Source organism: Zosterops lateralis (genome assembly GCF_965231275.1).
Source record: "Zosterops lateralis genome assembly, chromosome: 9".
NCBI lineage: Eukaryota > Metazoa > Chordata > Aves > Passeriformes > Zosteropidae > Zosterops > Zosterops lateralis.
In genome coordinates this window covers 22071228-22215406 of record NC_139769.1, presented here as the reverse complement: position 1 = coordinate 22215406, position 144179 = coordinate 22071228, and the positions used below count along the sequence as shown (strand labels likewise).

At 39.9% G+C, this 144179-nt stretch overlaps 2 protein-coding genes across 2 annotated transcripts; one reads left to right on the top strand and one right to left on the bottom strand.

Moving 5' to 3' along the window:
* Positions 1-35026: 35026 nt before the first annotated feature.
* Positions 35027-45729, bottom strand: ATP6V1G3 (ATPase H+ transporting V1 subunit G3). The gene is made up of 3 exons (XM_083867603.1): positions 45551-45729; positions 38773-38873; positions 35027-35599 (listed from the first exon to the last, which is right to left on the bottom strand). The coding sequence occupies exons 1-3, from the start codon at positions 45630-45632 to the stop codon at positions 35426-35428; spliced, it is 357 nt and encodes a 118-aa protein (XP_083723729.1). The 5' UTR covers positions 45633-45729; the 3' UTR covers positions 35027-35425.
* Positions 45730-70616: 24887 nt separating this feature from the next.
* Positions 70617-131519, top strand: PTPRC (protein tyrosine phosphatase receptor type C). Its single transcript, XM_083867066.1, has 31 exons — positions 70617-70714; positions 70800-70917; positions 105909-105935; positions 106385-106522; positions 107310-107408; positions 108768-108800; positions 109024-109419; positions 109806-109937; positions 110722-110871; positions 111501-111635; positions 112796-112954; positions 115056-115252; positions 116980-117040; positions 117708-117816; positions 118966-118997; positions 120159-120274; positions 120786-120876; positions 120973-121049; positions 121278-121314; positions 121739-121836; positions 122709-122834; positions 124285-124442; positions 124905-125040; positions 125617-125766; positions 126182-126272; positions 126599-126732; positions 127580-127714; positions 128041-128163; positions 128592-128770; positions 129444-129579; positions 130264-131519. The coding sequence occupies exons 2-31, from the start codon at positions 70851-70853 to the stop codon at positions 130534-130536; spliced, it is 3795 nt and encodes a 1264-aa protein (XP_083723192.1). The 5' UTR covers positions 70617-70714; positions 70800-70850; the 3' UTR covers positions 130537-131519.
* Positions 131520-144179: the final 12660 nt, after the last annotated feature.

The following is a 144179-nucleotide window of genomic DNA, read 5'->3' as shown; positions in this document are numbered from 1 at the left end:
GGTAATTCAGACTCCCTTGGAGGGGGGCAGGAAATGCAGAAGCAGCCAGTCTACAGGGCACCAATTTAAGTCATCCCAAGTCAACCATATCAATGCTCACTTTGGTGTCCACTGGCTTAGGTATATGCTTACTTCCAAGTGATTTGCTGAATCAGGACTGTCAGCAGTGTCCTGTCTCATAAGGTACCATACCAAAGCAGGAAGTCAGGCAATTTTGAGGGGTTTTCTTTATAGCAAACATTGCATTTTATAGTGTTTTTCATTGAAAAATCTCAGCAAGCTAAGCTACAGTGATTAATTAAATTTTACAGCTACCCTGTGCACTAAGTAAACAGTGCATTATTATTTTTTGCTTTAATAAAGAGCAAATGCGGGATGCGGAAAGGAAAGGATTTAGAAGTGTATCCAATCAGCTGGGGTGGCTCCTTCTCTCATTTGTATTCTCCCCTCTGACGCCTGGTAGGATCAGTATTGCTTTTTTTGGTAACTAGATTCAGATGGACAGTTTCATCCTCAGCATGCTGGAGATCAGAGGTAAACTCCTGGACCATAACCAGGGCAGATATATAAATCTAACCCAAAGGACAGCAAAGTCCCCTTGTAAATTTAGTTAGTCTTTTTTTAGTTCTTTTCTCCCTAAAATGAGCAGATTTTGGAGCTCGTTGTAATCAGCATGACTATTTAGCCCCAAGGATACAAGTCTGAGTAGCAGATGTTTGGGGGAGCCTTTGTGCCTTGCTGGATGTGGGCTGTACCTCAATATAACCTCTCCTTGCTAGCTCTCAAAAGAGCGGGGATTACCCTTCCTGCCTGCCTGTGATCAAGGCATGGAAGGTGTGGGAGAGACAACCACATCAAGTGTGTTGGAGGAAGGGCAGACATGGGGATTCCTTTGGCTCAGCAGCTTCTATGTGTCAACGTCCTTGAACAGAATATGCTCTTCCCATCTCAGAGAGAATACAGGGGATTTAGAAAAATATCACCAAAACTAAACAGAGAGAAAAATATCCCTCTTTCAACAAAAGAAGGATATTGAATGTTTCAGAAATACAAATAATGTTTTTTCTGTAACTCTGTGTAAATGAGACAAGCATACAACAGAAAACTCTTCTATCTGAGGGAACAGTTCCTGTACATTGTGCTATTTTGAATGAATCATGAGGGGAAACACCAAATGAGCATCATGATTCTGGAATGAGTGGGTATCTAGTGGTGGAACTTGGCAAGAGTCTGAGTGCAATAATGGAAGCAAGCTTCACTAAGGTTTTTTAAGTAGAAAGGCACACAGGTCACTTACAGAAAAAGGGAGGTTAGCTTCTCACCTGACCAGACATGTGACTGTTTCTGTACATAGATAATATCCTGTACCTTGCAACAGACTCTGTAAAGTCCTTGCCTCCACAAGGAAAGAGTTATGGCTTTGGTTTAGTCACTGCAAGTGACAACTTCATCTAGGGTGGCCAGTCTAGAGCAGCTTCTTTACTTTCTATTTCCTAGCCAGCATCCCTGCCTGCAGACCTTGTATGAGATGATGAAAATATCAGAAAGGCAAAGTTCTGCCTCAACATGTGCTCTCAGCTGTGATGACTTCTGGGTTGACTTTAGCCTTCAAGGAAGCAGATGCATAGGTGGGTGTAACCAACTCTCATCCAGTGACTCTCTCTGCTGCCTGGGAGCAAAGTGTCACTGCTCATGCTGTTGGTGGGACACTCATCTTTGCACCAGGTATTTGCCTCTGTCAGCCAAGGGAAACCTCTCCTGGCAGAGCTGCCTGAAGTGTGTTGAGCTGGAAACTGTTCTTGGGATTATTTACATTCAGCTCATTGAACAAGGGCACCTGTCAGTGGAGGTGGTTTGTGTGCATCTCTATCGTGTGTTCATAGCCAGGCCAGCCTGGCCTCTACAGGACTGCTCCTTTCTCCACTGTGCCTATACAGGGTGTTTCTGCCCTGTTTGTTGGACTTTGATGTACTTCCATAAAGCCCCATGCCAGAGAAGCACATGGAAAGATGCAAAGGGATTTCATAAAGCTAGAGAAAGGTAAGTCCTTTATCACAGCTGAATGCAGCTTTATCTGTGTGTGGAAAAGTTTTTGTTCTGAATCTTGGTAACTTGTGGTTGCAGGTTAGCTGGGCAAATGAAAATCTATCATTATAGCACTGGTTCAGATACAGAGCCCAGAGCTGCAGCTTTATTTCAAGCAGGCTGGGGACAGAGGGAAGGAGAATGGCTGTGAATGAGAGGCTGGGAGGCGTGACTGCAGGGTTATGAGAGAGGTAACAAGGAGTAAAGATCTGGAGTCAGATCCCAATTTCCATGGAATGCAGGTGTGCACAGGGGCCTGCTTCTGATTGCTTTTTTCCACAATAGAAGCAAGGGATTGATGGGATCGTGGATACAGGGACAAGCATCCCCCAGATGGCAAAGGACCAAATGATATTGAATGTGGGCGGATTTGGCAGCACCATAGTGGAATTACAGGTCTCATTTCTCAGAGCTCTCTAGGTGAAGTGCTGGAGCTCAGAGTGACTGTGGAAAAGCAGAGTATGAAATGTGGCAGAGAGAAAGCTGGAAAATGCAAAGCTCAGCCATCGGGTTTGATGAGCAAGACTGTTTTTTTGGGAGGGCAGGGAATTTTTCAAGTAGGAAATTGCCACTGAGGTAATTCTGGCCATGCTTTAACATCTTGCTTGACTGAAATATTTACTTAACCAAAATGTTATTTTCCATTTTATTTGGTTATGGTCTTATTCATTCACTGTCTTAATACAGTGTTCAAGGCTGAGTTTTACTGAGATGTGGCCCCAAGATGACTGGCTCTTAGGTCCAAATGAAGTGAGTGAGTCCTTTGCATTTTCAGTGGGAAATTTGAGAGACTTAATTATTTAAACCTGGAAAACATCAGAGAAATGCATATTAAATATTGTTTATGAAGTGAAAGATGGTTCTCAAAGTGCTCTGTCCTATTCACCTTCTGCGCTAATACTGCTTTGGGGATGTGACTGCCCAGAAATCTCTGGTTACAGGCACTGCAGGGCTGAACCTGGAGAGATGTGTTTGCCATCACAAGGCTGTGTGACCTCTGTGATTATTTGGATCCAGGTTTCCTGAGCAGCTTTAGGAATGCCACGCCAAATCCTTTTTCTTGTTCTGAATTGGCTTTGGCTGCTCAGAGCCTGGTACGTGGTACCATCTGCCTGGCTTATTGAATGTGTGAGGGTGTATAGCTGCTCTGGGAAAAAGGGACATATGGAAAATGATATTTGGTGAATCCCATGAAAGAAAAGTCACGGAAAACCACCTAATTACCAAGGCTTAATAGCCAGTGAATCGACAGTAAGGAGCTTGGTCCTGAGGTCCTGTGGCATAAATGCTTGATTACGTTAACGCCCCACTGCTACTGGGATACTTTTGTGTTTACAGGCCTTTCTCCCTTATTGCTAGAGGCCTTCAAATCCCAGATAGTCAAAATCTCTATTCAGTGCTGCCTGCTGGGCATTTAACAAGGGTCCTTGTAACGGGACTCAGTACAAGTACAAACATGAATGAAGAGTGCAGGGGCCACCACAGCACCACAGGCTGCAAGGTAGCCAAATGGAGGCAGCCGCAGAAAAGCAGGATAAAGTAGACAATGACCCTCGGCGCCTCAAGGCATTGCTTCAAAAGGTGTCAACACCAATTAAATTGTAAAGGCTCTGTCAGCTTCTGAAAAGTTATCTAGGCAGGGACAGAAAGTACAGAATCAAAGGGGCTGCGATGAGGTTTTGTGTGTCTGGCAGCAGAGCGGGCATACACATGCTCCTGGCAGTGTGGGATCCGGCTGGGAGCCTCCCAAAGGCAGAGCCATGCTTGGGGTAGAAAAGAGGCAAGACAGCCAGTGTGGGGTCTCCTGTGCCACTGGTTTTTATCAACAGCGGGGGGAGTGTTTAATAACATGGACCAAGGTTGGTTAAAGAAAAAGCTGAACATTTCTCCCCTGTCTTAGCCAGGGGTTAATACATTTGAAAACTGGATGCAGTGTCTTCCCTGATAAATTTGCTTTCTCTCTGCTCTGAGCATTTTTAATTTGCTTGTAATAAATAGCAGCTCTCAAATTTATTTTATTCATTGCTGTATACATTTGCTCATTAGAAAAGGAAGTGGTGTTTTAGCAGCTAATTTCTCTTTGTGGTTAGATATGTATAACTCCTAAATTCTCATGCTGCCTTTCTCCTTTACTCATGGGACTGTGACAGTCTCATCCTGTTCTTTAAATTAAATGGTTGGAGGTGCAGGGTGGAGGTACATAGGCATTGCTCTGTGCCTTATTGATGAGGCTGTTGTGATGCACACAGATGTGTACTGTGGTCTTTTCAGTGTGACAGCCAAGCTGTGGAGTCTAAAGCACAATGAAAGGGGGTAAAGACTCAGTTTGGTGCTCATATATGGTAAAGGGGGAAGAAATGCATGCCTTCTGTCTGTAGTGCCTAAATTTCTATGCAAGAAGGTGAAATGCTTCATTTATAAACTGGTTTAAATTGTTTGTACTAAAACAAAGCTTCTAACTATAATATTTATTCTTGTCTGTTGCTCAAAACAAAACTGCAAAAAGCTGTTTATGCTTTCTTTAAAACCCAATTTAAAATGTGAATTAAACCAAAGAACTCAAATTGTTGTTTTTAGTCTTACAGTTTGATCACGAAGCATTGTTACTGCAATTTAAATGGCTGGGTGATGTTGATATTAACTCATCTTTAGGTTTACAGTAGGTTTACACAGCAAATCAAATAGATGGTTCATATTTTTTTGTACACTGACTCCTAAATACGTTATTTTGCCAAATCCCTCTTGGTATTGTAACAAATTGTTTAATGAAAAAATCGATTTGGGAAGAGGAATCTGAGTTGAAAGGTTTGGGAATACTGTTTAAATGAAAAGATACAGAACTAAGGGCTCATTCCTTCATTATTTTAAAGATTCTTCCAGAAAAGTATGAGATTTGATGACAGTAATATAAAAGCAACAAATCAAATTTGCTGGAATACATTCATCTATCTACAGAATTATTTTTTTTTCTCTGACCAGAAGTCTGGATGCTGTTTGTTTTTCAGTATCTGATTATTGTCTTTGGAATTAATAACTTTTAAATGTCTCAAAAGGGCACTTTCTGATGAAATAGAAAGATGCATCAGAAATACTCTGAGTATCTTTTTCAATTTAGCAAAAAAAATCTTTTGAAACTGGAGCAGAAGTACTTTGGGGGTGGGTGGCTAGCCTGGTTGTTTGTGGCAATGTTAGGCAAATGGTGGAGGAAGGATGCCGAGGATCCCCTCTCTGGTCTTGCCAAGACCAGACACTTCCTAGTGTGTGAGAGGAGAGCAGGTGTGTTTTGTACCAGCTGTGAGGACAATTTCTCAAGTGTTTTGGGCTGTCAGCCATGCCCCGTGGCTGTCCCAGCTGTGCCAGTGGTGAGCAGCAGCCAACTGGCCCAGCTGAGCAGCGGGGAGGGCTTTGGCACAAATACCCAGCTGATCTCCAAAACCCATCTGAAACTGAGCAGCCCCGATGAGGGGAAGAGCCTGTCCCTGATCCTGCTCTTATGGAAGAAGCTGCCCTTGGCAGCAAATTTTTCTCTGTGTGTAAGGATTTCCAGGCTTTGCACAGGAGTTAGGAAAAGCTTTTGGGACTGGCACCACAGTGCACCTGAGGCAGCACCCAGTGCTGTAAGCACTGAAAATACACAGTGAGCAGAAGTTGTGAGTACAGCTGTGTGCAGGCTGCAAGGAGGCTGGGAGGGAAACAGGAGCATGCTTGGACAGGTGCTGATTAGTATTTCTCCACAAATGATGATGAGAGCGTGGCTGTGCTTTGTGTGGGGAATGAAGAGAGGGATGTGCCAGAGCTGCCATCTCTGCAGCCGTCACAGGTGCTGCTGGCGAGTTCCTCCCTGCAGGTGTAACTCATACTGACGGGGGCTCATCGCCCCAGTTACAGCTCAATACCAATTTCATCCTGCCCATTTGTCAGCTGTTTCTAGGTAGCTGCCAGGTGGGAGTGGAGAAGTGGGATTATCCCTCCCTGCCTTAAAACTGTGTATTGCAAATTACTGTCCTTCTGTGCAAATGGGGAGAGTCCATCCCAGCACTGCTGTGCTGCTGGCTCAAAGGAACCCTGACTGGGAGCTGGGCTGTGCTCCTGTCAGCCTCTGTGTCCAGGAGACAGCATGGATTCTGTGCCTCACCTCCAAACTCCCTGTAAGCAACTTGTAGCAGGCTTCTCCAGTTTACAGGAGAAAAGCATTAGTGTGCAGAAGGCCACTGGTTATGGCGGGAGAGTAAAAATTAGTAAGGTTTTGCTGAGGTTTGGGGCAGAGTTCCTTACTCTAACGCTGGTTTGCTTTGTACTGATTAATTTTTCATGTGGAACAAAAGAGCTGAGAAGGAAGATATCATTTCCATATAGTGTTTTGCTCTATAAAGCAAAGGCATTGGAGAATGGTGAGAGCATCTATTTTGTTGGTAAATAACAACATGATCAGCATTGCAATTTTTGCCCTTCTGTGCACATCGAAAGAAATTGTGCAAAGAGATAATGATTTTACTGCAAAGGCAAAATAATGCTGCTTCTTTAAGGAACTGTCACGTTGCGGGCATTCCCGTGATTTAGCAAAATTCCTCCGTCTGTCCTGGGCAGCGGGAGGAGAAGCAGGACCGCGCTGTCCCCCGGGCGGCGGGCGGGGAGGGAGCCCTGAGCGTCCGAGGGCTGCTCCGGGTGCCCTGCCTTTGTGCAGCCGCACGGCACAGAGCAGGTTTTACATGGCTGAATGCATTGTAAACTCTGTCACTTCAGGGTATCGCCCATTTAAACAACATCCTCATCATTTTTCTTAGGAAATGATCTGAGACAAAATATTGAATTATTTAGAGTACCGCTGGGAGAGGGAATTGATTCCTTGCTGTATCAGAGAGAAATAGCTGCTCTTTTGAGGCTTGATCCAAAGCCTGGAGAAGTCAATGAGAATCTTTCCATTGATTTCAATAGGCTTTAGATCATGCTCTTTTTCACTCATCAGCTATTTCTCTTTAGTTTGAACAAAACAATGCAGCCTTTCATTGCAAGATACTTAGTTTGCTATACCTAAAAAGGAAATACATTTTGTCTTATACTGCTGAATGTAAAAATCACTTATGGCCTGAAATAGGTAAGTAGCAAACAGCTTTTTAACACTGCTGAAATTTAAATTTATCCCCTATGCATCTGGAATTTTTCTAACATGTGTACAGCTACCTGAATATGTACATTTTAAACTCAGTATGTGGTCTTGTGATAATGTTTTCTTTCTTTGCAATTAATTCCTCTTGTCTGGAATCAGAAGATGCATCCTACTTTTTTTCTTTCTAGGCTTTCAGATGTGTTTCAAACTCTTTGCTGCCAAAGGAAAAACTGGAGTAGGCTTTCATTAGTTTCCACTTTCTACCCTGTTCCTGGGAAAGTCAAAATGCAGCATCTCTGTTGGACAGCACTGAAATTTTCCATTTTGACACCAAGTCTGAAAGGAGTAGCCAAACTAGGCAGGAATTCTGCAGCTGCCAGCAGCTTTTCCAGCAGCCTCTTTAAAAAAAGAGATGCAAAAGTTATTTTCTTGAATGTCTGGGTTATACCTTCTCTTTTCTTGTGTCATGCCTATTTAACCAAAATTTAGCCACATGCAAACACCACCATTGCTATGTGTGCTTTAACAAGGGAGCTTAAGAGCAGATCCATAGTCCAGTCTCAGTTTGCCACCTACATAAAATGACTCAAAAATGACCTAACACGAAGTATAACAGGAAAATAAAATAAATAGCAGGGAGTGCCACACTCAACTTCTGACCTCTTAGGTCGTGCTGGAGTAAGGAGCAGAGTGGATTCCTTGTTGACCACGGGCAGGGTGCCTGCGTCTGAGTGCAGGAGCAGAACACACCTGGGGGCTCTCCTGAGGTTGATGGAAATACAGCGTTAGGGTGCAATTAAGAGAAGGTGACAGCCCTGCTTTGTGGCTCAGCCTGCAGGGATGGCCGAGGGCTGCTGGCAGGGTCCAGCCTGGGCACCCCCAGGGCAAGCCTGAACCCGGGGAGGGGCCAGAGCCCCACCCAGCCCGGGCTCCGCAGCGAGAAGCACAGCTTATGTTGTGTGTTACAATTACCTTCTAGTCTTCAGCAGAGCAATCTTTTCACTTTAATAATTTAATGTTTTCAGTATAATTGCTCTCTCATCCAGAGGGACTCCTAAACAGCAGATTTTTAGTACGCTCAACAGTGTTATTCAGAAAATGGGTTGTATCAAATTGTAAACATTTCAAAGCATAAAGAAATCATGAAAGCAAGATGGGGTTATCACAGCAGGGACAGAGACAGTGTGTTAAAACACCACCTGTGAAGACTCCTGCTTTGGGGAGCTATCTCCACAGTCAAAGGCTGGTGAAGAATTACAGACCCTTTAAAGAAAAAAAGTTGAAAAAATTGTTGATATTGCCCTCTGATGCTTACCTACGTGTAGATTAATGGGAAGACTGGACTGGGTTGAGGTTATTTTCGTTTCTAAGAAGTGTGAAGCGAAAGTTGAAAGAAGAGAAACAGTGTGGTTTCAGAAAAATGCCAGCCAGTTTTCATAGCCAGAGGGTTTCTGTCAAGGAAGAGGAGAAATAATAGCTTATATAAATTTTATAAATATTTACTAGTACCAAAGCATTAATCAGAATCAATCACAGAATTGGTAACAGGAGCACATTAAAGTCTTGGTGAAGGTAATTGGATTGCTTGCATTGATTTTTTTTTTCTTTTTTTTTTTTTTTCTTTTTTTTTTTTTTTTTTGGGAGCGATGAGAGCGATGGAGATATTGACAAAGATTTTGGAAAAGAAACCAAGATATTCCAGCTGGCAGTCCTTCCAGCTTGGCAAGGCATGGAGGCTGTAATATTGAGAGATGTTGCTGAGAAAATTTGAGAGCCATTTTGGGGGGAATTTCTCAGCTTCCTTTGTCAGTGAACTTCATCCCTCAGCTGAGAGCTAGCAGAGAGCTTGTTTTGTATTTCAGAATTTCTGGTGCTGCAGAGAACGGATTATAGCCTGTTAGCATGATATAAGCATGTTGATAGCTTTACCAACATGAAGGGAAAGAAATTAATCCTCTTTGGATAGGGTAATTAATCTTTGAAGCCTAAACTTGCCAGGGTGATTATTTAGGCAAGTGAAGCAAGAAGGATAAGTTGTTAAATAGCACAGTAATATTATAGAAAGTTTCATTTTCAATGATTTTAATAAACTCTGAACTAATCACATTTGTTTAAAAAAAATCTTCAGCATTTCAGACAATGGTTATTTCTGTTGCTTCTTTAAATCTGGAACTTACTGACAGGAATCTGTGATTTTCGTAGTTGCTTAAATCTACTTTCTCTTTAAGTAGGTGATGGTTTAGCAAATTAAAAAAAGTTTCTTTCCAAGAGCAAGGACAGGAGCAGCTGTGGCAAGAGAAGAGTGATGGGCTTATTTTCCTACCCCGTTCCTGCATAAACTGTCCCTTTCCCCTTGCTGCTTCCCTTGCACTGCAGTATAGATTAAGGAAAGCAGAACAGCTTTCAAAGCAAGCTGATAAACTTAGTCTCCAAAGCAGGCTGCCTTTATTCTGAGACTTATTTTCTACTAATTAATTGTCTTTCATTAAGAATTTTCAGTCTATGCTGGTGACTAAAGTTCACAGTATTTGAATGAACCCTTCCACGCGGATACACAAGCAGACTGAATTTAGGGCAAAATAGCTGTATCATAAAACTGGATTTTTTATTTCTTTGAAATATGAGAGTAAGAAGAAGATTGCAAGACCTAAAAATCTGGAGACCTGTGCCTGTGTGTGTGGATAACCAGTAAGGAGTCAAACTGAATTTGCTGGGAGGCACCAGGGTTGGCTGGGGCTGAGCCAGCCTGGTGCTACGGCTGTGCTGAGATCTCTCTGGGTAAGAGCTCGCAGGCTGGGAAGTGCTCGAGTTCCTTCACAGCGCAAAGCCAGACCTCTGGTTTGTTTGCTTGTAAATTTCTCCTTCCAATACAAAGAGTTCAGAGCATTCAGTGGAGCTAAAAAATCTGTCAGTGACTGATATTTTTGTAAATAAAGAAAGAAATGAAAGATAAGATTAGACTCAGAGATGTCTCATCATTCTTTTTTTCTTTCTTTCTTGGACTGTATTATAAACTTCAGTAAAACCACGATTAACCCTGGATGTTTGCATATATTGACAGCTATAGATAGATACTTTGTTACCCATTTGTAAGCTTCAAACATTAAATAAATGAGCTGAAAATGGGGTATTTATTTTACTACTCCCTATTATACATTTATATTTGGTAAATTGGAAAGCTATTTGGGCTTTTTTACTTGTTCTTTTAGGGAAGTGTTCCTCCTAGGACTTGTAGAAATTAACTTTTTGGTTAACTTTCAATTTTAAATTGAAGTAGTACTAGGAAATCTGACAGAAATTTTGATATGGATGTAATTACCTTTAGTTCTTTCCTCCCTGTATAAGGTCAAATCTTACTCTCATTTAGACTGAAGATGTAAATACCTCCTTATGAAAACAAATCATATTGATTTTGGAGTTTGGGGGTTTTTGGATTTTTTGCATATAGGAAAGAAATTACATGGGGAAGGTTTAAAAATCTCATGTTGAATAGATGCCTCACAATTAACAGCTGTGATTTTGCCTATGAATAATGGCTAGAATTCTTCATTGTGATTCTTGGTTATTAGAATATTTTTTGCTCAATCATCTGTTTCCTGTTATTGTCCTACAATTAATGAGTTTTCTGAGTTGACATTACTTGGTCTTGGGAAATATTTAATAATTACAATTTTTCATATATCCGTTCTCCTATCTTTGGCATGTTCAGCTTAAAAGTGTTCCTTATTATTTGTTGATGAATAATATTCAGATTTGGTTGGGTCAACACTGCTGACTTAGATCCACTGCTGTTTTCAAAAATATGACTATGAATTTTTTGCTGCTGGAGTCCATTTCTGGAGGGAGACCTAGATCATTAGCTGATGGGAAATGGCATAGTTACATTGAAAACAATTTTCACTAATTGATTATCTGGCTGATTCAATTTCCAGTCCTGGCTCCCACTTGGACCAGATGCAATATTATCTCTCAATATAAATCATGGTTAAATTTTACTGAAATGATATCCCTATGAAATTTCTATTTGTGCAACAGACTTAGTCTTTATCTATAAATCTTGTTAAAATCTAAAATAAATTGGGGCAATCCCATCCCACATTCAGGCAAGTGTCCTATTTTTGGTCTCCATGCCAACTCTCTGGAGAAGTGTCTACTATTTGTACCATCATTATGAGTACATTCTCTTGTTACAGATAATAAACCTGCTCTCCTTTCTATCGCCCTAGTCTATTCATTTAAAAATTGTTTCATTTTTACTACACTAATGTTATTCTCACCAGCTTGGCAACCCTGGGATAATAGCATAAATCAGTGAATTATTATTTTTGTTTAAGGCATTTCTAATTTTTAATTAAAAAGAAAAGTCAGACTCTTGCTGATCACCTACAGGATTGTGACTCTCCATGGTTACCTGTCACTCAAAGAGATCTAGCTCTGAGGAATGCTAATTAGCAGTGTTAAAGCACTGGTAATTGAACTGTGGAGACAGCCTGCAGAAGGAGGCTGTTTGCATTCAGCACTGCTTTGCCATTTAAATGGACAAGTACAGTCATGAAGGTACGGTGGATAAAAGCGAAAAAAGCACTCAGGCTGTATTTTTTCATTTTGACTTCAAAGTTGTTTACCAAAGTGTTTCCTAGAAACGAGTGCCCGCACCAAAAAAAGTGTCAGGCGTAGCAACTTCGCTGACAACCTACGCCTAAAAAGTGCACAATGCCCTTCATCTGCAGCTTCCCTTCGTGCCTGGAGCAGCTGCTTGGGGCACTGGAGCTCAAGGTGCTGCCTGGGATGACCCACACTGCTCCCTACTCAGTGCTGGGGTTCCAGGCCAGAGGTTAAAAATTAAGGAAGCACCAAATTGAAAACAAGCCATGGAAAAGCCCTGAAGGAAATTAGTGTTTCCATTGTGGTTGATGACTTTTCCAGATATTTATCTGACTCCCAGTGGTGTCCTGGAGTAAGGCACCTTCCGTCACAATCTTTACAGGGTTTTCGAAGGCTTGCTGAGGTGAGGCAGAATGTCTCCTGGCAGAGTAGAAGTGAAACTCAAGGGCAGGCTGATTGTCTGGTACCTTCAGATGGGCTTGATTTTCCTCTGAAGGTAAATACTCAGCATCTCCTGAATATCTAATACTTGTCTTAAAAGCACCCCCAAAGTGAGGGAGCCACGTTATGCTGATCTTTGTCATCTCTTTGCTTGTGCAATGTCTGTTTCTTTTCCTGTTGTACAGCTTAGTATCTCAAACTTCATGCCTTCAAAGACTTGTATGTTTTTTTCGTATGAACAACCTCATTCAAAAGTATGAAGCTGTACAGTGCAACACTTACATGAGTCATACATTTAAATGCTTTGGGAATACTGATTTTAAAATGTGTCATTCTGGTAATAGAATCATAGAATATCCTGAATTGGAAGGGATCTACATGGATCATCAAAGTCCAGCTCCTGGCCCTGCAGAAAGCAACCCCAATCACATCATATGTCTGAAAATGTGGTCCATATGGATGAAATCGATTTTTTCCTGTTTGTCAGGTAAGGATGTGCACATTTTAGTACCTGCAAAGTCATTAACTGGTAATTTGATTGTGTGAAGTAATTATTTGCAGCATATGATAGTTATATTTTATTCATCTATGAATATTTGAGAGAGATCCTAAATTAAGTATTTCAGGATACTTTTGAGTAAAAAAGCAAAGATATGATAATGCAGAAAACTTCCAGGTGTTACCACCACTGATTTAATTTGAAATCACTTTCCTCTTGAGTGGAAGATCTCATCTCTTCTCAATTGATGAAACTGACTTCAAATCTCAGTGAGTCCAGGATCTCATGGAGACATTTCAGTGTGTGAAACTGTTCAATGGTTAGCATATAAATGCTACTTTTATGTATCCCCACCTTTGCTTTTATTTATCAAAAACTGTTCCTGTGTGAGGTGTTCCTAGTGTTTTTTTTCATTTTAGCTGCTGTGTGGATAACAGTATGGATGCACATTTTCCATGTTACGAGGGAACAAAAAGCTTGGTATTTTCATGTTCATGTGCTGGCACATTTGCCTTTTTTTTTTTTTTTTTTTCTCACAGGCATTTCACAGGACACATAATCTCTTTTAGCTGCTAACCGTGCCAGCTGGGTGGAGAAGGACACACATACCTTTTCACATGGTTTACACTTCGCTATTCAAAAATACTAGGGGAAAAATTCACATCCCAAGGTGTTCTCAGGAGTATAATGGCACATCACTGGCTTTTAATCTGAATCGTCTCAGGCTGTTGCCTTGGGAGCACAGTCTTTTTTCACTTATTTGCAGTTGGGGCTGAAGGGGGTACTGTCTACCTCATTTATGTCACGCTCTTATCTGCTTCGAAGTTTCTCATGACACTCTGCGTCTGAAACACCCCTTCCATGGCAGGATCCCTGTGAAACGTGGGCAGAGTGCAGTGTGTGTTCAATACAGGGCATTGGACAGGGTCTAGACCCAAAGTGAAGGGCCGAGATCTTGACTGGTCATTTTGCAGCACGGCACGGTTCCCCAGTGGTGACGCCAGGAATTCCTCAGGGGGCTGTGGAGCTTTGCGGCTTCTCACGGTGACTGGGCACCTGCTGGAGCCTCTGGCACCTGTGCCCACATTCCTGTGTGCTGGCAGGCACCTGAAAATCAGAAGGAAGATTGCCCCTAGCTCCCACCTGTTAGTTAAGCAGGCAAAGAAAAGCAGTTGCAGAAAAGAATGCTCAGACTTAGCTACCCCAAAGAAAGGCTGAAGTAATTTTGATGGTCCAGGCATCCAACCCTCAAATACATGATATTGTCTATCCACTAGTTTTGAAAGCCTCCTAGTTAGGGCACAGGTTGGTGCCTATGAAGACCATATAGGGAGTCATGGCTGACAAAGGAATGTGAGATGCTGTATCAGGGTCTCCAGAGGCACACAGGATTCTGTGAGCTAGTGCTGCTGTGTGCAGCCCATCATGGTCTGGAACAGTGGCATGGCACAGCTCTTGGGTTGTGATGAGCTGTGGTTTTTGAGACTAGACCAACACGGACCTATCAGCAAGTAGACTTTAAGGTCATTTCAATCAGATTGTGACCTCCTGCATGTCCCAGTCATCTAGCAGGGCAAGCTAATGTAGAAAGACCTATTCTTGGAGATCTGTGATGGCACATGCAGCATTGCAGGTCACCACATGCATCTCTGCAGCACTGCAGGTAAAATGCTATGTTGAAACAAAGAACTTCTTCCTCTGTGGTTTGAAGGCAACAGTATTGTATCAAACGTGGTTTTGCTCTTCCTGGTCTGTCTCCAGAGAATTACACTGGTTAGATTCCCATGAATGAATTCCCACAACTTGAGTTTTAGGCTCAGATAGTTTCTACATTTGCAAACCATTTGCAACTGTCAGCATCAGCAGAGCACTGTCACATTGAGCAGAGGACCCATATTTCTGTGGGGAATGTGGTAAGGTGGGATGCTGGAGCAATAGATATCATGTTTATTTTAATCAGTGTTAAGAAGAAAAAAGATTTGAAATAGGAAAATTAGACAGTGACTAATAAATTGGCATTTTGCCTCTACTGACTTGCCAGAAAAATACTGGTGCTGTTAACAAACCCAAAGGCAAAAAGAACAGGTGACTTACCTGCTGTCACTCAGCATGTGAAAACCTGAGATGAGACATTCATTGTCTTAAACCCATGCCCAGTCCATTAGCTCAAGCTTCCTGACACCTAGGCTGTTAACAGACACAGATAATAGGAACAAGAAAAAAATCTGATGATTCATTATTTGTATCTGCCTAATCTTTTCCAGGGCAGAAAAGCCTTTTGCTCCTTAGAACTTGTCTGCAAAGGGATATTTGCTGTTATGATTCTGTCAGTGTAATAATTATATTGCATTCAAAGCAATTTAGTCTGAACTGCAGATAAGTACTTCAGCACTAAGAGTTGCATCAGTGTGACTGTAGCAGGTTAGTGCCCTGTTACAGGCAGGATAATTGCCTCAGTAAATCTTTCCTATGTTGACAGACCCTTAGACAAGCAGAGTAATACCCATTTCCCATAAGTGGCCACATCTCAGTGCACCAGCTTGCCCCAGTGCCAATGACACTGACAGCTGGATTTTTGAGCAGTGGCGCAAAAATGGCTGGATTTCACACCCATGGCATGCTGTATGGTTGGGTGCCTTGTTTAGTGAATTGGGCCAAACAAATGCACACAATGTGCTCCACAGGACAAGCCAGTACAAAGACTCAGCTGTTTTTGCACCAACAGTGATTCTCCAGTACTTTTTACACCTGATGAAAGGTTGTGGTGTGTCCATTTAATCTGAATGCACAGAGGATGCTGGAGGCTGGATCCTTTGCTCCTCTAAATAGGCATTGCTCCATTCTCTTTGGTGCCTTTGTATTATGCTGTCACCTGGTAACATTTGGTTTACTTCTCTAGCAAAAATCTATAAAAGTCTTCTGCTTTTGCAAGTGAACACTAAGTAACTGTACCAATCCAAAAATAGCTTAATATGAACACTAAGAAACTTTTCTCTGCTAATTGCAAACAAACCTGAGTTTAGTTACATGTATATTTGTATTCTCTTACCAGTGGAGTTTTTGGAAACAGTGGCATTTGAGATGAGCTGGACTGAATGTCTGTGCAGGCACCCTCAGCTGCACGTGCTGCCCAGGTGCCTGCGTCACATCCTGCCAGGCTCCAGAGAGCTGTGTGCCTCAGTGCCGGAGTGGTTATTGCCCCATGTGCCAGCCTGATGGAATTCATTATCCTCTTCAACTGGAGTCTGCTCCAGCAGGGAGAAGGAAGCCGCAATATTTAGAGCTGCTGTGTCCCTCAAACTATTGCTTTTTGGGGTGTTCATGTGATGGAATAAGTGTTCCCTGGTGGATGATTGCTGGAGGCTGATGGGCAGCTGGAGTTTATGGTGATGTGCTGAGGGATGCAGCTGCAGCCAAAATGCTGCTCACCATCGACTGCTATGCTGTGCTGGAGGAGGGAGACCAGCCCCAGGCCCCTGGGCTTCTGTCTCCTAGGAGCTCCCCTACAGCCTTGTTCTCTACCAAAACCAGCTGGTAGAAATGTGTGACTTCAGCAGATGCTGGCCCATGCAAAGCCACTCAGTGCTAGAATATTTGCATTTTGTTGTTCTGTGCTGTTAGAGCAGATCTCGCCCCATCACCTTTATAAGTAAAAAAATTAGCCATTTGATTTGAATATCACATTTCCTCTTCTGATTGTTAAACCATTCCTAAAATAGACTTGGAAACCAATTTGCAGTTTTGTCCCTGGGGCTCTTACACTGGTTGTGGGACAAAGGGCTTTATGTCAAAGAGATATCTATCTCCAGTACCAGGCTCAAAAAAAAAAAAAAAAAAAAAAAAAAAAAAAAAGATAATAAAACACTTTAAGGAATGCATTTCACAGTTTAGCCTTGGTGTGAATTGTTTCTTACACTGTGAACCTTTTGGACCGTAGGTCTGAGAATTTTCCTTCAAGTCTGTCCTGGTTTACAACCAATAAAGAGCTCAGAGCAGACATAGCAAAGCTTCTGCTCTGAACTCCAGAGAACGTGGAAATGGAACTCTAATGAGTCCGTCTGTCCTGTGACAGCTTTCCCAGCAAAACAACAAACTGGCCATGCTCTGGTTAAGGACTGGAAACCCTGAGGGGATACTAATATGGCATGTACTCACTTCCTGATTAACTATACCTGCTGAAAAAGCTTTTTTGTTCTTGGATCTTATGAATTGCTCCAGTCTGAAGGATTACATTACAGAGCAGTTCATCAGTATGGCATTTCCTGGAACATACTTAAAGAAATATGGTGCAAGTGCATATATTGGCATAAAGTCTTCAACCTTCCTGTAAATGAAATATTACCAAATCCAGAAAACAACCCCCATAAAGAAAAAAGCCCCAAACCATTAAGGGTCTCTGAGGTGTCTAAAACTAGGTGTGGACTAGGTCATAAAGTGTATTTTGTTGTATGATACTCTCAGCTTGCTTCTGAAATCAGTTCAAATTGCTGTTATACAGCTATATGTTTCTAGGTTAATGCTGACATTAGCTCAGTGTTCATTTGAGGAGTTAGATGCTTCTTTGCAATGAAATGCAGAATTTTGGCAGGTTGTCCCCAGCTCTGTGGTTGCACAGCTTGAAGGTGTCCATGCCTCTCAGGTTGAACTCGCTAGACTCTGGTACTAATCTGAGGGAGAGCTCATATGGTTTTGTGAGTATATTTCAACCCTCTGGCTGTTCCACAGCCTGGGTACCTTTGGGGGATTGTTGTATAATTAGCAGGTAGATATGAAGCCTTCTGAGGCTGGTGGGATTTGCTTCCACCACCTTCTGTGGATGTCTCTGCTGCCAGATGACTTTCCTCCTGTGCCTTGTGCAGCCCTGCAAGAGGAGGTGCAGTAAAGCAAGGGCAGCTGCAGAGGTGAAGGGAGCGCGGGCTGAGAAGGGCCCTGGAGGGACCGTGTGTTTTGGAGCACAGAATGCAGACAGAGAATTTAAAAAAACCCACATATTCAGACTTTAGTTATAAATCAAAATATGTAAGTAAACTCTTGAGAAAAGGTCCAGCAAGCAAAAAGCTGTTCACAAAGAAATATCCTTGATAATTTTAAACCGAGGAAACTGAAGAGAGTTGTGGTTTTGGTGTGGTTGCTTATCACCAGAGATAGTGGCTAAATTGCAATACAGTCTGAGTGATTCTGCTTTGTTTTCTTCATGTGAAATATTAATGAAAATTCATGCATACTATGTTTACATTTGTCAGATAAAATTCTCCCAGAATTACTTAGCTCCACTTCTAAGGGTTGAGCAGCAGTGCTTACAGTGAAAATACTGCTCCAGGCTCAAGACCAGTCATTGCGGCTCTCTAATATTATAGAAGCTGTCTAAACAACAAGCAGCTGCAGGTACAGGAAAGCTGGCAATATCAGCAGTTCAGAAAGCCATGGAGTGGTGCTAAAGGCACGTCCCTCTCTGCTGAGGTGTGGTGGTGGCAGTAGGAGGGTGCCAGTCTCACGACTCCCCCATGGGAAGCAGCAGCTGTGCAGAGGGACACGTGCTCCAGGGGGCTCAAAGATGTGTTTCAGTCACTAGCCTAAACACAGCCTTTCTGGCTAAACAAAATCCCCAGTGATATCCTACTAGTGACACAAATGATATTAATTTTCCAAAGCCATGCCAAAGAGTTTCGTTTTCTCCTTTTAAGCAGCTAGTTTTAGAAGGACTTTATCCAACTTGAAGCTGGGAGCAAATTGCATAGAAACCTGTTTTGGTGAGAAGAAAAGCATAAGAGAAACAGTCTCATATTGATAATGAATGAAGTAAATGTGAATGAATAAAATAAATTATTTAATATTGCTGCCGGTCATTTTCCCCTTGCAATTGAATTGTGTAACATCAGCTCCCTGTTGTTTGTTTGAGCAGAGCAGCAGTTGCAGCTGGTGTGTTTTGGGCCGACTCCCAAGCAAGTGGTGGTTTCTGTTTGGTAACTTTCTCTTCTGTTTTAAGCAGGCACAGGATGCTGTATTAGTGAAGATGTTGAGCATGGCCTACAGACTCTTTGGCACCAATTGAAGATAAATTTTTGTACTGGTTGGGTTTAGAGGCCTCATGTTTCAACTAAGAGCCCACAATCCTTGATATCATGCAAACTACATGTCTTCCTTCTATGTGGGCACAGCCCTGTAACCATGGAAAACATCAGAGGAACCTCCTTGCAAGCTCAGAAGTTTGGCAATGGGACATTGGCAACAGGACTATGCCAGTTGTCTGTGGCCTTTCCTGCCCTGATGTCTTGAAAGTAAGTAAATAATGAGGAACAAGAGGATGAATTCATACCTGAATGGATTCACACCTGAAGCTCTTTGACAAACGGGGCACAGACAGACTGCCTACAAACACAGTTAGTTTTCCGGTATTAAGTAATTACTATTGTCACTTCCATTTTACAGGCAAGAGATGGAAAAGGTATGTGAAAATTCAAGATTCCCATTGCAGTGTTTCAGCAGATCACAAGATCCCTGAGTTTTGTACCAACCTGAGGGAGGATCTGAAGAGGCATACAGAGCTGTAAAGCGAGCAGAGCCCATCATCCCCGTGTATTACTGAATCTAAAGGAGCAAGGAACTTCACAAACCTGCAGCCAGCCTGCACCATTGCTCCAGAGAAGTAAATGTTTTTTTATTCAATATAAGGAAGTAGTAAGTTGCTGTAATTGGATCTTGAACTTATTTACCAAGACTTTGAAATGTTGCTGTTCACTCTTGCACAGTCATTGTGCCATTCCCAGCACAAATCTGGTAAAGGCAGTATCAAGGGCTAAGTTTTCCATCTAACTTAGACCAGGGCTTTGTCTTCATGTCTTAGGCAAAGGTGTCTTCTCTCTGCTCTGGGAGAGGATATGGTAGCTATTAGGCAGCTACAGAGAGAGCAGACCTCTAGTTTTCCTTTTTTCCCCCACAGTTCTTTCCCTGTCTGTGGAAAACTTAGCTTTTCCCTGGCACTAGGCCTGGAACTGTGGTTGTGTCTCTCAGGTGACAATCCATAATCTCTCATTACTGTCTTCCCAGCCAAAATATCTTTCATGGCTCCATGTAAGCACAGAAGCATCTGGAAAAAAAGATACTCGTGCAGAGTGCTCTGCCATGATGGTTTGGGGAAAGGGCAGGTGTGGGTTCAGGGTGCCTCCTGTCCTTTGGAAGAATGGAGTTATTACCAAGTTAGAAGTGTGTAAGTGGCCTACACAATCTCCTTTGATTTATAGGAAGCAATTATTTCCTTTCTTTTCACCATTTGGAAGTGAACTGCACTAGTACAACAGGAGGGCAGGCAGGAGTGTAGTGGGTTTAGTGCTGGCCACATGCCAGCACACCCACTAGAATTATTTACTCATTTTCTGCTGTGAGATAAGGATTAGGAGGGGAGCAAAGCAGGCTCAAACTTTAAAGAGTATAAAGAAAACTTTATTAACAGAATTAAAAGAAAAAATAACAAGAAATCAGAATAAACCTTCAGAACACTTCTCCCCCCTCCCCCGCCTCCTCTTTTCTTTCCCACTGACAACATAGATAAAACCTGGGACTTTCAGTCAGTTTACCACCTCTAGAATAGTCTTTCTTCAGTTCTTTAGGGAGAGGAGTCTCTCTTGCCATGCCATGGAGACTTCTCCACAAGGAACAGTTCTCTTGTGGCTTCAATGTCACAGCAAATCAGCTGCCCAGGAAAGGAAAATCTGTTTGCAGTGTGAAAGTCCCTCTCGTGCCCTGCAGCTTTCCCACAGCTGTTTTCATGGGCCATGTCAACTTATGGGGTACTATTTTAAGGATGAGCTGTTCTAGCATAAAACCAAAAGTTCTCATCATCGACCTGTGGGAAACAGGTTTTCTTCTATTCTTGGGGTGAAGTTTCTCATCTCTCATTTCTCTCTGTTCAAATTTCTCATTGGGTCACAATTTCTTCAACATTTGCTCACTTCAGCACTGGTGCCTCTGTTCATGGCTGTGGTTAGAATGCTACATCCCCCCAATGTATTCCATGAGTTACAGGGAAAAAAACAAAGTCTGATACATCAGTGGTATCTTCATCATAGCCTTACAAGAGAATTTCAGCCCAAACCTAAGGCATCTCCTCCATCTCCTCCCATCTAGAATTTGACTCCTCCTTCATTGACCTCAGTGTCCCATGCTGTTTTCTTTAGGTGTCTTCACCCTTTCCTTTTGCCTGATTCAGGAAAGAATTGGTGTTTGTAGGTTCATTTGCTCTCAAGCTTGATCAATTGAAACAGTTTTTATAGAGTTCTGCAATGCTGAAAGGTTGACATGCAGGCTCTCCACTGGGGAAATCACTCTCCAGGCCTCTGCTGGTCCCATGGCCCGGCCGGCACTGTGCCAGTCGTGCTGGCTGCTGTTCCACCCGCGCCTTCTCTTCATGAGGGGAGCCTAAAAGAGAAAGAAAAGCTGCTGCTGCTTTTGTCCTTCTGACTGCAGCATGGCTGGCTAAAAAGTGGCTAAGCAAAGAAAGTTCATTGTGAGCCATGCCAGGGTAGCCACGGCCACGCGGTGCCGCCCCAGCCGCACTGGTTTTGTCCAAGCAGTCACAAAAGGGCCACCTCCAGTGCTGGCCACTGGGCCACTCCCGGCACAGGTTCCGGCCACACGGTTGCTCCCAGTATTGGGATGGCCCCTGGCCATGCTGCCATTAAAAAAAGGAACCTGTGGGCCCCCCTGGGAAGGGGCCCAGAAGGCTTCCCGGGAAGGGGCCAGGCTGCGTGGGTGGCACGGGCCGGCCCGGCCAGCGCCCAGTTACCTGTTCAAAGGCTGGAAACATGAGAGCTTTTCTGGGGCTTTGTTCATGTCTAAATGTTTTCCACTGAGGTGTTTTCAGCTCATATAAGTGGTTTAACAGGCTGTCAATATTCAAACTAGCTGGCTGATTGGCTTTTTCAGGTCCAAAGGAAGCTGACAAGGTCCTTACAGGGAACCGCTTCCGCAGCTCATGGACTCCCTCCCCAACTAAAAAATAAACTATGTTAAACCACGACAAGAAGTTATGCTTTTTACAGAAAGAAAGAGTTAAAAAGAGTTGGATTCAAAGCAATTCTACTGTTGTTTTCCAGTCCAGTTTTCAGACTGGAAACTGGCTGAAAAGTGAGTGTGCAGCTGGACACAAAGTTGTATGGCCCATGATTTTTAGAAGAGTCACAAGTGATTTTGCAGGTTTTCCATCAGAGTGTTGGCACAGACGGCAAGACTTCCACAGGGATTTGCTCCAGGTCTTCCCCTGTGCCTCTTGCAGGTGTCATGGGGAAGCCTGGAATATCTGAGCCTCAGGGATGATTTAATTCCTTGCTTCTGCCCTGTCATTTAATCTCCATTGTTCTGCCTTTTCCCTGTGAATATGGCTTCTGACAGTATGTTCACTGCCTTCTCCGTCAAGATCACTTGTGCCTTGCTCTAGGGACAAATGACATAAAGCCCTTCTTGCTCAACAAGCGAGGCCCCTTGTGCTGCCATTACAGAGCCCTGACTGAATGCAAAACCCAAGCTGGTATTGCTCATACTTAATCAATTGTGTCACTGCCGAGGTATTGGTAATTCCTGAGTTGTGCCTGCTAGGCAGGCTGGGAAAGTAGTAAGGAATGGCCAGGAAGAAAAATCACTTTGCAACAACCAGACGTGCAGAGTCTGAAGTGGCAAAAATTTACAGCATCTGCTCCTTGGGCCTGAGACAAGATGACTCCATGCAATGCAAGGTAAGCTCATCTTTTTTACGGTGTGCTGCTTTCCTCTCTAAATTTTAAACATCAGAGTTTTCACTTCTGTGCCACAGTTGAAACTGTTGATTGAATGCTCTCTTCTGTTGGGAAAATTTCTGGGTCTTGCATGGTAGGGCTATTGCTTCTCAGAGCAATACTTTTGTTAATACACATTTTAATTATTGCTCATTGAGAACAGGATAAATGGAGCTTGAAGTCCATAGCATTAAAGTTATCCACAGACAACCTAACTGTGCCTGTTACTGTGCTTAGATGATGTCAGCAGCATACCATTTACCTAACCTATAAATGTCACTGATGTGATTTGTGCTGCTGAAGATGATTTGGGGAGAAATTCTAACATGCAGCAAAAGAAGGAAACCTTTAAGGAACAGATGGACAGGGAGAATTTTCACACTCACTGTTCATATGTAAGAGCATGGAGAAGCCCATATTGAAGGCAGCAGATTTTTGCTGGGGGTGAGCACATCTTGCACATCCTTTGGTGCCTGAGCCAGGGAACCACCTTCCTATGACACACTGTGCCCACAGCAAAGCCCTGTGGGAGCCCCCTGGGCATGAAGAGGTGCCAGCTCCAGGCCTGCCAGGAGAGTTATCCTGCCAGCAGGGGTTGGGATGAGCATGATTGGGCCAGGGGAAGGGCAGACACCCAGACACCCCAAATTGCTCCTTTGAGCAGAGCTTGCTTCCTGCCTCTGCTGGAGCTGTGGGCTCATGCTGTGCTCCTCTCAGGGATGTAGGGCGCTGGTGTGGGACATGGGGAGGCTGCCTCTACCAGCCTTTGAATTCCAAATAGAAATGTTGCTGTTTGAGTGGAAGAAAAAGGTCTTGCAAACTCTTGTGCACTTCCTGCTCCCAGCCTGTGGTTTGCTGGGTGGGCTCTGGACCCCTGTGACTCTGTACCTGTGCTGCAGCCACTTGACCTCTGCATCTGCAGCTCTGCCTGCAGCTTCTCTTCTCAGCTCCCTGCTGTGTTGCTCCTGGGTCCCTCTTCCAGCCCAGGGGAGGCCTTCTCCTCCAGAGGTGCTGTTCAGAGCAAGGGGAGGTCAGAGGGAAAGTTGAGATTTTATTTATTTGTTTGTTTAAATCGTTTCAGATTTGGGTTGTGGTTGTTTTGTTTTGTTTTGTTTTTTTTTTTTTTTTTTTTTTTTTTTTTTTTTTTTTTGGTGTGTGTGTGTTTTTTTTTTTTTTTTTTTTTTTTTTTTTAGTCTGACAGTCAGCCATGAGACAATGTAGGTCAGTGACAGGGCAAGGCTGGGGACATTGTAGGTGTAGCTGCTCTTTGTGCACCAGGGTGTCACATAGCCCGTTCCACAGCCTGTTTTATTTTTGGAAGAGTGGCGTGAGGGGAAAGTTACACCCTCTGAATTTAATTCCTGATTTATGTATGTCAAGTTTGGTGTATGTTTTTTTTCCTTTTTTTCTTTTTCCCTTTTTGGGGGAATAGATTTATACTTCTTTCGGGTCTCCATCCTGTTTGATGAGTTCATGGTGCCATCTGCTGATTAGAGGTGGAATTCGCACTGAATCCTGATTGGGGATAGCATTCTGCAATGCATTTCAAAATAGAACTAAATTGTGACTAAATAACATTTTTAAACATGGAAATCACATAATACGTGGTTTTTTTTTTTTTTTTCCTCACTAGAAAAGCTCAGCACCTCTAAATTGCCTTGACTACTTTGGCATATATTCCTGTCTCTGCAGGAGCTGGAATAAGACCAGTACCTCCAAAATGTCATTCCAAAAGTACCGTGGAGGCTGAAGGATTTCTCCTTGCCTCTGTGCTCAGAGCATTTGTATACTTCTGCCCCTGATCTCCCCTTCAGATTGAAAAATAGCTTTAAAAAACATTTTGAGCTTTTTGGAAAAAAGGAAGATTATAGGGCTTTTCCTTTTTTTAAAAAAATAGCAGTACCAAAAACCAGCAGATCAAAACGTATGCTTTGGTTTTTTGTGTGTGAAGCAGACTAATTCTTTCCCATTTAATCTGGAATCAACAATATTACACAATATGATCATGTGGACAAATCTGCAACTTAAAAATTCCCAAAAAACAAACCACCAGTGGGTGGGGAAAATTGATCTCAGCTGTCTTTATATACATAATTTCTAAATTTCAGATTTCCAAAAGCTCCAAACATCTTGACTGGGAAACAAATAAATAATTTGCTGGTTCTGCTGCTGGTACATGAACAGGGATGAGCTTTGCTCCTGTAGATCTCTCCTCCAGCTGTCTCATGCTATTATTGTATTTTCTGAGCTGACTGCTCCTTCTCTCCCAAACTATCTATTTCTCCTGAAGCAGCCTGCTCTTCAGGAGTTTATTTCCCATCCCCAGGCAGATGTGCAGCATCACCAGCCTAAGAAACCTGGCAGTCAACCTGGAAAACAGGGTATAGAGCTAGAGTTAGAGATCCAGGACACCTCCATCCCCAGGTGGCTGTTGTCTTTTGACAGGCTGTCTAAGAAGAGCAAGCAATAGAAAATGTGTGGGAATCAAGGGGAAACATCTTTAAAAAATATAAGTACTTCACTGAATGCAGAAGAGCTGAGAGCCTTAATTGAGATACTTTTGGCCTTGCTTCTGAAATATCTGGTTATTTTTCCTTTAGAAGAAAACACAAAATGTATTCAAAATGGCAAACATTTTCCACATATGCTTTTAAAGCACAGGTCCTTTTCTGTCCTTTTTCTGTAGGCACAGTGATTGCCCATAATAGCTTGCTGGTGTTCCTAAGGTTAATAGATAAAATAGATAAGAGATAATAGTGTTCCATGTAGTGGTGCTTTAGGGAATACTGTGAATATTGACGTAATTGGGGAAGTCTGTAATGGGGAATAGGGGGTCACTGAAGAGAAGTCAAGGTAGGATTAGAAAAGCTGAGCTGCAGATCTCGGAAATACTTGATAAAGGTCAGAACTAGAGGCCACTGGATCACTTTCTCTTGAAAAATAGAGTCAAATAAAAAAAGGAAAGGGTAGAACTAGAGCAGCAGCCATTATTTCTGACATCTAATTATTGTATACATATTGTTATTTTAATAGGATTAGCCAGCAGTAATGGTAAAGCAGTAAAGTCCCTTCCCTTTATATACCTGAGAGATTAGTCTGCCTACCTGCAGTGCAGTAGCACACTTAGAGATGGGCATAAAAGATGATGGATTGGTTAAAAAATAACTTTGATGGTTTCCTCCTCTCTTTGTACAATTAGGTTCAACTTTGAACAAGCTGTTAATGGCAGGTGGTGGTGAGCCAGCTACAAGTTAAGAGCTGGCTTGAATTATGCTATAAATGGACAGCCAGTATTTACATGAAGAATGTTTGGAATTTGGAGGGTCATTATTTTTAATCCAGGTCAGACCTGTTAAATTAAAGTCTTTCAGTTAAAACAATGCAAATGGGATTTTTTTATAATGTACCTTTTTAATCCCACCCCAGGGATAAACACAAGGAATATTTTTTGCTTTCTACTGAGTATAAGAGGGACAAGTTAGAATTACCTAAGGCTTCTCAGTTTAAAATGTTCCTCAGTCATTCTGTTGTACCAAACCCTACACAGACTCTGCTGTTTAACAGTAATAATTTGTGTTTGTTATCTCCTGGGTACCACAGTCATGGACCAGGACTGCAGTATAGGTGAGACTTGAAACTGAGGTTGGAAGGGTGGATGGTTCCTGTCTTCAGGAGTTTGTAGCACAATGTGGCAACAGATGAATAGGGAAGTCAGAAAACAGAGAAATTGAGATGCTCTTGGGTAGTAGCCTCATAAACCAATTTGTTTAAGGGTTGCCATGCTCTTTTGATAGCATTACTAGGACTGTAGAGCAGGAAAATGAAGCAATGTGATGTGAATCTATGATGAATTCCTGTTAGAGAAGGAGAAAGCATGAAGCTAATTATTTGAAAAAGTAATCAGAAGATAATGGAAGCTGGGTGCATAAGTTAAGTGGAAATTAAGGAGGTTATGGTGGGAATAAATTAGGGTAAACAATAGACATAAAGAAAAGCAGGTTGCCTTTTGTGTGAGAGAAAATATTGGCCTGATGACAGTGAGAAGCCAGGAAAGTTTTGTGGGGTCTTATGCAGGGCCTACCTTGGTGAGGAAGATGTGCTTAATTTGAGCAGAGATCCTGTGAAAGGCAGATGAAATCCATATATAGAATTATGGAGAGATGACTTCAAGTTTTTCAGTCATGTCAGCAGTGTGATTTTTGTAAATAAGCCTTCTCTGCCTCATTGGTATTAGAAAAAATGCACAAAAATTACAGGGTACCCCAATGGTTGGTGGCAGCCCCTGCTGTGCATAGGAGCTGGATATTGCACATCTAGCAATTTCCTTAGGGCAATAGCCTGAGGCTGTAAGTCAAGACCTGTACCTCCTATAAACCCATGCTGCTGGAGTGTGCTTCCTCTCGTTTATAGGTTCATGTCAAGACTGCTCTTTCAATTCCCAGCTCTTCCATAGACACGCTGAAGTCTGAACACCAGGAGTAGCCTGTAAGGTCAGCAAATGCCTGTGTATGTAGCACTGATGTTCTTTTCTCCACAAACATTTGTAAGCACTGCAGTGCCAGTTTCTGGGCTGACTCCTGCCCTCGGCTGCTGTTGGTGCTCTGCATGCTCCAGTCTCACCTGAGCAGCTGAGGGGAAGCAGGCACTGAAACTCAACCTCAGACACACTCGTTAGGTTACACACACCTTCACACTGATCTTCACCTCATGTGGACCTGGATTTACAAGGCAAAGGAATAGTTAAAAGAATTGGAACCAGTTGCAGAGGGGTGAGAAAACAAAGAGGCTCATTAAACTTTATGTCTGCAAGTCAACTGTAAACTGCATAGTGCCATTTTTGTTAATGCTTTGAATTTTCATTGCATGCTGTCTTAACGAGTACACATTTAATCTTACCTTTTCCACATGGTAATAGAGAATGAATCTCAAGTTTAATTTAAAAGCTGCACAAGATTTTGAGGAATGCTGGCATCCATGTTACAAGTTAGGATACAAGTTAGCTCTCCATTTCAAGGAGAGGAAAGATATTTTCACTCTGAACTACATTACGGACTTGATTTTACTATCCACAAAGTAATTAATAACATATTAGTATATATGACGACATTCAGTGTTTGCTGACAAGTCCACATGCTTCTGTGTAGAACATATTTTCTTCTGAATATGACATCTTTCTTAACCACCAAAGAGTATAAATATTGGTCTTAGTGCTTGAACGAGTCGCATCTCAAACAAGTGAATCATTTCTAAACACCATGCTTTACTGTGGAATTACTGAATTTCTGTGCAAATCAAAGCTGTGACAAATTTTCATGTTTCACTGAACATGGCTGTATCCATTTGTTCTGTTCAGGCAGACTTGGTCCAGAGGGTATTGCAGTGTTTCAGAATCAGTTCTCTTTATTAAAGCTGTTCTCATTGAAAAATGATAGAGCAGCAGAAATTTAAGCTTGAGCTGATTGAAAAACTTAATGGAAAATTCTCTCAGAAAGTACCAATTTTCCTGAGAGGCACTCCCACTTTGAAATTCTCTTTAGTTCTGCAGTGTACCCTGCAGCCTGTGTCATTAACAGTGGGCTATTTTGGGCAGCAGAGTGCCTGCACACAGACCTGGCACAAACTCTGACCATGCACTCATCTTTCTTGTGCCTTGTTAGGCTGGCAACCCTCTCCATCACAAGGTGTTTTTCTTACTGAATCTGGTTTCAGATAGGAACAACAGCATCAGCAGAGGAGCAGACGTGCTGGGACACTGTGGAACAGCACAGAAAGTGCCAGAGACAGATGCAGAGCTCACAGATTTTGACAAAACTGTGTTGGTTGCTACCCTGTTGGTATCATCTGACTTCCAGTGATTCTCAGCAGCTGACAGTCAAGTCTTCTGTGGTTTTCTCACAATAGTTCTACATGAAAAAAAAAGTTTGGAAGAAATATTTCCAGGTCTAAAATCTTTTATGGTGAATATTGGCTCTTTTAGGCAGTGATTAAGTGGAAACTGGTGAATCACTCAGGCTTGAATTTGACACAGAAAAGTAGAAAAGCAGTTTTTATTTTTTCAAGGTAGGTAAATAATTATGTTCAGAAAGAGAAACTGAATGAATAATGAAAATTACTTCTTGTATATGAAGGATACATATGGGACATATATATTTGTTCATATATGTAAATGTATCAGTTGAAATTTTAGAAGTTAGTAGGAACTGAAAATGGGTTTACTTATGGGGGTGGATGAGGATTCTCCAGGCTCTTCACCTTAGAGTAAATTATTGTCTCAATGTCACTTTTGTAGGTGACTCCAAAGGATGTGGAAGACAAATGGTTTAAAAACAAGAGAAAAGTGCTGAATGCTAATTTGCTTACTCCAGAGCTGAATGGAAAAGGCATTAGGGAAAATATTCTGAATGGATTTGGCAGCCTGTGCCATAAACAGACCCATAGTGCATACAGACAGAGCAGTTAAGTGTTAACAGGAAACAAAACTTTGGTTTTATTCCTTGAAACTCATCTTAGTAGATATGTTGTTAAGAAGTGTTAATCTGTTATAAGACACAATTATTTTGTTTATTGAAGTCTACTGCTGCTAACAGCTGGGAAACCACGAGTAAGAGGTAAAACATCTCCTCCCGATGCTTGAGGAGCGTTTTTGGAAAGTCAAGGCTGTGTGTTCCTGGGCTGGTAGAACAGCAGTGTTGGTTGAGGTGCAGGGCAGCCACCCTTTGGAGAAGAGATGTGGATGAGAATTAATGGCAGGAGCAATTCTGAGCACCCACGTGCCATGGCAGTCTGTCCCTGCTGCTACAGCTCACTTCTGCACTTGGAGCTGCCTCCACTTTATTCCATTTAAAACACAGGTATGAATCATCCTGCTGCCAGCAATGGGATTGCTCATTTCCCGTGAGTAAGTCTGCATGGAAACGAGACTGACACTAAATGCTGGATTTATTTGCCACAGACACATACATAGTTAGATTACATTTATGTTATACATCTGTTTTTATCTCTCTGTCTCTTTTCTACAATAAATCAGTGCCACAGGATTGTTAAATATTTGCATGAAATATATAGAGAAGGTTATACAAATTAGGTTGTATTGACAGTGATGATCTGTTTTATATTAACATTTATTGCTCTTTGGTTTGTTACAGGTGAATTATAATTATAATACTGTGTTTCTTAAAGCAAGGTCTATTTAATAGCAAGTTTTGAGGTAATTTTTCTGGCATATTTTGTGGAAAGCCTGTTGGAACACAGCTCTACTCAAAAATCCTGTATTTCCAAAAGTGTTATGGAAATTTGGTAGCATATTGAAGTCTGATGACCCTGGAAATAAATCAGATCTGGGGCCAGAGGAACTTCCAGGAATCGCCCAGGGTCAGGTAGTTCAGTTGTGGTATACCTTTCATAAAACTGTGAGGACTCTCCGTAAGTTAATAAGCTTGCAAGTCATCAGATTTTCCACATGCAGTCATGTAGTGCAAATACAATAGAGTGTATTAATAATACTCCAATGTAACATTTTCCAAGTGTTTTGTAGTAACACTGGTTGGGTCATGTACTTCTAACAAGCCTTAATGTTCCTTGGGGAAGACTCTGAGTATGAAGTGCCTTATAGTACCATAAAATGTGGAATAATCAAATCTGTGAAGAACAGGCCACAGTAAAGCTGACAGGAATATATGATGCTTGTGTATTGTGGAACAGGCATTCCCTCCATTGCAATGAAGAGCTGGAGGAAATTATTTTGAAGAATATGCATTGTATACATGAAGCAGAACATAATTTTACGTAATGCTCAAGTTTCCTACTTAATCAACGCATGGCCATGAGGGGCTTCTGGAACAGAAAAGACCTGGAATTGCTGCTGTCCCCCCAAATATTTGCCTGGTATCCTTTCCTCCCCTTATGTTTATTTTCAATAGTACCTGGCTGTGCACTGAGTTGTTGGACAGTCAGGGCCATGTTCTTTGCCCCAGAATATGGAGAAGGTGATGATGAGATGCCACGTGGCATTATGGTACTGTGATGGGTACCATTGGATACCACTCATGGGTACCATTCCCATGAGTTAAGTCTTTTGGTGAGGACAGCCTAGAGTACGAGCCTGACTTGTAGCTGGCACTGAAGAAGAATTGTGTCTGGACAACATTTGATTAGTCTGCATGCTGTTGAGACAAAAAAAAAATCCATATTTGAAAGATGCATCCAGTTAAGAGAAGTTCCAGTTGAACATAATGTATCTCCATTTATGGACCACAGGGGCAAGGTTCATCCTTTCTTTTGTAAGAACTGTTACTGTATGTCTTTAATTGATGGCAGCATTACCTGCCTGTCGGTATTGCTAGCAGCTAGTGCTGCTGCAAATGATGGAAGGTATAGCTTTAACAGCCTAACAATGTCTTTATATTTCAACCCCAGACTCAGTCTGATGTCTGACCCTGCCCAATTTTGTACCCAAAGTTTGACACTGTCCCCTGCTGCAGGGATGCTCAATATGTCCTCACATATATACGCCTTTCCTGCTTTGTCTGCAGTGAAGGATGCTTCTGGGCAAGGCTGTGTGTGTTAGTGTGGATCTGCAGGTTCACATCCCCTGTGATTGTATGTCATGGCAGTCTGTTGTCACCTGCCTTGTGGTGGCTCCTGAGCTCTACAACAGCAGAGCATCCTGTCCCAATTTACAGGGAAACATTCTTCACAGCCCTGGAGCTACAAAATCTTTTAAGTCAGGGACTGAAATATTTTGTTCTGTTAAAACTTCATAGACACACACTTACACCGTACACATGATGATTTACAAGAACAACTTATGTTTTACAGATTGTATGAACTTCCAAGCATATTTTAATATGGAAAAATTTCAGTTAATATCATAATGCATGTAATGGATTAACATCTGGTTCTGATTTCCCAAACCTCGGTTTCCAAACTCTTCAGAAATTAATGGGAAAGTTACTAGACAGCTTCAACACAGAGCATAGTATTAATTCTTCACGTCTGTTTCATTTTACTTTACTTAGACTTGAAAGATATTCTGTCCTACTGGCATGAGTTTAGAGATCTTCCCTCATCACCCATGAATGGGAACCACATAACTACATCCTCATATATTATAACTCAAAGGAGAATTTTGAGGGAGAACAGCCAGAGAAATTCAGCCCAATCCATGTCATAAGTTGTATAAAACAGTTCTTGTACTTTCCACTGGTATGACCTTTTCCACTAGTTATCTGAAATACTTTTATCAGCGGATTTAGAATTTATTGATTAATACAGGTCTTCATTTCCAGACAGAAGAGCCCTGTTAACCTCTGTCTTGTAAGCCAGTGAAGAATTGGGCCAATCTAGGAAACTCAAGTTTGTTATTTCATCCTAATATGTCACACTGTGGGAGTTTTAAAGTTGATTTCAGTGGTAATTATGAAACAAAAGAGGAAGATTTGTAAGAGTGCTATCTATATGTGGCTTTATATTTCTTAAAATCTGTTTGTGTTGTGCCATGTGAGATGTTGTGCGGTGGTCATGGTGTCTCGGGAGTCTCGCCCCGCTTTGCCTGGCCAGCCCTGACCCTGGCCGCAGTGAGAGAGAGGTGCAGTCCAGGATCCAGGATACCTTCCCCATCCTGCGAGGTCTTTGCTGCCACCAGAGCAATGATGAGGAATGAAGGAAGGACTCTGATGGGTGAACCCCAGCTGGGGTTTATTGAGGTTAAGGAGGAACCACCTCCCCCCCAGAGAGTCTGCCCAACAGAGCGCAGATCGTCTCTGTGCAGCATCTTAAATGCAGGGGAGGAGCAAGGGAAGGGAACAGTGTGGGACCAACCAGGGGAATGAGAGGAGAGGCTCTGCACATAAAGGACAAACAGTAGAACAAATCAAGGAGGGAACAGCCAGGATCCTGCCCAATCACTTGATGACCTCACTGGAACTTTCTAGACCCAGGGTGAGGCTTCGAAGTGATGGACAGGACCTGGGGGTTATATAATGTATGATTGTCATATAACTGTAATTGGGGTAAAACCAAGAAGGGGCAAATACAGGGGTACAAAGAACAAACCATTATAACTTATACAAACAGCATGAAAGCATGGAACAAATACATACATGGAACTGACAAAACTAAAACCACACCACTACAATGTTGCCATTTTATTTGGCAGCTGCACTGGTGCATATTAGGTAATAAAGTGTCAGGGCACTGTGAGGACTGGGGGCTCCCGTGGGTCTGGGAATATCCCCAGGAGATGAAAGGGCATTTGTAATCATCCCTGGTAGGTGACTGCTAATTCAGAGTAACCATTTTAAACTTTTTTTCTTATGGATTAAAAAAAAAATTGAAATTTCCCATCCTTCTTTTTTTTTTCTTTTGGATGGAACAATTATTTGCCATCTTCATGAGTATGTAACTGTCACATACAAGATATTTTGTGCACTTACAAACTCAGCATGTGCTTTCTTGGCACCCCAATATTCCATTGCTGCAGCTGGTAATTTATGCTCTTCATTTAATATAATCTTACCAAATTATATGAAGCCTAATTTGGCCCTTACCTCTGTAAATCTAGAAGTGATAGTATGACCAATTTTTTATGTCCAGAAGTAGGACTGAATGTAAAAGAGAGTAAATGCTCAGAGTGCTAAAAGCTCTCAGATTTATATCTCGAGATCAAAGACCTAATCTTATCAAATTCATTCCTTTTTCATGAGCAGTAGCCACAGACTAGCCAAAGTTCAAGAACATAATCACGTTCAAAAAAGTTTCATAACCTAATACTCAGTGTGTACCTCAGGTATGCAGGTGCTAACAAGGATACAGGCAGGTCATGGCTGTGACTGCAGGGCAGAGGATATTTAAATAAGAGATGTGTGCATGGCCATTAGGACCAGAAGGGTACAGACAGCCTTAAAAGCTTTGCAAGAGAAGCAGTTGGTGAGAGAAGACAAATTTTTGAAGAATGAGGGAGAGAGGGACTGTCCTAAAAAGAAGCAGGGTAACAGGGAAGACAAACCTTTATTTGCTGCCTCCTGAGAAGCTGCTGCTCAATTTTGCTGCCCACCAGGCTGTGGCAATTCTGTTCTTACCATGGGGGGAAGGTGGGGGTGTTTTATCACATGCAGCTGGCAATGGAAGCCCCATTGCTTTAGTTCTGCAGCTGAACCTGCAACATTTCTGTACTTTTAGAAGTGATAGCTGGAGGCAAGGGTGCTGAGGTAGCCCAGAGGGAAAGCAGAGCAGTCCCGAGCACTGCAGTGAGACCCTGTGAGGTCTTAGTGTTTACCTTGGTGACTGTTTAGACTCACAGAAGATCTGTGCTTCACAGCTGAGCAGTGCACTGGGGCTGCAGCCATGGCCTGAGCTGGAAGCATGTGTCCCTGGGCTGTGAGGGCAGCCCTGACTGCCCCAAGCTGTGCAGGAAGGTGCCTGCACTGGGTCCTGCACATAGCCTGGGACTGGAGTGCCTTCATCCCCTCAGTAAATCAAAACCTATCACACATTGATTCAAAGCACTCCTAAATAAATGAGCCTTTCAGCTGGTGTCAATAGGATTTCTAGTTTCCTTCCCATTCCTCAGCATCCTTGGGTCCCCAGAGGATATAATCAAGCACAGGAGACTGTAACAATCAGGGTTTGGAGATTATGTAGTATCCAGGCACAGCCTTGAGGAGTCATGTTTGCTGACATTAGGTTGACTACAGCTTTATGGTCATTTTACACATGACAGCATGTCAACTGTGTAAACCTTGCTGGAACAGGAGATTGCCTGTGACTAGCTGCTGTGAAATTGAAATGATTTGTCTGTGTCTACATGGCCTGAAAATCATGGCTATTGTTGGCTAGTCAATGCAATTTCTCAAGCTTCTTTTCTAATCTGTTGTAATTTTGTAGTGGAGACAAGGCATTTAAGGAGCTCACAGTGCAGGTGTGTGTCAGATCCCCACATCTCAGTGCCTGCTATCAGCCTCCCATCTGCCTGAATGGGCTTCACCTTGAGAGCACAGATCATATTGTATTTTCCTAACTTCGGTAGAATTTATTCCAAAAGAAATCTGTGCTATTGCAGGGGGAAGTATTACCCAAGGTCCCTTAGGGTAAGAGAAATGAGCTGTGGCTGATAGCTGATGCAATTTCTGGTGAACAACCTGTGGATTCAGGTACCATTTAGCATAACTGGTGTAGAGTTTGAGTCCTTGGGTGCCTGTGCTTTCAGGGTAACTGTATAGAAAATAATAGATGTGCTAGTCTTCCCCTTGCACCATAGCAAGTTTATAAGCAATGTTTTATGCCTATTCTCATTTTTTAGACTTAACAAAGCTATATAAAGTTTGTGGTGTAGCTAAATATTAGGAAAATACTTTAATTATGGTTTTTAAGCATATTTTTGTACAAGTTAACTGTATTTTGTTTTAAACTAGCATAGAAAAATTTAAAATGCTTTGACTGATTCTTTTTGACCAATATCAGTTGTTCTTGTATGGTCCATAACCTGACCACTCCATGTGTCACAAGGAAAACAAAAATGTTCCATTTTAGTTTTTTGTGATATTCTATTTCATGTGATTTGAAGTACAGTAAAGATTGGGATAAACAGACTATGCAACATAACATCCAAGTACAGAACATTTTATAAGACAAAAGGAACAAAGACTCCCACTGAAAACCTGCTGGTGTCAAATAATCATTTATTCTGCTGTTGTTGACTTGCCCCTGTCTAAATGACAGGGGCTTAGCTACAAGAAACAATATTCCAACAAATGCTTGTGAAACCCTGTATAATTCATGTCACATCAAAAGCCTGTATGGAGTTGTGTGCTTTTGGCTTCAGTGCTCTTTTTTTCTCACACATACAGAAACAATACATGAGGAAGTATTTATGCTTATCAAGAAAGAAGGCTACTTTTTACAAACACAGCACATCAATGAATCTTAAACTGCAGGTCTGAAGTTTGGGTGAATTTCAGGGCTGATGTCACATATTTTGCTCAAGAGCTTTTTCATCATGCTCTCCATGTTCCTGTGGTAGCTGCTCGTAAGGTTTCGGACAGCTTCTGTTGTTTGCTCTTCTATTTTGGCAGAGAGGTTACCTTGGGAGCCCATTACCTGAAAAGCAGAAGACTTCTGAGCAAAATGAGAGGTTATATATGACCATATTTATTGTACTTCATCATGTAGCACAAGCATAACACAAACACATGACAGTGCTTCTGAACAGTGAGGGTTTGATCTGGGTTCAACTGTGTGCATAAAAGCAGGATTAAAGGCAACTCTCATATGCTCATTAGCAATGGGAATCTCCCCATGTAGTGAAAATTTCCCAGCTCGCTATGGGAAAAAACATTGTGTATGTTTTGTCTTTTATATGGCTCATTTTAATTTGTTTTCTATTTTAATGACTAGTCAGCTAAGTTCTATCACCGTGTGCCTTCGTTTGGCCTCACTGAGAATGCCTGTGAATGCAGCTAAGGACCAAACATGGAAAAGCCTTCCTGAAAATGCATAATTACAGTTTCAGAGTACTTAAAATGTCTTCAGCAGTTAGTGATGTATAACCCTCAACAGGCCTCAGACAAGGTCTTTTAATGTTACATTTTCTTATCTGGCGAAATACCAGACATCTTTTGGCACAGTTAATATCAGGACATTCGCTTAGAATTTAATTGACTCTAGACTCACTGAACATTTTAGCAAGGTTATGTTATAAACAGATGCACATGTTCCAAATCTGTGACTTTGCTCCCTCCTCCCCCACTTCCCCAACATCCCTTGAATTCTTCCCTTATGGAAAAGTCCTTCAGATACCAGCAGAAAAATTGGTTTCCAGTTAAAGAATTCCATGTGGAGAGAAGAAGACATTTCTGCATATTCTGCATGCTGGCAGAATAAGAAAGGAATAAGTAACATATTGTTCTTGTTCCTGCCATGGTTCTCTGGGGTGGACTAGCAGGTGGAGCTAACCTGTCATATATTAGTGGGGTGCCTAGAGCATGACCAGAAAGGGAGGGGTCATTAACTCTATTTTCTGTGTGTGGTTTTAGCCCAAGTTAGTCCTTAAAAGAAGGAAAAGCATCTTTTGCATAAGCCATCTTCTCTGTTCCATTTATCAGTACCTGGCAACGTAGTAAGACATTTGTCCATAATCCAGATGTAAATAATAATAAGTATTGGGAAAAGATTAGAGTTTTCTATAATAACTATTTTTAGCTGACATTTTATTTTAACTTTTAGACAAGTTGCAGGAGTTGTGTGTGGAAAAGGTTGTACTGTTTAGACCAGATTTATGGAACTGAATTTTTCCACCGGGGAAAGTAACTTTCTAGAGATCCCAGATGGTTGCATGTTATCCAGCTACTAAATACTTTTGAAAAGCCTCAAGAAAAGTATTATAATTTAAAGAAGAGCCTCTGCAGACCTGCTTTCTCAACTAATGCTAATATTGTAATTTGAGATAGTAAATTCTTACTTATCTATGTGTTTTTCTCTCTTTTTTTTTTCTGCTACTGAATTTGAGGACCTTTTTCTTGCAGAATGCAGGCAATACTCTGCTTAGTTTATGATTTCTGCTGACCTTCAAGGTCTGTCCCTTATTTTTCCCATACAGGTTTTATGCTAGTGTCATTTCAAAGCTGCTAAAGTATTACATTGGCTCAGAAGCCACAAAATTCAGAACTAGACTGCACATCTCCTGAGTTAAGTGACCTGAAACACTACGTGAAAACCTTACGAACTCTAGAAAAATCAGTTTGAGATACAGGCAAAAAGTTTTCCACGTTTTGAAAAAAGATATTGCATATTGCCATTCTAATCTCATTCATTATTTTTCTGTTGCTGTAGTTAATTCTGGATGGATATGAAGCATCTCATACTATGAGGAAATTCACTCCTGTTTGGATACAAGTGACACAAAGTAAGAGGAAGAGTGGCATTAAAGGAGACTGTGACAGAGGATTAAAAACAGTTGTGTCCAAATACCCAAGAAAGTAAACTGAACCAGGCATCAGAGCTCCCTCTGCACTGGCTTTGACTGCCTCCCAGACACAGGTTAATAATGATGGCATTTGTCTGGATAGATGAATGTTCGACATAATGGGGTCAGGGAACATGGAGGAGGACTGCAATGATCTTGTACAACATACTGTCACTCCAGGAGCAATATGTGCTCTGTCCTGCTCCTGTGAAATGTTCAGTCGACAAATAGTGGCCTTTCCGTGCAGCTTTAATTTGGTTGTGATGAAAAAATTGAGTTCACAACAAAGCAACATCTTTATTCTTCTGCTATCAAGACCTAGAACAAGAATTCTGGCTTAACTGAAAAGGTGAACAAATTTTACAGGTGTTTTTACTTTGCTTTGGTGTCAGTAAACAACTGAAATTGTACATTTGAGGCATTTCTACCTGGCCTGCCTGTGTGACAGTGTGTCTGGGCGTTGGCAGGGTATGATAGAGACTTTGTGTGTACAGGTGTTCCTCAGGCTTGTGATCCCTGCTGGAAAATGTTTTATGTGAAGTGGGACTGAAATGACGGGTTTGTAAAACAGATTTTGTTTGACTTCTTTGGCTTTGGGGTTTTTTTTGTGCCCGTTTTTGCAGAAGTACTTTCCTTGCCTTTGCACGATACAAGCTGGGGAGAAAACAAGACCAAAAATATAGGAGGAAGGTCACCTGGTAAAAAGGGAGTGGTTTGTGAATTTCATGGAAATACTAGAGAAAAATGCAAGATGCCATAATGTATAAAACAGCTTTATTCAGATATGAAAATATCAAGTCAGATCACTTTAACTGTAGAAACAGTGAAAAACTCCAAAGTTTTGGTGATTTCAGTTGATAAAGAATGTAGTCTTATATGTAACGAAAAGAGACAGCTGAAGTGGAACAGGAATGGAAAGAAACATTTTAAACTTTTGCTTTTACTGACACATCCACATTCCTGAATCTTCCAGTTTCAGGACAGGAACCAGGTATGTCTGTGGTTATAGAAAAAGGACCCAAAAGTATATTTTATTAAGGGACATATGTCTTCAAAGCGATAAGCATGAACCAGATATGGAGTCTGGACCATTTTAGTGGTGAATGTCCACAATTTCTTCTACAAATGAATTCAAAGCCTGTGAGAAAGTCCAAATGAAGCATAGAGACACTGTAGACAACAGCCCTGTGTTTAATCAGTATGACCACACTGGTTTGCAGGAGTCTCCTTGTAATACTCTTGGAAGCAATTTGGTTTACTATTGAGCAGTTTGGTATGACAAAAGCACATACATGGGTTTCTTACTCACGTTTGTTTCCTTGCTTCTAAATTCCTTCTCCCTCTGTAGTCTGTAGTGGTCTATCTCAGCTGTGGCTTCTTCCTTGGCCTGCTTCAGCCTTTTACCCTTTCCTAGAGGGAGAAGAAAGAAGCATTTATTTCATACCATCCCTGTATCCCCAAAGATCATTCTCTCCAAATCAGAGGTATTTAACTGGCACAGTACAACACTGACTTTGCTGAAAGTCTTGTCCATCAGATTTATTTGCACAAGAATGGTCAGAAGAGATGAAGTGGTTTACTTAGAATACTTTTTGACGGCTAGCCATTCATGCAAGTGCCCCTCTTCTGAGACCAGCTTCCTGTGCAGAAGCACACATCAAGGGAAGAATATCTTGCTTTGCTGACAACAGAAGTCTTTTTGCAAGTACATGCCTTCCCTCAACACAAAGGCATTTTTTTCTAATCGCAGCTTGGTGATTAAATAAATATCTATCTTTTCTTCATCAGCAATGGTAGCAGCCAGATAACAGATTTTAGTTGTCAGGGATGGGAAAAGACGTTATTCTGTAAGATTTCCTGTATTGATTGGTTGCCAGAATGCCTTCATCCCACACCAACTGGATTCTGCTTAGAGCTGGCAGATATCCAAAATAATGCAAGATGTCTTAACCACTACCAAACTGAGTTGCAACTTTCAGGCTTTGTCCTTTTGTCCCCCACTCTTTCCTACTAACCTTTGTTAAATGCAGAGGTGAGTGATTAAGAGAAGGAGGTCAATGGTATTATTTGGCAGTGCACAGAAATCACAAAAGAGATGAATGCTTTGTTTTGTTTTTCACTTTAAACAAGAAGGTGACCTGTAAGGAGACATTCTAGGATGTAGTAGAAACTAGAACCTTCCTCCTCACCAGTCTTGCTTACACACCTAATTTTGTTTGCTGTGAGTAGTTACTTTGTTTTAGGTAAAACAGTATGGGCTTGTCAAATTAAGAGCACGTAAGTTATTGCAGGACTGGGCATAAGGTACTTCCTGGGTCTAGTAGGGTTGTCATGTAAAGAGTAAATGGCTTGATGGAAATACGATGTTTAAATTTTTACATGAACAAGCTGATGAGCGTGTTAAACCCCTATGTGCTTCTCTGTCATTTATAAAGTTGATAAGGTTTCTGGATCTCCTCAGGATTCTGCTATACTACCTTGTGAGGAAAAGGTAATTTTCTAACTGTAAACCTCTTGCATGGAATGTTGATATGTTAGACACCTGGGCTGATACTGATTTTTGGGGTCTCTTTCTGCCATATAGCTAGAATTTTAGGAGCAGGAGGAATAAGCTTGCTCCCTTTTCTTAACAGAAGAAATATCTTCAGTGGCTGAAAAGCTGATTAGTTGCTTAAATTAGAATATCACAAAAATGAGAAAGTGGCAGCCTAGGCAACTGAAAGAGCCATCTTGATCTCATGTGGCACATTGATTTATTTACTTACTGTAACAACCTATTTAACACCACTGAGCAATAAGCTTTTTTTTTTTCTTTTTTTTTCTTTTTTTTTTTTTTTTTTAAGGCTTTTAATTCAAGCAGAAAACAAAAGACAAACAGAAGATTCAAACAGAAGACAAAATATACTTTTTCTCCTTTCCTGAAATCCTAGGAAACATTCTCTGCCTAGGCCAGGAAGACGAGCATAAATATTTTTGACATTTCTCCAAGCTGTTACACTGGTTTGGTCACACCTGAGCTGGGCTTCTGAAGGTTTATCAGGTGTGTCAGGTAGCAACTTGCTTCCACTGAGCATGGCATAACGGGGAAGCTGAAGTTTGGGAGGAAGACTGTTTGTTCTAATACATCAAGGATTCAGCAAAAGCCTGGGTAAAATTCCCGATTCAGCAGGAAATTACTTCTCCAGTTGATGGCTCCTTCCAAAATAATTACCTGCTGATGGGTGAGTAGAAGCAGAGAGATGCATGAAATGGGAATTACCTTTTAAGTCTTGATTCCTGAACTTTTGGCTTTTCTGGAACCTTGGGGGTGGCATGTATACCAACTTTTTGCAGGAGGGAGCAGCCTACTGAGGAACTGGATAGCTTTATTGACTCCTGGTCCATCAGTGCGGGGCTCTCTTTTGAGGGAAATTATATTTCTCAGAGTCCTTCTCCCATTGACTCACTGTATGTCTAAAGGGGAGAGAGGCTGTTTAAAACGTAGTGGGCATTTTTCCAGAGTTTGTATTTGTTTGAGAATGATTTCCCCCAGCTTCTGCCACTCACTGTATGAAGTGTTGGGACCAGGACGAGTGAACTGACAGATCTGTGTAAGAGCCTGACGTAAGTCTGGACAACAAATTTTGGAACCAGGTTTAGGTCTGTATTTTGAAGTTTCCCTTATTCTCCTCTCCAAATTTGGAGCTGATCAGCCTTTTGTAGGGTTTCCACTCTGTAGGAGTGGAGCTGGGGGGTGATTCTCTGGAGCTGGTAGCTGGGGGGAGTGACTACGATGAAGCTTTGCCAATTTCACCAGCTGAGAAACTGGATCTCTATAGCAAATTAAATTATTTCAAAATCAGTGGGATTTTAATTTCAAATTCCATCTGGGGGGCCATCTGTAGTAAATATGTTGCATATTTGGCCACCAGATAGATAAATATATCCATTTAAGATGCACAAAATGGAAAGAAATTAACCATAAAACAACAGTTGAGTTGCCTCTGACAATACAGACAGTGAACCAAGGAGTGTATATATACATACGTGTCAGGTCTTGGCAGTGCTCTGGAGTAAGCACAATACATAGGGTGTAGGGTGGCAGCCATTTCATTTTTCCATGATGCCTTTAGGATTGGCACAGCAGGAACCTGCTGCTTCCTATTTAATTAAGTGGAAAAGCTGTGAGTAAATTACTGCTAGTTCAACAACGTTGTGGACAGAATCGGCAACTGCCAACATATGTGATGGTGCATATGCTGCACCTGATTAAGTTAAGCAGAAAGTAGAGCTTAACCTGCTGTTCCACTAGAGACAAACCAAAATTAATTAATCGGTCTGTTGTTAACCACTTGTCTGCTATCCTAGTTGTGCAATACAGGGCTGCCTTTTCAAAGCCTTACTGATCTGCTGGGTTGGGTTCTCTGCAGAGCACAGCCAAGCTGAAATCAACCCTTACACACTGAAGGGTGGCAGAGCACTCAAATTCAGCCAATATCATGCAAAAAGAGGGCAAGAAGTGCAGGAGGACAGGCAAACCAGCCTGCCCTTATGACATTTCCTCAGGTTCATAGAGGTGATGCATACAAAGTCCCAAGTCTGAAGAGATTTTTGCCACGAAGGTCAAGCTGTGGTGGCCAGGATTGCTGCTGGTCTTCTGTTCCTCCTTCCATCCTTGAAGATGGGAACAGCAGAACAGCTGTGCTATGCCTGTTTTCCTTGCCCACAGCCTAGACATTTTTAGGCATTGTGTTAAATTGATCAAATTTTAAAAAACTTGCTGTGGGCAGTCAGCACTGTACAGGATTTTCTTGCCTAACATGGGAAGGTGTTATTAGGATGGGGAAAGGCTGTATTCTTCTTTACAGGTATTTCTGTGAAGTTAATGAAACCCCTTGCTCTGGGTTAGATCCACAAGAACTGGTGTCCTTTAGGTTGTTGGAGTTTTATAGATCTTGCAAAAAAGTAGGAGGCAAAAATGTTGCATTCTAATTTGTTCAAACATTAAGTTATCTTACTTTCCAAAAACTACAGTGCTAAAATTAGAATTTTGTTTTCAAACACATCATCTAGGCTTCTAGCTGAATTTCTGCATAGAAATCAAGTTATTTGAAGAAGCTGCCAAGAATTAATCATATTTTCTTAAAACAGAACCATTTCACTTGTCTTTGCTAACATGTCTGGAAAATGGGATTTGGGAATGAGCATTCTGAGAAAATTATTTTGTACCTTTAATAAAATAGAACAGAGGCAGCTGAGCATTATGTATAGCTTTCTCAGTAGATAAAATATGTCTTGGATATTTTCCAAAAGAATGCCATGGATATAATTCTGTTTACAATATCTTATTTTGATTAACATTTGGTTTAAATCTGATTTTTTATAATCTTTCATCTGAGTTTTCTTTTTATTAGGCATGAGAAATTCAAGGGAAGATATAAAAATCTATAGGAGAACAAGTTTTGCTAAGCCCAGTGTTCATGACACATTTGTTTCCCTTGTTTTACCCAAAAGGATTTTCATGAATTGATGTCTTAGCACTGACAATGCTCAGTTATTTCAGGGATCCAAACTGTGCTTAAAGTAAAAACGATAGATAGAGCAGCACCATGTTCAAAAGGCCAAAGGATTGCAGACTGGTTTGGCTTGTGTTTAATCAATTTAATAATTTCAGCCTTGCACATGTTCATGTAATTAGTTATTTAAAATATTAATAGTTTTTCAGGTATAAATGATATCAGCTAATGATATCAAGCCAGGAAAACGCGTATTGAGCAAAAAGTAAGAAAAAGCACATCTAGAGGAGCTTTAGCACTATATTTTTACTTTGTTTTGTGTGTATCAATATAATTTTATTTGCTATTTTTTTCAGTTATTTCAAGTGGCTTTTGCTTTACCAACAACTGCACATATGTCAGCAAAACCTATGCCCATTAACTGTTTATATACAATATTATGTGTGTTCACACTACATTTTGATTGCTTATGTGGGTATCTACTGTAAACACTGAAGGCTTTGCCTCAGGGTAGTTTTGCTAGTCACATTTCCTTGCAAATGCCTTTTCCTGGTGTGTCCAATGAAAAGCTGCCAGCTGATGTCCCGGTGTCAGCACAGTAGCCTGACCCATGGTGAAGCGGTGTTGTGCAATGTCTGCTGGGGTGACAAAGGCAGTCACAGGGCTGCGGCAGCCGTGGCACGGCTGGAAGGGTTCAGTGTTTTCCCTGGCAGCCCGGACCTGCAGTGGGCAGCAGCGGCTGATCCCAACTGGTGCTGGGTGGATCTGAGCTGGCCACTGCGGGGTGAAGCAGCCCGTCCTTCCTTGTTTCACCCAGCTGTGTGTGCACAGGTCGGCCAATTGCACTGCACAGAGCTGTTGCATTGCATGTATTTCTGTTTAATTTAGCTTTTATGGTCAGAGACAAACTCTGCAATTCTTTGTTTTGATCTAACTGCAGAATCAACATGGGGAAGAAGAGGCTGCTAAAGTAATCTCTGTATTTCTGTAGCTGGTTAATAACTCCTACTAGTGTGTTAGTGTTGAGGTTAATTCAAGTTTCTGACTCAGACGGGTCTGAAGGTACTTTATCTGTAAGAAATCCTGTTCTTTTCACAAGCACTCCAAGTAAGGCTGAGATGATGACAAGGAAGTGTGTCTTTTGCAGAGTAGAGCAAACACATCCATAAATGTGTCTGGATTCTGCAACACATTCATCTTTGGTTATCACTTTTATATTATTATGATTCTTTTCATTTTTAGAGCTCCTTGATTTATGAAGCTTCCTTTTCAACTGATTGTTATAGAAAAAGCTAAAGTGACTCTTCTGGTTTGAAAAACAAACACAAATGAAATCAAAGTAACAAAAGCCTCCCCCAAACCCAAAAGTAAAGGGTAATCCACTTCAAGCTATGATAGTGAAAGGCCTGATTCTGCAGTCTGTGTTCAGGCCAAACTCCTTCTCCCTCCACTGAGGCTGTGTCTTTCCAGGTCATGTGCTCTCTTGCTTTGAGGGAGCAGCGTGTTTCCTCTGCCCTGCATGAGAAGGGAAAAAACATCTCTCCCAGAGATCCTACTTTGGCTGTGCAAGAGATCCAAACACTACTTAACAGTCCCTTGCTTTCAGGTTTCTGCTTGAGAGTTTTCTGTTTTATGAAGGTGGGAGGATTTGTTTTAATCTCTATTGTGTCTGCAAGGCACAGGCTGGATGCTATGGGAGGGGACTTGCCTTTCTACTTCTTTTTGTGTGCTGCTGTAAAAATTGACACATCACACTAAAAATTAATGAACACACAACAATGCTGATTCACATGTAGAAGGGATATGGAAACCACACAAATTATTCTGTTTAGCTTCCATTCCTCCCTGGAAAACAAAGTATATTCCTTTAATCATGCTCTTGCTCCACAACATCATTGTCATGCATTTTCTTTGCATTCTGCTGCTGATTTCTAAAGCAAGATCACTCCAGAAAACAGTATTAATGTTTCAGTGCTAGTGCAGATCAATGACTCATGTGGTTGTACCTGCACTCAGGAGAATAATTACTTGTTCTATGTAATAAAACTTCTGTGAATGATCTATTACAGTACTGAGAGTGCTCATGGTTTTACTGTGACTTTGATTACTATCAGGGTGCTTAAGTCTCCCCTTAGTTTTAATATTTTTTGATACTCAGCTTCAATTAGGAGACAAATTACTGGATTTTACAAGTAAAGAGGAACACTGAAAAGCTTTAGCAAGACCTATAAAGAAAAACAGAGTTTGGAGTCTGGTCCTCCAGAGCTGGCAGCCAAAGGCATGTAGGATTTTAATTTAAATAGCAAGGCAGTAATGACATTATCAGCATTGAGATAAAAGAAGAACAAATGCAGCTGACAAGATAAATATAAGAATTTTTTTTTTTAATATAATAAGGTATGTGTACCTGTACACACAAGCACACAGGTTTTTAAGCAAACCCTGAATGTTCAGGTTTGAGTAAATGCTTGGCTGCAGCCAAGGCACAGCACTAGTGCATGTATACAGATGAAATAATCTTTTTCTGTGAGCTACTGTAATTTTGAAGGGCTTGCACTTGAGAAGTACAGTAAAACCAGGCCAGCTACTTACTTTTTTTGGCTTCCTCCAGTTTGTCCTTGGCACGTTTTTCTGCCTGCAAAAGCTGCTGGATTCCCTGAGACTGGCTGGTCATGCTGGTTGCTGAGGCTGGTGAACTTCTGTGGAGACTGGAGCTCAGAGGGAGTGTTATACAGCTGCCAGGCTCTTCCTTGTGGTTTTTGTTCTGTGTGTTATTGCAACAAGCTTCCAGATTGTACCAACCCAGCTGGCTGTGCCTGGATTGCTGCTGGGCACACAGGCCTGGGAGTGGAGTCGGAAAAACACGGCGGTGAGGCTGAAAGGAATGTTCTCCTCTCCTCAGGGTCACAGAGAACTTGAAGTGTCTGATTAACATATTGTGGGGAAAAAGATCACTTCAGATGGATTGTATTTTAACGGGGATTTTTTTTTATTTTTTAGGCTCTTATTTCTGAAGCAGAATACAGTTAATATTGTCTAGGAACTGAGGGAAAAAATATTTCCTTGGCATTTTCTTTTAATGAAATTTTCCCTCAAAGTGAAGAGTCAGGCTCAGTCAACAATTAATTTAGATTGAAAACTAAGCACTGCTTGCAGGCTTCTGTTTAATGTTACTTCTTAACACTACTTATTGGGATTTTCACTTTGTAAAATTTTCAATAGGAATTAATTCATTGGAGACTAAAGTTTATAAAAGCATGTAGTGATTGAGGTATGCTGCCTTGTAATCTGCCATGATAGAGGTGAGTGGAGATGAGATGGAGTGAAAAGCTGTGGGATTAGCTCTAAGATCCAGACTCTTGGAAGGTATGAATGGTGGGCTAGGTTTTACTTTCAAGTCATAATGCACACAACAGTCAAATGCCTCAGCATGGCTGTAAATGCACATCACATTCCCTACAGAAGGAAAGAGTGGTTTGTGAGCTACTCCATGAATAAGCTGCATATTCATATTCTGGATCCTCTTTAAAAAACCCAAGAAATCCCACTTATTACAGGTACAGCCATTGCATAGGAGAGGGACATGTCATGTTGAATAATTAAATTAGATTTATTTTTGTAAAAAAATACCTCACAGCATGAGTAAAGTCTTATTTATTACAGGTTCTTGATAGAGCTCTGCCAGGAGTGGAGATCACCTCCTGATATATATGGTTTTTTCATGGTGCAATTTTATATACATAGTTATATATTCATACATGTGATATGATTTCTGCAAATATTATAAATAAAATACATTTATATAAAAATTATTTGGTGGTCTCTGTTAATGGTTCTTATTCTAGGGCCCTCTGTTTTCTAGGGCTTCCCAGGGCAGCTGTGTCATGCTACTTCCTTGCTGTGCAAGGCTATTACCTGATCCTGATGAGGAAATGTGTACTACTGCTATGAAGTCTTTTTTCCTCCTTGCCAAATAGTTCTAGGTTTGAGAGAAAATGGAAGGCGAAGCCTCTTGCCCTATTACCGTCTTTAGCAGTGCCCTGAACGACAGTAGCACTGACACCTGGAAAAGGAATTTGTCTTCTGTTCTGTGATGTTGTAAAGTCAAATTTAACTCAAGCTCTTGCCATTCTAACAGTGTATCAATCTCTGAGTTTCTCTCTTCATCCAGAAGCTGTGTGAGATGCTTGCTCATCTCCAGCAATGAAACCAGAGGCTGACTCTAACTGCAGAACAGCAGAGATGGCACTGTTTTTAGAAGATTTAAATGCATAGCCTTGAAATTTGTTTTAATCAGACACAGAAGAAGTGATGATCAATTCTGCAGCAAATGTGGAAATGGTAGGGTTACGAAGCCATTTGCCACTGGGATTCAGCTACCAGTGATATTACTGGCAAAGAAAAGCAGAAGTGGAAAATGAAAGTAAAAAATGAAGAGATCTGGTTTACTTGGGGCAGGAAACTCGGGTTCAGAACTTTAAAGCAGAAGTTACTTAAAAATTAAATAGGAAGTGGAAATGTCAGGCTCGTCTCAGACATCAAAAGTACATTCCAGGCAAAGGGTCTTATCAAGCATATCTCACTGCTGCCAGAAATGTTACAAAACTGCAGGCAAATTAAACTTTCAGTTTCTGGACTTGGCTAAAAGCATTATGGGTGAGATCCTTTGATTTTCAGAGCAGTTATCAAAACTATAATTATGTTATTTGGGCCTCACTAATGATCTGAATTCTGATATTTACAATGTGTTAATATTTCACAGAAAATGTTTCTATATGATGAATTTTTATGGGAAAAAGATCCAGTCTTCAAGAGATTATGAAGCTCTTCCATTGTGAAAAAATTAATATATTCCTTATGCAGGTCATTTGAGCTGTACATGTCACACTTCACATTTTTAATATTTTTCTGAATTTAAAAAAAGGTCTCAGTTTATAATTTTCCTTGTGGCTGGTTTCCATGCAGTGGGGGTGGCATGCCATGCTGGCCCTCATGGCATCAGTCAGGTTCTAGTGCACATCTGCAGGGGAGAAGATGACAATTTATTTTGGCTTGTGCTTATACACATTTTGTTAGACTCCACACGAAGTACTGCCACTTAGAACTAATTTCACAGCTTGTCTCATGATGTTGGTGATGAACTCAGACTATGCTGACATGGCACCTCTATGTATCCCACCTCATGGATAATTCATTAAAATAAAGTAAGTTAAGCCACTGACTGGCCAAACAGGCTCCTACTTCATCACACAAACCAGTAAGAAACTTCTCTGTGTCATAGTTGCTGGCTTGCTTTCCAAGTCAGCTCCAGACTCATTTAATTAGAAAAGAGAACCTGATGTGGTGAGAGGTGATGGGGGTAAGAGAGGTGTTACCGAAGTGAAAGAGGGCAGAGCAAAGGGGTTTTGTTTTTTTTAAAGTATCCCTTTTCTTCTCAGTGTTTTGTCTATCTGTCTTGGCCTCCAGAATTTCCTGAGCCTTTTCTGGTTATCCCCACTAACAGAAAGGGGAAAACGGGCTCAGTTCTGGTGTTCTTACTCCTTCAAAGCAAAGCTGTTGAACAAGAGCTCTTGAAGAGTGTTACAAGGGATGAGAGACCCTGCTGAGCTCCCCCTGCTCACCCACAGCTTGAATAGCAGAAACAATCTAAATCAGGCATTTTGAGTTTAGGTGCAGGTGTGCAGCTGCTGTTTAATCTCTGCAGTGGGAAGGCCAGGGCCAGTGGCTGAATTCACCCCAGGCAATCAGATTATTTTATTTGGAAAAAATCTGCTTGTTGTAGCTCAGATTGAGCCTTATCTAGCACAAGTTTACCACCTTCTCAATCCACCTACTACTGAGCAATAAAGGGGGTGCTGTGACATCCTTTTATTGTGGTTTAAGTGTGCACAGACTCTCCTGTATGTAGGAGGGCAGCAGGCAGACTTTCCACTGAAACGTGTTTAACTTGAAGGTCTCCCATGCACTGTCTTCTGTGGCTGTATTTCCCAAGGCACACTCTCTTTAAATCTCTTTTTTAATAATTATGAACAGAATTCTTTCCAAATGAACCGCTATGACTGCTAAGTAACATACTCTGTTCAGGCTCCAGCTTCAAAGCTGCAACATTGATTCACTGATAAAGCCTTAAGATCAGCACTGTGTCAGGCAGGGCAGCTGCCTCGGGTGCTTTTATGGTCTATGTGCCTTTTGTTTTGTTGCTCTAGAAAGGCCTAAGCGAGGAAAAGCAGGGTGCACACCTGCATGGCTTCCTGCAGCACGGTGGGGACTGTTCCTCATGAAAACGGAGCACCTTCAAATGCAGTAGGATCTGTCATGCTGAAAAAGAGTGATGGACTCCTGTTAGCATCAATAGCAAAAGGTCTTTGTACACCAATTGGTAAGTATATAGTGAAAACCATCACATATATCTGAAAATCCTGGCCCTTTCTCTCTGAATTCAAAACCCCTGTTTGCTTACATTAGAAGACAAAGTTATGAACTTTGTACTGAAGCTGCAATTATGTCTGCAAGCTAAGATCCTTGCTGCAGCATTTTCTGACACTGACAGTTTCACTCTGTTGACATCACCACAGTTGACCTCAGCAGCCTGAATTTCACCTATCAGCCTGAAAAATACGGGAACAAAAAGGTATGCAAAGATGAATAAATATTTTAATATTGCTAGAGGCAGCTTGCTGCCACACTGTCTGAGTGAGCTTATTGACTGCTGGCCAAGTCTGCAACACAGCCGCAGCTTCAGCTGGCAGAGCACTCTGATGACCCTATACTGAACACCTACTTTAAACCAGCTCATATTTTTCCTTAGATCTGGCCTGTGTTTTAATGGAAGTAATTTTGTTTGCAACTATAGGAGGTTTCACATTCAGAGACAGCCAGTGTGAGCTGTATATTTAATTACTTTTTCCTAAAGATCTCTTTAACATCCAGGAGAAAAGTTAAGAATTAAAAAGTGCTCTTTTTAAGAAAAACTCACTACCCATGAGATTAAGGTAAATATTAATTTTTAAAAAGTGCAAAAGAAAAAGCAGCTGAAAAAAGCCACAGTTTCTGTGTCTCTAACTTCCAGGTTAATTTATAATTTGACTGTCGTTACAGATGTGGTTATTTCCTATTCTCAGTGTATGGTGTGATCACCTGAGCCAGCAAACCCCCACCCAGCAGATCACAAACTCCCCCACAGTGGCATGGGGGAGAGAATCAGAAGAGCAACAGTGAGAAAACTTGTGGGTCAAGGTATAAAAGCAGTTTTAAAAATGAGGGGAAAAGGTAGGAGGACACAAAGCAAAAGAAATCACTTCTCACTGCCCACAAGCAGACCAGTGCCTAGTCAGCCTCCAAAGGGGGGTACACTGGAAAGGCCAAAGCCCCAGTTGTGTGGCTGAGCCTGGCACTATGTGACACACAGACCCCTTTGGTCAGCCCATGGTGCTGTTCTGGCTGTGCCCACTCCCAGCCTCCTGCCAGCCCTGTGGGGGACAGAGCTGAGGAGCACAGAAAGCCTTGACGCCCTGCAAGCCTGTTCAGCAACACCTCAAACACTGGTGTGCTATCAGCACAACTTTAGTTGCAAGGTGCAGATTGCGATGACATAATTAACTCCATCACAGCTAGTCTTAGCACACAGCTGCATTTCAAAGAATTCTCTTTTTTTTTTCTTTCTTTCCCCAGTGCAGCTATTTGCTGTCTTCTTTCCCATTCTTCTGCACCATGATAATGCCCTCCTCCCTCATTACACCCCTCCCTGATTTTTCACATTGGTGCCTTTCCCAAAAGAAGTTTGTAACTTCTTCAGTGTATTACTGTGCACCCAGGCGGGCGGGGAGGGGAAGTGGGGAGCTGTGTAAGTGTATTTTGAACTGTGCAGGCTAACCAACAAGTCACATCCATGTCACAGCTCAACATTCACTTAAAGAAAACTGAGTGTGCTATACCAGAAAATTTCGGCTCCGTCTCAAATTAGACTTAACAAGATCAAAAAAGAGACCACAAAGAAAATAGTTCAACTTTGCAGCCTAGAGGAGCTGAACCTGTGGTTCTCTGCATTGTACTTAAGTGCTTTGCTTTGTGTAGAGCTTAAAGTTGTTTAATTGATTTTCTGACTTTTAACAAAATCTTAAATTTTCTACTCAGTCATTCCATTGTATTTCATTCCAGCTCTGAGCAACACAGGCTTAAACTGAAAGTGAGAAAAGGGAGTAAGAATTTCCTTTTTTGTAGTGAAAATATTAATACTTCACTAGGAAGAAGGAAAGCTTTATTTGGAAACGTAAGAGAGAAAAGATGGTGTGGAAAAAAATAGAAATATCAGCAACCTTTCTCTTAAAACTAGAGTAAAAGTTGCTTTACCTAAGGTAGCCTGTACATTTTCCTGATGTTATTCTGATACAATTCTGAAGGTGAATGGGGTGGGTTTTTCTCCTTACTTCGTAAAATCAACTTATAATTAGTGTTCCTAAACACTAACATGTACATGTATTTATGTCAGCATATATGTGTATTGAGATTTAAAAATCTCTACCACTTTCCAGTGACCTCTAGGATTTTTGGTGTAATTAAAATAATAAAAATAGAACTTAGCCTCCCTTTATAAAAGAAATCAGAACATCAACTAATTTTAGCCTATCTACCACTTTACATCATGTCTCTGGTATTTCTGTTCTTTTTTTCCTCTTGCTTGTCATGTGGCTGTGAGCGTAGTGAGTCTTGTGTCTCAGGCAGTTCCTCATTTTAGAGGGGGAAGGATTTTTATTGTCCAGTCTTTGTGCAGTGTAAACACTTTTTAAATCCTTTTTTTTTTTTTTTTTTTTTTTTTTTTTTTTTTTTTTTTTGCCATTCTCTCGGTGGTTTGTAGGGAATTGGGTTTTCCTCTGCAGAAGGTAATTCTGCTGGTGAGGATCTCTGTATGCTTTAACGTAGAGCATTTGTCCCTCTTACAGGCTTAGAAAAGAAGGTCAGAATTCACAACTGGTTTTGTTTCTTTTTCAAACGCTTCACTTGCCGGTGACGCGAAGCTGAGCACCACAACGGTGTGGTGAACGTGTCCCGAGGTGTGCCGCAGGCCGCTCATGGCGGGCTGTTCCCCCTCATGGCGGGCTACTGCCCCTCACGGCGGGCTATTGCCCCTCTCACGGCGGGCTATTGCCCCTCTCACGGCTAGCGACTGCCCCTCACGGCGGGCTATTGCCCCTCTCACGGCTAGCGACTGCCCCTCACGGCGGGCTATTGCCCCTCTCACGGCGGGCTATTGCCCCTCTCACGGCTAGCGACTGCCCCTCACGGCGGGCTATTGCCCCTCTCACGGCTAGCGACTGCCCCTCACGGCGGGCTATTGCCCCTCTCACGGCTAGCGACTGCCCCTCACGGCGGGCTGCTGCCCCTCACGGCGGGCTATTGCCCCTCTCACGGCGGGTTATTGCCCCTCTCACGGCTAGCGGCTGCCCCTCACGGCGAGCTGCTGCCTCCCGCTTCGCCCTCCGCTGCCCGCTTCGCCCCACACAGCCCCGCCTGGCGCTGCCCGCCCGCAGGCAGCCGGAGGTGCCGCACGGGCCGGGGCGCAGGGGCCGGGCCGGGCCGGGCCGGGCCGGGAGGTGGAGGTGGAGCTGGAGCTGGAGCTGGAGCTGGAGCCGCCGCAGGGAGGCCGCGCCCTCAGAACGCCGCCCTGGGGGAAGGGCGAAACTCGGCTCCGAACTGTGCTTTGGCCCCGGGCGTGTTTAGAATTCTCCTTGGCGTGAGATGGGAAATAACGGGAGTGGTGATCCAAAGATAGGTCACAGGTGCTTGGTGTCATTATTCTGGAAGTGTAATAGACTGAAAAGTTGCATTTTTTACAACAATTATGCTTGTCGTGGTGAACCATGGAGCATGAACCACCGTGGGAGAGCTCCCTGTGGGTCTCCCTCACAGCTCCTGTGTGGGGTAGTGGCTCTGTGTTTTCGTGGTTATGGCACAAAAGTTCTAGGGGTCAGACTTTGTCTGGGAGAACAAAGAGGAACAAAAAGATTTTTACAAAAGAGCATTTTGGAAGATCCTTGTCTATCTCAGGGAATATTTTCTGGCCCTGCAGAGAGCCACAGGATTTTTCCTATCACACAGCATTTAAAGGGGAGCCTCACTGCTATCTATGTTATTCTGAAGTCATAATAAGAATAAGGCAAACGACTTGAATATATATATATATATATATATATATTTAATGCAGTTAGTGTTAAAATGAAAAGTTTTCTCTAGTAAATATGTGGTCTGATAGGAGCTGCTGGAATTAAAACTGAAGGCAAATTATTATCAGTTTGGCAATTCTGAGCAGCTGCCTATTTTATCTTTGAAATAAATGCCTGGAAAGATTTATTTTTTTTTTTTAAAGAAAAAATTGGAATTAGGCTACAATGAAAGCACAAAATGGTGCTCTCTATTTCCATCTGAGGATATTGTGAATATTTGCATTGCTCTTTTTTGACACTATAGGTAATAGCAGAAACAGCATGGATTAAACCTTTCTCACAGAGCATGGCACAGGCTGTAATAGAAGCCTCTCAAAAGAAAAAATCATTGCTTTGAAAAACCTCAAAAGATACATTAAAAAAAAAGAAGCTTCATGCTTATGAGTATGGTAACCCTTGATAAAAGGCTACACAGTCTTGGCTCTCGAAACACTCTTGAAATGAAATTAAATCCATTGAAATTCTTTAGTAAAGGGCTAAGAAGTATTAGCTTTTATTCTGTCAGTGTGCCCTACTGGATCTTTCCCTTCCAAGCCACCTGAGGTCCTCCTCTTAATAGCAGAGATGACTGTAGATATGTGCCCCTGGATCCACAACATTATAGCAGTTCATCTGTCCATTACACTCCTCCCCCTTTTTGAGGTAGGGGTGAACACTGTATGCAAAGTACTGAGAGTCTCAGAATTACTCTTTTCCTGCTTCTTTCTGGCCACTTGACTCCTCTTTGCCTTCAGAACAAAACCTGCTCTGCTTTTATGAAATAGGCTGTGATAGTAAGGGCAGCCATTCCTGCATTTTGCCCATGCCAGCAGTTCCCTCTCAGTGCTGCTGCCCAGGCCCTCCTGCTGAGTCTGACCTCAGGCAGGCTTCTGCCCCCAGCTGCAGGTGTAGCACTGCCAGCCCTTTTGCTGGCTCCTACAGCCGTGTTTTAAATGAATCCCACATGGGAAGGAGAGGGATAGACATGGTGATGAAAAGACAAGGCTTTCTCCTTGTGAGCTTCAGTGAGGTGCAGGGGCAGGCACTCACCTGCGTATGTCAAATAAATGTTGTGCTGCAGTGTCAAGTGTTGTGGATGTTGTGCAAATGGACTGTAATAGCAACAGGTTGATATATTTTTCATAATGTCCCGTGTAGTCCAGGAAAAATCCCCAAGAGGAATGTGTGCTGTTACCCTGGGGGCTGCTCTGAAGCATTACAGGTACAGCACTGGCATTTCCTTGAAATTTCCAGTGTAAATTACCTCTTCTCATTGTAATATCTTTGATAGCAGTGTTTTCTTCTGACTCTCTCACATTTCTGTTTTTGCAGTTCTGCAGTATGTGAAACACCTGATATTGTAAGTATTGATGATACTGAAGAAATAACAAGGCTCTACAGCATAGAAACCTGTGTCAATAGGTGTGTGAATTAAAGGGTGGGAGGGGAGCTGACGGTAAGAAGTTCAGAAACCTGACTCTTTACAGTAACTTTGACTTCCTCTATATAAAATTTTGCTGTTTTGAAACTTGCAGGTTAAATATATAAAGGGATGACTTGGCTATGGGAACTTTCCCCTTCCTCAGACAGTATCTGATAAGGTTGTTAGCAACAAATCAAAGGTTTGTGTGAAAATATGCTTATGCCTGTGGTTAGGTGTGTGTTATCCTGTTATTTGGCTTACAAATCTTCACAGCAGCTTTGCAGCCTACCTTGTCAAAGAATCTGTTTGTTTTAGAAAACTGACCTAAAAAATAATTTTGCAAGGGAAACTCCCAGAGTTCTCTGCAGGAACATGATTTGAGCCCATAGACTCCTACTTGAGGATGAAAATGTTTTTGTTCCACATCTACCAGCAGTTTGCTCGACCCCTGAGGCAGCAGCAAAGGGGCATCCTCAGGCTGCAGGTCAAGAGCCGTGAGTGCTATGGCATGGCAGGGCCTCTACTGCAGTCTGTGGCCAGCCTGCGTGTGTCCTGGCCTAGAGAGGATAGAGAGATGAGTCCTTTCCTGCACCCCATGGTGTCTCTCAGGTTGTCTAACAGCTGCAGGTCGCAGTGGGGAAAAAGTCATAAAGTTTCATTTCTAAGTTTGTTTGAGGCATATAAAGAGGAAAAACCGCTGCATACATCTAGGCTGTAACTGCAGGAGTTATGTACTCTAGCTTGCACTGATATCCATGTGGGGAAATGGAGAGGCCTTAGAGGCTGTATTTCTTCCCCTGTAATCACCAAGAGCTCAGTTAAATGTTTTCAGGCTCATAGTTTTCGGTCATGTTACTGAATCACAGCCTCTGCACAGCAGCCATACAGCAGGCAGGCTCTAAAAGTGCAGCAGAGGAAAGTCTAAGTATTGGGAAATGGCTTGAAAATTTCATTACATTTACTGCAGGGATTACACAGGCTCTGAAAGTTCAGAGTTTTAGTAGTAGGTGAGGTGGCAGTAGCCCCGTGTTTGGAGGAAACTTTCATATTAAAAAGAATATTTCACAGCAGAAGTGTTTCAAATTCCCATATGAATGGGAAACAGGATGACTCCAGAGTGACATAAATGTGAGCCTTTGCCTCGCTTTTAAAATTTCAGAATTCACCATCCAAGTGTCTGCAAGAAGCAATGTCACTTTGGAGTCCTAGAATTTCAGAGCTATCTTGTTAGTTATGCTGAGAATCGTTAGGAGATGCTTGTGTCTGTAACCTTCCTGGTCAGCTGTGTAGTTTTTGCAGCTACAGAGCCTTAATTATTTCATAGCTTTTGTATGCCAGACATAAAAAATTAAGGGTTTTCCTTCAGACGAAGATATGCTAAGCAATCAACCTCATCTTAGTTTGATATCCCAGCTTAATTTCCAGTTTACTGAGGTTCAGAAATTGCTCCACACTGATAAATGGAGACACATTCTGGAGGGGTGAATGTGTAGAAAAAATATTTTTATATTTTTTCTTCTTCAAATATACAACATGATTTCAAGCAGCCTCAAGCATTCAGCCAGAGTGAGTGATTTATTGGGAATTGATTGAAGGTCAGTAATACATTTGAATTATTTAAGATAGTTTCAAAAATGAATAAAATTTTTGATTTAAATATAGATTTCCTGTTACTAAAGGAGGTGAATGGAAAAGAATTCAGATGTTGTGTAGTCTTATCTGACTTGCTGGGTGTTCTTACCACATGGGCAAGCATTGCCAGATTAAATATATTATTATGTGTAGGCTGAATGATACTGCGGTGTTTAGTGGGAAGAGATTTCTTGGATGAAATCTAGAGAGCTCCCATACAAAAATACCACACACTCATTCTACCATGTTTTGCAGTGTGGAGTTATTTTCGGTTGATTCTGGCAGTTACAGATCAGGGAAGAATCTTCAGTGGAAGTGTGGTGGATTGGTGTGTCCATGTTCTCATGCATCATGTCCACAGCAATGTTGATGAAAAGCTCTACCAGTCCTACTCTGTTGCAAAAGTAATTTTCAAGTCTCTACCCCTCGCTCTGAGACATCTTCAGGATGATTCCAGAGATAAGGAGGAACATAAAGGTGGGATTCAGAAGTCAGAAGTTGTTCCTAAACTAGAAGGGGAAAATATTTTTAAAAATACAATTTAAAAAAACCCCAAGAAAATAAATGCATTGATTACTTTGAACAACCCAGCTAGACCTGCTGCTTATGTGTGTCCTTTAGCTGTTCTACCCCTCTCTTCCTGAAATATAATTTTAATAAGTTCACAAAGCCCATTTGAAACATGCAGCAATAAGACACCATGGAGTCCTATCTCAGGGGTGTCTTAGCTGATGATAGCAGAGTGTGTTGATTTCAGTGTGTTCTAACTAAAACAAAGGAGGATGGGACAAGCTTTTAATCTGGATAGGTCTGTGTGGAATGGTGCATGAATATAGAAGCATATATATATATCTGAATGGACAGAGGTATAGTCATATAAATGTGACTATATAGTCAAGGAAAAGCTACTGAAATGCATGGTAATAGGTCTTTAGTGTTTATTTGGTGCATTTTAGGTACAATTTTTCTTGCATATGGACTGCATTTTCAAGTTCCTTTTCTTTCTGTCCTTCACCACACTGGAGTATTCAATTTCTTTGCACCTAAGACCAGCAGGAGGTCTGTAAAATGGCTTTTTTTTCAGTAAGAACCACAGGATTTGGTCTATAGTTTTAGTGTAGATGAAAGAAATAATGGATTTCTTTGAAGAAAAAAAAAAAAAAAAACCCAAGGAAAATCGGGAGCATTTTGTTCAATATTACACCACTGTTTCCAGTAATTGCCTTGTACAGTTTGCAAGTCTTTCCACTTTATGTAAATACATGAACTTCTGAAAATCCCTTATAGCTGTGAGGTGGGGCCTTTTGAAGGAGATGTTCCTTTGAAGGTTTGAGGGTCTCTTAAACACACATTTTCTTTCTTCAAAGTAAATCTTGTAGACTTCCTGTCACAAATCCTTCTTGTTAGGAATTCTGCTTGAAGAACTGTTTGAATTTCAATATCAAGTATTTCAAACAAATACATTTAATGCCTCAATACATTTTTCTTTGGGTCAGTCAGTGGCCCTAAATAAGAAAGGGAACCTCTGATAATTTGAATTCTATTCCCAGCAACCCTTAGAAGAAAAGAATAAAATAAAATCTGAGCTTTTTTAATAGTTACTCCTGAAAACCAAGAAGGGGAAGTAACTGTAAAGTAAACTTCCAATTTTTGAAGCTTCTTCATTTTGTGCTCCCATTCCTTGTATTTTTGTAAGATGAGTGGGAGGTGAAAAACTGTAACAGAAAACAATACAACATCTTATAGGTAAGTTTTGGTCTTGACTCCTAAACAGAAGAAATAATTAAGTATAAGCTTGTGTGTTATTTTCAGTTTAAGCTGTCAAGTGAATAATAGTTATATTTGAGTTTTCTGTAGTGAAATCCTGTTTTAGAAAATTTTAATGATTGCAGGACAAGTGGCCTGTTTACGCATCACTAAAGAAATGAGGGCATAAGACTTAAAAGCATTTACCTCTGAATTTTTATTCTAGCTAAGAATGGATATTTTTCATTATATTAATTTGAAAATTCTGAAATTTTATAATGCAAAGGTTGTGTAGGCTACAAGTCAAGAAAGAGGAAAGGTACTCATAAAATTTGGATATGGAGAAAAAGGATTTCATACTCTCAAGAAATTTACATAATAACTAGAATTTTGTTCAGTGTCTCTGCATCTGAGGATGTGGGGAAGTACATACCTCGTCTTGGTTTTAAAGCCTTTAACTATGAGACAGTTAGGGAAGAACGTAGATTTCTTGAAAGATTGTCTGGTTTATGTTACAAGATTACACAGCTCAAGGACACCTTGTTAAGCAAACCAGAAGTGAACTTTCTTCTTTAAGTCTAGCCTTGTTTTTACAGTCAGGGTCTCCAGGAAATAAAATCATAAATCTGGAATGTTATAAAATACTTTCCTATAATTCAAGGTCAAGTTATAAATCTAAGTTACCATGTCTCTTGCTAGATATGTATTTGCTCTGGTTCTTAGAGCTAAAAGCTTCCAGGAAGTGACCCTTTAAATGCTATTGGCATTAATTTTAGCAGCAAATTTGAACATTACCCTTGCTGAGCTGGGTAGTACAAGCTGCTCAAAATAAGTGTATGCTCAGAGGTTTTTGTGCAACATGGAACACTAAACATTTGAAGGATTCTCTTTGCCTGATAGCCCTTCCATCGAAAAATTACAACTATTCTACAACTTCATCCATCTTACATACTCATGTACGTGTTCCTTTATGTACCTATAGATACACTGAGAATCCTGTGGATCATTGTCCTTTTGGACGCACTCCTTGGGACTTCATAAATACCTGTACAGCCGAGGGTAGGGCACAGCAGCCTGACATCTAGGCGGAGCTGCATGTAGTAAAAGCACATTGCATTGTACTGATGTCTGTGCTCGCTCTGCTGAGATTTTTACCAGCATCCTACTTGCATATGCAGAGGTCTCAGTGAGCACCACATCTTGCTCCATGATCTGCTTTTCTCCTCTTCCCTTTCCTTCCCTCCCACTCACAATTGCACAGGCAGAAGGTGAGTGCTGCACAGAGCTGTCTGTCAAAGACTGCCTTCCCCTGAGCACTGGGATGTCAAGGAACAGCTGGGGAAAAAAAAAAGCCTCTGTCAGTGCTTGTCCCCAGTTTAGGAGAAGGACTACACAAATCTCTGCACTAGCAGTGTATTTTATCCAATGATGAAAGTGTTCAAGTTGTTCTGAAAAATCCTGCAGAAATGCCATAAAGCTATGTCTTTTTAAACATAGAAAACCTCACACTTCCGCAGGTAAGGGGAGGAAGAGATACTGTATACACCGTAGGTAGATTAAAATATAGGGTTAAAGTGCAAGCCAAGACACACTGAGACATAAAATGCATCCCATCAAAGCTACTGCCCAAAGGTGTTGTTGGGAGGGCTGTGAAGTGGGTTATTTTGCTCCATACAATGTGTTCAAGTCCTATCATGTCAAAAGGGAGGTATTGACAAGCTGAAAGAGCAGCCAGGGCCCAGGGAGAGCAAGAGATGTGCTCTCAGCACTTTGATTGGACAGAACTTCAAATGTCTGCACACTTCTGCAACCTCTCTCCTGCCCCAGAGCAGGGTTTGTAGGTCCTGCAGCACCTGGGAGTCAGTGTCGTGTGCTTTAGTTCAGTGCAAGCTTTAAATCACCCAACGTATCATGACAAGAGCTAAGAAATCAGCTTATCAATTGAGAAAAACCTGAGGCATCTGACTCAAAAGGTTTTGTCAAATCTTCAATGTAGTCCTTAGATGAGAATATGGATGATATTTATCTGTCTCCATATTTTCCTGCTGTCAGTAAGAAAGTGCTGGCAACCTGTGGCAGCCAGATTGGTGAAAAGGAGCTTGGTACCTCTGAGGTACAGAATGAAAGCTGAGATATCAGGTAGGTTGTCTGCAAAGGATAAATCCTTTCATCCAAACAATCCAAAGGTAAGAAGACATGGACTCACCTCAACTGTTGCAGTATGTTAAACTGAGGTTGGAGATTGAGGGCCAGGATATCAACACCACTGTTTTCAGCTCCCAAAATATTCCTTACTTGAGGGACCCTCAGTGTGGTGCATCAAAATGCCTTAGCTGATCTCCAGAAAGTCCATCTGCAAAGAGAGCTACCCTAGACATATAAATGAAATTGTGGCTTCACTGATGGAGCTGGAATTTCACTTAGCTGGGAAAAGAAGGTTATATTCAGGGTCCTCAGTTATGAACTTTGCAGCTCTGCACCATTTTTGGGCCTTAGTAATTATTTTACAGGAACCAGAAAGTGAAACCAGCTTGGAAAGCTGAGAGCAGCATCAATGTATGGGCCAAGATGAGGCAAGAGCAAAAAGCAGCAGACAGAAATTTTTATTTTTTTAAAATATCTTTTTTTGGTCTGATAATCTTAATCTGACAGTCCTGAAAAACACTGCTGATGATCTTTCACGACAGGAAAAGTATTAAATATATCTAATGTTGCAGTTAAACAAAACTTGCTTCCACTACATACATTTTTTACAAATACAGCATAAAAAGTAGTATCAGTAGTTCAGGTGGGTATTTGCTGGGATTCAAGATTGATCTATTTGACAGGACTTTGGGGTTTTGTTTTTTCTTTTGAGTTCTTGTTCAATAAAGTGTTGTAGCAGATATGGATGATTAGTAGCTAATTTATAAAACTGGTTTCATATAATTTAACTATTGTAGATCATGAAAACCAAACTATTTTGCCCCTCACTTAATCTGAATGTTAATGAAAGCATAAAACTATTTAAAATAGGTGAATAAGTATAGATGCATGATCTTCAGAGAGATCCCACGGTTAAATGGTTGTACAAACAATATGTACATTTTCAGCCTGCTCAACTTGCTAATACAAGTTAGGACATGTATAAACCCTAGACTTTCTCAAAACTACTTTTTCTACTTCCTGTCACCTCTTGGAGTAGAGCAGAGGCCATTGTGGAAGCTGCAGAGAAAAGTCCTTCCCACCTTGTTTTTGAACTTCTCTTTTCTCACCCTGCTTGTGTTCCTCATGCAAAAACATGCACTGAGCTTGTTTTCCTCAGGACTGGTGTTTTGGTGCCCAAAACTTGTGGTACTATGTGAAAGGTATTTCCAGCTAGAATGGAGTGTATGTAAGTCCGACCTTACAGATTCATAATTCAAGAAGGTGAACTGTCTGTGAAGAGTAGTATGACACATCAGGATTTTTTTCAAGCTGATGTGGGAAATTTGGAACAAGGAAGGTTCTGAGAGCAAGGAATAGCACCCCGGATTCTTTGATCAGGGACAGAGGCGGGCAGGCAGGTCTTGTTTTGTTTGCTATCATCCATCTTTAAATTGTTCCTGTTTACAGTAGAAGAAGGAAAGGAAAGTTAACAGGCTGTTTGCTTTTCTTAGACAGAATTATTTGTGAATCTGTATTTTTCCATGGTGGTTGGTCTCCTCCACCTGAAATGACAGTGTGCTGATGGAGGGGGTAAAGTCTCTCAGAAAATTCACCTCTCCAGAATGTGTCTCCATTGATCAGTGTGGAGCAACTTTCTGAACCTCAGTAAGCTGAAAATTAAGCTGGGATATCAAACTAAAATGAGGTTCAGATTGCTCAGCATAGCTTTGTCTGAAGGAAAAACCTTAATTTTTGTTTACCAGATTACAGGCTTGACAGACTGACTTTGTGTGAGGAAGTGGCACCTTATTTTTGATTTTCAGCAAAATCAATTTTAAATAAGGCCTCTATATTTTAACATAGAATCTCATAAACTCTTAAGACGATCTTCTTATGATAAGAAGACAAAAACAGACAGAGGCTCTTGCTAAATAATTGTTGCATGAAGTTTCATCTTCTGTGATATTTCCTAACACTAAGTGTAGGAAGTAACACTTGCTGTAAGGCAGAAAGAGGATGTGTAAATATTTTATGCTGATCTGAGGAGTGAGAGCACATTACCAAATTAGTGTATCAGCCTGAGCTTGGTATGGGAAAAATGAACTATCCTTGCTAACAATTTATATTGCTAACATTTTATCACTTTTTAGAATAAAACTTAAGAAACAATAGTGGTATAGTGGTACTACGTTTTTGCTTTTTTGCTTTTTTGCTTTTTTTTTTTTTTTTGATAGTTGGATAGAAATAGATTTTTGGCAGTGTACACACGAGCACATATTAGAAAATAGTTGTGAAATTGTGGTGTTTCTTAGGGTCCAGTTTTATGAGAAATGTGGAAGGTTTTTTTCTCTTGCAGTGAATGAATCTGATACTATTTTGCTTCTCTTGTGATTCAGTTTACACACTCTGAGAGTTCCAAGTTTTTGGGGAATACCACAGCATGGGATTACCAGCTTTCCTTCCTCCCACCATCCTTTTTTAGTTTTTTTTTGGCTCTTCCGTTGCACTGTATGCACAGATTGTATGTGTTTATAAGGCCTCAGCAATATGTTTCTTGAGTTTTGTGACCCAGTAAAAATAGCCAATTTGTGCTAAATGTCTTTGAATGTTTGTTACAAAGTGTTCTATAGTGAAATAGAAATTAGCTATAAAACTCAAATAACAAAACAAATCTATTTATTTTAGTATTTGACTTCCCAATTCTGTCTTCTCTTACCTGTCATAAATCACTCAAATATTTGCTTGACTCTGCCAAAATTTGTCTTGCATGGGTCTACTGTTTATATGATTGTTACTTTATAAGTATATATCCAAGATTTTTGCACCTCTGTTAGTTGACTCTAATTATGGCCATTAACAAGAGGTGATAAAAAATATTTGCAATTGCATGAATGACTTTTGCATAACTCTTTTTCTTTAAGGTTTAGAATTTACTGCCTTTGCTAAATATTCTGTTGGTTTTTAGTGTGAGGATAAACCAAGACATCCAGTGCATCTTTAGACAGACTTTTTCTTTTTTTTCAGAGTATCAGCAATATGAACTTGCCACATTTAAAGATGGTTTGTAGTGTGTATGAAACAAATAAACTGAATGGCTTAGAGGCATGGAAACTGAGGGGGGGAGATATAAACCCTGATAAACAAGATAAATAAGATCAGTTTGGTTTCCTAACTGTTTCAAATTCAAAGATGACTATTGCAAATTTAGATTATAGAAATCTTCCAGACTCTTTCAGATTTATAGCAGTAGTTTCTTGACAAGCCACTGAGGAAGATGTAATGCCTGCCACATGCTTATCTTTGGAGACATCTCTCTAACCCTTTTGGACAGACTCAGAGAGAAAAATCATGTCACAATGTGAAGAAAAGCAGGAGATGGGCTATCAGAAGATGACCAACAGCATCACTGTAAGCAGACCAGCCTTCTAGGTAAAGATTTGTGGTTTATGCTTATAAATACCTTGCTTAAAGGCATTTTGGGCTTCTATACAATAATGAATACAATCAGCTGTGGGACTGCATGTCCATCCAAAACATAATCATAGCTGGGATGTTAGGAAAACATTTGCTTATAGAGTAATGTTGTGTTTTATTGGAAAAATGCACACAAATACTCTTGGCTATAAGCACTGTCATCTGACAGATAGTAGAACACCAAGGCAACTTGTAGACCACAGATAATAGGGTATGACAACAAATCTGGCACCCCAGATGAGAAGCAGTCTGGGTGGAAGCAGGATACAGTGGTAGAAGCAAAGAATACAGAAGTTAATATCACAGAAGATAACTGCTTGGGAAAAAACAGAAAAGAGGACAGAGGATTCACTGAAGGCAAGCTGGTCTGTTCATTTACAGCAAAGACTAGAGAGCAGTTAGCTCAGAAGTAGCATATTGTAGGAAAGTAGCCTGAAACATGGGTTCAGTAGCCTACCTTGACCCTATCCTAGCCTGCTTCAGCTGAAGCTGAGTGTTAAAAAGCCCACCCTGTGTATTCGCTTCAGAATAAACAGACAGGTCTTTGTATTTGATACAGCACACATAGGAAGCAATGTTCAAGAGATAAGGGAATGCCCAGTGATCTGCAGTGAAACCAGAATGTAAAGACTTTGGAAAAGACTGTTTGTAAGCATTTTCTTCTTTTTCTGTATGGGCTCTTTTATGTTGGCAGGTGCTACTATTGCTTTGACTCGTGTTCTGTCAGGCCTTCTGCAAGCATGGCATAATTGTGACTTTATGATGCAGGTAAGACAGCATTTACTGCAGTGTTATGTAATAGAGTATAATTTTGCATATTATTTGGGAAAATTAACCAGCAGGTATAGATTAGCTAATACCAAGCCATCAGCAAGTAAGTAAGCAGTTTTGCTGAAGGCAGAGTGGATTTGGTGATGGAGATAGGGAAGATCCTGCACAGAGGGAGCTTGTTTGGTACCTCCAGCTGGGGTGGTATTCCTCAGTTTCAGCCTGATTGTTCAGGGAACAGTGCCCTGCCTGGCATTCAGCTCACTGGCCTTTAAAATTGTGGTTCTTCATTTGTTGAGACAGTTATATGAGGGCCTATAGAACCCAAGAAGTTGGTACTAGGAAATAAAACTGGGGAAAAGAAGCAGAATTAGACTAAGAGCAGGAAAAATCTGCCACCTTTGAAGAGCTCTTCTGAATCAGTGTTCAAGAAGTGTGGTCTAGGGGGAGCAAATATTCAGTTAATTTTCATCCCTCCTTTTCATTTTCCCTTTCAGTGTGAATGATGGAAGGATACAAGGACAAGACACTATGGGTAAAAGTGTTTATTTGATGTTTCATAATGTAAAATGATCTCATTCACTGTGAAATTTTTGAACACCTTATACAAAGCTAAATTCTGAGCTGTTCTCAGCATCCAACACTCATTCAAAACCAGGAGGCGGAGCAGATGTTCAGCACAAATCTAACAAATCCCAGGGCTTATGGGTATGCTGGCACTGCTTAAGGGTAGCAAATTCTAAGTAGGCATGTTAAAAGGAGCTACTCAAGAACATTCATTTCACAATAACTGAGCCCACTGCTATTCTGGATTGATTTTCTCTGTAAGCAAGAAGTAGGTGCCTGACACTTCCAAGAGCTTCTCGTGGGCTTATTGCTCATTTTGGGCCAGATTGTGAAGAGTGCCTCAGGGATACCAGAATACGTTCTCTGTCCTGAGCAGGTACAGCACAGATCATGCAGGCAACATATGAATGAAGATGTCAAATCATCATTGCCTCAGGGTTGATAGCAACAGAGCAGTATGCTTGTACAAAGAGCTCTATTGTTTACTCTTGACCTTAAAATAATTTGATCCAATATGACACATTAAGTAGAAATGTTTTCTTTCTTCAGGAAATAGTTCTTGGCAATTGAAAACAAGCCTGAAAAAGTATGTAAAAATAGATTCCTTAGCAAATGTTCAGTTTAATATTAAAACTGTTAGGATATATTCTCTAGCATGAACAATATTTTCACAGTAAGACTGTCAAATTATTTTTACTGGATAAAACGCATAATGTAGGTAAACCCCCTTGATTTAAACAGAGTTGCCCTTGGGATAAATTTATCCTCTGTCCCTTAGTGTTTGCAAAAGCATATGACTTTAGTTTCTGTGGAACTGCTTAATTCTGATATGCTGAGTATCACTGTAACTGAGTCATATGAGATGACTTCAATAGAAGGGAAATTATGCAAAACGAAGTCTGCATTACTTTAATCCAAATGATGTATGGAGTATGTAGGCAATTCATTAGTTATTTAGTTTAGTTTGTAATTTATTCTTTCAAGGCCTCTGAACAAAAGGAAAACACATGTGAATTCTTGAGAATACATTTCTTGAGAAAACTAATTCACAAAACACACTAACACAAAACCACATTAGGTTTAGGTACCAGTGAAGAACACCATTGTCTGAATTAACCCTAACCCTCCACGCCATTAAACCCTCCAAAAAACAAATACATCCCAGTTAAAATTCTTGGTGATGAATGCCAAAGTGAAACCATAATGACTTTGATAATCTGGACTTGGAAGTTGTGTTGTGTGAGGGACATGAATGCTGCAGTGTTATCTGGCTAAAATCATAGGGAAATGAACATGGGATGAAACTGAGCAGCATGAAATCATATGAAGAGAGAGCAAACAGTGAGATTTCACTGGCAACTTTCAGTCCCGGTTCCTATGGCATTAAACACCGCACCAGCAATGATCATTTTTGGGTGGCACAGGCCCTGTAGGTGTCAGAGTGCAGGGGAAGTGTGGTTGTTGATATCTGATGGCAGATACAGGGTGAGCCAATCTTTGGGGGCAACCTATGACAATCCAACCTGAGACACAGATTTATTTGGCTTGTGGCTGTATGAAGATGCTGGTTTTACCCTGATTTCTGCTACTATTGCCTTCCTTTAATATTTCCAGTCTATTTCCTCCTGGCTCACTAGTACTAGGCAGAGATAGAGAATGGTTTGGGAAATGCTCTTGGAGTAGAAAAAGGGAATCTCAAAATAATATCACATGGTTGAAGAGTTTATGCTCTCCCTTCCTTTAGGGTAAATAGTGGTGAGTTTTTTAGCTGTTCTCTACTTTTCTCTGGATTCACCGGAATAGGAAGCAGCTCCTTGGCTTCTCCCCAAAGGATAGTAAGGTATTTTTTAGCTGCATTAGCTTATGCTGGGGTTGTTCTGGGGCAGAAGTGTCCTGCATGTGTGGTTGCTCCCTCCCTCTCACTGTCGTACCCTGTAATATGATGCCTCTGAGCCTCACAATTTAAAAACAGTTACAGAAACACCTCCTGGTAGGAAGCAAGTTAGCAGGGACTGTGTGGCCTGTGAGAGACCTTGATGTCTCTCAGCAAGCTCTGAGACTGTTTGGAATTTGGGCAGAGCTTTTGCACTGTCTAACATCAATCACTGAGCACCTACAGCAGTTTTGTCTGATGTCTTTATGAGAGGCTGTGCACGGAGATGGGTATGTGGAGTGTTTTGAGGATCACAGCTCCTGGCTCCAAGGTCTTATTAGCAGTGAGGGAACCAGACTCCTCCTCCCAAGTTACTCAGGGGGATGAGTAAATATTCCTAGGATTGAGAAGTGGAAGAGAAAGAGAATTTGGAATGAGCATTGATGTTACCTTTGTCATCATTTCCTTAGTCATCAATTATTACTCCCACGTGGGACATCTGAATCTGGTGTAAATCAAAGCAATTCAAAACCAGTAGGAACTTTCATTGCATTTTTCCATAGAATAAATTGATTTGTGTCTCTCCATAGATCATCTGTTTCAGAAATCTATTTAAGAGTAAAGTATCTGAATGTATAGAGTCCAATAGTATGTTCTCATTTCAGTGTCTCAGTAAGAGCCTTTTTTTTTTTTTTTTTGTGACTGTCAGTCACAGCCAGTTATGGTGTGTTTTAGGTGTCGAAGCTGAATATACTCTGCATGTATGCCTGTGAAACATTATCTAGTTCTGAAATACAACTAATTTTATTTTTAAGTTGTTGTTTGCTTTTATTTTTTTTTGTTTGTTTGTTTGTTTTGTTTTGTTTTATTTTTTGAGATTTAGACTGGAGTGGTTAGTTTACTTGTAAGTATATGGTAGCTTCAGCATAAAAAATTCTGCCTTTTTCAAATGGCAGAACTAGTATTGTATGACAAACATGTCATAAACCACTTTGGTACACAGTCAACCTGTTTTATCATTATTTCAATGTAGTTTCAATATAAATTATGTAAGTTGCTTCATAACAATATTTGAAACTCATCTGGAGCAAGGACATACTGCTTTAGTACTTTCTTCTTTGAATTCCCTTTATTTTATTTATATTTCAAGGGCTCTTTTCGTATGAGGAACAGACAATGGATTAGTGATGTTTTCCAAACCCTTCAGGTGCAAATTGACAGGAAAATGTATTATTATTTGGCAATTACAATTTTAAACTTTTATTGCAATTATGATAGAATTTCTCTTTAAGCTGGTTTTTAATAGCACAGAATAGAAGATATTTATAATAATTTAACAAAATTGATGTATTTCAAGATAGGTGAATCAGACAAGGAAAGATTTGCATTTTACACTGTTTGGGTCGTTTTTTGGAGGTATTTTGGGGCTCTTTTTGTAGCTTACAAAAGAGAAAGACTTCCAAAGAGATGGGTAACTTAAGCAGCTGCACGTTTTTAATGTCATTTTAGAAATCCTTATTAATACAAATGGATGGTTCTGGCTTTGATCCTTTCCAACACAGGGGAAGTATACTGCTCTAGTTACATACCAACATAATCATGTTGGCCAATTAAAATTTCAGGCTCTGTCCTGAGAAAGGATTTATTTTAAAAGTCAGTTGTTTACTGTGCAAGTAGAATAAATTAATTCTCCCATTCCCTCAGAAGGGAAGTTTTGGGTTTAATCTTGAGAAAGGAGACTGCAGTTTATGTTTGGAAAAAAGACTTTACAGGTTCTAACAGAATCATAGGATGTTAAAGGGTGAAAGGGCCCTTGAAGATCATCCAGTCTCAATTTCCCTTTAATGGGCAGGGACATCTCCCAGGGCCTTATCCAACCTGGCCTTGAACACTGCCAGTGTTTGGACATCCATGACCTCCCTGGACAACCTCGCTCCAATAACCACGCTCATAGTAAAGAATTTCTTCCTAATACCTAACCCAAATTTCCCTTCTTTCAACTTGTACCTGTTACTCCTTGATTTGTCACTACAGTTCTTGATGAAGAGTCCTTTGGCTTCCCTCTAGGCCCCTTCAGATGAGGTCTACACACAGCTTTCTCCAGGCTGAACAGCTCCTCAACTTTGTGACCATCCTCTGGACTTGATCCGAGAGTTCTGTGTCCTTCTCATGTAAATTTGTAGCCTTGGTCATTCATTTTAACAGCTGATGGTTTATGGTTAGCAGTATACCCAGAATGTGGGATCACTGGAGGGTGTGATGTTCTCACTAAATATTAGATAGGGTATGTTGCAATATTTCAGTGCTGTGGAATCTCTATAAATATCACACAGCCAGAAAAGATCCGCTCTGCAGGAGTTTGTCTTGGCATCACAGCTTGAGGAGTTGAGTGGAGATTGTATAAAACTACTGGGGAAGGTCAGGTGGGAATGGAGCCTGGTTCTTTTTGAGAACATTTACGAGAGATTCTTCACTGGATGTCACGCACTGTACTCATCAGATGGCACATGTCAGCCATGCTGGTTGTCTTTTGTCTAGGATAAAAGGGACTAAGATGTTGGTGCTGCAGGCAATATATGGCTATAGTCCAAATTTAATTTGTGACAACTCCAGGATGATGAAGTTATTTTATATCAAAATTGCAGTCTCTGGAGTGTTAGAGCAATGTCATTGGATATTGCTCTAATTTTTTTACACATTTACAATATAATTATTGTAATATACAATTACAGTGTAAATACAATGTGTATTTACAATAATAATAATATAATATATATTATATAATGTATAAATTATATATTTACAATATAATTTTTTTATTACACATTTACAATATGATTATTATTACAGCCATTTTGTATGGAGACATACTGCTTAATGAAAGCTAAGATTTTGGCCTGTGTTGTAAGACTTGAGTCAAAATTGTAGAAGATGTGTTTATTCTCATGAGGAGTTTAATTCAGTCATGTAATTTGTGAATTATTATTTGAATTAGTGCAACTTTTTCCTGTGAGATGCTTAGGAAGTCTCTGAAGGACTTATGAATAGACAGCACAAAAGTATTTTCTTCCCTTCTTTTAGAACCTTTAGAACCTGCTGGTTCTTTCAGAACCTTGGATGTCTTCAATAAGAGAAGCAATTGAACATTTCTTTCCCTTGTAGTCTACTATATAAGAGACATTTGTTACCAAGTTGTTGAGAACTTCCTCAGTGCATGCAGTGAGGGAAAATGTCTTTGCTGTGCCTTGTATCAAGTCCATGGAAATGACAACAATCTTCCTGCACTATCATGGTAGAGAATTGTATTGAGTTCTCCAATTCCAAACATTACAGAAAACAGAATTAGACTACCTCTATCCATTTGTTGTGTATTACTGTTGTACCCATAAAGACATCCTTGTAGAAAGATTCAGAAATATATCCCACAGAATCACAAAATAGTGAGGCGTGGAAGGGACCTCTAGAGATCATCTAGTTTAATCCATGTTTAAAGGGTTTTCATTTAATTAGTTACTTCACCTGAGGATGCATTTTTATGGAGGCCTTGTCATCAGAACAAGTGTTTTGGTGACTGAGGGTTTCTCTTTCTCTCAACAGAAATCTCAAGAAATATAAACATTTATGGGAATCAGTGAATATGTGCAGAAAAGTGCACATGAAGGGAAAAAAAAAGACTTTGCTAAATCCAGTCCTATGAAAGTGAAGTTTTGTGTAGCTCCTAAGTACAAAGGAAGAAATAGCTGAAAATAATCTACTTTAGTTGAATTAAGGAAGCTAAGTATTACTGCAGGAACCTAAGAAAAACCTCTTTGACTTCCTGGAAACTGAAAGAAGTTTTTTTGAAGAAGTATTGTCTCTGACATCACTACAGTGCATTGCGAGTTTGCAAGTGGTTGGTTGGGGTGACAGAGGAAGCGGCTCCTTCACAGATAAGCAGGCACTGCAATGTATGTGCAGAGTTAGTCTCCTTCTGGGTTCAAATTCTCTGAAGAAATTCTTTTGCAGACAGATAACATTTATTTTGCTTTCCAGAGAGAGACACATGCTGTTTCATAAGGATACACCTAATTTCCAGAAATAACCATGTTTTTGTGGCTTAAACTCTTAGCATTTGGTGTTGCTTTTCTGGGACAGGATGCTTTTCTCAAAGGTAGGTCGCAACTGTTATTTCTTTCTCTCCTTTTGATCCCTCAATATCCTCTGTAGATGTAAAACCAATGAAAAGCTTTTCAAAGTGGAGAAATACCTTCTTGGTTCAGAAATTAGAATACAATTGCATGCAGTGGTGTAAGAACCTAGATCAGGAAGATTGATGCATCGTGTATTAGGCTAAAATGTCTCCCGCATGGTCCCATGTGAGAGTTATACGAACTCTTTAAAAAAACCAACCACATTTGTAGCTGAATTTAAAAAGAATACATTTAGGTCTATTATGTGAACGCATTCCATGTAGTTTTTCAGCTTCATCTCATGTTACAGTACTGGTTTTCTGTGTTTAAATCCTTCAAGAGAAAAAAATCTCCCATCAATGTTAGCCACTCCCTGATCACAGAATCTGCCTACATTCTCAAGTTCCTCAAGTTTTGATTTTTTTACTGCAGGTGGGTTAGTAACAAATTCTGAAAGTTGTAAATTAATTTCTACAATTGGTAATTACTTATTTTGTAAAATGGGCATTATTTATTTCTTTTGTAAAAACTGCTCCTTAAATAGTCTTTGGAAAATTTAATTACCCCACAGGTAATTTTCAGGTGAATTTGTTGCTTGGCTGTTTGAGAGAAAGATAGACCCCAAGAGAACGATCTTGCAAAACATGTTAGATGTTACAGATAAAGAGAGTTGTGAGAAAAGCAATTAGTCTTGAGGTAATACTTAATATTGCATCAAAAAATTATCCATGTTAAATATTTTCTTGAGAAGAAAAGCAACATTTTATGTATATGTATCTTCCATCAGTTTAGCTAGTAATGTAATTTGGGACAGTTGATAGGAGACACAAAACTACTTGAAAAAAATTTTTCTGAAATGGCAGCAAGTTATATGCAGGGCTGAAATCTCTTTTCAATTACATTGAATTTATTCATGCTTCTACCCTTATGTCACTATAGTAACTCCAGGTTCATACTGATGTAAGCAACAAAATGCTCTGCCTTTAGTTGATAACCAGCTAAGAAGAGCATTTGAAGCTTGAGCATTGGCTCTCTTTTCCCTCAAAGTCTCTGAACAGAGACACCACTGCATAAATCTGGCTGATAGCTGCTGGAGATTATAAGAAAACAAGTGAATGCTGCACTGTAGCGGAAAAGAACAAAATCTCTTGCCTTTCCTGTCCTTTTTTTTAATCTGCTGTCCTACTTTCCACTTTATAAGTCCTTCTGAGACTTCCCACTGCTACCTTTTCTCCAGAAAAGGCAGGTTACTGTCTGCTCTCTCAGCCACCTCCACAGTCAGTCAACATGTTAGCTGACAGAGAGGGCTGGAAGACAGATAAATGGGTAGTAGCATTTTATTTCAAGTAATAGTTATTTTTCTCTGTTCATACACAGTAGTCTGACTTGAGCCAGTTCCTCTACATTTACTGAACTGAAGAGCCTCAAGGAAATATTTGAACTCCTCTCTACTACATTTAATTAAATCTCATGCTGTAGTATCAGGTACACAACATCATGGACCTTGTTTTTATGATGCAGTTTAGCACAGAGATTGCTTCTCCTCTCAGGGTGACAGAACTATTATACTTCATGTGTTTTGTTGCAGATTGCTCAGCCTTGTGGCCAAGGGACACTGGGCAGTCTCCCAGGGAGGGGTTTGTTAATGGAGAAGCAGCATTTCGAAAGGGTGGTGTAGGCTTTGGTTTTATGGCAATCACTTTTCAGGCACTTGATTGTAAGTGTTAGGTGGGCATTGGGACTTCTTCTGTTATTATTAAAATTATTTTCCAACATCCTATTGTACCTAGTGATTTTGAAAACTTAGGAGGAGAAATTTTAAGTTTGTCTAACTTCCTCCACAAGCTCAGACATTCTATAGAACATTACTTATTTCCTGTTATCACCAAGCTACTTTTAAGAGCATCAAACTACATTAAACCAAACAAAATAGGAGTTAGAGCCTGCACAAAGGCCTTTTTACTGTGTAAATCCCTCAGATAAAAGCATGTATCCAACTAATTTTTCTGATAAGAAAGAGATGTGTAGTGGTAATCAAACACCTCAAAAAACCGACCAATGCCCCAAAGCCCTCCCCCAAAAACCCCTAACCCAAGCCAAAAAAGTCAGAAAAGCAACTTTGCTTCCCTTTAGGAAAAAGAAATGCTTGCAGAACAAGCACTATTTCCATTAGATCATTATTTCAAGTTCTCCCCCTCCTCCACAAAAGTGTTAGCCATTTGACAGCTTTCAAAAGCTTTCACCCACTTCTGAGCCACTTCCTTTATTTCAAGAAATGAAATAATTGTTTGATAGTTTTGGGTGTGACTTTTTTTTTTTTCCAAGTTAAAAGTATCGAGCTTCAGCAGGCATTGGTTTTGTCGAGGATAGTGTTAATTTTGGACACAGTAGCTAGTATGGGACTATGTTTTGGGTTTGTGCTGGAAACCATGTTTATATATAGAGGGATTTCTTTATCCCATACTGTTTATGTCCTACACTGTATAATACAAAATTAACCACCACCTGACTTCCCATCCTTTGGTATAAAACACAGATATTATTCCCTTAGTCTATCATCCCTGCAAAGTGGTCATAAGATGTTCAGCACATGTCCATTGAGTCCATTTAGTCCATGGCTTTGGATCCATGTTGTGGTGATACTCAGGAGAGGAAAGGTGGTTTGTTTTGTGCTTGTTGGGCACCAGAGCCAGGTCAGTTGGGGTTCCTGATGCACTTTCTCTGTTTCTTGTAAGGCTTCTCTTCCATAGGTTTGGGTGGTTCTTCTTGTAGTAATTCCTATAATATGCAACTCAAATCATGGGTTACAACAATTAAAGGTATTTCTATTACAATGTCCTACCCACTCCCTATCGGGTTTTACATTGCAATGAACTCCTCCCCTTGCCCTTATTCCAGCTTGGATTTACCCATGGACTGCAGTCCCTTAAGGTTTTACCTGCTCCAAGTGGAGCCTTGTCTATGAGCCAGTCTCTTCAGGGACACACTTTCTTCTGCATGGATTTGTCCACAGCCACAGGGGCTCTGAGGGGCAGCTGTTCCAGCACAGCCCTGTCCATGGGCCTCAGTGCCCTCAGGAACAGCCCTGCTCCAGCACAGCCTCACCCACTGTCCCCTCAGAAAGCCAACCTGCCCCACACAGCCTTGTCCCTGGCTGCAGTTCCTGCAGGGTGTTCCTGCTCTGCTGTGGGTTTATCCATGCTCACACGATTTCAGGGGCTCCAGCACGGCCTCATGAACAGCCACTGGTGCTTCCAGGTGTCCCTGCTGCAGCACAGAGCTGTCCTTGGGCCCCAACACCTTCAGGGGTGCACCTGCCATGGCACTGACACAGCCATGGACACAGGCAGATGGACCTGCCTGCTGTGGACTTTTCCGTGGCCAGAAACACTCCCAGATGTACCTGTTCCCCTGTGGCCTCCCCACAGGTCACGGTCCCTTTGGCTTGAGCTCACACTGGAGTTCCAGTGTGTCCAGTACAGCAACAGCAGCGCTGCCCGGCCATCTGCCAGTCCCTGTGCATCATCACTCCTGTCATCAAAATGTCCCCAAGCACAGCAGAGAGGTTCAGCAGCACAGCAGCAGGGAAAGCAAAAAACAGCCACAGTGGAGCACTACACTAATGTACTGTAAGACATCAAGCCCAGGGCAAGCACAGGACTCTGCCCAAAGCAGCCAAACAGCAATAAAGGCTATAAATTCCATCTAACACATTCCAAAAAAGCTGTTGCTGTCTCAACCCCTTTGAACCCTTCATTGGGCACCAAAGAGGGCTGCTGTGGTTTAACCCCAGCTGGTAACTCAACCCTACACAGCTGTATGCTCACTGCCTCCCAGTGGGACTGGGGAGAGAATTGGAAGGGTAAAAGTGAGAAAAATCATGGGTTGAGATAAAAACAGTTTAATAGGTAAAGAAGAACAAGGAATTAATTCACGGCTTCCCCTTGGCAGGCAGGTGTTCAGCCATCCCCAGGAAAACAGGACTCCATCACATGTAATGGTTACTTGGGAACAAAAATGCCATCACTCTGAATGTCCTCACTTCCTCCTTCCTTCAGCTCCCTATACTGAGCATGATGCCATATGGAATATCTTTTTGGGCAGTTGGGTCACCTGTTCCAACTGTGTCCTTCCCAGCTCGTGCACCCACAATCTCCTCCCTTAGTGGGGTGGTATGAGAAGCAGGAAATGCCTTGACTATGTAAGCACTGCTCAGCAGTAATGAAAACATCTCTGGATTATTAAACCTATTTTTCATCACAAATCCAAATTGCCCCATGATAGATAATGTGAAGAAAATTAACTCTACCCCAGCCAAAACCAGCACACACATGAAATTCTGGTCATGCAGTCTCCATGCCCAACAGCTGTGCAAGTTTCCAGATGGAAGTGTTGCATTTTATTTTCAGATAGCTTACCCTATGGCTCTGATTTTCCATGAAAATCTATACCCTTGGAAAGAGTCTGGCCAACCTAATTTTTTGAACAGTGGAACTTAGTAATATTAGTTGATTTTATGTGTAGGATAAAGTATAAGGGGAATTTCTCTGGCAGGAGAATGTGTATTAAGGTAGAAGAAAGTGAAGAGCATCACCACTATTGTCCTCTTACAGATGCCCCACTGCAGGCTCTGTTTAGGAATGCTCTTTTTTGTTGTAGTGGTGCATGTGAAGGTTTCTGAAATGCACACCCCAGAGTCCTGCACTCAGGGACCTCTTAATCATTTACAACAAGTTGCCTACTTTACACGTTGTGCTCCATCTCTGTACTTTATTCCCAGTGAACTGAGGCAGGGAGTTGGTGTGCACACAGGTGTCTGGCAGCTCTGCTCGCTCCCTGGGCTGGCCAGACACAAGTAACTGCTAAACTGGAAACAGTTTAGTTTCATTATGGGGTCATACCTAAGCTATGAGCAGGACAGAAGTTGGGTGGAGCTCAGCAACACTTTGCCTGAACAATTTGGTTTCTGGACTGAAATGAGATACAGATTTGGACTGAATACGTAAATATTTTTTTTCTCATTCACCTAGAGCTGTTCAAACATAACAAGCAGATGGTTGGGTAGTTGATGCGCTATAGGTATATCCGTTGATGCAGACAGCACAAGAGACATTGCTTCTGGACTAATGGGTAGGGAAAAGACATGTGCATAGTAGGGAAAAGACGTACCAGTCATTTTTATTCACTCACATCAGTGTATTGATATACTAAGAATATTTTACCAGTGTAGACCTAAAGCCAAAGAAACTACAATGCAGAGATCTGTTCTAAAGAAGGTCCAGCTCTTTGTGGCTTGGTGTTTGGAACCACTTCCTTTAGTTTTAACCTGGTGAACTTAGATTTATATATTAAGGTTCTAAAGAACAAATCAAGAGCAAGTATGTTAAAACACTGCATATATAATGAAATAAGGCAGAAGAAATGGGGGAAGGAAACAGGATGAAGTGACTTCTCAAAATATGAGTGTCAGGAATCAAGCTCTATTTTTCTGGCTGCCATGACCTATCTTCAGATCTGCCTGCTAGTCCGGTAGCATGTGTATGCATTAAACAAAGCAGCAGTCTCTACCCTGAAGATGGGAATACATTGTATATATTGTTTTCCTTTGCTGTGCAGCTGTATTGGGGTATTTACTGTATCCTACTGGGAGCTGGGAAAGAACAGCAAGCCATGGAAATGTTTGTTCTCTGTTTGCATTCTCAACCTACTTTAAGAGTTAATATTCATAAGCATAAATCTGGTCCACCAGGAAGGCAGAAGAGATTCGCCCACACTGAAGTCTGCTTTCAGGGCTTGACTTTTTGTACTCAGTGAGCTGCCTGGTGTGGTTAGCTCAAGTGTCTCTGAAGTGTCTCTGCATCCCCCTGTGCAGGGCAGACTTACCCTGAGTCATTCCTCCTTCTTTGGGAGGCTATTCCTCCTGTGCTGCCAGTCCCGGGATGAGAACCAGAGCGGGTAGAGCACAGCACGGGTGTGGCTGCAGAGATGGAACTCGAGAGAGCAGAGGAATGAGAAGTGCTGCAGGAAGGTGTGAAGTGCTGGGCAAGGCTTGCTGCAGTTCAGCTCTGTGGCTGTGAGTTCCTCTGAGCCCCGGCAGGGCATGTGGGTTACAGGAGTGCAGTGTCTTAGGCAGGGCTGGGCCAGGCGTTTGTGCCTGCTCCGTGCAGATGGGCTCATCGAGCTGGCTGCTGCTGGCACTGCGACTGCCAGCTCTGCCTGTGAGACAGCAGTGTCCCCGAGCTCTGCTGCTTCCTGCATCGTCCTGAGATAGCCATCGTTCACACTGATTTATCTTAAATCGGATAGAACCAGAAATCAAGCAGTTTTTTCTTTCAGACAAACTTACATCCAGTGTAAGTTTGGAATTGCATCCAGTATATTTTGGAGGAAGTAGTTGACTCTCTTCACAGCTCCGTGTAGGCCCTGAAGCACTTCTGTGCAAAAAAAAAAAAAAAAAAAAAAAAAGGCGAGAAGTTTTAAAGAGTGGCAAAACTCTGACTTCCTCCTGTAAATATCAAGATTAAAATAACAGACACAGTTACGAAAGTTGTTTATTTCCCTGCAACTTGACTGTTCTTTTAGCCTGCATTTCCTGATGCATTCCCAGGCTATCCATGCACTTGCAAACAGGTCTTTTTCACTGGTGTTTCAGTAACTGTTTCAGCATTTTATCTATTTCCAGGCTTTTTTCCCTTTCAAGTAGAGCAGTTTGGGGCCTTCAATGCCGGGATTTTAGAAACTAGCTGTGAGCACTTCAGTGCTAGCTTGTATTATCCATAGTGTTGTATAGCTAACAGGATCCACTTCTTTTCTTTCATACCACTACTTTGCAGTACTGTTCTTGCAGTTATTCCCTCTGTGTCAGTGCCTTCTTGGCTGGCCTGCTTGCTTAGGTTTCTATTCTTTAGTTTCAAAGACTTCTCTTACAATCTGTCTGTTCTTCATTCATAATCCCACTGCCTTGCAAAGAGCTCTAGAGGTACCTTTTGTAGGGCATGAATGACTTTTTTGTTGTTTCAAAAATGTGGACTCCATGGAGGAATATTTTTAATTGCCTTTTGAAATAGATTCTTTTCTTGACAGTAAAAGAAATAATCAAAATAGCTGTCTAAAAGAAAAATGAATCCATACAATGAAGCTCTTTGTAAAAAATATAAGGAAATAGTAGTTCATTAACTGGAGCATATGTCCTATATGAGTTGAAAGATTTTTACACTCAGATATATATATATAATACAGAACCTCAGCTGAGATTTACAAAAATACAGGGCTGGTGTTGCCTTTCCAAGTAATCATATTCACTGCAAAACTGTGGATTGAATATTTAAGATAGTATTAAGCCCTGAACTGTTTCTGGAGGCTTGTAAGTTAAGATTTATGTAGGGGAAAAAGAGGGTAAGATAAATAGCAAAGCAGAGTCAGGCTTCTAGAATAAGATCTAAGAGACAGAAGTCAGCTGCAGTCTAGGCTGTCTCGGAAACTCCTGGTGTGAAGTGGTGCTTTCCTTTCTCCAGACCTCAGTTTCATCATCTGTCAAGTTGAAGATAGTAACACTTTGTGGAAAAAGGTAGAGTCTTAATTCCTTAAATATTTACAGATATGCCTGTGTCTTGCAACATGTAAACTGCCACCAATTAATGTGATGAAACTGGCTGTGCATTAGAGAATTTTGGGTAGTGTATCTGAGCAAAGAAAGAAAAAGAAGGGAGCAAATGACTTGTGCATAAATTTCTACCTTTTTCTCAGTCCTAAAGCACAGATATTGTCAATGGGGAGCTGATACTTCTGTGCTGAGTAAGAACAATCCATACTGTGCTTAGCCTCAGCAAATCTGAAATTCTGTAAAACACAATCACATCAACCATAATCTCTATTTTACCCATTATTGGCTGAAATATGGGTGAAATATCTGAAGCTGGTAAATGAATTCTTGAGACACCAGAATAGGACCACCAGCCTTTTACTTCCTGTGTCTATGGATAGCTGAGGTGTGCTAAACAGATCACAGCTGCAAAAGATTTCATGTTCTAAAGAATCCTCCACACTTAAGGGTAAATACAATAGGAGACCTGTCTGGTAAATTAGCTGTTTTAGGAGTCTCAGTGGTAGCAGTTATAAACCTAAACAACTGTTCTAGAGAAGTGCAGGCCAAACTGACTTTGTCAGCATATAATATAAAATCGTACACTCACATAATCAAAGGAAAGATGACCAATGCTGCTACTGTAGCAGTTTGATTAACCTCTTAAGATAGACCTTTGATGTCTAAAATGAATGCAAAATCACGTGTGTATACACCTTAGAGAAATCTTCCAGTTTTAATGGGTTTTGGATAGAGTAGCTGGAGGATTTCTTTATTCGTATCACACTTTCTTGGAAGGCTTTAAATGATGAAATATATATATTTAAAATTATGTGGAATTTATTTTACTTGGTCCCTGATGGCAATAAGAGATTATTGTCCTAGGTCTCTTGTATGCAGTACACAAGGTCCCTCCTCCCAAAATACAGTCTGGGAATGTGCATGACTGTGCAATGTGTGTGAGTGGAAGGGTAATATTTGGGATACCCAGACTGCCTAACAAGTACAGAAAAAAGCTTGACTTGATTTGCAGCTTCATTAGTGCTTCTGTGCTGCCTCAACAGAAGTGAAAGATCTTTCTACATCCTCTACACATCCTCTACACACCTGCAGTCTGGTGTGCTAGTCTGAGGTAAGAAATGTGGTTGAGGTTTGAGGGAAAGATGTGAAAAAACAGAAAGAAATATGCGTTAGGAGACATTAGTAACATTTCTGATTTTGCTGTCTTTGTCTGCTACTGAAATGACTTATAAATGTTTCTGAGAGACATCCAATACTGTTACTCTTAGAAAAAATGTATGAATCATAGCAGCTTAACCCAGTGTCAGCTTCCTCTCTACAGTTTAGAAGGTTTACAGTGGGATGGTTCTGAATACAAATGAGGCAGCTAAAGGAAATGAATGTGAAATCTATAAAGAGTTATTTAACCTTGACAGTAACAGATCAAGGCTTTATAATACTCAGACATGAAACTTTCATAAAATCCTGTGGTTTTGGCCTGCCAAATTCACCATTTTTAACTTTTCCACAGACTGGTTGGTTTGACCATGAGGATTTTGAAGTGATAAAATAGTTCATTTTAATATGTGGTAAGATATTATTTATAGAGGCATACAGTTATGGAACTCACCTAAAAATGCCATTTGAATCAACACAGGATGCATTAAATTAATTAGAAATCACAGAACAGTTCAGGAGAAAAATGCCAATATATTTGGATCAGTTATTCCAAAAGTTAATAAAAGATCATCAGCTGCATTTGTCTTCCTGCTGTAATTAATGCTGGGCTCAATGGCCTGCTAAGATGCAGTTTTGCACTGCCCTGAAGAAATAGACTACAATAGAATAAATGTTTGGTGCTGTAGCTGGTTGAAGTTTTTGTGTTAATATTGCCAAACCGCCCCCCCCCCCCCTTCCCATTTACAAATGTGGATGTCATCAAGTGTGTCGTCATTGCAGAAGGGTGCCTTAAATGGCAAGGGAAGGGCTTCTTGCAAAACATGGCTTCTAAAAACCACACTCTCACCAAGCGAGGAAGACATTTTCATAACAAAATGCATGTCAGAAATGCCATTTTCACCTGCTCTCACTGCAGCTGATGCTCTCTGTTTCTCTTCACAATAGAATTGCTGCTCACCTGAGTCTCTCCTCAGTGGTGATATCAGTGGAAAGTCTGAAAAGGCTTTCAAGTGTCTTACAGAATTTTTTTTTTTCTTTAAACCTACTGGAAGTCTTCAGACTCCAAGATCTCATTTTCTTTTAGCTGCCCTGAGAAAGCTGTTTGGAAGAGATATCCCTGCGTTTGACTGTAAGCTCCAAAACACTTGAGAACTGTTTTTACATAGAAGAAAATAATCAGATTTTCAGATGACCTTCATGTGTTGGTCATTGAAACAACGTGAAAAATTGTAGTGTGCATCTGCAAGTTAATATTTTCTAAAAGTTTTTCTGAAGTTGTGAATACTGAATCCTTGGAAAGGAAAGAAAGAGCTACTTGGGAAGTCAGGAAGAAGCTTCTCCTCTGTGTGGTTGTGACTGTCTTACTTCTGTGTTTATAGCAGAACTATTTTCCATAGTTGTACTCAAGCATTATTGTCCAGGTGCTGGATAAATGTAGGATGAAGTGTAGTCTTGTCCTCAAAGGATTTCTGATCTGATTCTGGACAGTATGGATATTTCTTAAAAGGGAATGCTATAGAGGTGAGAGGAAAGACTGGTAATGGAAAAAGTGATAGCAGCAAACGTGGCCAGCCAGAGAACTTGCATAATCCCCTGTGCTATTTATTTCCTTTTCTGAGAAAGGGACATACAACACCTCATTCAGAGCAGCCTGCAATAAATTATTCCCAGGATTCAATATAAACTGTACTACACGGGTCCCGTATTGACTGTATTGCACATGTCATCACATTGAGCTCTTATAACTTTTATACATGTCAACAACTGGTGCAAGTATTCCTGGAAGATAAATTCCTTAATGGTAAAACTACTGTGGGTAAAAACTTAAGGTGTTCCAAAGCTCCTCTCTCGCTATGTGGAAACAGTAAAAAATCAGGTCACATACAAAAGCACTATATTTATTTGCAATGATTATTTTCTCCAGCTGTTTAGTCCTTTCATTAACATATTGCATTCTCCCACCAGTGAGTGAAATGCAGTAAACAAACAACAGAATGTGTAGCTGATGTGTTACAAACACACACACACACACACACACACACACACACACACACACACACACACACATATTCACTGTCTTGTATGGGAGAGCATGTAATCTCACCCTCCTGAGTTTCCATTCTGTTCCTCTGGCTGCAGGAGATGAGCTAACATGAACAGCATCTGGATATGGAAGAGAGGTCCCATATTCTGTTCTCTTCAGTTCAAAAGTTCATTTTAGATTGCATTCGGTGCGTTCATATCTCAGTGCTCATAAATATTAATAACAATAATAAATTATTTTTGATGTGTAATTGACCTGATTTATTTAGTCTAAAAAGAAAAAAATCATGTTTCCTGGTGAATTCTGTAGATACAAGCTCTGGAGATTGATTGCCTGCAATTAATTCAAGTATGACCTGGATCTGTAATTCAGTATAGAATATTTTTTTAAATATCTACTGAACACTACAGAAGGTTGGGCGGTTTTGGTTTGTTTTTGTGGAGTTGATTTGCAGTGTTGGATTTCAGGGTCATAAGGGCTTTTGGGTTCGAGATGGGTGCAAGTTTGAGTGAAAAGGTTTTGTTCTGAGATGTTAAGCATTTGGAATAGCTCTGTTTGCAAATGCACTAGATCATAAGATACAGCTGTAAGCAGAGCCTTGAATGGAGTTGTATTTTGTAATTTGTGTGCAATAACAGCTTATTAATATCATCTTGCTATAAAATCGGAGCTCTGTCTGTTATGACAGTCTTTCCTCAAAATAATGAGTAACCATAGGGGAAAGGAAGCAGGTACAGTAACCCTACACATTTTAAAATTGCTTTAGATCTCTAAGGTAAGCTTTGAAGAGCACTGCAATGATAGAGTGATAAAGCTGACTTATGGCTGATACCAGATCTTTGCACTGGTGGTGGATGCAATCAGCATCTTCACTGAAAGAAGTTCTTCAGAACTTCAGAAAGAGGTTTTTCCTCGACTGGATTCTCTTTTCTGTGAAGAGAATGAAAATCTTTCCGGTGTTTTACATCTGTGTTGCTCAGTGTACAGTTCAGGCCATATTCACAGAATTATTACTGAAAACTTTCTACAACTAGACATACTTGATTCTTTTTAAGGTTTTTTGAAGCTGCTGTTCATCTTCTCTAGCTAAGTGCTACACACATATAGATTTTCATACTTGCGATGATAAATGGCCCAAAGAGAAGATCAGTCTAATAATCAGAAAAATTAACTGAAGTTAGAGGTGCTTTAAGAAGTGAGGTGCTTGTCTCAGATTAATTTGCAGTTTTGAAAGATTACCACTTCTATCAATTAGACTAGTATAATTAATAACCTGTTAAATGCGGACCAATTATGAATGATTGCTGCTTGTAAAATTTAGTGTGAATACATTTTGTAACATCATACAAGAATTGTGTGATGAGAGCTGGAATATTAATCCTGTTACCTAAACCACCATTTTACTACTTGGCTGTGAGATCTCTGTTCTCATGGTTCTCTGCTCCTTATGTCCATGGCTCAAGCACAGAATCAGCTCTGAGGGTGAAAGGTGTCTTCACTATGTGCTCTGGAGCCATGTTCTAAGAGGGACCAAAAGAGTGGTCTGCGATCACAGAATGAAACAGCTCCGTGGATGTTCAGTGATGTTAGGAAAGAAAAAAGACTAGGATTTCGCACTGGCAATGCAAATGGGTATTTGTTAGCTCTTTGCTCTCTGGACAATGACTTTTGGAACAGCTTGTGTGTGTATGATTTTATTATAAAAAGTCACTGTACATTGTATGTACTGTAAAAGTCACGTGTATCTGTGACTTCACAGGCTGAAGTTCTGTGCTGAAGTTCTTCTATTAATGTAAATGAACTACATAAAGTTATTTCAGAGCTACTCTTTCAATGTTTGGAATAGAATTGAAAACTAATACTGAAATTCTGGGCCTTTTTGTGTGTTGATGTGGATTTATTTGTTTGTTTAGTTTGTCATAAGGTGCATAGTAATGTCTGGTTAAATATTCATCTCTTTGCAGAAGACTAGTGCCAAAGCTACCACATCCCTGTGCCACTTGACCAACTTATTTCTGGGGATGACAATTGTTTCTGTTGTCTTTATGACCATGAAAATGACTTGTATCGTGTTGGTGTTATCATTATTTTTGTATTGTTTTCAATTATTACTGTCAAAATGAACATTGCATTTGTTGATGTTACTGATTTGCAAAGCCTGTGCAAAAGACTTTAAATGTTCCTTTATCAAACACTCCTTATTCTTGTAGAAAGGAATAAAACATCTTAAAGTAGTTGCCACATTAAAAGTAAACAACATGACTGTAGAGAATATTTTGAACAATCTTCACTAGATCTGTGTTTCTTCAGGAAATGTGGAACTACAGTTTTCAGAAAGTGTTAAGTTTCAGTTTGGACAAAGGACAGTAATTCCCATTTAATGGAGCATAGAACTGAAATGGAAGTAGGAGAAAGATCCCTTTGAAAAACCACTGCATTCTATCTGTTTTGAGCTATAGACCTTATTTTTATATCACTAATCAGCTCCAAGACGTAGCCAGTGGGTGTTGGTAGGAAGCATAAGTGAAAATACTGTATAGAAATATTTAATATTTTTGCCCAGGTATTAAAAAAAGTGTGAAGAAAGAAAAATAACCCCTGATTTGTTGACTATTTCAGGTCTTCCTAAGACATCAAGCCAATTTTGTGTTACTGCTGTAATACCAAGATAAGAATTTAATAGGTTTCTTTGGGTCATGTTAGGATCTCTGCAGAACAAACTGATTTCAATCAGGTGTCTTTGTATTCTTTGCTAGGGAAGACAACTAATTTTTTGTTGTTTTTTGAATGTTGGTGGATTTTTTTTTTTTACTGAATTTTTGAGCGTTACTTAGGCTCCTGAATCCTTTATCTGTTTTGGAAACTGTGACCTTTGAAATGGCTTACAATGAATGTGCTGACTTACTGATAACTTGTAGTAGCAGCTGCAGCCCTGATGCTAAAACAAATGTATGCTTTTCTTTCCCAATAAATCACAGAGTTTTTCTTTCTCATGAAAGGAGTAAATTAGTACTGCAGGCACAATCACCTTTTGCTATTAGTCTAAAGTGGATGAAAACCTACTGGCTTATCTCCAGCATTTTTCAGTGATAGCATTTTTTTCTAATCTTTTCTCTTTTTTGTCTTTTTTCCTTTTTAAAAGTAGTGCTCAGTGTCCCATGCTCATACTTTGTTATAGCTGCCAGAACTAGTGCAGTAGTCTGATTAGCCCTTCCTGACTGATTTCCTGCTCAGGCTCTTGTCCCCTGCCACCAACTCCAAATCTAAGGAAGAACCAATTGGAGGACCACAGTGGAAGAAGCTGTGTAACCTGCTGTGATTGTACTTCTGAGCACACTTGGAAACAGTCATGGAAACAATGCACTTCATTTTCTTAGTGATTATATCTGATCCCTTTTGAAGGAAATGCACTAACGCTCTTGAACTGATTCATCAAGATGGGTAGGATCTTTACCTCTAGATGAGTATGGAAAATTACCTGACCTTTGATGGATATATTGATAAAAGCAGACACACAGGCACAGTTTCCAGGAAGTGTAGGCAGAACACTTATTCATCCAGTCTAAGAAAGAGTATAGACAATTCTTATAGGTGTGAGGGGAGGAATTCTGCTCAGAGGAAGGATTATAGTGCCTCTTCAGAAGATTCTTACCTGGAGAAGCTTTCAAACTGTTTGTGAGAGTTTTGCCTGAGACAACATAGCTTGTCTTTAAAATCAGTGTTAATAAGGTTTCAGTATTTCATTTATTTAAATCTGTGCCACTAAGAAAGCAGAGTTATTCACTAGCTTAAATTTCATCAAATTCCTTGGAATTCCTCATAAAGAATTTAAACTACATCATTTATCAGGCCAGACACACGAGGCTTGATCTCTTGGCCATCCCATGGACACCATTCAGGATTCAAAACCCATGAACGGGCTGCCGTTACAGTGTGTGGATTTCTGTATGCAAGTAGAAACACAATGATTCTTCCAAAGCATTTAGAATAGATTCCTGCTTTCAGGAATGTATCTGAATCTTAATTATTTCACACATCTAAGTGGTTTTGAGTGAAACACAATGTTGGTGATGATCATTTTCATCTTTAAGTGAGACAAAGAAATGTCATTTCCTTAAAAGACCCATAAACCATTTTTTTATGACAATATTACTTTGCAAAATATTTGTGTCATTAGAGGGAAAAGTATGTATTTGCAGAAATCAGATCACATATTTGTTTCAGTAGGTGCTGGTAAACGTTATTTATTAAAGGAAATGCAAAAGAAAGGAGCCTTGGGACATCTGTTCATCATAGCAAATTGTCACCTCATAGAGCTGATATAAAATATTTCTGCTTCATAAATGGACTTCAGTACACCTTCCTGAACATCTTACTGTTCCACAGAGCTCAGAACACTTTAGCAAATAAAATTTATTCTTTCCATTAAATGGAAACATTCAGATAGCTGACTTCCACGAGGTCGCTTGAAAAGCTGCTGAACAAAAAGAAATACTCTGGACCTTTTGCTGAGTAAGAAGAAAAAAAAAAAAAAAAAAGGGATCAGAAATGAAGAAAAAGAAGGAGCATTTTTTAATCCAAACATTGAAGTTGATAGTTTGTGACTGTAATTTCATAAAGGAAGTCACATACTCTGCAGCAAACTGAAGCAAAAAGCTGTATTGAACAACCCAAACCGAGAGTATGACACTGGTTAACATATGAATCGAACCATTAATTTAATGATCCCTCTTGGTCAATCAGCAGCATGGTAGGAGGCCTGTTGGAGCATGGCCTCAGCCAGTTGTAGAAATCCTGGGTTAACCTTCTGCATAAAGTACTTGTCATCCAAGTAAGGGTGGACACTAGAACTTCATCTGATATTCAGCAAAGACTACTGCAGGAGGGCTCGAGGGCATTAATCCTTCTTCCTGGGAGAGGATTGCTGTCATCTTCAACAGAAAAGTTCTGCCTAATTCCAGTCATAGGCATCAAATTGAGCACCAATAAAAGGGTTGCTTGGACACTTGGGTCAGATGAGAGGGTGGCATTTTTTAATGAACATGAGGAAGAGTAAATCAAGAGCATAGAAATAACAGTAATGTCCCAGTAATTTTATGACAGGGCTCAGTATGTTTAGCAGCTCCATTTATTTTCTGATCTGGAATTATTGTGGCATTGCCAGAGGTGAATGCAAATGAGAATTAACATGATCAGGATGATGATAGGTCTTAAGGAGGCAGATTGTTATAGAAGTTGCCATCTATGTTTCTTGTAAAATAAATCCAACCCCCAAATCAAAAAAGATCAGCTATGCTGGTGATGCAGAGTCCTGACCCAGGACTGAAGTAAGAGTGACATTTCTTTGAGTCCTCTTTCAATCTATGGGACTAATAAAGCCTTTCACTGGAGGTGGAAGGTGTTGCGGGGCGGGTGGTTGCAGTGTTGGTGCAGTCATAGAGGAAGATGAAAAGTCTCACTACAGGAAATGTGATCATTAGGGAAATGATCTATCACAAAATTCATTGTGATGCCACATTCCAGAACTAAAAGTGCTTCAAAGCTTTTAGCTCAAAAACAAGCTCAAACCCAAATCCCTATGACTTCTTGTCATACAGAGGCAGGAGATTTCGCTCATAATAATCCTGGGAATGGCTGACAGTGTGTGATGCTGAGTTTTTGAAATGTTAGATGTTTCTTGACCACAGATTCCATCTAGATGCTTCACAATGCAGTTGCTAGAGGAGAAACCAGTTTGATTGCAAATACATCTTAGCTTGGTCTCTCTATTCATTATCTTTATGGTACACTTGCTTTTCATATTCCTGCTGTTGTTTTAATATCCAAAATTCTTTCTCAATTTCAGCTCTTTGATGATTCTTTGCTAAAAGTAATTAGATTTAATCTTGTTTCAGTGTCCAGTGCTTGCAATCTTACTGGTGAGTCTTTTTAATATTGTTTTTGATGGATTTATTAATGTAATGCTCAAGTTGGCAAGCACCTTCCCAGCTTGTGTCTTCTTCATAGGTGAAGCCTTGCTATGAGGAAAAGAGAGGAAGTTTAAAAAGATTCCTTAGTTTCTCAATTTGGATAGGAGTTGTCTGCACGCCACAGAAACAAAAAAGGTTTAAACATCACAGTGGGCAGATTTTCCAGATCTGGGAGATTCAAAGGATTCTCTGGAGATGCAGGGCTTGTTCATCTTCTGCAAAACAAATTCTGACCACCTTCCTGCTTACAAAGACCAGAGGCATTTCAAGGACACACCCAATTGCACTACCTTTGTGCTGTCAGTAGATTAATAATTAAACCAAATGAATTTTCTGTATTTCTTTCCACTGGCATTTATGATCTATCTGTCAGGACAACTTTATTGAAAACAACTGATTTTTGCTGTTTTCTAATATTTGTAATTTTATTGCACAGACAGAATTATTTGTTGGGGTTTTTAAAAAAGTTAAATTAGAGAAACTGTATTAATAGGGGTCTTTTTCAAAAGCTTAATAATGCAAACTATGAAATTTTTTTAAAAAAAGCATAAAAGCTATAAGGTAGAAGAGAAATCAGATGTGACACATGCAGGTGTAAACCTCCTTGTCTGGCTGTCAGCCCTCTGGCTGTCCAGGAAGTCACCCTGACACACCTTGCTGCTTCCATCTCTCCTGCACATTTAGGCTTCCTTCAAGTAGAGCCAGTGTGGCAGATGGAGGTGCTTCCCCTTTGGTGCCAGGTGCTTGATCTGGACTTGCAATCTTGGAAGCATTTTCAGGTTTGTTGGTATAGTAATATTTATCCATTTCTACTGATGCATGAAGGATGGAACTTGAGGCCATTTGGATGCCTCCCATCATAGTCTTGGGTAGTGTGTAATTTTTCTAGTGATTGATTTGCTCTTGCTGTAGAAAGTCACCACTTTTTACCTAAAAAACCCATGACTTAGTTTAATGTCACGTTTTAATTGATGCTTTTGCACAGAGAATATTTATACTTTAAAAAAGCACAGCTAACAATATGCAGATGCAGTGATTTGTTTTAAAGATCTGAAAATTTCTCCATTCCCAATGCTTAGGAGTGCACACTAATTGAGTTTCCATTCTTCTTTGTGAAGACAAGGCACACATTTGTAGATTCTCACTGCAAATACCATTAAGTTAATCTGGAAATTGGGCAGACAAAGAAACACAGTTAATTCACTCCATTGTCTCAAGCTCCCAGCATATGTAACCAAAGGACTCCCTGCATAGTTTAAGGCAGTGGCAGAGATACACCATGAAGAGCTTCTGTATTATGAGTCGTATTTGGAGTTAGTCTTGTCAAAATATATGCATACTTAGTATTAGAAAGTGAGACATGCAATTACATTACATAAATGCAATGTATTGCAAGTATATATGCTATCTTCTGGGTATAATTTAAACAGTAAAAGTTACATCTCCTTTGAAATCCCCAGTGCTATTTCTGCAGAATATGAGTTGTGGTCTTCTCTGGGACAAGGATTTAAAAGTTAGCTCTAGGAAACAGCATTTAGAATGTATGGGAAAAAAGGTATACAAATATAAACTGAAATCCTAGAACCTGTAAGGAAATTATGACAACACACTGTGTAAGTGTGTGCCTCAGCTTAAATGGAAGAGGGAGCAGTAAAGCCAGAAAAAAAAAAAAAAAAGCTGGACTGTGAGTGTTTGTATAGGTACTAGTGGTTTTCTGAAGATGAAAATCCATCCAAAGTGATAATAACTAAAGATAATATCTACTACTGTAGATAAAATTCAAAGTAATTATTACCAAAATGAAGAAATTAGTTCATGAAATCACATAAACCATAATTAATTAATGAATTATTCCAATGTAGAAGAGCTGTGAATAACTCAATGGGTCTGCTAGATTGTTTAAAAGTACTAGAAGCAATAAAACAGAAGACTAAAGTGCCTTTTTACAAAGTTTTCATGCAGTCAGCCCAAGAGAGATTCCTGTTCAGTGCTGGAAAGTGTCAGGCAACAGTAGAAAGCAGGGTTGGCTACAGGCTGTTTGTGGTGTGGGGAGGGGACCCAACAGTTTAACAACACAAGGTATTTGCTGCTGGGAGCACTGAGGAAGAGCAGAAATGGAACCTGTTGCTTTTTTTTTTTTTTTTTTTTTTTTTTAAATCTAGATTTTCTTTTAGGAAAGAAAAACTTATGAATAAACATATAAAAAAAAACAAACAAAAACAAACAAACAAACAAAAACCACACCCACAAAAAAACCTTGTGGATGTTGTCTTTAGGAAGTAAGTTCCAGAGCTGAATGTTGTGGAATTCACCCAACATTTCTTGAAGGACATATGAGTATGAAATTCCAATTAAAAAAACCAACAAAACCCAACACCAAACACCAAGAACAAAACCACTGCCTGAGCATCAGCTGCTGTGGTAGAGGTAGCCAGGGGATCATCATTTCAATGGTTGCTCTTTGGACTTTAGATAAATGAAGCTTCAGTAGTTAAAAAATATTTGAAATAGTAATAGCAGAAGGATAAAAGACAAAAGTACTTTGAATGTTTGTAGTGGGCAAGTCATCATCCTAGCCCAGCACAGTCTCTGGATATTCTGTGTGATGCTCACAGAAGGTAAATTGCAGTCTTTTTTCTTAGATACTTGGTTTCTCATAGTGTACCATGAGGTTTGTATCGTTGTGGTGCTTTGTAGCTAAAAAAGCACACTAAAAATGAAAAATATGAGTCATTAGAGCAACAACACTTTCTGGTTCTTCAGTTTTGCAAAATTCTGTGTCTTCAAACAATGTAGGCTGAAGAGTTAATTCTTCTGTATGTGGCCACCATTCCCCTGACCTCAGTGAGGAACTTCACTCCTTTGTGGGTTGACAGGCAGCCTTGCCTGGGAATGGGAAGGTGCTTGCTGGCAATGCAAGTGAGAGCTGCTTTGCTAAGTACAGACCAGTGCTCTGCTAAATGGAGATAAAATTCAGGCACCCACATCCTGTCACACCATTTAGTTCTTACAGGCAGCCATTTACCAGGAAATTGAAATAATTCCATTAGCTCCAAACACTGCTAAAAAACAACAAAGACTTAAAAAAGTTACAGTTGATTTGCCTTATACTGTGCACTGTTGAAAGTGTGCCTTGTGAACTTAACCCTCTGTTCATGCAACTCTTCCTGGTGGTGGCAGAGGAGGAGCAAAACCAGCTCTGGCTACTTCTCTGCCATATTAGATTTGCAGATGAACAGGAGAAAATTCACAGAACTGGTAGCTAATGCAACTCTTTTTGTACATCTGTAATCATTATTTGCTGCCAGTTCCTGTGTCTATTCTTACCCTTGTACCAAAGATGTTGAATATGCAGCTTAAAATTATTGAAAAATTCAATTGTGTTTTATTTTTGAAATACATATATGTTTCAGATGAAGTTATTGACTACGGAAGTAGACATTCTCATTTTGTTACTCTATAATGTTAGCAACTTAATTTAACTTCACCAATAAATTATTAAAAGGGGCTGACTGGGTCTTTTTTTGGAAATTCTTTTGAAATCAGTATGTTATTTGAAAAGAAATACAAATTTTAATTAAGCTTCTTAGTTTACCTGAAGTCAAACCGTATTATTCCAGAAAAAACTGGTCAAGACCAGGAAGATGAACATAGTGACATGGTTATTAATCACAGGCATACTGGGAAAGCAAATCTGAGCTACTGTCTCAGTAGAAGACTGAACTAATCCTTGTGATCCTATCACCTCTGAATTTTAGAATTTCTGATCAAGTCGGCAGAGAGATAGCAAACTGTCAAGGCTTCCTAAATGGCAATGTAGGTGGGAGATCTGAAGCAGCTGTAAGTTCCTGGTGAAATCCTGGTGCAAGAACATGTCCGTGTAACTACTGAGTGAGATGAACACAGCTTTCAGATGGAGATATTTGTGCTGTGGAGGCATCATCACAGTTGTGGGCCAGTTTCCTGGAGTGTGTCATAAGCAGATGCACAATGAGAAGATAATAAAGAGCCAGGCAGGTAGGGACCACTCCTGGAACGTGGGACCATTGCAGTTTAGAGGTCAGCTGCTGAAGGAGTATCAAATCAGGAGCTCCTAAACATTGGCTGGGTGGGAGGGAAGGAGGCAGAAAAAGGAGCAAAAAGTAGCCAATTACATGTGGCTTTTGCAATTTTAAGCTACACAACAGAGAGTAGCATTGTTAGGTGGATATGCAGAAGGCAGTAGAGCTCTGCAGCACCTGTCCCAACCCCCTCTCTGAGCCCATTCATATGTCAGCCGTGCTTCAGGAGCTGTTGTCAGTATCGGCATTAACGCAGAGCCTGGGGAGGAACAGAGGCAGACATTTTGTCAAACTTACTCCTACAGACCAAACACATCTACCAAAGGTTTTATCTACTTTTAAGTGTTGAAATAATTCCTCTGCCCCTTCCTGCTGAGGTGGTGGATTGCAGCAAGTTTTATCTGCTTTATGTGATGTCTCTATATTTCTGCCGAAAGCAAAACTTTGAGCTGACTAATGGATAAACATCAAGATTGACTCTCAGCTTTGTTCCCTAAGGTCTGAAGGTAGAAACAAGGCAGTGAGAACCCTCCCATGGTTAAACTCAAATCTAACCTGAAGGTGATTTGAACTGAGAAGAGAGTTGGACCATGTGCTGGCTGACTGTGATGACTCATAGCCAGAAAGGACACCACTCCATGGTACAGCAAAGCTGGGCAGAGAGGCCCCTGAACAAGCAGTAACACAACTACTGGCGGAAGCAGGACTTTTACAACCACATTCAGGAGTGTAGTGCCAAAGCTCATTAACTTTGATGAGGTCAAAGATGACTTTCATTAGCAGCTGCCAGTAACTTAAAACTGAAAGACAAACAAGCTTGGCAGTTAAGCCATTTTAGCACTGTGCACCTTTGCACAAGTAAAAGCACTTGCACTCCTGGCTGGAGGGCCAATGTTCTGGCAAGAGGCCTATACTCCTCATGTAATGTAGACCAATGCCATGGTCAAATAGATTGCAATGGTTCTAATTAGAAGTTCCTCATGATACCAAGTGCCATGGGATCCCCCTGAGCCATCAGCCACTCATCTCTGCAGAGTCAGCTCCTTTGCTACTGCCAGTTCCCCAATCACCCATGATGTGGGATTGAGCAAAGGGGATCTCATCTCAGTGTAGGAGATCTTGTGGACCTCAATGCCATTTCTTGCTTTCATTGGATAATTCTTTTAATAAGTTCCATTTCCATTCATCAGAGAATCCTGTCCCTTTGGGGTGGATGTCTGCCCCATACATGTGCCAAAAATGAATTGACAGCATTTAATTCAATTCTCTTTTACACCATCTGCTGTGGCCCTGGAGGATTAGCTATTCATACCCTAACAGAAACCCATTATATCCTTGATACAGAGTTCCATTCCCGGATCACTGTGTTCCTTATTTTTTTGAAAGTTTAAAAGTATTTGTAAAGCTTTCTTTTGACCCAGTCAACCTTAAAAACAGTCTGATATATCTTTCATTGCACTATTTCAAACTGCTTTATGCTGTTGTCGCTGCAGATGATGTTGGTTTGTCCTTAATTTCTTTGGCTCTTGGTTATGTAAATGTATATGAAGAACATATTTCATATCCAAAAGGAAAGAAAGATCACATTGTGTTAACAATGCAGAATTTTTTGGGTTTGCAGCTGATGAGCAGAGCATCTATCATGCATCCTTGACCATGGAATTTCCTACAAAAGTGTCTTATGTGGCAAAATGGAAATCCAGAAGCTAGAGTTTTATGTTTTTATAGATTTTTCAAAGTTCATGAACGTATTCTTGATAATCCTGACTGGAATGCTGCAGTCTCTTTGTCTTTCTCAGTTGCCTTGCTAATGTTGGGCACCATAAAAATGGTCTTTCATAATTTTAATATGAATTAAGCTACCTCGAAAGTTTCAGTTTCAGCATTAAGTATTATGAAAACTAAAAAAAATGACAAGAATTTGGGTGTGGGTGCTGTAGATTGTACAAGGCTGTGATCATAGGTCAGTTTATCCAAGAACTAACAGTTTACATGCTGGTGCAGAGTATCCCATGGAAATCCAGATGATCCCAAGCTTGTGTTGGTCTCTGTGCACCAAATGGAGGTACAGAGAAGGCTCACGTGCCTTCCTGAGCCAACAGAGCTGAGTGTTGAATTCAGCACTGTCAGTGCCCACTTCCTGCTTGTGTGTGTTCCTGGGGGGTTATTAAGAGATCTGTTACATGCCAAACTCTTTAGAAGTCTTGATTCACATGATCTTTCTTCAAACTGTGATTTTTTTCAAGCTATACTTAGTTCCTACTGAAGTAAATGACAAATAACAAATTTCTGTGCTTCCTCAAACACCTACCAGAGGGTTTTGTCTTTTTTATTTTGTTTGTATTATCAATTTTGTGGGTCATACATATGACATGCAAAATAATAGGTGCTGAATAATATCTTCAAGTGCCTAAGTCTACACAACTGAAAAAACCTTATATATTTCTGTATTAAAAATGAAAGAGCAGTAAATTTTACCAGTTCACGTAGCCATACATTCACCCGTATTTCAACCAAATACTGTAAAAGTACAGACTTAGACATTTGCACATACTTGTCTCTTTCTGCTTCAGCTTTTCCATCTGTCATCACAGCAGACAGTACACACACTACTTCCAAACTGCTCCATCTATGGGGATGTGTGTATGCAAACTGATACTTGTGTTACAAATCAAATTGGGTTTCTGACCTCCCACCTCCAAATGGGAGTTGTTCTTGTTATTGTCATAAGATGTGTAATGATACTATATACACATTTCCTATTATTAGACATAAGAAGTGTTTACAGGTCTGTGGAATTTCCTGGCTTGTGCATAGCTGTGCCTCTATGAAGAGTGTAAAAGTATTTGGAGCATGAAATTGGATGTTCTTTTAACTTTGGCCTGAGGGCTTTCTGTGGGTCCCTATACATTGGAAGGTCCATACAATTCTTTTCCTAAATAAATTCCTGTCCTGGCATCCTTATTTAATGCCTTTGATTTTTCTTTTCTTTCCCAGACTACTCATTTAATACTTTTAAAATAAAAAATTATAATTACAGAAACCAAAACTTGAAATGCTAATGAAAATTGCTTGCCACAGGCGAAAGATGGAAGCACAGACTATTTATGTTCTTTTTGCCTTGAATTATTTAAAGCTATACTGAAATCAGTCTTGTTCAAATCCTGAGGAACATGAGCTTTAGATTTTTGCTGGAATATGGGGCACCACAATCCTTGTGAGCAGAGTGGATTCCTTCCGTTCTGAGCCCTTATTTTTATTTCCTGAGACATTCAGCATACAGTCTTTTAGAAAAGGATGATCAGCACAGGACTTAAAGCCAAATTTGATGAATTTTTTTCACCTCTCTTTGCTTGTGATTATCAGGCGGTTCATTAAAGTTGGATCTCACATCTCCAGTTTGTTATAATGAAAATAGCAAATGGAGAAAGAGGAAAAAAAAGAAGACATCTAAAATGCAGTGAAAGGCCCAGCACTGGGTACTAAAATTACTGATCTGATTTCAAAAGAAAAATAAAGAAGGAGAGGAGATCAAGGAAATCACTTTCACTTAATGTTTTTATTGAATTCCAGAGGAGTTGTGTGGACTCTGCTCTCTTCTGAAATCTGTCTGTCATTGCTTCTGACATGACATGAAGCAAGGGCCCCTTCTTGACCTGCTCAGCTGCTCAGCTTCCCTGAAGGGACAGAGCCCAGGTTTTGCAATCCAGATTTTGAGATAGTGAGAGGCTTTTGTAAGTGTGTGCATGGCATTCTGGGGAGCTCGAGTTCAAGTTTCTCTCTTTGCAGCCTGTTCCTGTTTATGCAATCAGACGGATGTGAGCATTTTTTTAATGGCACTTTCAGATCCCTTGTCTGTGAACTTCATCATTTTAAATTAATTTCTAATTGCAATATGCCACTATCTTCACTTTGCATGGTATGTTAAGAGAAGCCCAGACATGGAGGATACTTCCAACCACTCATGCAGTTAAATGAGTAAAAAGTGTAATTCCTGGATAGGACTTGGTCACAGTCCCAGTTTTCCTCCTTCTAGCTGAAGGAAAGGTGGATTTCAGGTCACACATCAAATATGGGACATTTTGATTAATTTGAATAGTGTAATTTTTGCTTTTCACAGAATACCAGAATCAATTAGGTTGGACAAGACCTTTGAGATCATCAAGTCCAACCTATGATGCAACAATACCTGGCCAACTGGACCATGGAATTAAGTACCATATCCAGCCTTTTCTTAAACACTTCCAGGGAAATAATAAAAATGAATGATAAATTTTAACAGGCAGTTTTCTGGAAGATAATGATATGCATCACTGAATGATTTACTTTTCAAGTGTTTTTTTGCATGAATAATGCTTGTAGAATCTGACCCTTACATGATGCTTCCTATCAGCATTTTGTGTGAATAGATCATTGTGTTTTAAATTGCACCCTAACATGTATGCAGGTGATTTAGCTGTTGGTCAGTGAATACTGGCTGTCAGAGTATTTTATGAGCAGTAAAAAATGTTACTCAGTAGCATACTTGATGAAGGATATTCAATTCTGATAAATTTTGGCCTGAATGTCTAGAGGAAAAAGAAAAAGTGAAGATAGTAGCCAAGTAAAATCACTGTCCCTTGAAACAAAGAGAGTTTGCTGGCTGCAGCTGGCAGCCCCGGGAGGGTGAGGAAGCAGCCCAGCAGGCAGAGTTGGTATGGGAACAGTTCTCCACTGAGATGCATGATTTTTTTTTCCCTCTGTACTCTGTATGCTTTCAAGAAAGAGAAGCTAGTTGTCTGTCAGCCACTGCTGGTTAGGATCTTCTCTTCATGCTGGAAGAAATCTGGGTCATAGGAGATGACTGAGACTAGCAGGATAGTTTAGAGAATTGCTGCTTGGAGATGTGAGGCTGGGACTTCAGCTCATGGAGCACAGGGACTGCTGAGGGTCCTGTTAAGCTTGGAGCAAGAAGTCACAGAAATACAAATGACAGATCACTGGAAAAGGAAATTTTTGTGCCACATCTGTATTCTGATTTGTGAATCTTTCAAAGGCTGAGGCTGTGCAGGCAGAGTAACTGGGCACGATAAAACCCAGCACTGTCTGCAAGTACTGAGCTATGGCTCACGCATTCTCTGCTGTGGAATAAAGCAGCTAGTTTTCTTTAGCCCTGAACTGCACAATCATCAAATAATTCAACTAAAATTTAATGTTTAATTTTGTGAGTAGATAAAGGCAGATCCTCACTCAGATCTTCACTCTGACTCCAATGTGCCCATTTGAACCATGGGCATTTCTGAAGTATCAGAAATGTGTTTTTCACAGCGCTATCTGAAAAGTGTGATTTTTGCAGCAGTACTGAGTTACCTTGGTGAAGGGAAAAACTCTGGGAATGGTGCAGCTACATCTGTACATTCATCTGTGTCACTAGGCCAGAGGTTCTCCGTGACTGCAGCTTTGAGGGCTCTGGATTCTTTTTGTCCTCATCTGCAACTGCTGAGGGGCACACCACTCAGGTGCTGTCAGTGCTGCTACACCTTTGCAGCAGTTATTCAGTGTTGCTCTCTGTCATTTGCCACACTCTGGTCCTGCTGGTTCAAGTCTGTGTGCCACCATGCAGCCCTGCTTGCCCTGCCCTCAGCCCTTGGCCAAGGTGAAGCCATGGCACTCCCGTGGTACATTTATGCATCTTTTATCATTAAAAGTCTGCACTGCATAGCAATCAAACAAATGGGTTGGTAGGGTGTTTAAAATAGCCTAGAGAAAAATATTACTATGAAAAGGAATAACTCACAGGCAGATGTGAGTTCTTGAAAGAAATGTTCTTTTTAAAAATCACTGGCTGAATCTTTTTGAAAATCACTGATTACGGTCCTCACTGACATAATGCTCCCAGTAAGTACAGAGCTGTTGATCCAAGGATTTCATGTTAACAGAACTCTGGGAAACAGAAGGTATTTCTGATTTCAACAGGCTTTATGTTATCAGTGGCTAAAATGCTGATCTTAGAATCACAGACTTACCGAAGGACTTGGGTTGGACTAGGCCTTAAACATCTTTTACTTTCAGCCTCCCCTACTTTTCATATGGTACTAAATTGTTTATGGTTTGAAGTTTGAGCTAATTAAAGACAGTTTAGATAAAGTATTTCCAAGCTGATTTTGTGTTTTAGAGCAAAGGACCCATTTTCTATTGCTGACAAAATTACATTAAAAGTTACATGCAATTAGGAAGATCTACAAAAGCTGATAATGCTTTAATCTTGAAGGAACTCAAAGATATCTGTCTGAGAAGCCGAGAAGCGAGTCAGGTATTTAAATAAGCCATGGTCCAATGAAGGGCCTGAAATGAAGAAGTTTGCCCCTGCCTTACACTCTCATCAACAGCCTGTCAGTTCTCAGCTGTAGCCTTTTTTTCTGATCAAAACTCTTGAGAACTGAGCTGCCTTCTGCTGTTCTCAACAGCTCCCTGTGACCAGTAGAGTCAGCAATTGCAAAAACTGTGGGAGTAGGAATTGAGAGGACGATATAATAGGTGTAAGTTCTTTCCTTCTGCTGCTTGCCATAAACAATATCCATTCAGCAAATCCAGAACCATCCTGTCACTGCCAAGAAGCCGAGCAATATTGGAGCAAGTGTTTCTGTTCAAGGTAGAAGTGGGAAAGGAAGATCAAGGATGGTACAGCAGGGCTGGAAAAGTCATGGCTAAAGTTAGAGGGACTGGCCCTGGGGAGCAGAGCAGTTTAGCATGGGAACAACATGAATCTGGCTCAAGAATTTCTGTGCACAAATACTGAAAATAAAGGGCAAAGCAAATATTAACACAGCTTTTTTTTGCATGTAGCACAAAATTGCCAAACAAATATCACAGCCAGTCTTTCATTCCTCATGGATAGGTGTTTCTTAATGACTGTGGAGAGCACTCAGCGTTTCACAGCTGAAGGAATTTTTACATCAGGGTTTGATATTCTCCTGTCTTGCAGACAATTCACATGGTGACAAGGACTCCCTGCAAAGCAGTCTGGACTTCATCCCAAAGACTGCCACCTCTCACTATATCATATTAATGAACCTGTACAACTGAAAATAATTACAAATGCAAATGTGATGAAAAGGAGTTTAATAGGGACTTTTCATGAGTTCACTAGAGAAGTGGTTTAGCACTAAGATAAGTCTGATTGCTTGGGCCCGTAGGTGCTATGGTAACTCCGTTTGCATTTGGAAGCACTTAAGCTGAAAACCACAGTAGGCTGCACCCTCTTCCTTTTGAGCAGGGCTCTGTAGAAGAAAGGCAGAAGTAAACAGCATGAGAGAAACCACAGAGCAGCAAAGGCATCGTTAGCTGTAGCTGTACAAGTGGGTTACTGCAAAGCTCTCCTGTGAAGACTGAAAATGTCATTTAAAGTATGGTACAATTGGTAGAAAACCCCTCCTTCTGACTACTAACACACAGTATTCCTGGGTATTTATCTTAAGTTTGCAGGAACTGTGTTGGTAAAAACAATTTTATTTGCTGCTCTTGGTTTTTGTTCTACTTCAGGATTATGGTTTTGAGAAATTCTACATATCATTGGTAACAAGTATTACTTCCATTAAATTAATGTTTCTTCAGGGAAATTTCTCTTTTGCTCTGTGTTTTTATTTTCCTCTGGAAAAATTAAACTCTTGTGTTTATTTTGCATAATCTGAATAGAAAAATACTTTTTTTTAAATTGTCAGAAATATTCAACATATATTGTAGCATTGTGTTCCTCCTTGTATCTGTCAGTTATAAATTCTTAATTCCATCACTTTCTTCTGGTTGCTCCCCTTGTACTTGATTGCTGGCTAATTTGAATTTTTCACCTTCTCCATAGCTGATTAATGCTCATAGTTGACGCTGAACTTGAGGAGGATAGGGATAACTCCAGTGTTGGACAGCAAGGAGAGGGATCTAGAACAAGCATTCATTTCAGAGGTCATTTTTCACTAAGAGTGAGCACCACATCCTGTCACGTTAGCCGTAGTTAGAGCAGCACTCATTCCTGAGCTGTGCTCCACAGGAAGGCCACGCCTTCCCTACTGCAACTCAGCTCTCAGCACTGGCAGGTGATTGGGAACAAAAAGGCCTTTGACTCTCAGATAATGCTTTAACCAAAGGTTAAAGGTGCAGGAAAGAGTGCCAGGATCAAACTCTTGGGCAGCGATGCACTGTGGGAGGCAATTATTAATGAACTTGGACAAAAAGAAATATTTTGAGAAATCAGATGGAAACTATTTTAATTATCATTCTGAAAAGTCAGAATGGACATTTAATCCAGATGACAAAAGCAAACAATTGGCATTTCTCAATCAGAACATTTTAGAATTTTGCTTAAATTAAAATTTACGGTTTCAACATTTTATCCCTAATTTGTGGTGAATATAAATATTGTAAATATGGCCTGTGGAAAAGAAATTGTAATGTTTATTTAGTTCTAATTTGTATGATTGCTATAGGGCTATGAAAACTTTTATCAATTAGACAATGAATAACTTAGAAATTATTTGATGGCTTCATCTTCAATGACCACAAGAATAGGTTTTTATTTTAGGACCTTCAGAAATGTCTCTGTCACCTGAGAAAATTCTATACTGTAAAACTCAAATGAGTAGTTTATTATTTTGACTCAGAGCATGAAAAATTTCACATATTTTTAATATGAACTCTATATGGCATTCTTTTACTCAGTTTTCAAAAAGCAGCAGTTTGTCCAGAAACTGGAAACATACTTATGTTTTTTTCTTCCCTAGAGTTAGTGATAAAGAATAAAGTGTAATTCTGTAGTCTCTGATTATGAAAGCATTTCAGCACATGTGATCCCACCTATAAAATTTGAGGGGTTCCTCTGTGGTATAGAATTACTCAGATGTTTAAGTGTTTGCTAGTCTATTCTTAGGTAGGCCCAGATTTGTTTATAAAGTAGCAATGGATCCCTTCGTTTTTTATGTTCAGCAAAAATAACAGTAGATCTCTGGCCCTGATGCTCATTTACTTTAAGGTCTCTTTAGCTGGTTCTGGCAGCACAAGGGAGCCTTAAAGTAGGTGTGAATTACATCCTATCCCACTTGAAGTTTAAAAATAAATCAAAGGGCGGCTGGCAGCATTTTGTAAGGCTCCTTGCCTTACTCACCCTTCACCTCCCACCAGGAACTGTTCTTTTTTTGCAATTTAGTGTTGGCTTGCAGGGGAGCTGCAATGTCTGTGCTGTTTGCTAGGAGACCCCCTCAAAGAGCTTTACTCCATCTGAACAAGTAGACCACATCCTGTTGCTTTCTGTGCAGATGTGAAGAGCCCTGACCTTGCTGAAGCAGCGCCGTTCAGCTGGGAAAAGAGGAAAGGCAGAATCTGGACCTACAGAAGTTGCTTGGTGTAAAACACTGCCTGGTGGGGGTTGCTGGGGTCTGTCCAATATACTAAAGGCTGGAGAGATCCTGGGAAAAGGGCAGGAGCTGTGCAGAATCACTGAGCATTTTTCCTGGCAGCAAAAACCGGCCGCCAAGTGTTTTACAGACATGAGGCTGAGAGGAAGGATTACTTCCTCTGCCCCCTCCCAGCTCTGGCAGAGACACGAGGAGTACAGCTGGATGTGAGGAGCCAGCTGGTATGGTACCATGCTAGATAAAACACCAAATGCACTATTAGCAGGAGAGGCATCCTCCTTCCCACATTGCTCTGTGCTGTGTGTATGGAGGAAATGCAGTCTTGCAGCAATCCTGTGCTCAGAGCAGACAGCCTGAGCTGCTGCCATGCAGGCATATCCTCCTGGTCAGTCCAGCAGGAAATACAACACCAGGTCCATTTTACTCACTGTGCAAATTAAGCAGCAGAATGGAATTAAAAGGCATGTTCCTTGTCATCAGCTAATGAGTTTCTGCCTCTATAAACATGATAACATTTTTAGGCTCTTAGTGCTGATTCAACAGGATCTCCATCTTATCAGCTGTAGTTTGTGTTATTAATAGCACATGCACACAGGAAATGTGTGCTGGCACTTCCTGCTGCTTGAGAAGATCACTCCCTGGACTTCCTTGAAACACATTTTTATCTGTTAACATATTCTAGGACCCAGTTGTCTTCTGTTGAGTTGCTTGGTCCCGCCAAGTGAAAACTGTCTCCTTATACAACTGCGCTTCTTATACAGGTGCAACCACTCTGCACAGTGAGTGCAGAGTCAGTACTGCAGAGGTGATGCAGCAGCTTGTGTACCTCCAGATGTGACCCAGACAGACCCTGTTGTCCAAGGGGTTTGAGAGGTTGGCTTTTTTTTGGTGGCCTGGTATTTTGGTATTCTTTCACAATTTTTCCATTTGCTCTTCTTGTTGAACACTGAAAGTACTTCATAATGCAGTACTCCCATGTTTCACCCACAGGGCCAGCACATCTTCGGGTTTACAGGAGAAAGAGTGGGCAACTCATTTGTTTTAGGTGTATTTTGTTGGCAGCGTATCATTCCATCTCAAACCTGTCTTTGAAGCAGCAGCTGCATCCTGTCTGCCAACCGGTAGGAAAGAGAATGAAAGCAATTAGCCAGGCTCCCATCTGCCCCTGGGATGAGCTGCTGGTTATATCTTTTTCCAGGGCATGTGATTAAGGCCACGTCTCCTCAAACATTACTGATGGGTTTGAAATCCTTTAGGTAAGTCAGCAGTAATCAACTGGTGGGCAAATCAGGAGAAGGGAGAGAGAAGCTTAAAAAACTTACTGCAGTAGTAGGAACTTTTTCTATGCTCTAATTCTTCCACTTGGGTGATCTGATCTTATTCTTGTTATCCTACACATATCATCTTAAGAATGTCTTACAGTTGGATGCAGTTTAAACTTTGAGAAAAGTTTTGGGGTAGTTCCCATTTAGACTCAGACTAACTTGCTTAGTTTGGTAATCATCAAGTTTTCATACTGTAGAGCATGTGTTTGAGGGATTGGACATCCTCCTTACATTTTAAAGGTATTTTTGGATTTCAGCAGTCAAATTTCTAGAATTATGTTTTAGAATATAAATATGAGTAGACAGTTTTGTCTTTGAGGTTAACTTGGTTAGCCTGAGGTTAGCTCAGACATTTGTTAGCACTGGGTCATTTTTGGAAAATGGATTAATAGTAGAAATATGGCTATTAATCTCAGAGTAACAGAGTCTGGTGTGTTGGGATCCTCCTTGATTTTCCTTCATTTTACTCAGTATCTCTCAAATAGGTTTCGCGGGGAAATGCATTTACTTTTCTTTTTGAGAGGATTTTTTAGTGTTCTGGTGCCACCTATTGAATTCTTTTCAACTGCATCCTATTCCATTGCTATAATAAAGCATCTGAGGGAATAGAATCACATGAGAGCAGGAAACAGAACAGCATAAAACTGCCATGGAGTTCTGTTAAAATGACAGTGCTTAGTTATAGGGGGGAAAATAGGAAAATAGTTATAGGGGGAAAATTAGAATAGGGGGGAAAATCTGAGACTACTATTTACCATAATATTTTAAGACACTGCTCTGAGTAAGGCAGTGGGACCAGGTGATCTCTTGAGGTCTCTTCTAACTTGGAGTTCTTATATGAATGTTTAGCATCTCTCACTGGGAGGGAGCAATGAACTCTATTTAAGCTATTAGCATTAGTCCTAACTTTAATAAGGGGAGGATGGGGAAAATTATTTTCACAGGAATCTTAAGGCAACCAGAAATGCAACACCAACAAGTTTATCTCTTATTATCTCACTTTACTTGGAAGAGGCAATTTGATGTATATATTTTTGCCTCTATTATGCTTGCATCAGAGATCTGTAAATAGCTTGAAAAATATTTCTGAATGTTTCACTAATCTGACCAGAGTTTAATTTAGGACTTTTTCTGCAACTTCTTTTATTTTGTTCTTGGAAAAGTTTCGAAGTGAAAGTTAATCTGTGTCAGTGCTCAGTTAATATTTATCTTGAGGTATATATGATGTGCTAACCCAAAGTGAGATTTTGGAAAGGAAGGGGAGTAATTGGTTCTTCAGCTAGTAATCCATTTGAAAAAAGATACATCACATTATGGAATTTAGAATGACTAACTTCCAGCTTTCAAACACTGAGTTGAAAACCATGAAAAATACATTGAAAATTTATTGCTTACGGCAAATATGAATGGATATGAATGTCAGCTTTTAGAGGGATCCTTGGCAGCTTAATGCGTATAGTTATAGATCATGCAATTGTTGTAAACAAATATTGCAGACAGGAGGCTTCACATACTGAAGGTACATTGATAGTTCAAAAGATCACCTATATTTCTGGTTTTTTATCTGCAACTTCTCTTGCATTAGGAAGCTTCACATGCTAAGATTCCATAGCTTTGAAAAGATTGCATGGTCTGTGTTTCAATGAAGATACAGAGATGTAAATGAATTAACATGCTAGACCTGATAATATAGTGGTTTCTATATCCATGCTATTCAATCTGTTGTGAGTCTGCTACATTTTAGAGATTATATTCTTACAATTAAGAGCAATATTATTTTGACAGTTTCATATGACTTCAGGCAAACCTCATAGACCCATATCCTCATCTCATGGACCAGATTTTAGGCAACACCCTTCCCCACTTCTGTAAGAAATAAATGCTGCATTACTGTTTTTAATCAATCTTCATTTGACTTCTGTTGATACTTTTTCTTTAAGGTATCAGGCTACTGGCTTTTTCCAAATCGTAATTTGCAGTAAGAGATCTTGTTAGCCGAGGAAAGAACACACAATTGCGAAATTGTATGTGGTGCTTTATTTCAGAGCTCTGGAAGCCGGGGGTCCAGACCCAGATCTCGGCTTGTCCAACATGCTTTATGGTTACAATTTTATACCTTTCTTGTTACATAAGGATTCGTGTTAATCATTAAACCCCATTGTTCCATTGATTCCATCCCGAGGAACAATAGTTTGTGTGATTCTTGCTCAAGATTCTGGTTAGAGAAAATAATCATATTTAGTTACCAAACTGATATTACAATTGACAATTCTGGCATGCGTCTTGCTAATGATTATATCAGTACAGATCCTCCTGACCTAACTTTATTCTTTTAGGGCCTGTGCATTCTACCAAGGTTCCCCCTTTCTCTCCCCCTACCACCTGTGCAAAGTTATGCTTTATACTTCATTTAATTAAAACAATAGCACGGAATAACATCCTGGTCACAAGTGGAGCCGATCCCTGTTTTTGGGCCCTTGCTATTTTAGAAATCAATTTAACCCTATGTTATCAATCTTGCATGACATACAGTCCACAACAAATTCAGTTGCTCACTAGAAAAGTATTTGCAAGACTTTAGCTTTTGTGTACATTCATATTCCTATCATGGCTTAGACACACTTCATGACAGTTCCAAGCACCAAGAAATTCTCACTCCCTGCAGGTGACATTGCCATCACGGGTTGTATGTTTTTAATGGCTGTTGTCAGCCTTCTGAACTGTCTATATGGGGTGCAGAATTCATGGTGGCCACTGAGCAGCCAACATGTGTGCTGCTGCTTGCCAGGTCAATAAAATCTCTGGAGCCCCAGGATATCTGCTTATGTTGATCTTCTGTGTCAGAGATGAGGGACATGAACAGGATACTTATGTATCCCTCACGGGTATTGCAGTTTCTCACATAAACCTGGCTTTTTGCTTTAAAGGTTGAAGGAGATTATTTTCAAAAGAGTAAAGCTAAAGCCGTTGTGAAGTGCCATGTAGGGAAGCTGAAGTAACAGAGAAATTATAAACAGGGAAGTACTATCTGAAAAACATGTGCCACAGAAAAAACATAAATAAATTCCAAGAAAGAAACATAGTGAGAAAGATCTGGTAGAAAAAGAGCAAAAGAAGGAGGAAGGAAGAGCCAAACAGGTGGATGGAATTTTGAGCAGCCTGATTGCTGGGTGGCATCCCTGCCCATGGATGTTCGAAATAGATGATCTTTGAGATCCTCTCTAACCCAGACCATTCTGTGATTCTGTGACTGTATACTTGATGTTTGGGGGTCTGGCTGTTGCTACATCCACTAAATGTAACCTAAGAATGTATAATTTCCTGGAGAAAGCTTAGCTGGTATTTAGGAGGAAGGAATGTGTCTTTTTATATTTTTGGCAAATTCCTTGAAAGTTTAAGTTACACTTTTTCTCTCTTTCTCTTTTTCAGGGGATGACACAACAATGACCACGCCTGGTAAGAAACAATTTACATGGCAGAACTGCATTGATTTTTCCCCCCCGCCGCTGACAATTTCTTCTTTATTTTTCTCACACACAATTACCTCACAGAGTGTATAATGCTTTTTCATTCACCCAACAAAATGAAATATGCTGTCTTAATAGGCGAGAATATCAAACAAGTCTGCTTTTGAGTAATGTATTTAGGTATGTTTTAAAACACAGCATTTAGTATGAAAGGCGCAATCATAACCGAAAAAGGATGTACTCACTGGTTGTTCATCTAACACCTGTTGAATCCCTTGCAGTTGAAATGTTTACTGTGCCCTTGCTTCATTGAAAACTCCCAGTGTCTCAGTATGGGAGTGCTCCAGCACTGCATCCCGGTGTTGTGGGTGTCTGTCCCTCCTCGGCCGGGCACACACTGATGGAGCATTACCGACTCTGCTGTCCCTCTCACCACAGGTACCAGACTTGCAAACAGCACGCAGTTCACGCAGCCCGAGCCCAGCCCCAGCACGGCTCCGAGCAGCCCAGCACCCACCAGCACCTCTGCTGCCCTCACTGCACTCACTCCCTCTGCCTCCGGGAATGCTACAGCAGGTTTGCTGTCTTCCTTTAGAAGCCACGCTCTGCCCTCAGATCTCTAGGGGAAACCAAAGTCATTCAGCACCAGGGTGGCCTTTTTCAGCTCGTGTTCATCAAATTGAGGAGGTGTCTGTGCTTTGGCACAGCGGCACTGCCAGGGTTATGTGCAGGATCTGCTGTCTGAGTCACCACAGTAGCATCAAAATGCCAGCTGCACCCAACAAGGCTGTCCCCAAAGCAAAGAGCAATAGGAATGAGCCTAAAAGAGAATGTAGAAACCTGTCAGTGGTTTATAAACAGGGAGATAAATAATGAGATATTGTAAGAAATTCAGCAAGGAAGATAATGTGATCTGGCAAACAAGCACTACCTAGACTTGTTGTTTGTGAAACAGCACAAGTACTATCCATAATTGTGCTTTATTGTAAGAGTATAGCAAAATGTTCTAGTTTTTCCCAGTTCACAAATTGCAACATTATTTTTATGTTGACTTCATCTGAAATTCTGACTAAATAATGAAAAAAAAATTGTAATTGTACATTGAAAAATTCATTTGTAAGCAGTATACTTGTAAAAATTTGCTTTTTATTTAAATACTCGGGGTTTTTTGTTTTGTTTCTTTACTACATTAACATGATTTTTCTTTCAGCAGTCTTCTGTAAATTACAAAAATCCCCTAAGAAAAAAAAAAAAAAACACAAAAACAAAGCAGTGCTATAGTGTAACACATTTCTGATGACAAAGCCATATAAAAAAAATGAATTTGACTTTTTAATGCTGATATTTGTTTATTTTCTTACAGATGATTCCAATTCAACATCCTTGCACAACACCAACTCATCAGACAGCATGCCAGCAAGCACTGGGACCAGCCCCACTCCCAGCTCCACTCACACAATAGGTGACAAACTTGCACACAGTTACCACAGTTCTGATACATCAGGCACAGAAAATGGGTTTGAATCAGGCAATTCATTTAGAATGTATCAAACCCAAGCATACAAATTAGGCATACAACTCCATTAAACTTTAGGATATTTTTAGGAACCTTACTGTTTATGAATAATATTGAAGATACCAGATTTGTTACTTGTCAAGCAAGTGCAAAATAGAAATTATTTCCACAACAGTAGCACATAGTAGGAGGGTAACTCTGTCAATTATTAGGTCAGTACTCCTCTTGTTATTCACAGAAATTTGCCCAAGCAGCAAAAAGGTCTGAATACATCCAAGATCTGTGTGCCTCTCTGTCCTCCAGTGTCTTCCCTTTGGTTTCACACAGCAGTATTACTTTCTTGGGATCTAGTAGTTCAAGCACTTACAGTGATTTTAGTTGCCATTGGGTGTAAGGAATTACAAAGGTCAGTAAAATATATGTATGTCATTGTGCAAAGTACATCCAGGAGCTGGACACTTTCCATCTTTTTGAACTGTCCTTTGAGTGGCTCTAGGCTGCTGTCTGCTCTAAGACAAACTGAGCTTAGCCTTTACTTGTGGGTGTTCTGCCCCTAACAATCTTGGTGGCTCTCCAGTGGTCCCTTCTCAGTTTGCCCTCTCCTTAAGACCACTGTCCAGCCAGGTGACTGCCAGCCTGGAGGCAGGCAAATCTAGGGCCTACCTTCTATGAAAGAAATTAGATATCAGTGTCTTTTAGTGACACCTTTACCTTGGGATATATTAAGTAACTGTTTTTAGGAGAAGTTCTTTGCTCAAGCTTCTGTACAGAAAATAGCAGCAAAAATTTCTCTTGGGTATCCCAATGTAAAAGTAGTCATTAAACGATCTGTACTGTTGTATAAATCTCTTTCCAAAGGCAAGAATGGCAGTGCAAAAAGCAGGTAAATTTTGGTTATTCAGTGACATTTTATACTGCTCACTAACCCACTCCACAGCATACATATCCTGGAAAACTGCTGTAGTTTATCATACTGCTATATGAATGTGTGATTTTGGAATATTCTTGTGTAACTTTGTACTCAGAAATGTTACTAATAACCAGTTTGATTTCTAGTTCATTGATGCCATTGGAAAATTGTGAAAGACACATGATCCCTAAAATAACTAGTTAAAGAATGGGGTTGTGTGTAGCTGATGTTTTCTTCCCTCTTTCAAATGCAAGAGGAGTGCTAAACGCATTTATTTGTATTGAGTGTATTGAACAAAGAGTTTGGGGCAGTACTGGTCACCCTTCTGCAATGCTCTGTGGAAAAAATACCCAGCCTGTTAAGGAAGACCTTCATATTGTTTTCTTTTCTTACAGATACTACCACAGAGATGCCTGAAGTACCTTGTGGTAAGAGCTAATCCTGTATTCTCCTTCAGTCTTGAAATGTGACCAAATAGTAAACTCAAATACAGAAAATTGGTACAGCTGATAAAGCAGTAAAAAAATAAAACTGATCAATAAGCATCTTGCGTTATTTTATAAAATGTCTTCCAGTTCTGGAAGAAGTAATATTAAAGTTATTTAACAATTCTGGTCTTTTCACCTCCATTTACAGTGTCTTTTCTTTTAGATATTTTTGGAGCCATAAAAGATCATGAGGACCCTAAAATGGCTCAAGTTTTACTGAAAATTGACACAAAAGACAGAGAATATTTTATTGAAGGTGGTGGCATAAAGATAACCGTGAGTTCCAGCAACAGTTCAGTAGCACTTCCAACATGCCACACATACACTGTTGAAGTTAAAAATGGCAGGTGTCAAGACAATACTGATTCTCCTTTCCTAGTCCTTCCACAAGGTAGGTGTAAAAGGGTTTTAGTTGTTTCTTTTTTTTTCTTTTTTTTTTATAATTTTTTAAAATATGCAGTAATTCAGCTTCCCCAGGTTTCTTTCTTTTTTTTTTTTGTCATTTTTTCAGAGAATCAGACAGAAAGTTTTCAAATTTTGTGCATGGTTTGCAAGATATTTTGAAGTTGCACGTTAAAACTTCTCAGTATTTTCTTCAAGAATAATGTAAACAAACCATAGTTTTTTCATTCTAAAGAAAAAAAGGGAACTTACTGGCCATATGCAGTGTGGTAAACAACAGCAAGACCAACCACCACTTCAAAACTGGTGTTTATGCTGAATATCTGGACTAAAACTTTAATTTATTTTCTGAATACCCGTGTGTCTTTATCTCATAAAAGCTTTTTCAATTTTTACTTTCCGTTTCTTATTAAATTCTTTGTATATTATTCTATATGATTGTATCTTCATATTGTAGAACAAGTCAAAAAACATAAATGAACTGTTATTTAAAGACTCGGTATAGCCAGTACCACAATGATGTATAAAATTCTTCCTTTCCAGTCAACAAAACTCTTGTAGTCAAGGACACAAACCAGACAGCTGCCGAGTTATGTTGGAACAGTTCACTTGCCTGTCTTAACGTGACTGTTGCCTGCAATGGGACATCACCTATTTTTAGAACCTATTCTAAAAGTGAGTATTTATTTATCTTTAAAAGCATTGTTGATGTTGTCTTTTGGTGAGAGACTGGCAGATTTAAATTAAGTGCCAGTCTGAGGGAAGGGTAGCTCAGGATTCCTGGGGTTGCCAGTTGGAGGACTGCCATCCCCACACCGTGCAGATCTAGGAAAGTTCAAACCCAGAGACCTCTTTTTCTGAGTTTACCAGCTTCACAAGTTGCAGAAATTGTGGAGATTTTGGTGTCCTGTTTGTTTTTCTGAAGGGGAGCTGAGCAGTTTGCAGTCTTTGGGTGTGCTGTGAGCTGATCCCTTGTAGTCTGCCTTGGCCACTGGCTGTGCAGGCTCTCTGCTCTCAGAGCCAGCCAGCCTGAGGACGTGGCAACTAGTGTGATAGGGCAGATATGGATGCTGAATGGCCTCATGTGTCTCAGAAAAATGGGTGATGAATGTCTGGGGCTGAAAGATCTCCTGCTTCAGGGAGCTGAAGAGCTAGGAAGGCATTCCAGGGTTCTGCCAGACTCCCTATGACATGTTCTGATTTCTGTAGGAAGGCTGTTTCCTTAGAAAGTCAAATCATGACCTTTACTGATGAAAAGTAAAGATCTGTGCAAACTAAGTTGGTATGTAAGAACCTAAAATCTAGACATTGGATCAGGTTGTACATATTTCTGATTGGAATATTATGATAGTTTATTACAAATTATATCAAATAAATATGGTAGAGAAAATCTCAGTTAAAATGGTGCCACATACTTTTGAAGTTGTGAAAAATATTGACAAACCTCTTGTGTCAACAGATTCACACCCTGAAAACTTTGGAAGAGATCCAATTTGTGTAGGGCTGGGAGGTTTATCACCATACCGTGAGTACCGCTGCAATGGATCCATGTATTTTAATGAAAAGAAGGTTTCCAACCAAAGCTTATCCATATGTACAGACTATGCTGGTAAGTGTAATGCTTACTTTTGCTTTAGATTCCACATATTTCTGGGAACCCCTACTATGAAACCCATTATTTGGGTTTCCTGGGGTTAAAGATACACTTTGAGCAGCATTCTCTGCCAAACTCAGCTTCTCCTTCAGCTCCTCCTTCCTGGTCTCCTGCCCTCGTGCTTGTTCTTTGATTGCAGTCACCCTCTCAGTCTTCCAGTCTGAGCCTTTCTTTCCTTCAGTCAGAGACTGTGATTATTTTTTGTTGCTGTTTTGGAGACTGAGAACACGGTCAACTATATGGAATTTTGAATGAAGATTCCCACACAAAAAAAAGTGCAGACCTAGTCTGAAACAAGTCTTAAGTTCTTGATTTGAAGGCACTGGACAGTTTTAGTAAAATGTGATGTTGCTGTTTTTACCTTGTTCTGAAATATATGAAATTACTGTAATATGATGCTTTTACATGTACTCACTTTATACTGATGTACACTTTCTTGAAATAGAGTACAAAAAATATTACATGTTGTTAGTATCTTTCTTTAGTGTCAAATGAAATTTAATCTAATTAATCAAAGTAGGTAAAAAGAGGAATACTTTTATTTTCATTTGTTGCTAATTATTGTTGTTTTTCTTTTACAACAGTTCCAGGAGCACCACAAAACCTACGAGTAACACATAAAAATGCCACAAGTGTAACAGTTACATGGACAGCACCTGATAACCATTCGACAGGTCCCATAAATGGCTACTACGTGGAATTCTCTGTGGAAGGCAAAAGTAAGTATATTCACTGTTAAATAATTCATTGCATGTAGTAATTACAGAGCACCAAGCATAATGCACTGTCAAATCCTACTGGAAATTCTTAACACTGCAGTTAATTGTTTTTAAGACAAATATTAAAATTTCTTTTCTTTAAAGTTGTTCAAGTTAAACTTTCAGTTGAGATTATTCAGTTTACCATGTCAGGACATGACCCTGTCACCCTTCAGTTGGCATAAACATATGGTAGTTAGGCATAAACATGTTTAGATAGGTATAGCCAGGGGATTGCCTTCTGCCAAATGGCAGCTCCTTTCAGATATGCTCGTTTAGGCCACCTTACATTTCAATGAATAAATTTGTATCCATTGTACTGGGATCATGTTCTCTTGATGCAAGCTTTTCTTCAAAACAAGGACTGAAAAATGAGTTTTTTAATATGAATAATAAATAATAAATATGTATCAGGTTTTAGCTAGTCCTGGCTTGATTCATCCTTTAGGCTGAATTCAGCCTTTCTGTTAACATTCTGCAGGTTAGATAAACCTGGGTTGCCAAAGGAACCAAAGTCTGTCTTGATCCTCTGATATAAATAATCTCTCCCATTCTCCATGCCCCAAATTTGACCACAACCCAGAATAAACTGGCCACACGAGGCAGTCTCTGGCTGGTTTGGCTTGGCCTGTGTAGGAGATGGAGGCAGGAATGTGTGGGTGCAGGGAGGTCACATGGCAAGCAGGCAGGAGGAAGCTTGGAAAGGTCGTGGCTCCCCAGCTCCCCAGGCCACCAAAGCCCAGCTGCAGCGTCAGCAGCAGCAATGCTCATGTTGCTTCTCCTGCAATTCCTTTCTTCTGCTGTTTGCCACTCCTGAAAGCAGGACTTCCACAACATCTCTGGTATCACACCAGGACAGACTTGCCCAGTGTGCAGTGACACCTTCCACTTACCACTTCCCAGGCTGAATGTTCTCTTTATATGTAAATACTCTCTGTGTATTTATGCATTTCCTCCTTTTCCTGAGCCTTCACTTAGCATTATTAAGCAAAGCAAAGCCACCAGATTAAGGCAATTAAAATAGAAATACATGACAGTGGTTTCAGGTGGCTTTGATAAAGTGTAAGAGTTCCTGTGCTCCTAACATGGATTCCATGAATTTCATTAATTTCATTTTTCAGGGTTTCATGGTACAGAAGTCAACACAACTGAATATACTTTCAATGGATTTCACCCTTATACCAGTGCTTCTGTAAAGGTGATTACATATACAAAGAACAGACGTGGGGAGATTCTTAACAGTAGCAGTGCAAGCTGTGGATTTACAACAGAAGAAGGAGGTAAATCTGTTTGCTAACTGTTATGACCTAGGCTGATACCAGCACAAAGAATTTGTACTTTCCTAGTTATATTATATTTTATACATATTATTAATATTAGTCAAGGAACTGATTAACATTAAAGTAATTGTACTGACATTGATATCATTAATGTCCCTTTTAAAATTAATGTTGATCTTTTTTTAAATTATGCACTTTGTAATAGTATTTTTCTTATCTATATGTAATTTAAAAAGAAGATTTCATTAATTCAAAATTCTTGTGAAGTTTTTAGGAAGTATTATGTCCCAGTACAAAAAAAAAATTCGAATTAAACAAAAAGAGAATTAAAAAAGTTTGGTTTTTAATTTGTGGCATGAAAGCTACAAAGATGCGCAGCCTGTACCTTCTGTTGTGTAGTTTCCTGTTTGCTTGAAGCAGACCCAGGCTACACCAACACTGTCCATCTGTAATGGATGTCAGTTTGGATGTACCTGCACACAGTTAACAACATTAGGTTAAAGATGAAAAAATGTATGTTAACCTTTCTGCTGACAGAAAGGTCTGTGCATCTTTTTGGGGCTATCCTTTCAAAAGTATAGTTTGAAGTTTACAGAGATCAGAATTGTCACCTGAAGCCCCACAAAAAAATAAAAGAGCTGATAAATTAATTTACTGATAAAAATAAACAGATTGATCTGAGACTTAACTGTAATGCATATTTAAATATGGCTTTAATTTTTAGGCAGCTCTAATATGAGCATGATCATGTTTTTTTCTCTATGAAAGTCTAGTTTGAGTATATTGTCTTCTAAGCCCTCACTTTCTGAGTTCCATTCATTTTAATAACTCGGGTGAAGATTAAAGTCTACAATATAAGTTTATAGATGTGCAAACAACCTCATTTCTGTTATTTTTTTAGAAAATAGCGAGTAGTGTCATGAATTTATGGTATTAATTAGACCTTCTCCAACTGTCACAACAGTTGATAATAAGTCAAGCAGGAAGTGGAAGAGTTTTATGGCTTCTTGAACTGAAGAATGTATCAGTAGAATGCAGGTCCTTCGAAGTAGGAAAACCCCTACATTTTATAAAAGATGGTCTCATCTTCAACAAACACATTGCCTCCAGAAATGTTCACTTTCTCCTTGTCACAGCTCTTTCAGCAGCATGTGGAATAGGAATCTAGCAGATCTGCCCTGTGGATAAGAGTGATCAGCTATGATGTAACCTCACACTCGGCCAAATCAAATATCCCACTGCTCCTCACATGGGATATTTGATCTGCCTGTAAAGCCTTCCAGGTCTTAGCTCTTCATATGAAGAAAAAAGCAGCTGCTGGGTTTTTTTTTTGGTTTTTTTTTTTTTTTTTTTTTTTGGTTGGTTGGTTGGGGTTTTTTTCTTGCAATTTTACACGATTTTGTAGAAAATTTCCATGGTGAAATAAAATTTCTACTGAAATATGACTACTGAGATGTGGATATGAAATATGGCTACTGAAATGAGACTGCCTTACACAGGCTGCCCCATTTACTTTCTGAAAGGTTTTATCAGCTCTCAGAGAAAGGTCTCTTGGCTGTGCCCCTCAGCCTGAAACCTGCAACATTTGCTGCAACATAAAAAACTAGAGTTTGAATCCCCAGATTAGATTACACAGATTCTGTATCATTAAAAAGTTTTTGTTGCTTTAGGCCAGACTTAAGTGTAAGGACACTGTTCCAAATATTAGAATATACTAGTGACTTCTGGGAGAAAATTTAAAGTAGTTTGAAATGAATATTGATATGGAGAGTTCTTTTTCTCTTCTCTTGTCTGTTGCTCCGTGTTCCTGAAATGAGAAAGTGATGTCAGATGTAAGAGATTTGCCAGCATACTATTTTTGCAGTCTGACTGTCAGAAGAGCCTTTTCAGTTCCACTTCACATCTTTTCCAGCTTAGATAAGCCCATGATTAAGTCAAAATTGATTTTACTTATCTTGTTAAATTGGGACTGAAATTTTTAAGAAGGGAAATATATAAAGTTATTGAGAGAAGACAGGATACAGACATGAGCACATACAGCTTGAAATGTTGGGTTTGAAATTATGTGAATAGAGCAAGTAACCCTTTTTCTTGTCTACAGTACCAGAAGAAGTGACTGAGGTTAGAAAAACATTGACAGCTGATAATGCTGTCAATATTACGTGCAGAAAACAAAAAGAGTATGGACCACGTGCAGATTTTATTTTGGTTTGGGGGAGTGATGGAAAACCTGAATGCAATGACAAATGTGAATTTAGAAAAGAAAACCTTTACTACCTGACAAACTATACATTTAAGGTAAGTTAGCTTATTGTATTACAATATATAAAATACTGCTGCATTTTCATTGTTTAAAAATATTATGCTTGATTTTCGGGAAAAAAGGCAAATATGGTGTCAGAGGAGTCAATTTATAATCTCTAGGCCTCAGGTATAAAAACGTAATTATTATTTTGGAACTAAAATGCACATGTGCCTAACCTATCAAACAATCCCTGATATGCTATTCCACATAGGTTCTAATAGCAAGAAAAATGCAAGCAGAATAGACTGTTTGTATTCGGCTCAGAGAGAAGTTTGGGATTTCTATAAGATTAAAATAATTTCTTGAGTATGACTGATATTTAGGTTTGTAAAACATTCCATTTAATGAATGAGGATTTTTGGTTCTTCAGGGATTAATTAGTGTAAAGCAGCTCAGATCACTTTGCATGTCCTTACATCAGCCTCTCTTCTTGTGTCTGTACAAAATACATCATCCTGTGTTTACAGGCTTCACTTTCCTGAAGGCTGCCTGCAATTTTCTCTTCCGTCAGGCATTTCACATTTTGGGGTTGCCTGCAAAACCAATGATCTTGTGTGATTCCCTTAATATTGCCAGTAGGAATATTTATTTTATCCTGATGGGTCCTCTCAGTAAAGTTTAGGCAAGAAAGAAACCAATAAGAGTGATGGAGTTTTACTACTTTTAGGAAGCCGTTTTGCTTATTCCTCGCAGTCTTTACCACATTCTCTGTTTTTACCTGCAGAAATGCACTATCAGAGAACTTGAGTAGTCTCAGTTTCATTTCAATATTTTGTCAGTATTTTTCCAACAGATTCTGCTTAGAGAGCTTTATATTTGGAAAATAAAGATGAGGTCCTGTAGGAACAAAAGATCCTTGCATTGTCCCAGTAGCACAGGACCTCTGTGCCAATTAAGGTTTTTGTTCACCACTTTCAGTGAGCAGTTTTCCTTACAGAAGGATTTTGCTTCTGCACCTCTAAATCCTGGCTGCTGTTTTGCACTTATTTTGCTTAATTCTTACACAAAAACCAGAGAAAGCCTTATGTGCTTAGCTGGCAATGAAAGGACTCTGGTCAAGTTATAGAAGACCCAAGAGGGAAAAAAAACCCCAGTGTGAAATATTTGACTGCAGGCTGTCTTTTAGATCTGATAGGAATTTCTATTAAGAAAATCTAAAAGACTGAATAAATGTTAAATAGGTGACAAAGCATAAACGTAGCAAAACAAAGTTAGTGTTTTACCACCATTTAAAGTACCCAAAAGTTAATGATGCAAGAAAACGCCTTGTTTAATTAAACTCTGAATTACTTACCCATGAACAAATTTGTACTAAAAACATCAAATTGAGTGTACTAGTATTTACTGTTGTAGCCAATGGAGTTTTTATATATGGCATGGTTATTTTTCAGATTTGAGAGGCTTAATAAAGGATAAAATCAATTTTACTTTGAGATGCATCTCATTTTTATTTTGTAAAGTGTGCTTTCCTATTCTTCTAAATTCTTTTTCCTGTCATCTCCATATTTTTGAATCCAGATCTTGATTTAACTTGGGTAGAAACCTGAGCTGATCTATAAATGTCAATACAGAGATTGACAGCAGTGTCTGCCGTCAATGATGTTGTCAATAGATCGATGAATTTCAAAAATCAATTGTGCTTTTTTTTTTTAAGAACTGTACGCAGAAATTTTTACTTGTCATATCTGAAAATTTCTATTATTGTCACCCACTCATGCAGATCTACGTGTATAATGGAAAATATAATGGGCCAGAAGTAGTGGACAGTATAAAAACCAGATGTAAGTAAATTTGTACAGCATCTTTACCTTTAGATTATAGCATAATATAAATAATGTAAATTGTGAATTCAGTTAAATTGCTTCTAATTAAAAATCCAAACTTCCTGTTTTATAGTTAATATTTGATCTGCATTTGAAAAATATCCCCATTCAGTATTAATGTAACAGATCATCTTGACAAGTCATTAATCATAATAACTCAGAATTATTACACAGCTGTGCTTTCTTCAGGAAACATTCAAATGCAACTAGAAATTAATTTCTCTAACTGACATTATTCACTTTAGGATTATTTTCTTGTGTTCAGATCCTGCATTTCAGGAGCTGAACATCTGTGACTTGGCAGAGGCTCCAAATTCCCAGATCAGGAGCAACTGAGAGCTGCACTGTGCAGGTCACAGAGAGCAGGAGACAGGCACAGTAATGCTGAACCAGTGAGTTGTAGCATTTTGACAGGTGGACATGGTGAATTTAAGAGAAAGTTTTCTTAATGAAAACGTAAAATTCCCTCCTCTACTTAGGAATAGCAAACTCAAACCTTTTTTGCTTTTTTACTCAAAAAAGACCCCAAACCAAAAATTGATGAGCCCTGGTTCCAGGAAATATACAGTTTTGGCGCTTTTAAAATAATTTTAGAATATTAAATGTATTCTTTTTCTGTTGGTAGATAATTCTAGAGCCTTGATTATATTCTTGGCATTCTTGATCATTGTGACTGTAATTGCCTTACTACTGGTTCTCTACAAAATCTATGATCTTCACAAGAAAAAGCTGAGGTAAGCTTCATGTTTGTCTCCCTCTCTTAAATAAATGCAGTGGGGGGGATGGGGGTGGTTTTTCCACAAGATTTCACAGTGGGTAGTGGCAAAATGCTACAGGTTTGATGTTTCATTAATACTGGGAAAAGATACCCTTTTACCTTTAAATTCTTTTAAAAGAAACTATTTTTTGGTGTTTGTCTAACAAAACAAATATAATGGAATAGATTTAAAATCTCTCGGCTCTACCCTTGTTCAGGGCACAAAATTACTTGTCCCTAGTTTTGTGAAAAAAAATTCAGAAATGCCTGGAAAACATTTCCTTCACGATTTAAATCAAAAGTAATGAAAATAATCTACACTTTCTTGAAACCCTTTTAAGTGCTTGTTCACCGTAAACAATATCTCAGGGAGGTGTTGCTCATTACAGTAATGTCTCGGTGGCTCAGCAGTTGTGTAGGACAGAGGATGGCAATAGAAGGATGGCCATGGCTCTCCCTGCTGCCTCTGCCACAGCCCTGCAAAGCCAGGCTCACTGCTGCTCTCCTGAGGAGGCACTGGCTGCGAGGAGACACAGGAATTGGGGCAGTTTCCCCTGAAACCTCTCAGCCCTCTGGAGACAACAGAACTTGGTGACTCTTCCAGCCCCTTTCCCTTCCCTACTCTTCCCTTTAGGGGGACAGGGTCTGCTCTTGCTCAGAGACAAACTTTTATGTTTAGGGAAGCCAAACTAATTTTGGCTTGTACAGCTCTAGAGAGCCTGACTTGTTCTTGGCTACTTAGCATTTAGACTTACTGTATTTTATGTCTGTGTTAGTTTTCTGTCAGTAGCAAGAGAAGAGAAGATAGTGTGAGCGGTCATTCCAGTTAAGAAATTAAATACACGTTTGTTGTAGGTGAGATGGGCAAAATCGTGCAGGCACTAAAGGTTTTTGATGTGGCCACTTTGTTTCTCTGCCTCGGGGCAGGAGGGCAGGAGGACAAGAATCCCGATCACCTCTGCATAATCCCAGGTGCAGCACTCTTGTTTCACAGGCAGCTTATAATGCAGCCTACTGGCCAAAAACAGCCCTGGTGTGCTCATACAAAACTGATTTTCTTTAATTTGCTGTCGTATATATCTTATTAGTAAAAGCATTTACAAGTTCTGCTTCTTACTTCTTACAGCAATTCTTCTGAAGGTGTGAACCTTGTTGCAGGTGAGTATCTTTATATCCTTATTGATTTATATTTATTTCCATTTAGCAGATGGAGATAAAATGAGTCTCAGGTCTTGCTACCATCTTTTGACTATTTGCATTCTAGGCTGCATACACAGATTACAGATATCAACATGATGACACCTTATTTGGAGGGCAAAAATACTTCAGTAAATACATAGAAGAAGTACTTATACTTAAGTGAACTGAAAGCTCATTAGTGTTTAAAAAACTCTTATTTGTTATTCAATTAAAAACTCAGTTACAGTTATTCCAGGCAACGTTTGTGATATGTTGAACACTGAAAATAAGTCCAGAATAAAATCCAGCTTAAAACAAAATTTTCCTTTTCTGTGCATCTTTTTCCAAAACAAGAGACTAAACATTAGCCAGTTGTTTTTTTGGGTTTTTTGAAATCCCAAAGACTGAAAAATTTGTGCATCTTTTTGCAAAAGATTTTAAAGCCTGTGAAGAAAGACAGGATCAGTCAATACCAGAAAGCTTTGAGAAAAAAATAGTTTAGAACACTAAAATTCACAGAAACTAACTATATTAAATGGGAAGTAAGACTGTGTTTAAATTCAAATTCATTTGCTTAGATACACAGTTATTAAAAAATACAACTTTTCACGGTAAATAAAAAATATTATGTGCCTAGTAAGAGGTGTTAAAAGTTGTTCAGTTGTTATTTTGGCATTCAAGATGATATTGCAAATTATTGCAACTCATAATCTAAATTGGAGAAAATGTGGAAAGTTAGGTGATACTGACTATATTTTATATTTTAGTCACTGACAATAACTGACCAGAACTGAAGCAGAAGACAAGGCTGTGTAACTCTGGTGGGTGTTGAGGCAGTTGCTGGGCCTGAATATGGGAGTCACCACCTTGTGCAAAAGTATTCATGTGGTGTCCCTGCATGTGGCCCCCTGCAGAGGTGTCTCCAGCCAGGCAGCAGGGCTAGAAGAGTTGTCATTCCCACAGCCTGTTTGCTCACAGCTGCCTTAGGCAACACCAGTTTTAGAAAAATGAATACACCAAGTTAAAAGAAAGAGTTTAGTTCTTTTGTTAATTTATCCGGAAGCTTTAGAGTCACATTTACTGAGGTGTAATGCACATTTTCAACATCATTAACAATAAACATTTGACTTATTTACACAGTTAAAGATGATGACAAGCAACTTCTCAACATAGAGCCAATACCCTCAGAGCTATTGCTGGACACCTACAAGAGGAAGATTGCAGATGAAGGGAGGCTCTTCTTGGAAGAATTTCAGGTTTGCACTTCACTCAAAATATACCACAGGTTTTTATCCAGCTGGTTGGAAAAATTCCATCCAGGAGCATGTTTGAAGTTATATGTACTAGTTAGAAATAAATAAATAAATAATCTAGAAAATCAAGTGAATTCTTATCTAAGATCAAATAGTCCTCAGTTAATCTTTCTACCAATCTCTCCCCATTGGAAGATGAAAATACTTTTTTCTTCCTAAGTGTTCTTTAGTGAAAGTATAAATTATGCAGTCTAAACACTTCTCATCCTAAAGCACTAAACTTTATCTTACCACATAGCCATGGGGATATAAATAATATGCAATTGTGGAGATATATACTAACTATATTAAGGAGAAGAATTTTTTTTAATTTTAGATATGAGAAATATATGAAGTAATACCTTATGAAGTATAATGTTACCTTCCAGATTCAGTAATGCCAAATTATTTCCAAGTAAGTAAAAGCTATTTTAAATCTAGGTTTAACTAATAAAATAAATTTTGTATTTTACAGAGTATTCCTAGAGTTTTCAGTAAATTTTCTATAAAAGAGGCCAAAAAGAGCCATAATCAGAACAAGAACCGTTACATTGATATTCTTCCATGTGAGTATTTGTAATAATTTTGACATGTTTTATAAATGTTTGATTTTTCACTGCCTTGAGATAATATAATTATTTTGGTTTAAATTGTTTTAACAGATGACCATAATCGTGTTGAGCTCTCAGAGGTGCCAGGAGATCCAGGATCAGACTATATCAATGCAAGTTACATTGATGTGAGTGACTTTGACTTTAAAAAAATCTTAGACCCTATGGAAGGAATCCTGTAGTCTGTGCATTTAAAGCATCGACACCTTGGAGGGTTTCCAATGGGGTTGCTTTCACCTTTGTAATGTATTTGGTATTATTGAATTGTTTCATATTGAATTAATTTTTAAAGTTGCAACTCTTTTAGACTGTTCATGCTTTCTTTCTAGAAGTTGATAACAATGCACTTTTTACAGGGCTTCAAAGAACCAAGAAAATACATTGCTGCCCAAGGTAATTTAAAATCTTAAAAGCATATGCTTTCTTTATTCTCCCATTTTTGTTAGAATAGTAAAATCCTATTAGTACGCCTAAAGGAAAAATGAAAATCTGACATTTTGAAATTTAATATGACAAAGCTGTCAATGAGTTTTTGCTTAGAGAATTTTGTGACAATTAATAAATTAGGCAGATTTCTCATGTTGTATAATTTTACACCAAAAGTTTTCAGATTTCATAGCTATGCACTAAGGATACAGGTGGGAGTTTTGTAATGCTGTGGCCTAATGGCAGCAGCCACAATGAAATCAAGTGTGTGGCTGTTACTTGCATGGTGTCTGGTCAGCTTTCCAGATTGTGTGGCTAAGCATATCAAGCAGGCAGGTGTTTTTTCATGTGGCTGCACTCTGAAAAAGTCCCTTAAATTATCTCCTTCTAGGCCCCAAGGATGAAACCACAGATGATTTCTGGAGAATGATCTGGGAACAGAAGGCAACCATTATTGTCATGGTGACTCGCTGTGAGGAAGGAAAGAGGGTGAGAAATATCCATCCTTCCCACTTTCTATCTTTCCATCCTTTTTTTCTGAAAACTGAGTGGATTGCTGTGCTGTGCTGATTTACATAGTCTTCTTAAGTACTTTTTTTTCATTCTTTGCTTTTCTCTTATTGTGACAGAACTTGTGTTGGAAAGCATGCCAAAACAGTGTTGCCTTATGAATTACTAGTCCTATCAGAAAATATACTTCAGTCAAAGCAGTAGGTAGAAGATAGTGAGCTTCCAAATTACAGCTAATTAATCCAGAAAAGGGCTCAAGGTAGAGCTGTAGCTCCTCATAGACCTGTCAGAAAAGGTATGGTTTCTATTTATTTCCTGTCTATTTTGATATCCTGGCAGTGTCCTCAGTAGATCCTAGAAAGAATATTTTTCCTCTGTTGCCTTTATTTAAGTGGAAGGTTGGGTGCTTCTGGCCTGCTTTTGTTCCTTACTACAGGTACAACAGGAAGAAAGGGAACTGCTGCTTTAGCTGCAGTTAAAGATGTTGACAGCCTGCAGATTTACAGCACACCCAAACTGATGTTATAGGCAGGCAGGAGCAGCACCTCTCATTGAAGAATGAAAAAGAAAGCATGGAAGTAGCTGCAAAAATTTCTCCAGCCATCAGGCAACAGCAGCAGTCACTCTTTATTGTTTCAAATAGTGTATAGTATTTTTTCCCCCCGCATACATCTGAAGTTATTCCATGGCCATAAATTTCAGGTCAGAGACCTGAGCTGTTGGATATTTGAAATTGAAAAGTTGGAAAAGCTATTCTGAGTTGCCATCTACTTTAAATTAGGCTTTTTTCTAGCTCTCAGTTGTCTGCTACTTCACTGTTGGGCTCCTTACTTAACTTCATCCCTTCATAGAACAAATGTGCCCAGTACTGGCCATCAATGGAGAATGGAACTGCAACATATGGAGACATCATTGTGAAGATCTATGAAAGTAAAACATGTCCAGACTATGTCATTCAGAAACTGCACATCACAAATGTAAGTTGATTCAAAAGAGTGAGACTGAATGGAACTGGAGTGTCTATTTGGAGTCTATATTTAAAGAGAGAAGAGTAATTTCTCAATGGAAGATGCTTTGCTGTCTTTCCTAAGCATCATATAGCTTAAGGGAAAACTTAGATGCAGGTGTAATTTCTTGGAAGGAATATGAGTTAGATAGATATTTCCGAACTTCACAAGGTATTTTTCTTTAATCCTCTTGAACTTACATTTAAGATTAAACCATTAATATGCTGCTGAGCAGTAAAAAATTAATATATCCGCTTAATATATGCACTGTGATTTCCTTACGTATTTAGTTTGCTCTTTAACAGAAAAAAAATTGCTGCTTTGTGTGTATCTCAGCATAACCCCCTGCAACTAAAATCAGTGTGACTCATAGATAACCATCAGCTACCCTTCTGATAATTTTATAGTGAGACAATTACAAATTCTGGTAATCTCAAGGGTGTTTATAAAGATAAATGTTTTTAAATCACTATTTAGATATGTGTCACGTCATTAGGGCTGGTTAATTGCTCTCTTTCACACATCTGAAGTTTACATTAGTTGCACTATGTATAACTGAGAACAAAATTTGCCATCAAAGGCTAAATGCTCAGCTCAGGCCCTTTGCAAAAATATTTCAATAATGATAAATGGAGCCTAAATAATAGCTAAATGCATTCAGATTCAAAGAGTAAATCTGCTGGCAGATCTTCAGCAAAGCAACAGAATCTGCCCGTCTTGATTTGTGATTACAGCTGGAAATTCCTATTCTGCTGTCTCATAATGCATTAAAAAATTTACTCAGGAAGTGGTCTGATTAAAAGAAAGCTGTAACTTCGTGTGGTCAGTGGGCAGATCGGGATGTTAAGAATGAACTATTTACAAAGACATTGCTCTGTCACTTGAGGAATCTGACATTAGAAATTAGTGATTGCAGCAGGTTAAAGGCTGATATTTTTAGAAGTGTCTGCTCTTTGTTCAGCTGACATCATATAAATAAAGATAAAATGGATATTGGTTGTGGAATTGAAGAGTGGTCCGTGGCAAGAAAGTGGAGACTTCTGCAGTTCGGGTAGAATAGTGATGTATAATTACTGAAACAGTGGTAAATAACTATATGAATAGCTCTGCCACAACTGGATAATTCAACTAAGAGTAAGAATTTTGAGGTTAATTAGTGGAAAAATACCTGTACAGCCGCATAAATCTTGGCAAGTAAAAGAATGTCATTGAGGAGTTTTTCTCATTTGGTTTTTATAATCATGGTAATCAAAATTTATGTCCTCTCTTTTTGTCTAGCAGCAACATACCAAAGCCCACTCAGGACTCCATGTGCTTTGGGCTTTAATCTAGTCACTCAGACTTATGTATGCATCTGTGTACATATACTAATGTATTTATAGATTAATATATATTAAAAACCACACTTCACTTTTTCTAGGGAAGAGAAAGGACAGCTGGAAGAGATGTCACCCATATCCAGTTCACAAGCTGGCCAGACCATGGAGTCCCTGAGGATCCACATCTCCTTCTCAAACTCCGACGCAGAGTTAACGCTCTCAGCAACTTTTTTAGTGGTCCAATCGTGGTTCACTGCAGGTAAATATATTCTTTTAAAAAAATAGTAGTGTTAAATAACTGAAATGAAGCTGTTCAGAAAAGGGAGGAGGCAAAAGTGTTTGTCTGATCCCAGATTTTGTGACTTGGACACTTGAAAATGAAGCAGCAAAAGGTACACAAGGCCTGTTTTCTGAAGCATATGAAGGAAATTCAGGTTTATAAAACTTGAGGGTACACAAACTTTTGAAAAACAGCCAGATCAATGTTGGGCTGCTCTGGCTATAAGCACCATATCTGGCCATGTTGGCCCTGCTTTCACTAAAAGATACTAAAAAGGCAAACTCATCATTGTTTGTGTTGCTAATTAATTCACAGCAAGAAGTGTTTTCAGTGCTTTGAATCCCGTTACACTTGCTCGGTGTCACTCTAAGGCGTGCTCTCCTCAGGGAGGGGGTGGGGGGTGCCATTGTGTGTGATCACCAATCCCTGTGTGCTGGGCAGTGCCGGCGTTGGGCGCACCGGGACCTACATCGGGATCGATGCCATGCTGGAGGGGCTGGACGCCGAGGGCAGAGTGGATGTTTACGGATACATTGTGAAACTGCGCCGGCAGCGCTGCCTCATGGTCCAAGTGGAGGTATCTCCCTGAAACTCCTGTCGCAACTCTCCTGTAACACCCTGACGTTGTACCAGGGATTCAGCACTATTTATCACAAGTGCATTGTTCTGTCCAGTTGAAGCTGTTCGTCGAAAAAATAGCTCTGAAAAGTATTAAGAGGGAAAAAAACTTACAACATTTTTTCCATTTTAGAAACTTGAACTTTTTGAGTTCAGACTTTAGAAGAGGAAGCCAAGGAGAACAGCTTTTTGACATATAATTCATAAATGCAAAACTGAGCTTGCAGAGTCAAACTTGATTTTAAAAATTCTAAAATGCATCTGCCTAAGTGCAATTTTCATATGAGTTGAGTACAACAAAAATTATGAACTGATGCATTGCATGTTTTTAAATTATTTCACCATTTTACAGTTTTAACATTTGCATTTAATATCTGTTTAATGTTAATGCTTAATATTATTATATTAATTCACTAATGATAATATCACTAATGATATTATCACAGGAGTAAGCTTTTTATAATGATTTTTAAAAGTTATATGATTTTTTTTAAAACTAACTTCATGTTTAATCTCTTCAAATGGGAAACACCAGTCACAGTACATCCTTATTCATCAAGCTCTGGTGGAATACAATCAGTATGGAGAAACAGAGGTCAGTCTCTCAGAACTGCATTCCTCCCTTAACAATCTGGAAAGGAAAGACGACCCAAGTGAGCCTTCTCTGCTGGAGGCAGAGTTCCAGGTAAATAAGCTTTGCATTCTAGTTGTCCTTACTTCCCACTTATGCTAAAAAATGCCTTGAACAACAGTCATGAGCTAGAGATACCGCAGGTTTAGGTGATATTTTATTCTTCTGGCACAGAAAGTTTCTTTACCTTCATGAAAAAAAACCAACCTGTATACTAATGGAGTTTTATTTCTGGTTTGGTGTTAAAATTTTTAAGAAAGATGGAGCTCACAGGATGATTACTTGTGTCTGTGTACATGATTTCCTGTGCCATTGCACATGGTGTAGCAGGCATTTTTAAATGGTAGTTTAAAGAACTAAAGTAAGGAATGAGGCACTGCAAGAGGAAGACCGGGTGTGAGACCTGAGGAGACAATGATCTCAAGAACCATTTTAATCAAGCATTATATCAAACATCCTCTCTCTTCAGCGACTGCCTTCCTATAAGGGGTGGCGGACACAGAACACTGCGACTCGAGAGGAAAATAAAAGCAAAAATAGGAATGCCAACATAATTCCTTGTAAGTATTTCCCATTGCCTTATTTTATCCCACTTTGCCTTATTTTTATCTGTTTTCTTCTGTTAGAAAAAATTTGAAAAAAAGAGCAAATCACCTTACAGAGTAGTATTGGATTAGAGTTCTCAACACTGTAAAATTCTAAACTTTGTATAGTGATTAAAAAATAAGATATGAGTTTTTACCAATGTGAATTATTGGGAGTGTTTATTTCAAACAAAGTGGCCTTGGTTCTGCAGCGTGTTGTGAAAGGACTGGCCTTTTCTATTCCCTCCCCCCCAAATGCCATACCCAGGTGTGCTGTGACAGTGACACTTTGTCTCACACAGATGACTTTAACCGAGTGCCCATCAGGCACGAAGAAGATTGCAGTAAGGATGGTGAGCATGACTCAGATGAGTCCTCAGATGAAGACAGTGACTGTGAAGAATCCAGCAAATACATCAATGCTTCCTTCATAACTGTATGTATTTGGAGGATCCACCACAGGCATTTCACAAGCTTTCAGCTAAAACTCTTATTCTCTTGTTGGCATCACAATATAAAAGAATTGAGTTGAATAAGGGAGAAGGATCTGATGGCTGATTGGCAAATCCATCTATGTTTAAAACCATTAGCCTTCAGACTGGCCTCATGATAACATATATTTCCATGAGTGGGCATCTGTCTACAAGTTGAACCAGACTAATATTGTCCCTGTTAGTGAAAGGTGACTATAGTTGTTCACATGGACCAAACCCTACCAGTAAAAATTGGAGCCCACAATTTTTTGATATCATTATATATCCAAAGAAGAAGAACAGTTATTGGTCATGAATTAAGTAACTGATTTTAATGGAATTACTAGCTAAGTTCCATTTAACTGAAGCCTTTGAAATGCTGCACAGTTAGGATACCTATTCAGGATAAATCTATTTTCAGGAAGCTTAGAACTGACTGGTGCACCAACTTGGTATGGTATAAACTGAATTTCTTAGTGGTAAAATTAAATGGCTGTGTAAAACTGAATGTTTTACCCCTTAAAAATATGTTCTTAAAAAAAATGGCAGGATGAGGTCTCACCCACTGCAGCATCAATATATCTTGTCAGTCTGAAGTGATATTCTTCTTAGTAGAATTGAGGTTAGTGTCGTTTGGGTAGCAGAATTCCTGTAAGACCAATGCCTACTGTGATAGGCATGTCTTCCTTAATTCATTAAGGAAACTAATGGGTTAGTTAATTTATTTCACAGGGTATTCCTTAAATGACAAGTTCTATTGTTTGACAATCACATTTCAAATTAATCAAAGAAAAAAAAATTCTTTTATAGGGTTACTGGGGTCCAAAAGCCATGATTGCAACACAGGGACCACTGCAGGAAACTATCTCTGACTTCTGGCAAATGGTGTTCCAAAGAAAAGTCAAAGTCATTGTTATGCTGACAGAGCTGAAGGAAGGAGATCAGGTGGGGGCATTGTCTGCACACTGAAACACTGAATATCCTCTACATGCAAACAAAACACTGCACTGCACTCTCTCATTCCCTTGCATCACTTAACTGTTTTCCATTGGATGAGGAACTTGCATTTCCAATATATTTTGCTCTATCATTTACCTACTTAATTTACTTTCAAATGAATTTTTGAGGGGAAAGTGTATGATGCTATATTTTAAAATACAAAATGGAACTCCTCCTACTTTAAAGTCAATACACTCTCTAAGTGCATGTGGAAAGCAAAATAAAAAGAGATTTGAGTAGCAACCACTGACTTGTACTTCTATCCATTTTAGGAACTCTGTGCACAGTACTGGGGAGAAGGAAAGCAAACGTATGATGGCATAGAAGTTCAAATGGCAGATGTCAACTCTGGTCCTAGCTATACCATACGTGCATTTGATGTTACACATCTGAAGGTAAAAGCTGCTTTGCAAATTCCAAAAGGTAGTTTTCAAGGAGTTTTGAAATTTAAAAACAAATCTATAAACTTAGCCTCAAGAAAGAGAAGTAACAGTTCCCACTGCAGTTACCTCCTTCTCTAAGAAATGGAAATATTTTTCTCTTCCAGACCAGCAGTCAATCATGAGAAATGCTATAAATTATCTCAAGTTTTCTATTTAGTGAGTTGCTGAGATGGTAGTAGGGAAGTCTCAGGAGATCAGCTGTCTTTTGTACTTTGAATAAAGCTTGGATATCCACCTACCTCTTATTCACGAGGCAGAACTATTACCCTGCAGTTCCTCAGGAGTATAATTCTTCCTTTGTAAATCAGCAGCAGTCGAGTTACTGTGTGAATCCATTTTTTATCCTGAACATTAACCACATCTCCTCTGCTGTTTTCCAGACAAAAGACACTCAGAAGGTGTATCAGTACCAGTACCATAAGTGGAGTGGCTGTGATGTTCCAGAAACCCCCAAAGATTTAGTCACCATGATTCTCAACATTAAACAAAAACTTCCAGCCAGACCAGTCACTGAGGACAACAGGAGAACCCGCAGTGTCCCACTCCTTGTCCACTGCTGGTGGGTCTGAATTCAGCACACACATTTACCTTGCTCCAAGTTCTGGGTATACACAGCAACCATCATTTTGGGATGCCTACCTTTTCTCACAAGCCTTTTTGTGTGTCTGAAGACTCACCTCTCCCTAGCAGATTCCTTGAATTGCTCAAGCTTGGCCTTTTGGATTGTAGTGATGAAAAGCAAGAACACTTCTCTTGGGCAAGTGTGGGCACAGAGCAGTGCCATGAGCAGCTGCTCTTGACTGGTGCACCTATTTAGTGGGGAAATGTTAAGTCAGAGTGCTCTTGCAGGATGCACTAGTGAACATTCACTAGAGCTTTTAGGATCATGTCTCACTCCAGGATACAAGTGCACTTTTCTAGGACCATTTCCAGGAATAGCCTTGCATGCCATCTAAACCAGAAGATAATCATGCAAACATTAGTTGAGACTGTAAGTGTGAAATTTTGAATTTCCCTTTAAGTGGTACCTCAGGTCCAGGGAGTCTCTAGATAAACTATCTCCTGTGTGAATCATACACATATACTTAATTGTGACAATTTCAGTCCAGTAAAAAATGCTTTGGAAATATAATTCAGTATAAAGACTTTAAAATATTAGTCAAAAACATTTAGTCAGAAGACTTCTGATTTTATTTTGTAAATTTACATGCACATTTTGCATCATCTTCTAGTGATGGATCACAGCAGACTGGTGTATTTTGTGCTTTAATGACCCTTTTGGAAAGTGCAGAAATAGAAGAAGTAATAGATGTTTTCCAAGTGGTAAAATCTCTTCGTCGCACCAGGCTGGGAATGGTCTCCTCCTTTGTAAGTAAATCTTATGAATTAACTGAAAAAAAAAGAGATAACTTATCATGGTCACTAATATCCCCATAACCTTGGGCATGATTTCTTTATAGGGAGCCCTGATTCTAATCAGAACATTCACACTCACCACCATTTGGGCATTGGCCCTTGCTGATAGGAAAGAAAGAGTCTGAGATGTCCAGAGCTGCAGTCCTGTACTGCCTTTGGCAAAGAGTGTGTAGTATGAAATTACGAATTGCATAAATTGCTGTTCTGCAGCTGGTTCATGATGTACATGCAGTGTCCCTCCTGCAGCTGGGAGATGAACTCCATTTGCAGGCTGGCAGCCACTGCAGAGGAACTGTGTTTCAGTGATATGGGCAGGTTATTAATGACTTTCCAGACTCATGTTAAGAACATAGGTACTCTACAAACTGTATTTTTGGTACTTTACGAATCAAAAGGGCACTGAGTGACAACTTGGAATATCTGATGCAGACAGTTTCAGAAATGTTATGTACACATGAAGTCAGAATAAACCATAGGGGCAGCAATCTATGCCAAAAACCTGTGGAAGCTGCTTCATATGGAGTCTTGCTTGTCCAACTGCATGCTACATTTCTAAAATGTAAGAGAACAAAGAAAGAATGGATTAATTCTTGGACTCTAAGCACACATTAACACTAACTTCTTTTTATTTTTAAGGAACAATACCAATTTCTGTATGACACCATTGCCAGTACCTACCCTGCACAGAATGGACAAATAAAGAAGAACAGCCAGCAGGAAGACAAAGTTGAATTTTGCAGTGAAGTAGGAAAATCAGATCAGGAAACTGATTTGGTCACAGCTGATCTTGGCCCACCACGGCCAGAGGAAATTGAGCCACCTGAAATATGTAATGATTCTAAGGCTGCAGATAGCGCTAAAGGAACAGAAAGCTCTACAAATGGCCCCACATGTGCAGTTCTGCCTTAAAACTAGACTAAAAAAAGTGCTTTCTCACATGCAAAAATCTTGAGCAAAATAAGAGGTATAAGATTTCTTCCTTTTCCCACTTTTTTTTTTTTTTTTGAAAATGTTTAATTATTTCGGTTTTTAAAAGGTACAAATTTACAGGAATACTTGAAACTTGTAGAGAATTACCAAGAACTGTGGAATTTTATTTTTTGTGCAGATTTGCATTTAATACTTCTTCAGAAACCTTCACTATTTTTTGTACTTTTCCTTTTAAAAACATGTACAGTATAATACTATGCTGAGCAGTGCAAAGCAAAATTTTTTTTTATTTCTGTAACAAGGAAAAAAGCAACTTGGAACAAAATTATTGAGTTGCAAGAACAGATCTGTCTTCAAAACTGCTAGCAAGTAATTTTGGAACCTATTGGTAAGCATATATTCTAGTATTTTAGGACTAGTAAGAGCATTAATAATACTCTTGGAACTTGTGGGACTTTGACAAACAGTTTTTAAGAACTTAAAAATTACATCATGTGGCAATTCCAAGGAATTCAGACTTAGAAAGAGTATGTAAATCCTCCCACATCATTGCAGAGTAGAAATCTTTGCATTTTTCTAGCTGTCCTCAAGGTGTCCTTATTGCTCCACATATATTAATTTGATGCTCCTATAGGAGTTTGGAGATTGGTATTTGAATAATTGCAACAGTTCTGGAAAACACATCCCGTTTACTCTTAGAGCTTAAAATACTGAGTACTTGCACATCTCTTTCTTATGCTTACTTTTATTTAAATGACTACTGCCATGAATCCTTCCAACCTCTTTTATGAATTGGAGAATACTCTGATAATTTTCCTCAAAACTTGTAGATTTTCATTGGTACAGGATATTTTTTTCCATAATGATGTTTTGTATGTTACAATTTTGATATTTTTACTATTTCTGACTGGATTTTAGCCTACTGTTTTCAGAACATAAATAAAATAGAAATGACATAAATAAAAAAGGTAATTAATAGTTGACAAGATGAAAATTATTTTGTTCTCTAGTACTATGAAAATAGATCATTTACTTCTGAATGTATAAAATCTTGTGCTGTCCCATAAATGGATAAAATTTACAAATGTCAGTAGGAAAGCACATAATTTAATTCTTCTAAAACTGTGTGTGTACCCAGGTAAGTGTCATGACTCTATCAGAACAGAGGAAAGAGACTTCATTTTATTTTGCATTAAGCCATCAAAGGAGCAGTCACACAGCTGATTCAGTGCTCCAAGTTTATCACTGCTTATTCCTAATTTCTCATTACAAAACATAATTGAAAACACTTAGAGGGCTGTCTAAACAACATGTACAGTCACACTTGGTTAAAACTCTAATTAAATTGTGCTATTAGCCTAGATCAAATCTATCATTCACAATTATCAGCTCAGACAAGTGCTTGCTGGCAGGCTTGCTTCAGAACGTGGCAGCAAGCAGACACAGAGCAGGGGGATTCTCCTTGGCTGTCACTGAACTTCCTTGTCAGCAAGGAGTTGTGTTAGGTGATAAACTAACAAAGCTGAAGGGCTCATGTGTGGAGGGAAAGCTCTAGGGACTACATGGGAAGATAATCTAAAAGATGTTGCAGGCCCAAAATGTTGGCTAGTTTTAGAGGAACTAGAAACAAAATTGCAAATTTAGCATACCTTGAAGATCAAAAGTATAAAGACCCTTGGACACAGATTAGTTCACTGGTGTTCATTGCATTGTGTCAGAGAACAATTAATTTATTTTCCTTTGTTTAAGATTTGCCAACTGTAAAGCCTCTCTTTGAGGTAGCAAAACAAAGAGATGAGTGCTGCTGTCTAATGTAAGGCTGTGGACACAGAGACTAGTCACACTTCTAGAAATACCTGAAAATGTTTCCCAAATCAAAAATTACACTGAACTTTTCTTGTTTTAAATCTGAGGGCCATCATATACTTCAATTTCTTGAAAAAAGGTTCCTATGGTTTTTTAGCTCCTGCAGCACCTAGGCTGTAAAAACCCTGTGCAATTTTGAAATCTAGAATATTTCAATGTTCTTTTGCTGGTATTTTTTTAAAAGAGAAGAATGGGCAACTTAATTCTTGATTTGTGCATCTACTTTGAAAGAGAAGTCCTTGACTCTGTTAAATTTTCCCTCATGTATGTCTTCATTATTAGAGAAATGGAGCTTTACACTGAAACTGCCCTCATGTGCCTTCTGTGAACCACTTTTGCAGTAAAGTTCCTTATAATCACAAGGAGGAAAACTGAGCCCTTGGCTTTTAATTATTTTCAAATTAAAGAACACATTGTAGAATTAAATCTCATTAAATCCCAGTACAGTGATTGAAGGAGCCCATCTTAACACAGTTTAGAAGTTCTGATTGCTTCCAGGAACTCTCCATGTGTGTGCCAGCGATGCTTTTTTGGCCTTTTCTATTGTCCTTTGTTTTTCAGACATCCATGAGGTGGTGACATGGAGCTTGTAGAAGGTGGTTCTTATGTTAGATGCTCCATAGTCATTTGGTTTATTCACTTGTAGGATTAATCTCGCGTTCCCCAGGAATACAGTGAAACATTTTGCAGGTGAGACATGAAGCCCAAGCTAGAAAGCTTTGCTAGAAACGGCTTTGGCTCTGTCAGGGAAAGAACAATACCGTAGCACACTGGCCTTGCATAACCTGGAAGTAGAGAACAGTCTAAAAGTAAGATGAAAAATGTTTATGTCATCAAGTACAGCTAAACCACAGAAAACGTGCTAACCACTGCCTCCAGCTCAGCAAACAACTCTTGGAGAGTGATTTAGAATCTGAAATCCAGGATAAAAACAACTAAGATGAGCTGAGAGAGGACTTTGAGCAACAAATGAAGTAATCAAATGCTTATATGACCAGAGAGACTGGATTTCTCCCACAATTTTCTGGGTAGATGCTGACATAAAGGTGGGTATGTAAAAATTACAGTGCTGTGTTAGCAGAATCCAGTGTGGGAAGATGGGGGAGAGGAAGGACCCCAGAGTCTAGACAAGATTCTGCTCAGTCAGGTAACTGCAGTGAGGAGTAGACTGTGAGTGTTTGCTTCTGTTTAGTTTTTTCCTGTTTCTCAGGCTCTGTAATCAACAAGGCAGTTATATTAAAACCCTTTCAGAGGCTGTACATTATGATGCAATACAAAACAGGGCCAGCACACAGCACCCTGGGGCTCAGGGTTCTGGGTGATGGCAGAAGCCCTACTGCTCTCCCACACCCCAGCCCCCAGTGCTGGATTTGTGCTTCTGCAGGGCATGTTTGTGCCTGCTCCTTTTCCCCACACAGGTGCAGACAGCATCCATGAACTCATCCTCTTCACTTCAGAGCTGGCTGGTGCTGCCAGACCCCAGTGGCACTGAGCTCACTCCCACTGGAAAAGGGAGGGCATTCTGCCCCTTGCTCTCAGCAGATGGGCTGGGGAGAGCTGGTGGCCACACACAGGAGCTGAGGGTCTGGGCAGGCCTGGAGGGTCCCCACCTGTCCCTGCCCTCTGCTCCACATTACCCCGAGGACACCTGTACAGGAGGGCTGCTGGGCGACTGAGGCAGGCAGGGAGTTCTGGGCTTTGCTGCAAGCCAGGAAAGCTGGGTGAAATCTGGTATGAGAGGCACAAACTGCACAAACCACAGAAAGTGCTGAAGCTAAGAGTTACAAAGGGGAGAAAAATACTACCATTGTGAGCTGTATGTTTGTGTGAGATGGCAAAGAAAGTAAAGCGAGTGGTGGCTCCAGGCAGGGGCTTCATTAAGCAAGAAGTTGTATATTTTATTTAACATTCCTCAGAAAAACTGTCCAGCACCAATGCTTATCTCTTTGACAAGGCATCTTGCTTTTGTAAAGGCCCAGGGTTTTTTTGACATGGTTCATTCTACAGATTGTCTCTGAAAGAAAATCAGGAATACCCTGAGGGCTCTACACAGCTGTACCACAGCTCTTTTTTCGTAGGTTAAACAACTGTTTGCCAAGGATCAACGTGCTGATTTTGGACTAGGGAGAACTACAATGGAAGAAAAGGAAGTTTCAGTTAGAGAATAGAGAACATTTCTATGTACATCAGCTCTGCTTCAGAAATACCTCAAGTCTTCTGGTAAATATAATTCAATTATTTGAAAGACACAGCAACAGAGACTAGTTTTATACAAAACCCTAAGTCAATCTGTCTTTTCAATGCAAAAGAAAAGAACATGACTACAGAAGTACTGTGCAAGTTGATGCTCAAAGATCTTTCTAGTGATAAAACATTATTTAGAAAGGATAGTTAATACAAGTATAGTAAAATATAGCTTTAAATAGTTTTAGCTTTAAATAGTTATGTCCTCAGACTCAGGATTGCCAACATCAGCAATGCATAATGTTACTAAACTTTCTAAAATTAAGGTAATAAATCTTTTACAGAGGAATAGGCATAGATCTATTTACAGCTGGGTGTCTCTTCAATCCCACATCTGTGCAGTGCCATGGCAAGCAGTGCTAATATAGCCTAAGTGTGACTGATACACAGAGGGGAAAAATAAAAAGGAAGTTTATTTTGGATTAGTTTCAGCACTCAGATTCATATTTTTGCTTTTGGAGATGAACCCTCCTGATAGGCTGACCTTGCTGGCAGTCAGCTGGGAGTCAGAGCTTGCACATATCAGTGCTCCATAGAGTCCTTGGGGAGGCCCTTGTGTATTTTCAGAGCTTCCCAGCAGGCTGTGCTAAAACTCTTCAGACACCTTTTGCTCACTTCCAAGCCTCCTGCAGTGCATCCAGCTTGCTCCATTTCAGTACCATCGAGCCATTGGAGGAAATGAAGATGGCATTTGTTTATGCAGCACTGCAGAGGTTGTGTCTCCCTGGGACCAAGCTCCAGTTCAGACACAGAGCGTGTGTGTGTGCATGCATCGCTCACTGCCTCAACTGTGAGATTCCACTCCCAGCCTGAAATCCATGAGCTGCTCATTTGGCAGCTGCTTGGCTTAAAGGAAGGAAAATTGGAGAAACAAGGATGATACAGTGATCCTGAACTAACTTTTTTTTGTGAGGCAGTGCAGCTGGTGGTCTTTATAACAGTGGTTTTCAGAGCTGAATTTGCAAAAAGTAAATTAAAGGTGAGGTGCAGGAGATTGCATGGCTACAGAGCACTCCTGTTGTCACACACTAAATCAGCACTGGTGTCAGAGGCTACCAAATACGTATTTGTCAGCTCTCCTGATGTTGCAATAGAAGCCAGTACACTTGTTCTTCAACTGCAGAGAAAAATGGTAAAAAAATGACAGTAGAAAGTTACCGCTGGAAGACGGTGTTCTTGCCAAATGTGGACATTTGGTAAGAAATGTCAATTTTGAATATTTTTTCTTGAAGAAAAGAATAATTAATCATTTTAATCCTATTTTAGTAATATCAATATGTAATTTTGAGAATAACAATATCTTGTTCTATGTTTAGCACTATAGTTCCTTTTACTCCTGCTATTTTCTGAAATACTTAAATATATTATTTTTAATATATCATTATGTCACTGAAACCACTTCAAGACTAAAACAGTTCAGTATCGTTAAGTGTTTCCTTTTTCTAGGCTGCTTTCTTAATATAATTTCTATTCAGCAATAAAATGAAATTCTGACTTCATATATTGATTTAGCATAAATAAAATTCTCACAGAACAGGAATTCAATTTCTTAAATGGCATTAGTAAATTATTCCATAAAGAGTTATGTCTTCTTTCAAAAAGAGCAAGGCATTTCCACTATAAAATAACACCTTGCTCTGCTCCACTCACAGTGGAAAGGCTCTCTCTGTGGCACTGCAGAGCAGACAAGGCTCATAATGCCCCTCGCAGGCACCTCTGCTCTCATCTTTACAGTCCAATTTGTTGAAGTCTCTGACTCTTCCTTCTGTAGCTTTTGCTCAGTTACTAATTGTGATCTCTTCCTATCTGAATAATTTTATCAGCTTCTTAGGTTTTCTTCTGATTTGGAAGCTCCAGCATTTCACTGACTTGAAGAGCTAGCTGTTTTCCACAGCAGCCTTCTGTTTCCATCCCCCAGCCAAGCCCTGTCCCCAAGCTCCCTGTCCCTTTCCCCCCTCCTGGGTGCCAGGAAGCAGCAAGAGCTGTCTGCCCTGCCAGGGAAGCAGAGCCCAGCTGGAGGGCAAAGCAGGGGAGGAATGGCCCTACATGGACACAGCCTCACTGTGCACCAGCAGGGTGTGCAGGGCAGGGCCGTGACAGTGACCAGCCCCAGTTGTGTCACAGCACTATGATTCCATGGGCCCTGCTTTACTGCTTCTGAAAAGTGCTGATATTTTTGGTCTCGTATGTGTAGATGACAGAAAAGCTACTGATTCCTGTAAAATCAATGCCACAGGAACCAACTGAATATTTGGACTAAACCTCCAAATTTTAGTGAGAAAAAAAGTATTAGTTTGGGATTACCTGTGCAGGTAGAGGTGAGAAAGAAGCAAGTCAGCTGAATTAATTGGCTTACAGATATGATGCCTGTGGATATTTTCATTCAAGGCCCATTTCCACTCAGAGCTACATCTGCATCTTCTGCCTCTATCATTTGATCAACTGAGGTTTTATTCTGAAAGTCCATCTTAGACAAGATAGGAAAGAAATAGCCATAAAAGTCTTGTTTTCTACATTTCCATGATGCAGGAACAGCTTTCTGATGGGGTTTTGTGAGGGCTACAGCTTCAGGCTTGCTAATTTTGAATTCCTAATTCAGTATTTCTAAAGTCATGAACTATACACTGCTGCACAGAAATGCCTTAAAAAGCACCTCATCTCATTTTCTGGTCTTTTGTTGAGGCACAAAGCTATATAATGTGCTTTATAAATGCTGCTATTTTCGGAGACAGCTGTTTCCCTCTTGTTTAGCTTTAACAAATGGGAGAGTTGGGCTACCAGTTACTTCTCCTTTTTCATCATTTCCTCACAAGAAGGAAAAAGGTTCCTTGTTCCAGCAAATGTATGTATCCAGACAACATCACAACTCATCATAGGCTACACTACAAGCAGGTGGGCTACTGTAAAGTACGTTTGGGCTACAGTAAATTTTGGTCTTAATCTGTTTTGAAATTTAAAGGCCTTGAAGCCTAGGCTGCTGTTCTAGTCTAATACAGGGTTGAGAGGCACAACTATGAACTGAAAACATGTGTGAAATCCTGGTCCCAGCCCTGTTCATACCGGAAAAGTCTGTTCTGCTGTCATGGCAATAGCTCTGAAAATCAAACTGCTGCACCATGAATGTGGATTGCTTTTGAGGACATCAGGACCAATTTACAAGGTTGCTTGTACTTGTAAATGTCATCTTTGGTGCATACATTCCACAGCCTTCCTGTAGGCACCTCCTCCTAGCGAGCAGCTTCCTTAAGCCGAAGGAGAGTCGTCCTGAGGGCAGCAGTGGTGCCAGCTGCATGGCAGGATGCTCCTGGCAGGAGGCATTGTGGGAGAAGGAGAAAGGCAGCTTGAACTGAGGTGGCCTCACACCCAAAGAAATGCTCAGGAGGCATCAGCCTGAATGCCATTAGCAGCCAGTTCAATCTCTTCTCCCTTTTCTCCTCCAGAGTGTTTGGACAGAGCAGGTGGGTATGGTCTTCTATATGTTTATGGATTTTTTTTGTTTTGTTTTAGTTCTTTTCTGCATTGCATTTTTTTTAAAAATTGCATCTAGCACTCTATTTAGGCTTTTGCTAGTAGCTAAAAATATAAATAAATCAGGAGTTTGTTTAGCTTAATTCCTGGTGCTGCGAGTTTTTGCATGCAACTGTCATTATGAATCAGTTATTTCTTTGCTCAAAACCATCAAGTATAACAGCATCCAAGGTAAATACTTAAATAAATCAAGTTTGATAAATTAAGTAGTTATAACTTCAGAAATCTAAGATAAATAGGAAGGAGAGAATATTTTTATAAGGTTTATTTAGATTTCCTTGGCAAGACCTTGATCTACAGTAGACATCCCAGCCAGAACTTTCCCCTGCAACCTGACACTCTTGGCTGAGAGACATCACAAACACAACCGAGTGACCATGTGATGGTAACTGCCCTGAACAGCTACAACTGTGTGCTGATGGCTCCTCTGAAGTGGTTCACAGGCTGAGATCACATGTAAAGGGCAGTTAGGAGGTAGCCTGGGTAACCCAGCCCTGGAACAAGGACAGGATATGCCTCCGTGGCAGGGTAGCAGGCTGTATGCAAGAAATAAATGCAAGTGTCCAGCTTTCTGCTGGACTTCTAGATTGGAAAAAGACACACCAGATTTAGAGAGGAAGACTTCTCTTTTTGTAGCCAATTATATAATTTTATAGCAGCATTTAAAGGAAAAACTGCAGCGTGCACTAATTATTTCTATGGCAAATTATTAAAATCATCTGCTAGGGAGAAGCACATTCTCTCCCTTTGCTCCCTCAAACTGGTTCCCTACTTGCTGTCCTGTAAAATGGAAGGATAAATACTCTGTAAGGCTGCCCTTGATCCTCAAAAGATCAAAGCAGCCTCTTCATAGAGGACTGAACTGTGCAGGGCCAGCAGTACATGCTACAATAAATATCTGAGCGTCCATTGTTTATCAAGGACTAAGGAGAGCAGAAGGTTATATTAAAGAAGAAAAGAGCAAATTTGCCTGCTGTGAATACTTTGAGGTAAAGTTCAAACCCAGTATGTCAGAGTTCAGCACTGGAAAGGAGAGCTCTGGAAACAGAAGACATTTCTTTCTGTCCAAAGAGGGGATGCTGTGACAGTAAGTGTGTCATCCTAGTCCTCTGTTAAAGAGCATTTTAGATGACGTTAACCAGACTTAGGAGGGCAGCTGTTATGAAGCACAGCTCAAGAAACTGTGCTGCCTCAAGGCCTTGGAGCAGCCTTTTTACTTTTATGTCTTGGCTAATGAATAGGCTGCCCTTTGGCAACTGTTATATAAGTCAGAGCTTTTTAAACCCAATGCATTTCACATTCTCTTGAAAAACAAAATTTTTGACCCAACAGGATAATGTGTAAGCAATTCCCTGAGTTACAGCCTTCTCTGAGTTTTCCCAGTGTGGGTTTTTGCTCCATAAAGCACATTGTGAGCATGAGGAAAGCAGTTCTATGGGCAAACTGCTTTTGCAATATTGCTTAGAAGTGTCCAGTGATGTCAATGTGATCACAGCATTCTTCTGAGCCAGGACTCTGTCATATATCAACTGAAATTAGTGGGATCATTTCCAGCGATTTTGCTGTGCAGTAAGTTGGGATTTGAATAAGAGAAGCAAGTATGAATAGATTATATTCAACATATTTTTCTCCTCAGAGAAACTGATACTCACAAATACTGCCTCTATGCAGAAAGTTTCCCTTCTTTAATAAGTTCTTTCTTCTCCCCAAAACTAAGGGGAAAACAGGTCATGCACATAAAAATGTGCATTTGGTGCACTACTTGCCTTGAAACAATTTGGTTCTTGGGTTCTGCTGCCCTGTAAGTGGAGAACAGATCTGAGTACACTTGTGGTGGACTTTGTGAACATTTGTGTTCTGCTTCTTTAAGGAAAAAAATAAGGTAAAAAAATAATAATCTCTTTCAAGTTTTACCTGGAGCCCACTGTAAAATTGGTCCTTGGCCAATGGCAACCTAAGAATATGCTTTCCTACTAAATTGGTTCAGTGATAAGATTACTTCTCACAGTGGGGAAAATTCTATGTGGTTAGCCCTGGTTACCTGGCAAACAGGCACACAATTTGAACAGCCAGTGGGAAATTCCTATTGACCTGCTTATACCACTTTTTAGAGTACACCTGCTTCTTTATCAGTGCTCTCTTCCTCTGCATTAGTTGTTCCTTGGGATTATTTTTTGTGCCTGTAAAAGATCAAAGCAAGAGGCAACTAGAATTTGCTCTAGGAAGTGGCTTCTGTTACATCAGGATTGAGTCCAGCAAACTAAAAATTCACATGTAATTTAAAAAATCCCAATCCCCATCATCACAGATACAACTTCTAGTGCCTCATGGTTTATTTTTAGATAGACCTAATAATATGAGCATTGTTGGAGGACATACAAGTACCTGTTACAGTGTCAAAACCAGGCAAGTGTAATTAAATGTGCTGTTCTGGTGGGCTTGAAACCTATTTGCAATCAAGCGAACCGTTGAGCTTTTCAGCAGATTTGGCTTTCTCCCCTTGGGAGAGGCTGAGCACTGGGACAGCAGCCACGTTTCACTGCTGCTCCTGACTGAGGCACATTGACAGAGACATGTGTGGGAGTTTACACAGAGTCCACTTGCACCAAGCCTTGTTCTGGCCAGGATTAATCTCTCATTTTTATGAGCACTAAACTTCACTAACATTTATCCCCAAATTTTAAAAAAAAATAAATATCAAGACTGTATTACTAAAGCAATTTTTTTTTACATAAATAAATATTTATTTAATCTTTGTTGCCATGGATGAGGAGAACATGGTGTTGGTGCCAAACTCTTCATGGCCTCTTGATGTACCTGATGTTAACTCTTTCAGAGGAAAGGGGAAGCAGTGAGTCACCCACTGATTTACAGTTTCTTTTTATTTCCCATCTAACTCGAGAAAAACTACCAAAATCTTGAATGTCTGAGTACCTTGTCTGTGAAATGTGAGATGCAGTATCTGACAGTCCTGCAGCACAGCACAGGAGCTCCCCAGCCAATGCCAAGCCAGTGCACTTGGAGCTCAGGAATCAGATGCAGTGTAGCAATGTTATTCCAGCAGTCTCATCAGAATTAATTAGCCTGGCTGAGAGGCAGGACAGATTTTGCCTGGGCAGACTGCACAGACAGAGCAGCTACAGAGTCTGGTACCTGAGCCAGTTTATTTGCAGCAATACAGAAGTGCTGTCAGTGCTGAGAAAATCGTACTGATTTAAATGGTGCCACACCACACTGTTTGTTAGGTCAGTTGCCTCAATGACATATGCAGAAGGCTGTATCTAAAACAGGTTTGCTCCTATGATTTCCTTTCTGGTACAGATTCAAGAGAAGAAAGAGTCTGAGTATCCTGCTTGAAAAAGCATTCTCTATGAATTCAGCAAAAAATATTAAGTTGTAGTAAAGCAGTTCCTTTTCCCATCTCATATGCAAGTACATCTATTAAGAATGGAAGAAGTAGGAACACATGGATAGGCACTACAGTATCAGAGATCTCCAAGATTAGTCCATACACTCACTAATCTATAATAATTCATTTTTACTTAGTAGAACCCTTTAAATGAATGTTTGGCAAACAGTATGCTTATATTTTATTCCTGAAGTCTACACAGCTAAGTAATAGTTAAGCATCTAAACTCACATTCATTAGCTTCCAGGAGAAAGGAATTTGGAAACCTAATCTGATGTTAAGACCATTTCAGGTAACATGAGCCTTTAATCTAATGGGGTTCTTGTGTATCTGGCTGTTATTGCCAGGCACAGTAACCCCAGCTAGGAGCAAGAAGTGACCTGGAGAGTTATCTGCCCTCCAGGGAACACTGGTGGAGGACTCAGCTCCTTCCTCTGCCCTTGTCTTTGCTGTGGTTCTGGGCAAGTCACTTGGAAATAAGACACAAAGGCTATTTTGAAAGTAAGGAATATAATACTTTGAACTAGGGGTAAGTGGTAAGACTAAAAGACTGTGAAGTTATCTTCAGTAACTGGGGAAAAAACAAGCATTTTAGAAAAAAAATCCCTACATTTTTACATGGCTTGTTTTTGCGAGAATCAAATAGGAAGCAGGACAAAAATATGTGTACGAGAAAGTGTTTTATATACACATAAATACCTGTAACTGATGGGATCAGTAGAGAAGCACTGCTCTGGTAGGCTAATCCCTGACTGCATCCTTCACACTGTACAGTTATTGCTTGATCCTACAACAGTCTGTGTTCACAAGTGAGGTTTCTGTACAGCTATATATGAAACGCAGCAGCTGCTGCTGCATTACAAAGTGCTCAGGGCCAGATCCTGCTGTAGTTTGGCAGAGTGGGTACAGAATAGGAATTAGGACTTTCAGAGCTATCCATTAAATTTACATGTCTGGTTCAATTCACTTAATGGAATAAAAATCCAAGACTGAAGATCTCAACTAGGAATCCCTGGAGAAATACAAGGTAAGATTTAGGTAGCTCAGAAAGGAGCAGATACTGTCTGAAGTTTTCTGTGCAAAAATGTGCTGTAAAAGTTCTGTGTTACCTAAAGGGAAAAAAAAGAAAAAAGAAAAAAGAACAACCCAGAAAAAGAACAACCCAAACATTTTTATGAGAAGCAGCACTAATGGGGAGACATGTTAACAGAAGTGCTGATTCATATCATTAATGTGTGCAGGCGGTAACTGTGGAGAGGGAAAGATCTGTTGGAACATGCTTTTCTTGAGAACACGCCTAAATTAAGAGGCTGTCAGAGACATGTGTTTCACAGTGTTGGCAACCCAGGTGTAACAAATTTGCAAGATGACTATTAGTGAGTACTAACAGCTAAAAAAGCACTTCTAATTTTTTGGTGAATGTGGAGGCTTAACTGGAAGTGGTGACTGCAAGCAGAGGTGAAGAACATTCAGGAGATACATGCAGAGAAATGGCCATTAAAAAGGAACACCATAATGACACAATGAAGTCCAAATCAAATGATTTGATTTAAGAAAAAGAACCAGGAATGTTGAGAATGGACGAACTTTTTGCTTTCTGAGTCAAGCATTTATCTTTGACACTGGATCTCGGATCTGATTTGTTATGTGGCAATTCCTATATTCCTTTATTTGCTTTTCTATTGAGATGTTTTAGAATAATTATAATTGCCCTGGGAAAAAAATACACATGTTCTCTTACCACTTTTATTTTCTGAGTGCTACATTTCTTTTAATTTATGGACCAGCTTTTTTACTGCAATGGAACCAAAGACTTGATAGGATTTTATTTCCTGAATGTGACTGATGCCCGAGAAAACTACTTTTCTATTTCAGTAGGGTTGCTTTGATGAGCAGAAATGGGAATCAAGCATGACTTTCAAGAATTTTGGTCTTCAACTTCACAAATCTCTTCTTATAGTTAGTAGCCAATGATCTGCAGCAATAAAACAAGCATACGACATAAAGGAAAACAGCTATTTGTGTATTAATAACTTTAAGGTATCTTGTTAGTAAAACATTAAGTCCTTTCACCTTGCTGAACTTTAAGTAAGAGTGGAAAAGAAAACGTAAAAATTTTGATGCTAAACACTGAGACAGGATTCAAGGATGTTTATTTTACCTATTAGCCTGTTATTGGCAATATTTATCATTAAAAGCTTAAAGTGACACTTAGTTTGGCTCCTTTCTTTTCAACAAGCACCCCCACTTCTAGCTGCACGTATGGCATCTAAAGATGTGAGACTGATTCATGATACTAAAGAGTGAAAAACATTTTCTTATGCCTTAAAGAAGTGTTTTCATGATAATTATAAAGTGCTGACCCATTCACAAAGCAGGGCATCAAGGCAGGTGAAAATGGTGCAACTCAAACTTCCAAAATGGAAGGTCCCCAGATCACACCTAAAAACCATGGAGTGCTTTTTCTGGAAAGCACTCTGCCAGTCACTGGTACTGGTAGCAGAACTCTGCCAGCCAGCCAGATAAGGTAATGTCAGCTCCATGGTAGCCAGCCTTGAACAAATGCTGGTAGCCT

What these genes read in the sequence shown, in the direction of transcription:
- ATP6V1G3 (XM_083867603.1), bottom strand. Translation starts at nt 45,632, where the DNA reads ATGACCAGCCAGTCTCAGGGAATCCAGCAGCTTTTGCAGGCAGAAAAA. An exon ending in ACTGGAGGAAGCCAAAAAAA is followed by an intron (nt 38,874 to 45,550) that starts GTAAGTAGCTGG and finishes TTCTCCCTCTAG; the next exon opens with GAAAGGGTAAAAGGCTGAAG. An exon ending in TTAGAAGCAAGGAAACAAAC is followed by an intron (nt 35,600 to 38,772) that starts GTGAGTAAGAAA and finishes TCTGCTTTTCAG; the next exon opens with GTAATGGGCTCCCAAGGTAA.
- PTPRC (XM_083867066.1), top strand. Translation starts at nt 70,851, where the DNA reads ATGTTTTTGTGGCTTAAACTCTTAGCATTTGGTGTTGCTTTTCTGGGA. An exon ending in TGCTGGAGGCAGAGTTCCAG is followed by an intron (nt 125,767 to 126,181) that starts GTAAATAAGCTT and finishes CTCTCTCTTCAG; the next exon opens with CGACTGCCTTCCTATAAGGG. An exon ending in TGGGAATGGTCTCCTCCTTT is followed by an intron (nt 129,580 to 130,263) that starts GTAAGTAAATCT and finishes TTTATTTTTAAG; the next exon opens with GAACAATACCAATTTCTGTA.